The 144,179-nt window shown below is 35.5% G+C and overlaps 4 protein-coding genes across 10 annotated transcripts in view; 1 reads left to right on the forward strand and 3 right to left on the reverse strand.

Annotated features, from left to right (window-relative positions):
* LOC139131973 (protocadherin-18-like) overlaps positions 1 to 6,761 on the reverse strand; it is an 18,544-nt gene extending 11,783 nt beyond the window's left edge. Inside the window, exon 1 of the mRNA XM_070698311.1 lies at positions 3,147 to 6,761. Coding sequence (XP_070554412.1) covers positions 3,147 to 5,945 — 2,799 coding nt within the window. The 5' untranslated portion in view covers positions 5,946 to 6,761. The remainder of the gene's footprint in view (positions 1 to 3,146) is intronic.
* Positions 6,762 to 39,775: 33,014 nt separating this feature from the next.
* LOC139131980 (methionine adenosyltransferase 2 subunit beta-like) lies at positions 39,776 to 75,329 on the reverse strand. 4 transcript variants are annotated; one of them, XM_070698324.1, is made up of 6 exons: positions 75,200 to 75,329; positions 62,744 to 62,936; positions 60,507 to 60,621; positions 55,301 to 55,453; positions 52,411 to 52,604; positions 39,776 to 40,204 (listed from the first exon to the last, which is right to left on the reverse strand). In XM_070698324.1, exons 2-6 carry the CDS (start codon positions 62,918 to 62,920, stop codon positions 39,947 to 39,949), a joined length of 897 nt encoding a protein of 298 aa, XP_070554425.1. In that variant the 5' UTR covers positions 62,921 to 62,936; positions 75,200 to 75,329; the 3' UTR covers positions 39,776 to 39,946. The 4 variants fall into 4 exon arrangements, with proteins under 4 accessions (XP_070554425.1, XP_070554426.1, XP_070554427.1 ...); XM_070698325.1 differs by having other exon boundaries at positions 75,196 to 75,317; XM_070698326.1 differs by lacking the exon at positions 75,200 to 75,329 and adding an exon at positions 73,318 to 73,335.
* LOC139131981 (transmembrane protein 33-like) lies at positions 75,307 to 95,225 on the forward strand. The gene is made up of 8 exons (XM_070698329.1): positions 75,307 to 75,447; positions 77,489 to 77,677; positions 77,977 to 78,071; positions 80,250 to 80,437; positions 90,068 to 90,135; positions 90,502 to 90,635; positions 92,116 to 92,199; positions 93,690 to 95,225. Exons 2-8 carry the CDS (start codon positions 77,519 to 77,521, stop codon positions 93,829 to 93,831), a joined length of 870 nt encoding a protein of 289 aa, XP_070554430.1. The 5' UTR covers positions 75,307 to 75,447; positions 77,489 to 77,518; the 3' UTR covers positions 93,832 to 95,225.
* A 9,429-nt stretch (positions 95,226 to 104,654) lies between these two features.
* LOC139131977 (dachshund homolog 1-like) overlaps positions 104,655 to 144,179 on the reverse strand; it is a 50,329-nt gene continuing 10,804 nt past the window's right edge. Inside the window, exons 2-8 of one of the 4 annotated variants that reach the window (XM_070698320.1) lie at positions 120,923 to 121,035; positions 115,136 to 115,495; positions 110,990 to 111,214; positions 110,227 to 110,310; positions 109,363 to 109,503; positions 108,659 to 108,760; positions 104,655 to 105,214 (exon numbers count right to left, since the gene is read on the reverse strand). In XM_070698320.1, coding sequence (XP_070554421.1) covers positions 105,039 to 105,214; positions 108,659 to 108,760; positions 109,363 to 109,503; positions 110,227 to 110,310; positions 110,990 to 111,214; positions 115,136 to 115,495; positions 120,923 to 121,035 — 1,201 coding nt within the window. In that variant the 3' untranslated portion in view covers positions 104,655 to 105,038. Of the gene's footprint in view, positions 105,215 to 108,658; positions 108,761 to 109,362; positions 109,504 to 110,226; positions 110,311 to 110,989; positions 111,215 to 115,135; positions 115,496 to 120,922; positions 121,039 to 144,179 lie in introns of all 4 variants that reach the window. The other 3 variants (XM_070698321.1, XM_070698319.1, XM_070698322.1) reach the window with 3 other exon arrangements.

The following is a 144,179-nucleotide window of genomic DNA, read 5'->3' on the forward strand; positions in this document are numbered from 1 at the left end:
AATTCATTAATCTATTGATTGATCGATTGATTGATTGATTTACAAGGCCATGTGATTAACAACGACATCAGGTAACTGACCATAAAGTGATACTGATAAAAGCTACTGCAACACTGCCTTCTCAACTTGTCAATACAGATGTTTTGAGGAGGTATGTTATTTCTCTGATGTTACAGAGTAATTTGTGAATTTTACAGGAATCCTGTGCACAAAGTATTTTATCTCCATTATTACCAACAATGAAAGCAGGAACACACTGTACAGAGAAGCAAAGTTCTGAGTCACACTTTCCCAAAGTTGTTGCTAGTTAATGTATAATAAACATTGATAATTGAACGTTATCATTGTTACTTTGTTCTATTACATAAAATCTTTTTTTGATTCAAAATTTTCAGATATTAGGAGAAAGTGTAAAAACAAAACCCTTACTGTAGGTAAAGAATTGATTTGTAAAGAAATTGTGTATTTTCATCCTTAGGTAGCAAATCATGGTACGCTGTATCTACAACAATATAGTACACTGCAAACATTTCAGTTTTCATGAAATGTATCATAGAATCTTACTGCTGAATCTATAAAACAGTTTAAATGCCACTAAACATGTGCACACCATCCAACTGAACTGTCAGTGTAAACTGAATCCAATCATGGCAGAAGTGAAAGAATTTCAGATGTTTTCAATGCAGAACATCAACATACAGCAAAAGACATACTATTGTAATTCATACAACATTAATTATGATCAGAGTATAACAATGACATCAAAGTTAAAGCAAAATGAACAGGAAATTTTCATGAGGTAATCGATTTTAAATTTTTACTTTTTCAGAGAATGGTTTTAAGTTGTTATATGAGAATGTTATATTTTATTCTTAATTAAGCACCCTATACTAGTAAGGCTACACAAGCAACATTGGACATCGAACTCAACTCAAAAATTAATATGAGAATTTACGTCGTCAAGAAGGTAGGGGTCCTAATCTGATCACATTCAAATCTAAAACAAATGTAACCTTTGCTTAATGTCTGTTTTCACAAGATGGCTGGCATGACATCCAAGCTGGCACAGTTATACTTTGACATTACTGAAGGTGACTTAAGAAACAGAAATACAGATGTTCCTGGAACTCTCTGAACATGTGATAGTACCTTTATTGTGCAAGTCAGCAACGAAGAGTCATCAGACATATAAGAACAAAAAGAAAACTGCATATTATAAAGATTTATGGTTTAAAAATAATATTTATGTTGTGTATAATTCATTTCATAACAGTTACAGTTCCATGAATTGGAAAATTTACTAAATTAATTACTAGAATTATGGCAACCATATCATCTAGACTAATTACTTCATTAGATGCAAATTTCTTTTTTTCTTTTAACAAAAATCTTTCTGATTTCTGTTTTCTGTTAAAAACATTGAAACATAATTTCTACAATTATTCATTGAAGCAATATTTAGTTGAAAATTTGATATTCTAGTCACATGTCAGTTAATCACTTTACTAAAACTATAAAATCTGCAATGCTGTACACTTCATAAATCCTTCGTTTTTCATTTCCATAATAACATTTTAATCCTGAATTTTAAAAGCCTCAGTCAGTATTGAGTGCATCCCGCAATAAAAACACATGAAATGAGAGCTAGTATTCATTTTATTTCTGTCAGGCAATGATAGCAAACAAAAAAGTGTAGAATGCAGAAATGTGTTCAAAATTTAGAAAATCTATAGATTTGTTTATGTACATTTTACTGAATATAGTTATCACGCTAACTTTACCGTATTCATGTGTATGCCATTAGAAATCACTTAGACTGAACATTTTATCATTCAGAGACACTTCCTGGTACTTTTAAGGCTCAATGATTCTTGAACATATTATATGCCCATGACATTTTATTTCATTTCCAAGCTCCACAATAAAATGAATGATCTTTAAAAAGATCTTCACATATGCAATTATGAGCTATAGTATGTTATGACTTTTGATTAGTTGCCGTGACAACAAAGCATTTCCCAATGATTTCTTTACAATAATTGATATTGATGACAAACTTTCATCTCCAACGCATCAGTTCTGCTAGTATAACACGGATAAAACTGCTCACTAACACTCACCGTGATAGGCATTTTAAATTAATCAGATATATTTCATTTTTATTACCAGACTACAGTTCTACTCAATAAAATTTATGCTTCTTGATACCACCATCAAATTACACATAATGAATTCTAATGTAGTTTCACAGTTGAATGAACTCAGTCACAACAGTAACTATCTCTGTCTGAGACTTTTTAAGGTTTTAAAGTTGCTAAAGTATAAGGTATGAACTGAAATGTTTTATGTGTAACATGTATCTGTTACAATAACTTAATATCAATTTATAACATTAGAGTGGTACAGTTTTGTGAAAATTTTCACATGATATATTTTAATGCTATTAAACATTGACATTTGACCCTCTAATTATGGGAATGGCAAAATCAAAAAAAATAAATTTGTCTTTGGACATGATCATCAGAATGTGACTTTTAATAACCTTTTCCCCATCTTGGAGGGAAACAATGGGAAGGTTTATTATCATTCTGCAGTAGTTGATACTATTCTGGACAGTTCTCAGTACGGCACATAGTACGGCAGACACCACAACCACTGCACAATGATGTACATTCTCTGGTGTTTCAAATGCCCCAACTTTTCCAGCTCAGATTTCATTGGTGCATGTGAACATTCAAACTTCAGAACTACAATATCAGTGAGCCATTACATTGCAAACTTATGAAAACACACCGTAAGTTTACTGTAAACTTTGAGCAACAGTGCATGATTGTACTGCCAAAAATTGACCCTTGCGTAGTAAAATCATTTAAAAAAAAATGGATGTTATAAAAACGGCAGTGTCTTTTCACAAGATACCCAGGTATTGAATCAGCTGTAAAAAAGCAACTTCTGCTGTGAGATAAATTTTGTACACACCAGCTAGCTGCAGAATGCTGACAATTTAAGAACAAGCACCAAATGGTATTTTTGATTTATGGTGCTGTAGTATTATGGAGGCTTTAAATGTTAAGATATATGGTTATAGTAATATTGCAGGGGTAATCATCTGTATGTTAGATTGTTTGTTAAAGTTTAAATCTTACCTCAGCATCAGTCTCTGAAGATGGACGACGATTATCACTGTGTTCTGAATTGTCATTGAAGAGATTCTGTAAGGTTGCTACTGAACTCATTCTTGATTGGTTCTCAACTGTACTGGAATGCATCATACCAGGTGTACCGCATGTAATATCTGGAGATTGTTGCATTGCCAAATAGGCTTCCACAGTATTTGCTACATTAAGAGGAGTTCCAGTCCGACTGGTGGATTTGCTGGCATTAAATAAACTTTCCTCTCGTCGGAAATTGTAGGTTCTGATTGCCTTCTCATTGGCACGGGAACAAATAACAACAATGACGATGATGATGATCAGTAAAAGAACAAGGGAACCTAGAACTAAGATTAGAATTCCCGACAGAGTTGCTGGAAATGATGCAGTCCTTTCTTCTGGTGGTAAACCTTCAGTTAAGTTTGCAATGTCTGCTAAGTCAATCAGAGAATAGTTAAACGGCAAATCAGAAACAATGATGTTGATATTTGTTGTTATGATATTAGGTGTATCACCTTGATCCTCAACTTTGATTGTCAACTGAAACAAGCCTTCCCAGTTGCTCTGTAATTCCTTAACAGTGTAAATCTTTCCATTAGTCTTGCTGATCTGGAAAATTCCCAACACATTACCATGGATAATGTAATACCACAGGTCACCATATTTGCCATTGTCTTTATCAGTAGCCTGAATTGTTGTGACTTCTAGACCAGGTTTTGCTGACAAGGGTACATAGATCACATGACTCTCTTGAGGAAATGTCACCTCTGGAGTATTGTCGTTTAAATTTTCAACTTCAATCTCAACATTTGCACTGTCAGTTTTCACAGGTTGTCCATGATCCGTTACCATGACAACAATATTGCAAAATGTCTCTGTTTCATAGTCTAATATAATTTTAGTAAATAATTCACCAGTTTCTGGATCAATGTAGAATTGTGGGTGCTCTTCTCCGAGCAGTGAGTATGAAAGTTGACCATTTTCATTAGAATCTACATCTGTGGCTCTGATTCTGCCAACTGATGTACCCACTGGTTGGTTTTCCATGACGGAGAAAGTGTATGTACTCTGTGAAAATATCGGTGCATTATCATTTTCATCAACAATAGAGAGCTGTACTGTAGCATCATTGCTCATTTGCGGTGATCCGTAATCATAGGCAATAACAACGATATCATACCTCACAGTAACATCAGCATCAAAGGGTGCTTTTGATGTAATGTCTCCTGATGTGCTGTCTATATCAAAGACATGCTGAAAGTTTAACAGATCATATCCAACTTTGCCATTCAAACCGACATCGGCGTCAAAAGCCCTTACTCTGGCAATTAGTGAACCAGCTGCTCTATTTTCTAGAATTTCCTCCCTATAAATTTCACTGGTAAATTCTGGTTTGTTATCATTTTCATCCAGTAAAACTACCAAAAATTGTACTTCGGTAGATTTTGGTTGATGTCCGAAGTCAGAGGCAATGAGCGTCAAATTATATTCCGGGTTAGTTTCTCTGTCGAGATGTTCTGTAGTTTTGAGTTCATAGAGTTCATTGGCATAAATTTCCTCCAATGCAAAATGATGACTACCACCATTAACCACCAACCTTACAGTTCCAAAATCACCATCATCTTCATCATATACGGTAACATGGGCAATCTGCTGACCGACAGGAAATGCCTCCGATATTACAGCTGTATTTTCGTCCGTAGTCATAGATCGTATACTGAGAATGGGATGATTGTCATTGACGTCTTTCACGTTGATCGTTACCGTAGCAAAGCTTGGAATTGGAGAAGGTCCTTTGTCAGAGGCTTGTACGATGATCTGAAAACTCTTGTCTGTTTCATAGTTCAAAGGTTGTAGCGTTGATATCACACCAGTATCTTGGTCAATACCAAACAAATTCAAAACTCGTTGTGGAGTTCTTCTGCTGAACGAATAAACTATTTCACCGTTTAGTCCATGGTCTAAGTCCGTTGCATTTAAGTCCAGTATTTCAACTCCTATTGGTAAATTTTCCTCCAGTGCGACAGTGTAGCTATTTCTTTCAAACACAGGGCTATGATCGTTCGCATCTGTAATACTGACATTGATTAAAGCCGATCCACTTCTGATTGGGTTTCCTTGGTCTCTTGCGACGAGGACCAATTCGTAGAAGTCTATAACTTCCCTATCCAATTCCCTTTGAACGACGATTTCGGTAACTTTTGCATCTTCAACGATACTGTAGTATGTGTTCAACCTAAAGGTATCGGCGTAAGTATTATAAAGTTCGTAAACCTGGACAGTATTGTTACCAGAGTCTGAGTCTACAGCAAAAAGAGCCGCACCTTGTGGAAAGGCAGTTCCAACCGCCACAGATTCCGATATTTCTAAGGCAATAACGTCTTGTGAGAAGGTTGGTGCGTGATCGTTTAAGTCCTTCACTTCAACTCTTAGTCGTACAAACTGCACTCCCCGAGTTTCAAAGGTGATGATGAATTCGTGGATACACCTTTCGCTCCACGGACAAAGTTGCTCGCGATCAACGCGCCTTTTCGTGGAAATAATTCCGTATGTTTCATCCACAGTGATGAAAGAGTTGTTTTCCGATGTTTGTGAGAAAAAATAGAAATTCCGTGCAAGCCTTGGGTCAAGATCCAAAGTTGATATCAAATTCCCAACAGTCTCACCTACGGGCCTTTCTTCGAAAATTGTATATTCAACTTCCAATGCTAAAAGCTCTGATGAAAGAATCACTGTGACCAAGATGAAATAAAACTGGATCCGCGAAAGCGCCGATTTCACGAAAAACGTCATTGTCCGGTCACAGTGCAATTTCCTTCACACGGATTTTAAAGTTTAAACAATAAAACAGGTAGCGCTTCAGCAAGCACACGCCGACTCTCACGAATTCGATTGGCCACGATCGTCCAGTTTGTTTTCAAAGTGAGAACTTATGCGGGCTAGTTCTGCACGGAACACGGTGTATAGTGTATATGATAGCTGACGCTAGATAGTAAGCTAGATGACGACTGGTTGAAAACAGGGAGTGTGAAGTAGCTTTGTAGACACTCACTACGTCAATCAGGATGTGAAGGTAACGAGTGAACCACTATCAGTTGACAAATCTCACGGAGTAATAGATCCTCCGTAAACAGGTAGCGTTGTACAAACATTTGGTACGAGCGTTTTGCTGTTCAGGAAGTCTCATTTCTAAACTTGACAAACCATCTATTGAAGTGAAATATTTCACGGAGTAATCATTGTGCCAAAGTGTCGATGACTCGCGTGAACAATCGGTAAAAATTATTATTCACGTGATAATAACGAGACAGGAAATTAGATAATAGTTTCGAAACTTCTGTGAGCGGAACACAAGTTCGTCTCACAGTAAAACACTTGCCCGCGTACCGCCAATATCTATCCATCCAAACGGCGTAAGTCCTAGCGTCCTCTTTCAACTAGAATGCGTACCTTTTACAGTCCATATGTGCTGCTTCGATCACAGTCGTATCGATGCATTGCGTACGATGGAGAAGAAATCATCAAGTATAAAGTGAAGTACAGACACCGTCTTGTACTTACTCGTCGGTATTGCGGAGCTAACTGGTCTTTCCAAGTCTGAATGCACCTGGCAGAGAGGGGAGCTACTATTTCTAAAGGGGGTTGCAGGATGCGGACAGATGGTGGATAAACGAACCGTTTCATCCTTGGTACTTGTGCTGGTACAGTTATCTGTACACTTATTATTTCGACTTTCAGGTATTTTTGCGATCTGACCCCAGCATAAACATTTGCAAATCGTTAAGGCTATGTAAGGCACACTTTAATGAAATTAATGCTTGTTTGTAAATCAAATCAAATCAGGTATATAGACGGAGACGTTTATACACACTTAAACCGCAAACTGGACGTACCTACTTTCATCTGGAAATTCTTTGGTTTACCCCTCCCTCACGCTTAGTGATTTAAAAGACGCGTGGCGCGTGCATTAATCTGCATCCATAATAGACTTACACTTTTGAATATTGACTTGATTAAAAATTTACATGACAATTTTGACCGCTTCCTACTTTCTCAGGCCGGCTATCACGTACGGATTCTTTTGTGCGCGTTGACAAAAACATTTTGTGAAAGGTCTACTCGGCATGCGACCAAGATTTGACTACATCACTTTTCCAGTCAACCACGCAGAAATAGACCTATAAAACTAGCATTAGCGTAAGCTAACAGGCTTTCAAAGATGTGAGACTTCGCATTTGGATGCGTTTTATGTGTGCAACCACGGACAGCGAAGTTGTGCGCCGTTCAACCGCACAATTGAACAGCCATTTACAGTGTTACACTGTGATTAACGTTCAAAACATGACGAACTCTCTCCTTCTACCTTTATAACCGTGTAAGGCAAAGAAGTTATGTACGAAAATCTACAAATCTGAAAATATGATGAAAGTTTATTATATACATTTGAACATGAGATGATTAATTTTAAAAAATATATATATGAATGTGATTCAGGCTTATTAATCTAACAGGATGCACCATTTTTTCTGTGAATTCCGAGAAAGTAAAACCCTTTGATGATATGTTAATAACCTCACATCGCGAGCCGCAACAATACTGGACTAAACAACGATCGCGTGGATCGGTGTTTTATTCAAACACGATTCAAAACAAAAGACCTTTGGTTTTATTGGCGCACAAACCAGACGATACATGGGAGGAATGTACGTCATCCAATTACAGGGCAGAACTTATCTAGTTGAATAACGTCATCATTTATGGGCAGGGATACATATAAATCGTGACGACAGAAGATTAAAGTGATATTAGTAAACACAAAAGGACACTTAACCTTTGAACTTCGCTGCATGATGGGGATAACTGACGCAAATCTTATCGAAAATTGATTTGTGAAGACCGGACTGTAGTCACCACGCATCGCCATTTCCGGAGGAATACATTTTAACCTTAATGTGTACACATTATCGCAATGTATCGGCGGAAGCGATACAATGTACAGTTTATGTCATTTCATTTCTGTGTTTCGGTTTTTGATGGCACTTCGCTTTTTTCCAATTTTAGGAACATTTCGATGAGTTTACTAGTATCTCGCCATCAATGGGAGCTAGAGCGATCTCGGGAAATTATAGGACAATGTAACACCGAATTCGCCAGTGAAATTTCAGCGAGAGGCAAAGCTAGGATATTTGAGTTATATTCGCCAAATTCATCACTTTACCTTCTTCACAAGTACCAGGTTTCGTTGCGGCATGTACCTCAGTGGGTTACATGGATAATTGTGGACAGAAAGATCCGTCATGTACGTGAGGGGTGGTCCGCCATATCAGACCCTTGGTGCTGGCCCCGGTGTTGGCAGAGTACCCGTACACGATCCAATCTAAAGGTACAACCATAAAATGACGACTATACGTCATGCGGGTTTGATCTAAAACGACAAGAAAATATTCTCCAAAATAATGTTTCACATGCAGTGAAACGTTTCTGTACGGACACCTCTCTAATCAGGACACCTCTTACATGATTTATAAGACAAAAGTTACACCGTGAAAAGAATTTTACATCATTGTTTTCTGTTCCTTAAGGGGTCCTTAGGTTTCACTGTACTTGTTGCAGAAATAATACCATATTGGCGTTAGTCTGATTGCAAAACAAATAAATAAACGCAAAAAACACGAATAAACGACCCGAATAAACAAAACAAGCGGACGAACAATATACAGAAAAAAGACCCACTGCTAAATGCAATGTCGACTCACAGCCAATCCGTCACAAGTTTCAGAGACATCGAGTTACCGACAGACGCGTCGACAGTTAGGCGAACGACGCGCCAACATACGATAGTTACCGAACGACGCCGTGTCGAAAGGAACCACCTGTTTGATAAAGTGCTTAGTTTCATTATCCTGAAAAAATATCGAAGATGGTACACGGTGCCACACTAATATGAAAAGTGAAAAAAGAAGGGAAGGTAGATGTAAATAAAGTATCCGGACGATTTAAATACAGAGCAGCAACGCGAACGAATACATGGAGTATTTGTCTGATTTGTGGTACATGGAAAGATTGTCTGGCAGATAAAAAGCGCAGACAAAAAGAATCTCCAGTTAATGACGATCGGTGGGTACGATAGCTGAGAATGACGATTTTGCAGATCACTCTAACAGTGGAAGTGAAAATGACAATTCATCGGAAAGAAGATTATCATGTTTACGTACTGTACGGAAATTCGACAGTTGCAGAATATTCAAATCAGTCACGTTATTGGCATTATATTAATTTGCATAGGGTGGAGAAGATATAGACAACCACTGACTTGAGGCACGGAGATAGAAGTGTTACTGTTTCCGCTCCATGTTTCATGGTTGTCCGATTGTGAAAATATTCAATGTCTCCTCTGTCGACAGAGATGTAATTGTGCAATCTGTCTTTAACACGATGTTGTATTTTAACAAAACCTATTGTTACTATTCGTAGATTTGCGATTGCTCTTCCACACATCATACTTTTGCTCTCGGCTTAAGAAATATACCGTGATTTTAATATGGGAGCTGAAGTGTGGCGATGTAATATTTTCCTCGTCACAAATGATGCGTAGTTCATGACTATCGTTGGTATATGAGTGTGTATAAAAGGCTAATCTCACTTGGGTGCGATTTTTGCCGTTTCGTCTCTCATCTTTACCTGTCTTGTTGTGTCATTAAATGTAATCTTTATGCCGTACGAGTATCGAGTATTTTTGACAACAGTTGCTACGCTATAAATTGAACAAAATCAAGACTGAGAAAGTGGGTGTGTCAGCGAGAATTTGTCCGTAAGTGCCGTACATAAACCATTAATGGTATTTCATTGTTTACACTCAGTCTAGTCGGTCACCTGTACTCTGTTTTTCTCCAAAGATCTTCAGACTTCTTCAGACAATTCTTTTAAACAATGAGATGACAGCACACTGGTTCACAAACGCCATCGCGCAAATTTTCGAAAACCGCGATATATCGGATCATCGTGAAGTACGGATTGCGTGACGTGTAAAACAATGTTCGACTTTCAAAAGACGAGTTGGTAAAGTTTCGTGTTTATATCACTATATCGAGGGAATACACGCCGAATTGGCATTTGAATCGACCGGACACACGGGCATATCGGTGAAGAACGGGGGCACTGAACTGAAATTAATAAAAGAAAAGCTCGGCAATATTGAGTTGAGTGTTTGTGTAGGTCACAAGTTCCACTTAACTAATTGTTCTGCCCACATCGTACTCTTACATACGACGGCAGATTTGTGGCGTGTCAACGGTTCCTGTTCAACTTATACACGCTATCGGGGAGCGGCTAAGAGTGCATTCAAGGGAGCGATTACTGCATGCAATGTCGTGAAAATTAAAGTGTCACGAGTATTTAGATGAGAATTTGAAGTGGACCAACGAAGAGCTTGTTGCAACGTATCCTGCTGGTAGCACACGTCCGCCAATTAAATTCTAATTTATAGTTCGACATACGTAATATCAGTGTAACGCTTGTGGACAAGTTGGGACGGCCTGTTAATTGTTCCACTAATTATTGTGTTATTTATGAACTGTTGGCTTGTGACTCGGACGTCGGATATATGTACTTCCTTCGTGATAAATGAACCGGTTATTTTCTGGCGTGAAAATAAGTGTACAAGTGAACTCTTTCACCGACAGCATGCTTCTAAACTCTCAGCTGTGCTACTTCACACACGAAGTAGAGTTTAAATAGCTTCATTCATGGACAGACGCAATGCCCAATGATGAATGGTATTTTTCGCTGACTACTCTACTGAAAGTGTAATATACTCTCTTCTCCGAAACGCAGGGCGTGCGTTTTGGCGCGACATCGGGTGTTTCTCTTTTCGTAATCGAAAGCCAGGGGTGTCTACTACTCGTCGAATCAAAGTACATATGGTTGTTTCGTTGACAATTTAGTGCGGCAGATCATGGGCCTCCCTTTGCTGTGGGCCATAGCTGTGGTGTTTTCGAACGGGATTTCTGCCTTTTACGGGCTGGTTTTGACTTTTACGTGTTTAACCCCGCCACCACAGTCAAAACCAGCCCGTAAAAGGCAGAAATCCCGTCCGAAAACACAACAGCTATGGACCCACAGTGCACAGCTAGGGCCTCCCTATACTTCCACTGGCTTTGTATAGAGAAACTTGACACACGTAACTGACTTGATTACGATTACAGTAAGGTGGTGAAAAGTGAACCGGTATGTTTGCGGAAAACGTATTGAGATTATATAACAAATCGAAATATACAAAAATATGAATTTCTGGTTACAAAAATAAAATTCGAAATATTTTTGTAATGGTTTAAAGTTCAATAAACAAAAACAAAACTCATTTTACCGACGTCACGTTTTATTTCAAAATACTTGTGTACAAACGATACGTATAGTGTTTCTGTTTATATGGTTGAAAATAGCGATGCAGTTTGCTGCCGGTTCTTTGTTCAATACAACGTGCACGATAGAGTTGGGTACCAATAGTGAGTCACCAAAGACATTTATACAGATAGATACACATCTTGTAGGAGATAACAAATTCTGAAGGACTTTGTAAATTTCATTGATTTCTTTGATCGGTATTGTACAACTGACAAAGCACATTTAGGATTACACGCTACGACCATTCACAGGTATTTCATTGCATGCGTCTTTGACACCATAAGGGGATGTTAATTGGACGTCAGACATCTCTCATTCCATTTGTGTATCGAACCAAGATTGAAACAAAAGACGGAACAATTTCCACTGGTAACGGAAGAAGATTACAACATTCCAATACCATTTCTTCTTAATCGTTCAAGTCAGATCGAAGGCGGCCATCTGCCGGACTTTTTTATTAATCGGCGCACACAAACGATCCCTCAACGAACATGGCTGTCAAAACTTTTATTTTGGCCAGTTGGTTTTAAGGATATTCATTAAAAGAAACTTCGGATACTACTGGCCGGCCGTGGAGGTTGACAACTTTCTAGTCAAGCGTTCTCGCATGGGTAAAATAAAATTATGGTATTAAAGCTTACAGACGGTCTGAGTTCAGTGGCAGGAGAATTCGGACCAAATAGGCTGCGCAAAGCTGTCAGGAAATGTTGAGAAAATCAGACAGCTAAGGGACGACAAGTCGAATACTTCTGATTTCCAGTCATGCGATTCGAAGTTAAAAATGTAAGGTATACAGGGTTAAATATCTACTTTGAATATGTGCCAGATATTACAACTTGCCGCTGCGTTAGAGACCTGAGAAAATTCAGTTTCTTTCTTAAGCTGTCAACAATCGCACATTCTCTTGAACATCGCTGAAGGCCGTTTTTGTCCTTCATCCAAATGCTTCATTACTGCATCTATCCTGGATTATATTTTCAATTTTCTGGACTATTCATATTGTTTTTGACAAAAGCCTTAGAAGTGATCTACCTGATCTTCACTCTTAAAAGTCGCATCAAAATCAAAAGAATGAAAGACAAAACAGTATTTTCGTGCTCTTTCTTTGTCCTCACTATTGATTTTTGGACTGGGTTTATTTTCTGCACTTGTAGACAACATTCCATGCTGGTAAATAGCGCATTGGCAGACTGGCAGACAAGATCACGTAACCGTGAAGATCATTAAGCCAAATCTTTGTGTCTTTAGAGCATGTAAAACATCAAAGTTTGTATTTAAAGAGATTGACAACAATAGCAAAATGCAGAGACTCACACTAAAATCATTTATAGACATTAATGAACCTTTAGTGATTTATTAGGGGAAGTTGGTACAATACCGATTCTAGGTCTCTGTTGACCTATAATGTGGTAAAGTCTTACAATAACACAGTATGGAATGTGGTTCCGATAATCACAATCCTGCCATGGTGCCATGATGGAGGGACCTTGCTTTAATTCATGGTTTTGAGTTACACTGAGGAACTCGAGACAAAGCAGACCCCAGTAACTGTCCAACCTTCAACCAATCGTATCTATCCTTAACCCACCATATCCATCATCAGACCATCATATCTAGAAGTCAACGTATCATATCCACTCATAGCCTATCATAACTACCTTAAATATAACATCTTCCTTCAATAAACCATCTCTACCTTCAACCCGCCACAACTACTTTCAACCCATCATTTCTACCTTCAACCCATCATATCTATCCTGAACCCATCATAACTACCTTGAACCCACATCTCTACCTTCAACCCATCTTATCCATCCTTGATCTACACATCTACTGTCAACCCATCATAGCTGCCTTAAACCCCTATCTGCCTTCAACCCATCATGTCTACCTTCAACCAACCATAACTACCTTCAACCTATCACATCAACCTTCAACCCATCATATATACCCTCAACCCATCATAAACACCTTCAACCCATCATCTCTACACTTCAGCCACCACATCTACATCCAACGATCATGGCTGCTTTCAATCCATTATATCTACCCTCAACCCATCATTTACTACCTTCAACCCATCACAACCTCTTTAAGCCCATCATATCTACCTTCACAACACCATACATACCTTCAACACATTATATGCACCCTCAACCCATCATTTCTTAATAAAATACTTTCAAGTTGATCTCAATAATGTTAAACATGCATCATTGGTAAGTGTTACCATGGTGACTGAAGTGTGTCATCTTGCATAGAAAGCATTGGTAAGTGTTAACATGGTGACTGAAGTGTGTCATCTTGCATAGAAAGCATTGGTAAGTGTTAACATGGTGACTGAAGTGTGTCATCTTGCATAGAAAGCATTGGTAAGTGTTAACATGGTGACTGAAGTGTGTCATCTTGCATAGAAAGCATTGGTAAGTGTTAACATGGTGACTGAAGTGTGTCATCTTGCATAAACACCATTGGTAAGTGTTGCCATGGTGACTATACTGAGTCAGCTTGGTGTTACCATGAAACAAGGTAAGTGTTACCATGGTTACAGAGGTGTAACAACTTGCAATGGAGGCATTGGTGTTGCCATGGTGACTGAAGTGAGCCAGCTTGGTCAGTGTTATCATGAAACTTGGTAAGTGTTACCATGATTACAGAACTGTGTCAACTTGCAATGGAGGCATCTGTGCAGAAAGATGAACACTGTCTGACAGTGAAAAATTGTCAGATACATTGCTTCTATAAAAATCAGTTTCAAATCATGTTAGTATCATTTGCATTACCACTTTGAAATTATCGGTACTGTAAGACACTTTACTACTTTTGTAACACTTAACTTACAAATAGCAGTACATAGTGTGTCAAACTAAAATGCTCAGTGAATCATGATAAACCTGGCATTCATTTCAAAGATTCTATATCCAGCAATCTAACACTTAATTGGGTGTACATTTGTCTGTAGATTTCAAAAAAAACCCTAAAAAGCACTGGAAAAATTACTGCAGAATCATTGATAAAATAATGGGTATTTTAAAGTATTCTTCAATGCATTGGTTTGCATTGGTATTTCAACAATTCAAAGCCATGTTACAACATTGACTCCATGACAAGTATTACTAATACTACTAATATAGTATGGAAAACAAAATATTTATTATTCATCTACATTAGCAAAAAATCCATTTGCAGGGAAATAATTCTATTTTCTGAACACTGAGCACATTCAATGAGGAAGATGGGATATCCTGAAGCAAGACTTTATGTAAATTTGACTGATTCAGTTTGTGACATGACATAGAATGGAGCAATTTTAATTTCCTGGATTTGTGTAGTTGGATCAATGCTGTCATCTGAATTAAAGCATATGGAAATAGCTAGATTGGTGAAATGGTAGAAGGTCAGTGGAGCAATCAGATTCAATCATACATGGACTGACACTTGGATTATTGACTGTGGAAAGTAAGTATTTCAGTGATGCTCCAGTCATGCATCTATAACGAATATCTTTATCTTGACTGCAAAGTCTAAAGATAGCCTTTTCACTGCCCTATTCAACTGCTTGCCACTAACAGTTCACAAATAGCACAATATTCTCTCATTCTAATCTATGTATTTGTAGTTTACAATGAATATCACACATATCTGCAAAACACAGACAATATATTGAACATCAATACAAAGCAAACTGAAAATATTTAAGTCGTGGCAAATCTTTACCATAATAATTGATTAAATTAAAGCTCTCTGATATTTGTGACAAAGTCAAATATTTAACATGTATCATGCAAATTTGGAATGCTAATTTGCATAGAAAATATTTGACAAAATTTCATATGGTAGGAGAGCTTGCATTCAGACCCAGTACTGAGTGTCCACAGTTCACAATTCACTCAGCAAAGCATTAGGCCTGGTTTCTTTGTGGTAGGTCAGTAGCAGTTACAGTGGCATGATTTTCATTAATAATATAGCAGTACTCATAGATGATGTAACCTTTGATATTTAATTTAGTAAAACAATTAGCAAAATTAAACACAATTTTTTTTTTTTTGCTTTGTCCTGAATATACCATGGTTTTATCACAAAGGAGAACAAAGGATAGTGTTTATTTAAAAATAAACCATACTGGGCCATAGCAAGAAGCTCTACAGGGCAATAGCAACAGACAGACACACAAGCATTGAAGCCTAACATTTATGCATCTTTATGTGACCTATACCAAGATGTCTTCTTCATTTCAGAAAATAATGTCTTATTTTATTGAAATCATCATTGAAATTTTTTCACAATCTTTGTCTCTTGTCACACACATTGTTACAATTTCAATGAGTGTTTAGTATGTATTTAGATGAATGCTAAAAACTAAAAAAGTTTATTTTGGTATGCCCAGTACCTGTAGATTTGCTTACAGTATCCTAATTTTATATTTAATATGCAAATCATAACTGCATATAATTAAAAGGCAAACATACCAGAAAGGTCACACACTAATTCATTATCAATTATTGTGAACAATGGTTTCAAATTTCAATTTATTCACTTTCTAACATCAATAAAAATCCCTTTATGGATTCTTTGAAGTTGTTCAAGTAAAATTAAGTAGAGACTGAAGAATGCTGTTATCTATCTAAATGCATTATGTATTGTGTTTTTTCTTCATTATATTAATTACGTGAACACTACCTTACACTTGAAAGGTTGTATTGCATATTTTTTAATTTATTGCTTAGTTCATATATTTGCATGTAAAGGTCAACTCATGTTGTTCCACTAATATTCATTGTTGATAAATTGATGATAGTATTGTGTCATTTGGAAATAGCAATTTTGAGTAAAACCTTTTACAATGAGTTGAGAGATTTTTTGTCATAATTCTGCTCTTTTTAAGCATATGTCCCATTTGCGCTCTCTCTCTCTCTCTCTCTCTCTCTCTCTCTCTCTCTCTCTCTCTCTCTCTCTCTCTCTCTTGCCATCCTGCATGAAGTTTTAGAAGACAAACTTAATAAATTAAAAATAACCAGTTATTTCTTTGTATTTTTTATTCAATGATAATGTTAAAAACACTTAATTCAAAAAATATGATCATACTTCCATCATGCACTTGCGTTGCATTAATGTACCATTCTTAAAAATAATATTTAATTTACAAAAACCATCATATGGTAATGATCAAACGATTCTTTAAAAAGAATCTGATGTCTTAATAAATGCTTTAAAACCTGCATTGTACATAATTTTGTTGTTTACAAAGTGTTGCAATGGAGAGCAATGCATGTTGAGTCAGAGACATTGCTGATAACTGTCATCTTGTATCAGCTGCAGAGACGTGTTGTCTTGGAATGAAATTCATTAGTGGTGATATCATTCTGGCTGTTTCACATGTTAATGTACGGCAAGTGATAAAAGGGAGTTATAAATCTACTTCAGATGGCTATACTGTGACGCAGTTAACACCAGGATAATGTTGAAGATGATATCACTGACAGTATTTCAGGGCATTATGTTTTAATCTGATCTAGATTTTCAGAATGACAAGAAAGTTGTACTTCTCTTGTCTTACATCAAATCTGACACCCAGTTGCAATTTTCTCAATAAGTTGTTATATTGCTACACAACCTCTACACAATATTCAGGTTGAAATCACAGTATGATGATGGCATTTCAAAAAGTGCTGGTTGTGATACTTGACATTTTCTGAAGTCAATAAACATGACAAAATTCTCAAAGCAATATAATCGGTTGAAGCAGAATCACTTTGCACATGGACAGTTGACTGACAAAATTTCCAGGTGCAAGCTCAATTTACAATTAAGTAGATGTGTTTTGGATGACCTTTGTGCATGCAGGTGCATGTTCAGTGAACGATACATCATAGGGACTCTTGAACTCTGATGTTATCAAGTTTTAATGAGCTTTAGTTCAGGCTTTTGGTAACCAATCATAAATTGTGGAGTTTGTTCATAGTATTAACATCTTGACAGTATACAAACTATTTGATCATCCTGATATATTCAAGAAGTTTAATCCTCGTCTGAAATGACAAGGCAATTGAACCGGTGTGAAATTATGACCTTTGTTTATTTGTCTCCTACCGGCCAATTTACCCCAATAGAACCCAGAGGACATCTTTGTATAACCCAGAGGGATAGTGGTAAATATTGCGAGGATACTTAAAAATTTACCGATACATTAGGGAACCTCATAAAATATGCAGACAAATAAACTTGGAGACTACTGTGTCAAAGTTTATGTCGTGTTCCAAATTATCATAATCATGTTCATTCACCAAATATAAAATAGAAATTTCAGTAAAATTTTGAAAATTCTGTGACTTCAATCATAGGTAGAGATTCCCAACGACATGCTACAGTGTCAAAACTCATTCACATGATCTTCTCAAAATGTAGCCTTATATAGGTATGGTCTTGCAAATCAGAAATCAAAATTCAAAAAGGAGAATAAATGGCATGTAAAAACCAGACAATACTATTGCAGCAGTGAAAACACTGTCATATTTAAAATATAAATCATTAAACACATAACATCACATGAAAATGTTGCTGAAGTATAACTTTTTATGGTTTGTTTTCCCAATTTAATAAAACTTTACTGACCAATGATGAGACCATAAATCAGACATACTGACACATACACACACATATACACACACAGAAAGGCACTATTACTCTAAATTGATTTCCTTTTAAAACACTATATATCAGCAGCTGATTTTGAAAAATTTTACCCTGAAGTGTTTTTACCATATTGTTCTAGCTACAATATTTTGACCAATACAATATTATAGAATCTGGAGGGAAAAATGAATCAATCAAGCAACTTCCCATTGGTTCTCTTACTCATTCCTTCCTCACAGCCCTCTCCCTGTCACATTATTTACAAATTCCCGGTACTTCCTTCTCAATTTGTTTTCAAATTTGAATGTAAAAATATCTATGGCATCTAAACATTTAGCTGACTGCTACTGATAAAACCATTTGCAAACATTACTTTTGTAAACAGCTTTATCAGTTGCCCCTCCATTGCAGTCATAAACAGCTTTATCAGCAACCCCTGCGTTGCAGTCACACTTCAGCAAAATATCAATTATTCACTTGGATTAATTTTGCTACTTTTCCTGATGGATGAAATCCTCTGAATCCCTACAACATTCATTATGATAAATTTTAATTGATTCCATTGTTTTTTAAGAAAATCATGGTATTTAATTCCAATATGATATTTCAAACATTAAAATGGTAAAATCAATTCCCTGTGAAAATCATTGATTTTGAAGTGTGAAGAATTTCTGTGAAGGCAATGGTATCTCACTCTGTATAACCTAATGTAAAATTAAAACACCAAACTGGTTTGTTTCAACCACAGAAAGCAAAGGAGTGTCATAATTGTCACATTAAAAAACCCAGAGAAGTAACTATAGAATATCTATTACTCTGCAGCATTTCAAAATGCAGGTGTATCACAGACATCAAATGTCAAAATTTACCATTTGCCATGAATAGATCCAAATCATATCAGTTTATCTAACTACATCCCATAAACTACAAAATAATGGATCCTTGCATATTGCATCTTTCCATTTCATACTGACTATGATGCTATAATGATGCTATACAATCTCAGTTTTCAACTTGTCCAACATCTTTTTCAATAAGATGATTGTATCACTGGCTGTGAATATAACATTTCCTAATATCAGACAAGATTATCTATTTGTTTGATATTATCATACAAAACAAAATATCATGACAAGATCCTACTAATATCCTTACAAAGATGACATCACATGGACATGAAGGTGTTACCAGTCTGTAACTTGAATAACACAAGAAAATCAGTCATCATCATTTTAATGGGATTACATTTTATGATGTACGGCCAATTTTTATGAGAGAAGCACATTTCTGACAAAGTGATAGTCATGTTAATGAGAGCATTGTACATACTCAAATCAGACTACAGCATAGTGACCAGATGAGATCAGATTATGGTAGACCTTTAAGTCGCATGTCACTTAGAGAAAGATTTCCCCAAAATTTCAGACCACTGTAAAAACTTTATGTAAATTGCAAAATTATAAACTTTGTGTTAAAGCCTGATGAACATTTTGAATTTCACAGACGTGTTCTGTTTATTAAAAGTACACAAGTTTTCCCTTGAAGAATATAACACATTCAATCAATAGATATAATGTTAAGGTACGTGGTTCCCTGGTATTCAGAAAAATGGTAGAATATAACTTCCCAAAGTTTACTACGAGCACAGGGTGGCTTATAATATGAAATTTTAACTTTTCAACACTGATCATATTAATACAGTACGAGTCATGATATCATAGCAAACTTGATCTTCAGAGAGCAAAAGTCATAAATTTAACTCTGCAAATACTCTCATAATATAAATTGTAAAAATTTATAAATTGTAAAAACTTATCAGCATGAATTTGCAAAAATTATATCAACATACACTTCTTTGTAATTAAAAGTGGAACTAGGAATGAAAGATATACACTTTTACTAGTCTTGATAAAGCTGCCAGGTATATGTTGGCATTTGAGAAAATGGAGAGTAGATGATTTACAAAGCCACTTGGTCCTCCTATAATAAATATGCAATTCATGCATTCTAAATCTAGTAAGTATAGCAGCTGCTAAACCAAGAATTCTTTTTGCTGAAAAAATCATTTGCTTCTCTGTCTGGTTTAACTTCATCACCACATTGGCCACTCTCATTGTTTTTCAATGAGACCTGCCCGTTGGTTGCACTGCATGTTCATAGAATCTGACATGTAAAGCTTTAAAAGGTGATATACTTTGTAAGTTCAAATGTCACCATGCTTTGTGAACTCTGGTCACCTGGTTGCTCAATTGATAGAAAGACTGTGAATGTAGATCACGTTAAGTCCTTTGATTTGTGTTAAGTCACAAAATGCTACCTATACAAGTAGAATCTGCAGATCTTTCTAAAAATACCTGGCTGACAATCAGAGCGCTGAGCTATTAAATCTAACCTTCACTGACAGCCTTTTAACTTAGCGTTGACATGTACACCAGGTCAAGCTCAAATAAAAAATAACATTTGCCAGCTCTGAGCTAAGGCTGGCAAATTTGACTTAAAAGTCCTTCACCAACTTAAAGCAGCTTTCTTCAAATATTTAGAAAATTGATTTGATGTGGAGACAAGCAAGGTTGCATTATTTACAAGGTAAAAGATTAGTCTAGGTTGAATGTCTAGCAAATGTTAAAAGTAGATTGATGGTGTGTCTGCTAGGCTGCCTTGAAGATGTAGGATGATTGTCATCCATTGACATTTTGTCCACAAATGTAACAGCAAAGATTGATGTGGAAGACGGCAATGACCCTCAACTTGTAGGCTTGGTAAGTACAGTTATAGACTGTGTAGACAATCAATTACACTGACTGTCAACCAGTGTTTAAATACAGCAGCTGACAGTAGGGCTTCAAAACATTAGTACACAAATCTAGGCAAACCTTTCATGTACTTGTATTGACTAATTAAATGAACATAAATCCAAATATTATTACCTACATTTAATTCTATTTTACAGCAACCGATATCATTTGTCTCATTGCCAGAGTGAGTGGGGAGTACTGGTACAACACAAAACATGGACTGTGTACTGAGGTTCCCAATAAATGAACCTAGACTATAGTCAAACTTGACATGTGCATGTGTTGGTCTGGTTGCTACTTGACAATATAAACACTCTAGATGAATGGCAGATTAAGTTAATCTCTTGAGTATACCATGCATGTTGATGTAATCTCAAATCTTTAATTTTGAGAGAATAAAAGCTTTTGTTTTTAGAATCAAAGATAAGCTGCAGTGAGAATAGAGCTCTTTTGGTAGTTTTGTACATTTACAATGTCCACATGTATTGCTGCTGAACAGATTGTTTGTGACACAGATGGAATATCACAAATTGTGATTTTACTCTTTGCCAAACATTTACCTTTAGAATGAATCACAATTTATTGTAAATTAAACATAGACCACATTATCTTACTGTCCACAAGTTTGCATTAAGTGTTTACCACATGCAATTTAATGATTTGAAGTCTAGCATCTCTGCTGCATTTCAGTAGCAAAATGCCGGAAAGATCCAAGACAAGTATGATTGACATAGAATTTGTTTGGTGTAAATTCAGGGGTCCTAAATACCATGCTCAGACCTGCAGCATTGATAACTTATCTTTAGTTTTCATTTACATTAGTTAATACTTAGCTCAGTTACTACAGACACTCATCTAGCATGTTTGGTATGTATAGCTTCCCCGGCTACCATTTGTTAGGAAATACCGATTTTAATTCTCTAAATTTCTCATTTCCAGTTTCATTTGGGAAGGGCCACATCCACCAGTATTCTATAAAGAGACAGAAGTACTGCCCTTAAGAGGAAGGGCTGGATAGAATTTGGCTGCGTTCACAAGAACGGATGTGCGTGGTACACTATACGGTAGCGGTAACATACAGTGGCTTCTCCAACTACTTAGCATGCTTAGTGCGCAAAGGAACTGACTCAAACCAAACCTTGAGTAAATATAAAAAACAATGATGAACAAACACACGGCCTAAATGAATTGCTTAGTGTTGGCTCTCCCCTTGAGTTCAATGACCACCTGTTGTTTGACCATTTGAAGATTGAAATTAGAAATCTCACTGTACATATACAGTGTGTATCCTTGAATTTTTAACATCCACAAAGCTATCAGAAATCTTCAACAAAACTTGAAGGCAAGGCTACTCCATACCATGGTATCACTATGATCTAATATAAATAGTGACAGTTTTATCATAAAAAATAACCAGCTGTATTTTTGAATGGATGTGTATTAATGATAACTAGACAATGTGTTCACTTTCTGAAGTAACTGTGATTCTTCAAGATCATTTTCATAAATATATTTCAGAGGGGATACAAGGCCGAGTAGCTTGGACTGCTGGCTTCAGTTAATTATGTAATTTAGTATGACAGTGGCAAGTTTAAAGTTCTGATAGAGATACAGAGCACAGATAGAATTTGAGAGCAATCATGAAATTGCTGAGGTTAAAGACAAATTCTGGACTGAGAAATTACCAATAAGCCAACATATTGAATGTGAACTGAATTAAAGGTATGAGTCATACAGTTAAAAATAACACCGACAATTTGTAAACAATTGACAAACATTTGTATCATGTCTTAAAGTAGAATTGACCACAGTTGAATACTGCCTTGTAACATAACAAGCCATATCAGGAGTTTTATCAAGAGTGGAATTTTAAGTACTTTTGTTCAGCCTCTTGAAACATGGGAAGAACAAAGTTTGTCAGGAAGGTATCCGCTTTGTTTGGAATATGGCTTATCATGTAAAGTTGAAGTTTTCCGATTTTAGTGATCCAAGGATAATTCATCAGCTGATGACAAATTTGATAAGAATAAGTTCAATTTCCTCAGAAGATACAAAGTAACTACAAGAAAATACCAGGTAGCAAATTGTCATTGATGCGTAACCCTTTGAGCACCAAAGTCAATTTTTGTCGCCTTTATAAAAAATACCCCAGTCAAATGTTTTCAGATTTTGGCCAAATTTTTGATTAAATATGATGTCCGTTTGGTCCAATATTAACAAAAAGTTACACAAAAATTAATAAAAATTGGTAAAATACTGCACTAAAATTTTGGTGGGAAAAATTTACAGCACTCAATGGGTTAATATTGTGATTGCCAATTTCAAAGTGTGTCAATTCGAGTGACTTCCCATCTGATGACTCACCAGAATGATTTAACTCATGGGATATGTCATTAGTCAAGATTCAAATTTGAACAAATCTGCAGGGTTACAAACGATCATGGCAAACTACTTGGATTTCAGTTGCTAAGACAGAACCTGATGTTAACACACCAATAATTCAAACAAAGTGCAAACATTGACCATCAAAAATATAGCAATATTTCATATGATATGCATTAAATCTTGTACTAAACCAAATACTCTAAATATGGATGACTGAATTCTACTTAAGAACCAATGCCATGTCAAATTCCTTCATCACTTTAAAATGACCAACTCTGTAGTTGGAGATGATTGCATGCTTAGTGTTGCATTAATTTTGCTCGGTCTTCATCATTTCTTTTGATAAATGCAATGCAATTCAACAGTTCTGTTCGTATCATAATGTTTCTGCAATTTAAATGATTACTTCATTTCAAAACGGTCTCATTGTAACTTTTAAACATTCTTCATGGAAATAAAATTATAAATATCTGGCACTGTCCCTTGTGATGGAGGCACTGTGCATATTGCAACCATGTTGTATCCTAGCAACCTCATATTACAGCATCCCTGCCTGAAAGTACACCTACTTCATCCTCAAATGAGGACATAAATTATCAAACACTGGATCTTGCTTGTCATGTTCACACAAATCAATTTTTATGGAAAATACGGGTTTCTGAAAACAAGGTTACGTTGCAGTTTTGATCACAATGTACTTTTATCTTCAAACTTCAAATAAATTATGTGTTGAATACCTATTATATCAAAGTACAAAATTTGTAATTCTGATTATTTTCATGATGATGATAATTTTTTTTTGGAGCCTGAGAAGTGCAGTTGTGTTGCATTATTTTTCACAATATCACACTGATCTACTGATACACCTGATATTGCTAGTATCATTTATGAAAGCTGAACCATTATTCATACCATGTACAATACAGGTATACATACTGCCTTGCCACAAAGCATTACAATTCCGTATCTACCATCTTCAAAATGGTTGCCTGGTAACTCCAACATATGATGAATTTAATCTCACAAAGCTGGAAAGTTTATAATAACGTCAAAGAATAAACTTACTACTAGTTTTGCATTTTTTTGACATTTTTTTTTATTTCAATCTCACTCTATGTCAAGCAATGCTATATAAATTATTTCATGCGATGGAATGTGATGGTAATGTGATAGCACTTACAAACACGATTGGAACTAATTTGGGATAATTGGATTTTCATATTTTTCAAATTTCTCAAAAGTGTTAGGTGCCGTACAGCTGAATGTTGCAATATTGCAAATTACTCATAAAGACAAGTGTGTAATATAGAAAGAAAAGCAGATGATACTACATTTGTAGATTAAATCCACATTACTTCACCATCCAATTATCCCACATTAGTTCCAATCGTGTTTACAATGAACCACTTCATCAGGAATATGAAATCATTTCATAACTAGTTCAGATGCATTGATTCAGGTGTATTACTCCCAAGCGTACTTGGGCCCTTCCACCATACGACTTCGGTCCACAAAACCCATATCAGGGCCGTAAAGATTATTATTAATCTTCTACTTGTTTTGGAATTTCATGTTTGTGCTTGATTGTGTCGCGGGCCCGTATGCCATATGGTCCAGAAAAACCCCTATCAAGGCCATTAAGGTTTTATCATATACCTTATGGAATTATAAATATGTATTTAACATAATATTCAGCATTGTTTTGGAGATAAAAATGAGTGCGATATCAAAATTCATCACCATCTGTGTCAATTTTTTAGGAAAGCTATGGTCGCTTCCCGTTGGGGATTGACATACATAATGACGTCATTTGTTTACCTGCAGAATTCTAGAACATGCAAAGCAACATACGTGACCAGATGTGATCCCGGCAGAAATTGAGGTGCAAGGGCAAAAGTGAGATGTAAATTATTGCAATTTACACTGAACACACACACACTTAGTATACACATGATTTCACTAGAATTTAGAAATATCAACTGATGTAACTGGTGTGGCACCACTGTAGCCACTATTATATTAGCTAGCAGACGTTTTCCTAATCTCACACTGGCTTGTGCACAAATGGAACGTTTGCAGATAGCAAAGGGTGTATAGTGACCAAAATGGAGGTATAAGGTAGTTCAGAAATGCACACAATTGCCCGTATTTGGATGCAATGTACCTGACTTCAAGTTCTGAATCTCGCACACTCAGTAAAACGTTCTGTTGGCCTGGAATTTGACATGTTTATCCAAATTTGGGCACAGGACTGGGGCGTAATACGAAAAAAAATGCATGCATGTAAGGGCGCTTTTCCATAGCTTTACGCAGGCACGTGAATGTAGGTATACGACTAAAAGTTTCTCTGTAGGATGTAATGAGATCTCTTGTTATACATTCTTTTCATACAATCAAATCAGGATCAGGATTGGTGACTAAAATGGTTAAAAAGGATATATAAATGAATGCAAAATGGCTGCAACATTGCTTTGTGGTCAATAGAAGTTCTGCAATAAGTTATTCAGAGGTTATAAATGGCAAGCGAGGGTATTTGGTTGCGGATATAAGACCTCTGGGGTGAAAATTAGTATATTTGGCGGGAAATAATCACCGAGTGAAGCAAAGTGATTATTTCACCCAAATATGCTAATTTTCACCCCAGAGGTCTTATATCTGCAACCAAATACCCGAGCGCGCCATTTATAACCTCATTATAATATGCTAAATTTAAATACAAGTGGACAATGTTGATATTTAGGACCGAAGTTCCAACAAGGGTCCAGCAGCCAAGCCTCAACACAAACTCTGAAAAGAATGTTTCACAACGCGCATGCATGCACAGTTAATTCCATACAATACGGTAATTATTAACACAACGCATCGATATCACATCGAACTTGAAGAATTTTACTTGAAAAATTCTCATCTCCGTCGCTGCTTATGTAAACTCTTCATTTGTCGGTTCATCGTGCTGCACCAGACTAAAATTTAACAATCAAAATCAATCTCAAGCCGTAGACTTGTTCAACATTCACTGATGGAGCCCTCAAGCTGGAGTTTGAAATTTGTGCAAGTTCAAAAATGTTACACAGCGCGCATGTCTTCTTGTTGAGAATATAAACCCCAGCTCTAGTCAATCAGATTGCAAGGTTCCAGCTAAGCATATTATGATGTAAGATCATTGAAACTTTTCTGCAACCTGATAAAAAAGTACAAGAAAAGTCCGGTAGTATTTGTAAAACCGTTCAGCAAAGGCTGATATAAGTTATCTTGTGTTCATGGCAACAAGGTGGGGAATGAAATCGTTATTATTCTAATCTGATACTGCCAATGTACTGTGATTTCATAGAGATACTTAAACTGTGATACGTTGATCTACTACTGTACAAGCTAAGACGTCTTTGTGTTAGTTCCATTCCGTTGAAAAGTTTGATGGGATCTCTGCTTCATGTTATAATGTTGTAGTCGTTAAGTTAATGTCTTTGGTTTTGACATTTTGACCAACTTAAGCTGTACTGAAATATAATTTATTCTATCAATATATTTTTATTGCCCAACCAGTAATGTCAATCGTATACTTGTTAAAGGTCACAGCAAAGGCAGCTGAAAAGTAGAAATAGAGTGCTTATTTCTCAAAGCACACATGATACATCAGTAAGTTCACAAAAGATTTGCTCAAACACGATAACTTAAAATAGTCATGATTAATTTGTGATGATTTCACCATCGCCAGAATTTGAGTGGACATGAGTTGGTCAGACTTCATTTTCTGATAAGCTCTCTTCCTGCACACATAAAATCCTATGATTTCAGTGACCAAAAAATGCACACCAAGTCTAGAAAATCATACAAACCTCCAAACCTAACAGTAAAAGCAAGTCAAAATATCCTTTTGCATCACACTCAATATTTACAGAAACAAGCACAGAAATTATTGAATTACCAACAACCTTTTCCTTCTTCTTTTTATAAATTTTCAAAATAAAAGCACAACTGTGGCATCGTGAACAATTTTTTAAATATGATTTGTTGACCTCAAAGTACTATAAATGAAACTAAATTTTAAAATAAAAATTCTACATCCACCACTAACAGTGCAGTCACATAACAATGGTACTCTTGTAACTGACGAAATTTTTATATTAATTTGTAGTAATGTTTTTTATTAACAAACCCACTGGAGCTATTGAATAATTAAGAGATGAAAATATTATTTTGCCATAATCATGAACAGAATATTCACAGCGTTATCTGAAACCTAGAAATACTGGCACAGTGAGAAACAAATCAGTGATAGTACATGAATGCAGTCAGTAAATTACTGTTTGTTTTGAACCTAGATTGTTTTACATCTAAGATATTGACACATACCGGTTAAAGATAACATTCAGAAACCCTTGATAATCTTCTGTTTTGAAGGACAAGAATTAAGAAATCTGATGACACAGGTGTAACAAAAAACCAAATGATATCCTGTGTCAATACAACTATGGTTTCTAATTCTCAAACAGTCTAATGAATTCAAACTGAGAATTAAGAGACTATATGCCGTTCATACACAGGCCATTGAAACGTCTCTGAAACGGTTCTGGGCCAATACTGACACAGAAAGTTATGTGTGGACACTCCGAAATGGTTCTGAAGCGTTTCAGATTTGAGACGGTTTAGTCGGCCCGACCAGAGCCGTTGTAGGGATTAACTCTATCCGCAAATCGCTGTGTGGACAGACTGAGCCGCTTCAGAAGCGTTTCAAACGCCCTCACGCGACAGGTATTTGTAACATAAAACAAACAACAACCAATATACAATATTCACTTTCGCCATGGCTGCCGAACACAGTACTACATCTCGCGGTATACTGGTCCGACGAAGAGATAAGCTTGATACCAAAAACCCTATCAATTCGACCAGAAAAAATTCATTACGATTTGAAAAACGTCGAATTAATAGGAAATTAAAACTGCCGAAATAATTTAGTGGTCGAATTTAATTTGGAACGACGAGGATGAAATTTAAGCGAGACATTTTTGCCATGTTGAGACTGCTTCAAAGCATGGACTGTGAAATTTTGTGAGGTCGACAAATTTCGTAACAAAAAAACCTCAAACGCACGTTGGTGTCACATCAAAATCAAAGTGGCCGCGATTACAAACGGAACAATCTGTGAGACTGCCACCGGCCCGCTCGACGGACGACACGTAAGTTGACATCGTGTGCCAGCCCTTTGAAATATATTGTAACTCCTTGACAGGCAGATGAGATAGTCTTATAGCGTTTGATGCATTGAAAGTTTGTAAAAATAATAAAAAATGACATCACCGATCATAAGAAACGTGGTGTTGAAGATAATAGTTTTTAAAAGAAGACTATGACGACCATATTTCTGTAAGTATTATCTAACTTTAGAAAACCAACATCTGAAGATTTACTTCCACCAACACTTTTGGATTTGTTCCACTCTTTATTATAAGATTAGTCGAATTTCTGGAAAGTAGGTGTACATTTTCGATGTCTGTGTATCGTCTACACCGAAGTCATATCCGAAAGAGTATAATCAGTTCGCGACCGCGTAAACCTCTCTCTCCCTCTCTCTCTCCGGCATTTCAATGTTTTATATTGTCGACATTTATATATCAGTCTGAAGTTTCAGGTCACTGCTCATTGCAAGTAGTTGATGTCAATTTTTCCGTATCGGGCATGGTCTCTATCGTCACTCTAATTGTTAGTGTTTTCCTGTTATATTCCATATCAAACTCAAAACACAACGTGAACAACGCTGATAATATATTGCATATTTCGTATCGAAAACGGTAAAGTTCGAAACTGGTGACATGTCACGCCCTGGAGAAAGTTCATCACCATCGATCGAATGTCCGTGGCTGCTTTTGCTTCCAAATAGACATATTGAAATGCACAGGGAACTTCGCGGTATGGCAATTATATGAACTTTACCTTGAAGAAAGTCTGTGACTTTAAACTGGCCGTACAACCAACAATAAACATGGCGGAGCAATGATACCGATTTCAGAGACTTCGATTTTTTTTTCATTGCGACCTCGACCGCTGGTGAGAGCGAGTCGTCTATTTTTTTCCCACTGGCTATTTGGCTTTGAATTTTCAATTGCCATCTTGCGCTAAGTTAAAGCTAAAAACAAGACGGGCGTTCTCTGTAAATCAATAAGCCTTTTGAATATGAAAAAATCGGACATCTGAACCTCAACACGCAGCTTGAAAGTTGTTCTCCGAATCAGGACAGGGACATCGGCCCGGGACATCGGTGAGGCCGGATTCACGTAGTAGCTATGGAAACCGACGGCTCTGTCTATGGTTCGTTGTAAGAAACCATGCGATGTACGCTCCCTTGGGCCGTGGAATTTCGCCGTATCGCCTCTACAGACTACACCGTCTATTACCTAACCATGCAATCAAACAATCACACGATAGTTCAGTAACATATATCTTCATTAATCTACCGATCATCCACCGTCGAACACTTCGAAAACAATGGTCGCGGTCACGGATTCAAGGACGTTCACAAGAAGAAATTATCAATAAGTGGCGCGCAGAATTATTTTTACTGGTTTTGAGAACTTCTAAAATAACTTGTAATCTGTATATCTTCACACATCGAACCGATATTGTATACCTATCACCGTCGAGAACCGATATTGTATACCTATCACCGTCGAAGTTTATGTCTTTCACTGTAGAGTTCTTTTTATCCAAAACACATATTCAGAAGAGTCCCACAGAGCAGTCAAATGAAAGGATAATTGCTTCAAGCGAATGAAATTGCACGAAAGAATGAAAATCAACAGCACACCATGGACGTGATTTAAACAATAGAGCTTGTGAATAGGACTATTTGAGTAAAAAGTGCCGTTTTTCTCGCAATTTTAGCAACTGTAACGACCCTTTATTCTTTAATACCTTTCCATAATGAATTAAACTAGGTTTAGGGCTTATACACACAGTGTACACTGATGTACAGAACTTTAAAAAGTATTCTGCTGGTAACGAACAGGGGTTTACACTCTAATGGGCGCAGTAAAACAATGGTCACGTCCATAGATTCAAGGACGTTCACGGGAGACACGATGGCAAATAGTGCAGTGTCGTAAAATTGCTTAGACTAGTTTTAGGAACAGTACAATATCTGGTCATCGGTGTACCGCTACCTGTGAATCGAAACGACAAGTGTAGACCTATAGCTTCGAAATTTTATGGGAGAGACACCACGACTGAGACCGACAGTAGCATAACAAACTATTCCCAATTGTTCGTCGTGTTTAATACAGACATCTCTGTAGGTGATTCTGGTTTCTCTTGAATCAAAAGTCCGACATTGACAAAATTGACATAAAATAAGTCCGAAAAGTTATGTTTTCAACTAACTGATTCATCTCCTTTGATATCCCCTATTAGCTACATGTAAACAGTCCGGAAAGACTGACATCGATGTCTCCCGGGCCCCCATTTCTTCACCGTTTTGCAAAACATCTCATCAGCCGGACGCATGGGCAATATCTTTGTACGTTGGTCAAAACTAATGACAGTATAGGTCAGGATGTAACATCGGTCAAAGTAATATTGAATATGGAAGACGAAAATGCTTTCATTGATTGACAAAAATGAGAGGGAACGAGTCAGTAAATATCGAACCATAAAGGGGAGATCGAGACTGCCATCCCCCATGATTAATCAACTGGGAACAAAATATATATTTCGATCAACAGACTTACACAACCAGAGACAGCATTTTATTCAGCTGTAAAATAAGTCACCGCCTTTCCTATAATAACACCCCGTTTGCGTTTCGATCTACTCTGCTCTGTCTCCAATCGGTATGGCCGTCCGGGTTTCGCCTGCCGTACTGACTGATACATGGTTATTTCTTCACATATTTTTTCATCGTTTGGCATAAAATACAGCATCTCTTTGGTGCACAAGGCAAATCAACGTTTAGAAGGAAAGTCACAGGAGGTTAGGATATTATATACCGTAGGTGAAATTAGAATGGAATGTTGAAGATGAAAAGACTTTTATCAGTCGACAAAAATTGCCATAAACCGAGAATTGAGATTGTCTATATGATTTATTAATTGGGAACAAAAATATTCGATTGAGTCATTAAGTTTGTGTTTGATTCGTTTTAAAATGTGTTCCTACATTCTTATCCGATTGTTTGTGTTAATAAAAATGTTTGTTTCGCCTCGGATATTTGTAGGGAAGTTTGGATTAGTGTGGACGGTAATGTTTTGTTTGTGTGAGTGAAAGCTTATGGCGAGACGAAAAAACATTTTTATTAACACAAACAATCGGATAAGAATGTAGGAACACAATTTAGAAACGAATAAAACACAAACTCGACACAAAAACATTTTGGATAGTTCGGTGGGGAGCCTCTTTCACATCTTTACAGCCAGTACGACGTCGTTCGTTTCAGCCATCTTGTTATGCAGTATGCTTGGCCATACACACCTTTGAACTCGAGAGGGCGCATTAAGACGTCTTAAATATCAAAACAATGGCTTAATTTTGTGAGTATGGACACGAGCGGACCCAAACTATTAATCCCCTGTGTTTACAAATCACAAATAAAGTCGCTGAAACGTTTCAACGTTTCAATTTTTGCCTGTATGAACGAAGTATATAAGCTATCAGCAGAAATCTCCAATTACATCATGGTAGGATTATTTTAAAGCAACCAATAATCTGAAAAATCTATTTGTTCAAGTCTTCAACTTAGACCTTGACTCACCTGTGGTAAGATTCTATCAAAGAAAAGAAATTTCAAGAATTTTATCAAAGAAAAGAAATTTGAAGAATTTACAGATTTAGGAAAAACAATGATGTTTGTGTTTGAATGAGCACAATATGCTTCTGTATTAGTGAAAATTTGTGTTTGTCAATTTGTACTTGAGTATATAAATCAATAGACATTTTGCACATATCTGTATTAGTGAAAATTTGTGTTTGTCAATTTGTACTTGACTATATAAATCAACAGACATTTTGCACATATCTGTATCCAATATGTAATTGGTAGGTACATCCTACAGACTAACAAACATACATGTACAACTGAAAATCCCTAGACACTACACATTCCATTACGGAATACATGTAATTAGATAGACAGAGGTCATATGCTTTCCATGGAAGGTAAACCTCTTTCCATGGAAGGTAAACTGCTTTCTATGGAAGGTAAACTGCAAACAGAATGTATGTGAATGATACCACATAATAAACAGTGTACCAACAATTATCGCAATTTGAGAACTGCACTGTCACACCCTTACAACATTGTAACCTCACTAGTGTTACCAATAAAACCTTACCAAGAAACAGTAAGTCTACTGCACCAGTCAAGTTCAACTTAAATTCATGAAGTAATTTTCTGTCTGTTATTTTGACAAGATATTACTAACAAAGTGGTTTTCATGTGAAAACTATCACACAGATCAGCATCTAGGTGGTTGCAAAGGTTTTTGATTTCAGTCTTGTAAAATTCATTTATATCATGCTGTTCATGCTGTGTAGATCATGTTGATAGTAACTCAGTATTCTGACCGTTTCAAGTAGTTTTTGTAATGAAAGGTTACTTTATTTTCCAACAACTTTATCTTTTGCAAAACTAGACTGTGACAAGATCTCTAAAATTTAATGAAATTTTCACTCTGCTTGTAAAATTCTGCATTTCTTTGGAAAAGGAAAGATGATTTGGTCCAGAATGAATTCACTTACACAATAACTTACAGTTGCACAGTTTCACAAATACAACAATACTGATTGTCACCATAAAATTTTTATCTTTTAATAAAACCATGCATCACCTAAAATGTTAATAGCATGCCATCATTTAGTACTTATAAATACAATTTTCAAATAAACATTTGACCATTGTTACGTGCAGAGAAAACGAACAAAAGGGTGAACTCAGCAGTTAACGTTTAAACAAAATTTATTACAAAAATAAAACTAATTGCTAAGTCAGGGGTAGAGTACAAGCTTTAAAAGTGTACAGATTACTTATCTCAGCTGGGACGGCAAAGCTCCAGTCTCAGAGTTGTAACAGTCAGTCGGATGAATGAACAGTCCTTTGGCTTGCAGGCTTGAAGCTGCATAAAGTCCACAGTATAAATCCAGCGTTGACAGTGAAGGTCTTGAAAAGTCTTGAGAATGACTACTGCTGGAGTTTAGTAACACACAAGAGACACGATCCCAAAAGTCTGACTGGAAGCTGAGCACGTCCCTTTTATAAAGGCATATAAGAACAATCTAGAACTTTTATTGACATGCTAATTACTGTTCTAAAATTATCTCCCTTACACAACTAATCAACTTTCCAGAACATTCCAAACATGACTAATTGAATTCAAGGTTGTGAGGTCATCAAGGGCAGTGACCTTGGGAATGTTCTAGACTAATTGAACTCAGGTCATGATGAGTGTGGGGGAAATGACCTACATAACACACCCCCTCTTCAAAAAAAGAAAATTTTTCAAAGAAAAATCTTTCTTTTACAAATGTAATCTTGAAAAGGATTTAAGTACTCAAATTTTGTTTTACTCTAAAGTAAAATTTCTTGAAAGTGAACAACAATAAAATTTCTTGAAAGTGAACAACAATAATTTCTAAATACGAGAGAGACAGTCTGCAATTAAATTGTCTCTGCCTTTGATATGTCTAATGTCAAGATTAAACTCCTGTAACATTAAACTCCATCTTAGCAATCTCTGATTTTTGCCTTTAAATTTCTGCAGAAAAACAAGAGGGTTGTGATCAATATAAACCACTATTGGCTGATTTGAAGAAGTAACATAACTTCAAAATGCTGTAAAGCTAATATCAAAGATAAACACTCTTTTTCAATTGTAGAGTAGTTTCTCTGGGATTTGTTAAATTTGCGTGAAAAATAGCAAACAGGATGATCTACCCCATGACTATCCTCTTGCAATAAAACAGCACCAGCAGCCGTATCACTAGCATCTACAGCTAATTTGAATGGCAAAGTGAAATCTGGTGCAGACAACACTGGGGCACTTTGCAGTATGGCTTTAAGTGTATCAAATGCCTGTTGGCATTGCTCTGACCAAACAAACTTTACTTTCTTTTTAAGTAAGTTAGTCAAAGGCTCAGTAATTGTGGAGAAATTTGGACAGAATTTTCTGTAGTAACCAGCCATACAGAGAAAGCGCATCAGTTGTCGTTTGCAGTTTGGTATGGGAAAACTTGAAATGGCACTGATTTGGCATCAACAGGTTTTACCTCACCCTGTCCTACAGTATGTCCGAGGTAAGTTACCCTAGCCCAACCAAACTCAGATTTGGCAAGGTGACAGTCAACATTGCTTTGCTCAGTCTCTCAAAGAACTTCCGCATGAGCTTGATGTGTTCCTCCCAGTTGTCACTATACAGGACGACGTCGTCAACGTAGGCTGCACACCCGTCTAGCCCAGATATGACGTCGTTGATCATCCGTTGGAACGTTGCCGGAGAGTTCTTCATTCCGAATGGCATCACCTTGTACTGGAACAATCCGTCTGGTGTAACAAAGGCGGATATTTCACGAGCACGATCCGTCAGAGGGACTTGCCAAAATCCCTTCAGTAGGTCAAATTTCGTCACATACTTGGCTTTTCCCACTCGGTCGATGCAGTCATCAATCCTCGGGATTGGGAAAGTGTCTGTCTTTGTTAAAGTGTTGACCTTCCTAAAGTCCGTGCACATACGATAACTGTGATCTGATTTGGGAACAAGTATGCACGGCGAACTCCAGTTACTTTTACTGGGTTCAATAAAGTCATTGTCCAGCAGGTATTTGACTTCTTCCTGGAGATATTTCGCTTTTGTTGGATTCAGTCTGTATGGATGTTGTTTTACAGGCTTACTGTCCCCAACATCAACGTCGTGATAGATGACGTTTGTCCTCGTTGGAACATCTTGAAACAGGTGTTTATATTCGTGGAGCAGTTCTTTCACCTGTTGTTGTTGTTCTGGCTGGAGGTGTGCCAACTTTGTAGACTCCAGCGTCTCCAGGATTTCTGAGTTCTGAAGCTTGACCGAGCCCAGCTTTGAGTTTAGAGTATTTTCACTCAAGTCAGTTTCAGTATCACTATCTTCATAATGGCCAGAACTGACTGTACTGACAGGCTTTGTTTTAGTAGGATTATCCCTATCCAAATATGGCTTAAGCATATTTATGTGACATAGCTGTTTTTGTTTTCGCCTGTCAGGTGTTATTATGATGTAATTTAAATCACTCAATTCTTTATCAATTAGGTATGGCCCAAAGTAACGAGCATGGAGTGGTTTGCCAGGAATTGAAGTAGAACAAGAACTTTTTGACCTGGTTCAAACTTCCGTTTTGAGGTGCTTTTATCATATTGGTTTTCATTGACTGCTGAGATGACTCAGATTTTCTCTGGCTAATTCACATGCTTTAGAGAGTTTCGTACGAAAATCTGACACATATTGCAAAATATTCAGACAATCATCATCGTCTGATAGGAATTTCTCTTTAACGAGCTTAAGTGGGCCACGGACTGTATGTCCAAATACAAGCTCAAATGGGCTAAAACCAAGAGACTCCTGAATTGACTCTCTAACAGCAAAGAGCAAAAAATGAATTCCTTCATCCCACTGCTCCTCTGTGTCAAAACAGTAGGTCCTAATCATGTTTTTTCAAAGTTTGATGAAATCGCTCAAGAGCACCCTGACTTTCTGGATGATAGGCGGATGACCTATACTGTTTAATGCCTAGCTGATCCATTACTTGTTGAAAAATACCAGACATAAAGTTGGAGCCTTGATCGGACTGGACACATTTAGGGAGGCCAAATAAAGTGAAAAATTTGACTAAAGCTTTCACTATAGTCTTTGTCTTTATATTTCTCAGTGGTATGGCTTCGGGGAACCGAGTTGATGTACACAAATTGTCAACATGTACTCATTTCCTGATCTTGTTTTTGGTAGGGGCCCAACACAGTCTATTAGTATCCTACTAAATGGTTCTTGAAATGCAGGAATTGGCTGTAAAGGGGCCTTTGGAATGGTCTGATTGGCTTTCCTACCATTTGACATGTGTGACAAGTTTTACAGAAATGTGCTACATCCTGCCTGAGATTAGGCCAATAAAAGTGACTGAGAATTTTATGATAAGTTTTCCTGACTCCTAAGTGACCAGCCCAGGGGGTTTCATGGGCCAGGCGCAATATTTCAGCACGGTAGGGCTTTGAACCACAATTTGATGTTTTATAGCCCAATCGTCATCAACCAAAACGTCTGGAGGTCTCCATTTACGCATGAGAATACCAGATTTTGTATAATAGGAAACAGAGCTATCTGAAGTTTTACCTTCATCATCTACCCTGTCAAACAAAGACAAAATATCTGGGTCTTTGTGTTGTTCTGCAATGAGATTTGATCTAGAAAATGTCTGACTTTGGTCAGCAGAAGTTTTACTGGAAGTTTCAAATCCACGAGGGATAACGGAATGATCCGTGTCAAACACCTGACTGAGAAAGGTGTCATTTAAGTCAACATCTGTGACATTATTCTTGAGAGTATTTTGATTCTCAGAAGTTTTCTTTGACATGGCTCGAGTAATGGCACATGATGGGAAAAGGCCGGGAATGTCTTCCTCTATTGGCTCTGGATTTTGATCTAAACTAGGATTATCAGTCACAAGTGGATTAGTAATGACCTTGTCCCCAGCAAGGTCGTTTCCAAGAAGAAGGTGAATCCCTTCAAAAGGCAAAAAAGGCCTAATACCTAAAGTCACAGGTCCAGAAACAAAGTCCGAAGACAAATAGACATTATGGAGAGGAACAGGAATGTAGTCATTACAATCTACCCCCTTAATAAGAACTTTAGAACCTGAAAATGACTTTTCAGAAAACGGCAGGGTATCTGCCAACAAAAGAGACTGGGAAGCCCCGGTATCTCTTAAAATTTTGACAGGGTAGCGGAAGAGAAATCACTAGAAAGTGATATAAAACCATCATGAATAAATGGTTCGAAATACCCATAATGCTATCTTGAGGAAGAATTGACCTTGACCTCATTAATTGGGGATAAGAGGGGTTTAACCTCAGAAAATGTGTTGCACACATTATTAGACTCTAATTGAGTTGATGAAGAAATAAAGCCGGTGGGCTTAGATCCACTTTGACCACTTTGACCTTCACGTTTTCTTTTCAATTTGAAACAATCTGACATTAAATGGCCGTCTTTCTTACAATAATTACAAGAAAGTGTACCAAACTGTTTGTCAGAAGGAGATTGAGACTTGGGATCTGATGATGTGGGAGTGGTACTTGAATTCTGTGAATTGTTGACATTTGATTTCCTACTGTCCTTTGAAAAATTCTTGGATGAAAAGGAGGAGTTAAATTTACCTGCATTGTTTCTGTATGAAAAGGACTGGGATGGTTTGCTGAGAAAGGAAGATTTGTGGGTCAATGAATAATCATCGGCCAAACGTGCAGCAACCTCCAATGTATCTGCCTTTTGTTCATTGATAAATGTCTTGATGTCACTCCGGATGCACCTTTTAAATTCCTCAATCAAACAGCTGTCGTAATTTGTCATAATTCTGACTGACCTTTTCCGAAGAACACCAACGATCAAACAGTTGTTCTTTTGTTCGAGCAAATTCAACATAAGTTTGATCCTTCACCTTCTCACAATCCCTAAATTTCTGACGGTAAGCTTCAGGCACCAACTCATAGCCCTTGAGAATTAATTCCTTCACAGAATCATAATCTGAAGCCTGCTCTACTGACAACTGAATGTAAATTTCTCTGGCTTTACCCACCAAAGCACTCTGCAAAAGCATAGACCAGGACTCCTTAGGCCAATTCAGACTCTGAGCAATTTTCTCAAAATGAAGGAAATATTTATCAACATCCTTTTCTTGGAAAGGGGGAACTAACCTGAAATGCTTAGTGATGTCAAACTTGTCTGAAGGGAAGAATTTTCCTGACTGTCCAAGCTCTAAACGTCTCATTTCTAACTGTAGTCGATGTTCTTCCAATTCTCTCTCCTTTCTCTCTGTCTTTCTTCCATTTGTAATTCTTTGTCTTTCATTTGTAATTTTTCCTGCCTTTCCCTTTCTTCCATTTGCAATTTTTCCTTTTCTAATTCCAATTTCTTAAGCTCCAAATCTGCCTGTATTTCTAATTCTAATTTTTTGAGTTCGAAGGAAGACTCAGGGTCATAATCTTTTAAGGCAGACTCTTCAAAATGGCCAGAATTAACTAAATGTTTTGCAATCTTGAACTGAATTTCTCGCTTGCGCATAGATCTTTTGACATCTACTTTAAGGAAATTTGCCAGCTGCTATGAGGTTGTCTTTTCTGAGGGAATTAAATGTGTCCTGATCAAGGTCATCCATAAATTCGTCTGGCTTGAATTCCGCCATGATTGAATTTCGCTGAGTTCACAGTATACAGTAGTTTTGAAAAGGCTGTCAAAATGTTGTCAAACGGCTCAAAATATTCGTATCCCGGACGAGCCCCCAATTTTGTTACGTGCAGAGAAAACGAACAAAAGGGTGAACTCAGCAGTTAACGTTTAAACAAAATTTATTACAAAAATAAAACTAATTGCTAGTCAGGGTAGAGTACAAGCTTTAAAAGTGTACAGATTACTTATCTCAGCTGGGACGGCAAAGCTCCAGTCTCAGAGTTGTAACAGTCAGTCGGATGAATGAACAGTCCTTTGGCTTGCAGGCTTGAAGCTGCATAAAGTCCACAGTATAAATCCAGCGTTGACAGTGAAGGTCTTGAAAAGTCTTGAGAATGACTACTGCTGGAGTTTAGTAACACACAAGAGACACGATCCCAAAAGTCTGACTGGAAGCTGTGCACGTCCCTTTTATAAAGGCATGTAAGAACAATCTAGAACTTTTATTGACATGCTAATTACTGTTCTAAAATTATCTCCCTTACACAACTAATCAACTTTCCAGAACATTCCAAACATGACTAATTGAATTCAAGGTTGTGAGGTCATCAAGGGCAGTGACCTGGGAATGTTCTAGACTAATTGAACTCAGGTCATGATGAGTGTGGGGGAAATGACCTACATAAGACCATAAACTCATTTGAAACTCATTCTGCTCCACCATTGGAAATTTTGTGTAATATAAGAGTTGTAAGAAATTCCCAGTTCTTTGATTCAGACAAAAAATCTAAAATAAATTGCACTCTAAATGGATCTCTAATGGTTTGATTTCATGAAAACATTGCAACATTCCATTGCAGTTTCAATGGAAGACTAACTTTATTGATTGTACAATAAATGTCAAGGGAACTTGACCTGATTTCTTGAACAGAGCATTTATTTTAATATCAAATCAATCACCTCCACATCTGTCAGTTTTATAGTTCTTATTTGCATTTAAGAGAAGAGGTAAAATTAAAAACAAAATGATCAAAAAGAAAACTTACACATTACTCTCAGTTTCATGATCACCGCTGGTCTCAAAAGATAAAGGCTCTATGCTTGATAATATAAAACAATCGCCAGACCAGCAATAAATATCTATAGAATGAAAGTGTCAAGTGCAACACACTTCCCCTAAAATATTTTATTTTTTGAGGAATGGTTTCAGACATTCTTTTATTCCATCCTTAAACAAAATAGAATGTGTTGTGATACCGATACCTTCAAGCCTAGATCTATCCAAATGAGCATTGTAAGGTCTGGGTGCGCCTTTGGACGGCTCCTTATCAGCAACAATGTGATGAGTTGGCAGATCAAATATTTCACACATAGTGCTGGCCATCGTGTATTTTGTCATGGATTCATCTGCACTCCAATGATAAATACCCTTTATTGAAGAATCCTGAATATAAGGAAATAAAATTCATAGTATTTTATCGTAATCTAAAATCTTTCTTTGACACAAAATCAATGAGTAGTGATGCAGATCAACTTCAGTGCCATGGCATACGTAATAGCAATTTACGCAAAGCCGCCATTTGTTAAATGACAGTGGATGTACGGCAACATTGCCAATTTACATATCAAGAAGACAGGAAAGAGTGTATGGTTCAAGGAAACATAAATATGCATGGTCAGATCAGATGTATGGTCAGATGTACGGTCAGGCAACTTTGTTATATTCATCTTGACACCTGCCATCACATCGAGTGCAAAGGTACATTTCTAATCATAAATGTAAAATGGTTCTGATTTCATCAGCTCAATGTGTGATAAAGATTTCTAATTGTGACAAAATAAAGCAATTCATATCCAAGAAAATAAAAGAAACATTTGATTTTTTTAAGAGAAACAGAATATAGAAAGATATTGTTTACATAGCAGATATAACGTACAATATATGTATGGATAAACTTGGAAGCATTGCACAGACTGTTTCCAAGGAAATGAATGCTTACATATTTCAAGTGACTGGCCAAGATTTTTACATGATGTGTACTTTGCTTCTAGTCTCTCAGCCTAATTAGATTATTTGAATGAATAAAATTTGTAAAATGTCGACAGATACTCAAAGGGAAGAATGGACTTTTGGAAAAAATATTTTGGATTTCAAAAATTATCACAATTTTTCACATATGTACAGTTTGTGTTTGAAGACTTGTAAATTTGTTATTGGAACCAAGGTTTTACCATTATGGTTTGGTAATCATCAAAAATTTCATTTTTTGCAAAATTACAGAAACAAGTAGACAATTTTCATGTAAGCCCTGATTTTTATTCTTGATTTTTTCTTGGTTTACAGAAGTTTAACATTTGAAACATATCAAGGTTAAAAAGTTTAAAATTTGATTTTTAAGGTTCCATTTCTTTGACTAATCAAAATCTTTTACAAGATCCCTGTCAAGTGACTGTCAGAACACTGACTGACAACATGAGATGGCACAATACATAAATAACTCTGACATCAGGAAGAGTATTCCGTACACAGACCCACACTCACTGGTTAACACAATGGTTTACTTTCAAAGGAACAACCGGTTGCTTTGCTCATTCTCCTAGGTTTAAGTCCTGACTTCCGTTGATTTAAATGGTTTTTGAATTCATTAATTGCTTTTGAAAAGAGCTGTTCAAATGTTAGCAAGGTTCAATTCAAACTCTACATAAACACTTTACGACTGACTACTTCACCAGCTGATCTTGGGACCTATGCTTGTGTTCAATGAAATAATGAGTATTTCAAAATCAAAAACTTCTGAAAGAGTAAACCAGACCCGAGGATGAAATAGACAACATCAAAATTTGAGAAAGGCAAATTATTGTAATTAATATTTATGTTTATTCTCTTCAGCCATACTGTGTAAGTGTTATCACTAAATATTTGAATCTTGAAGATATTTGCAACACAGGAAGAACAATTTTATTACGAATATTTGATTAATAATACATTATTGAACTCTAACTCATTCTGTCATTGCTGTGACCCATACTTGTCATCTACATCCTATTGGAAGAGATTGCACAAATGGTGTCTGAAGTTCTTTAATACAGAATACAGCCCTTGTACAAATCACTTTATATCAAAATTAAGACCTGATAATACTCAAGTATTTTAGAGAAAGATTATAGTGAGTAAATTAAGTTATCATATTACCATATTAAATTATCTTTGTCAACATTTATATACTATCTTTGGAAAGCTCAGAGAAATGTAACTGCAGCATGCTTGAACATGTTAGGCATATTATGCTTGAACATGTTAGGCATATTGATTCAAGGTAATCATTTTATGAAACTTTTAATAAATTCTGTCAAAAACAATGTTTTCCATTTTCAACTTTCTCTTTTTACAAAACTTTCATAATATTTTTTAATCAAAGATAAACTCACAGTGACAGATCAGAATAAAGTTATCAGGTCACTTGTCAAGTACAAATTCAAAATTTACCGAAACATATAGACTACAATTGATACACAGTATATGTGAGATCTACTGTGAAGAGTGTATTCACTGTGCTGCTAGAGTCTAAACAAAGCTGGATGTAACCAAGAATTGTTACAATTTCAAGTAAACTTTCAGCATTTTCATGTAAATCTTATAACCTCCAAGCTGTCTAAACAGCAAACTGTATAATTTCTGTAATACCAGTATCTAACATAAATCTGACCATTCAAAGAAGACAAATATAACTCGACAGAAATAAAGTTCAGTATGACAAATTACAAATTTGTACATATAATTCAATTCTACATCATTACAAGTTTTTATACAATCAATAGCAGACATTTTTCAGCCAATAAAGTTTGATGTTTTCTCTTACTTTGATTGATTCAAAGACATCCTTGAGTCATACTCCACACAGGAAACCTTTAGCTTGAACTTTCAGCACACTTTTGATTTATATTAACATGCACTGACATAAATCAAATTAGGTCTACCACTTACAATATTAACATTTTAAGTAAAAATCACAAATTATGCAAATTATTTTCACTTGAAAGCATCAAAGGTGCCAATTTATGGTCATTTAAATAACATGGCTTATTAGATCAGTGCACAATCTCCTTAAACAAGCCATGCATAACATGAATTGAGTAGTTTGTAGAATTTACAAGTTATTTGAACAACTTGTGAATCAATCACAGCAAGACTTCTGATTAAAGATGCACTTTTATCACAATGGTCATGTGATCAGTATGTAGGTATGGTGTCAGCTGATTGGCTGACTGCTAGATCTCACTTTACCCATTTCTAATTCATAATTGGTGAACGTCAATCACATGGCTAATACGACCTTGTTCTGCCAATAAATGTATATTTTTTTTTTTTTTTTTTTATTTAGTCCATCATCCAACGGGTGCTAGCCCATTTACAGGATGAGGTACCCATAACCCACTACCCCAATGGAGCACTGAGGAGTAAAGTGCCTTGCTCAAGGGCACAACACCGAGCTAGAGTCTCGAATTCACCGTCCTCCGACAGTGAATCCGCTACTCTGGATCTACCGGGACTTGAACCGGGTCCCGAACTCACCATCCTCCGGTAGTGAGTCCGTTACCCTAACCACTGGTCCACGGTGCCTCCTGATATAGGCCAGAACCACACAACATGGCTTGCAAAGAAACCAAAATGTATAAAACCTGACCTTGTTCTTTGTCAATATTAGCATCAAAACATCATAAAAAGGAAGTTAAATTCAAGGTAGAACACACCTCAGGGACAGGTATTTTGGCATTCGCATTTTACAGACATTTGGGCATTCACATTTTACAGACATTTGGGCATTCACATTTTATGATATTTTGCTAATCTGCTTCCTTGTGTTGACTCATTCTGTTCCTTGTGGAGTACATAAAGTTTTTACAATCTTGATTTTATGGAAATCAAAATCTAAAATTTCACCCTAAAATTTACATTGGGTACTGAGAATAGCCATTTTGAATTTCAAATATCAATATATTTTAGGTAACTTGTTTCTCTTCCCTGATACCTAATTTGCAAGACAACCATTGAATTATATTCTTGAATATGAAGGAGAATTCTTTTAAAGTTTCTTTAAAGAAAGTCTGAACAAATGGTTAAAACTATCAGTTCCAAGGCCTGTAGATAGTCACCTTGTAAAGTATAGACTTAGAGGTAGACCTACAGATAGATCTTATGATATATAGGGTTCACACATTTGGCATCTGCAAGAAAAGCCTGAACGCTGAAACCATTGTATACATCAGTCCTGAATCACTGAAAACCCAGAGGATGAGAGTGAATATGTTTACACTGAATTTGAAATATACAGTTTATATGCAGATATTGAAAGCTTCACTGGGCATAGGAATATTACTGCACTGAAAATATGGCGGGTTCCTTCAGAGTTCATAATATGAATTCAAACCAGTATCCTGGGAATCGGCCTAGGTTTTTGGTAAAAAAATGACAAAATGGTCAATATGTGTGTAATCCTTAAAACAGTGGTGTGAAGAATAAAACAAACTTGAAGAACTGTTTTTTTGCCAGCAGACAGTTTATGGTTGAAAGTCAAAGTTGAAAGACATTGCAGAAACACAGTGAGAACGATAAATTGCAATGTGCAATGCAATTGAATTGAAAACAATGTGCAATGTTTTCTGTCAATTCAAAATGCCATAGAGATTAATTGTAAGATGTGTCATTCAAAATATCTTGAGAAAAACTTCATTGATTATTTTGTTATGTTGAATTTAAAGTAGTCAAACATAAAAGTTCAAAACTTCTCAAATGGAAAGCACAGTTTGAATGATATGCATCCAGACTAGGGTAGGAGCCATCATTCTCAAGCTCATTCTAAAGTTGTGTTTCTTTCAAATGAATTAGACGACTTTTGTAGGATGATGGCCAGTCACATGGAAAAAATGCTCTGGCTTGCGAGAATGCATAAAGCGAATATCTGTTCAGCTTGTGCCATGTCCAGATAGAAATAAACACATCAAATATAACTTTAAAATTGTGTTCGGACTATCACAGTCAAGTTTAGATACACTGTCATTTACCATGGTTTGAATAATTAATGATTGAGGAAAATGTTTGGTTTGATGTGTCAGGGGGAATGTCTTTTAAAAATTAGACAATTTAAATATCCAGTTTGAGAACTGACTGAATTTCACAGCAATCACACTATGGACATTCCATCACTGAATTGGAATGGCAGATAGACAAAACACTGAGAACAGTGGACTGAGGAAGTACTTTATACAGGGGATTTAGGGAGCAAAAATTTCAGACATTTTATCTGCCTGTGGACAAATAAGATTCCAACGGGATTAGACAACATTTTAAGGTAGCTTGTTGTGCAAAAATCTCTTAAGCCTGCCTTAATTTGTACAAGTATTAATTACAGTAAAAGCACAATGCAAGCCTTTCACAATGTCTGCTAATTTGTTATCTACAGAAAGATATTACGAGTCTAAAGGATTTCTATTTTCCAAATCTGCAAGGAAATGTCAGTGCTAATTTTTGTCAGTTCTTCAGGGCAAAGATAAAGAACTTGAAGATTTCACAGTCTTGGCTAGGAATAAAATCTTAACTTAAAACTCTGTTTCTGCACAATTAGAATGTTTAGGTGGATTGAGATAATTGCATCCCACTTGACATGCATCAATATAGATTACGACATGTTTTTTTCTGTTTTAAAGAGTCAATTACTGGACATCCACTTCAATACATGGCTAAACTACACACTAATATGTTTAGATTTCTAAAATTTTGTTTTCATTTACAGCACTTTTACTCAAAAATGCACACTTCTGACTCCATAGACAGTTTTCTTGCGTTAGCTTTACTTTGGATGCTCATTGTCATAGCAACCAGGTGGCCATAATATGGTCATGATGATATCACATGGCAACTGAGGATAAACTAGCTTTAAATTTCATGTAGGGTGTTCACATGCTCGGCTTATCTCTCTATGGGAGCTTTAAATTTCTTCCCAGACATTCCAAGCATATCCTTCTAAGAGCCTACTGCATTTTATTCAAGAAATAAAAGAAGTATCTTTTCATGATTAGTGAGTTCTTACTTTGTAGTTTCTTTGCCTTTTTTCTTTGTGTCAATGTTGACTTCAATGGACTTACGAAGACATCACATTGAAGCTAAAACATTACATTATACCAAGATAAAAAAAGAAAGTCATAAAGCACCTTTATGAATTGTCAATTTTTGTAGAATTTGAAAGAAAAAACTGATTTTACATCCCCCAAGATTTGAATGGCTTGTTTTAAGGAGGCATCATGGGCCAGTGGCTAAAGCAGTGGACTCACAATCACAGGATGGTGAGTTTGAGCCCCGGCATGGCCATGGTGTTGTGTCCTTGAGCAAGGCACTTTATTCCTCATTGCTTCTCCCCACCCAGGAGTGATGGGTACCTGGTAGGACAGTGGTTGTAATGTGTGTGTTTGTACGTTTAGCTCTGCTGCGCTTATTGGCTGCACATGTGAGCTGTTGTTTGCTCCCCAGGGAGTTGAGTGGTATCATATTAGGTCCAGTGACCAGGGGTAATAATAATTGTAAAGCGCCTTGAGCACATGTACTTGTGGATATGTGCGCTATATAAGAACCCAATATTATTATTATTATTATTATTATTATTATTATTATTATTATTATTGTACTTGGGCCTCAGCCCAAGTACATTTGTTTTCATTCCGTGGAAAAAACTCTGTAAGGTATAACCATTTCTGGCTGAGACCGGGAGGGCAAAATGTCTTGGCTTCATCTTTCTTGGCATAATAAATGGCGTTATGATGTTAACTGAATGGAAGTGCTGCTCTCAGCCAGTCTTGAATAAGTGAGATGTGAATATTAATGCTTCTCTATCTGAGTTTTTGCCGCAAAATCTTCTGAATATAATCAAAATGTGCATCGAAATGCAACAATTAATGCACCCTCCGTTTCCTAGGCGATGGCACGACCCTTGCTACACCCACTGGACGAGCCAAAGTGGGAGGGGTAATTTCAGTTTGGTCGAACAAGAGGGCTCGAGACCAGAATTTAACATTTAAACTTGAAACATGTTTAATCGCTGATAAGATGTGGACTAGAGTTAATCAAAGTAAAAGTTTGAAAAGGAAAGGTTTTATATCCCGGACACAATGAAAAACATTACGACTGGAAACTGTACCCCTAGTTGAGAATAGTAATGCCCACAGCGATGGAGAACACTTATCCTTGAGCTGAGAAAACCAGACCATCATTTCGAAATAGAGCTGCAGATTCGAGAAGCTCGTTCAAAATAGCTAGGTACACCCCAAGGGGTGGTTTCGAGTTTTGAGGGCAAATTTCGCCTCCTTCATATAGAAATCGTACGTTTGTTTTTCCGGAGAGAACACACCATTTGACACAAAATTTGCATGTAAAGGGGTCGCCAGTAAGCACGTGGTCAAATCTGGCATAAGAAACAATGTGAAATATTGGGTAAAGCCAGTCCAAAATAAACTGATTTGAACTTTTGCGTTTTGTAATTTATACCACTGCAGTAACATTACCTTTTTTTGACAACATCACACAATGTAATACGTTTTGAAACTGAATACTCCGACGTATTCTGTGTCTCCTTTGCTAAAAAATACGGTATGGCCGATTACCATGTAAGGAGATGATGACGTCAAGACAGATTTGTAGTGCGTTTGGTCCTGGATGGTGCACGAAGTTTTGTCAAGGTAGCTTGTGTATTTATTTCCTAAATGGGAGAGATTAGGTCGATCTAAACGAAGGCCGAAGAATGTTATGATACTCTAAGCGAGCTGAACTCTAACGCGAATGGTTGGATAATTTGGAGGATGTCTAGAATGATCTCGTCTCATTAAGATTATTTGGCGGTCAGTATTGAATTTCAACTGCGTCACAAGTTTGCGAAATGAGTATTCCGTCGAACGGTCAACGAACGATATTTAGAAATCTGGAGACATGGCACATCGCATTTTTATTTAGTATTTTATATTTTACAAAAGATTTAAGAATCAATGATTTTGTCGAAAATTCTGAAAAAAATATAAATAGGAAGATTTGATCGCGAACACATTTTCACTTGGGGTCAACTAGCCCTGCGTACGATGCTGTGTGTTCCGCTACAGCTAATCGCCCCGCTCACCACAGCCCTGCAAAGACCCGTACGTAGGGTCGGTGACTTCAAATCCATTTTGGGACTTGACGTAAAAAGCCAAATTACTGCCGAAATTCAGCATTCTTGGGCCCAAGTCGTATCCCAGCCTACCTCAGCTATTCGATCGCTTCCAAAAATGACAGTCTTTTATTCACTTCGTAAATAACCGTCGATGTCGGCAACTCTCTCGCTAGCCCTGCGTACGATGCTGTGTGTTAGCTGTAGCACATAGCATCGTACGCCGGGCTACGTACGCACGGCTAGGGGTCAACATGGGGTCGCAGCTATGTTGCCTCAAAACTTATTTCTGTCTGCACTCAAAACTCAAAAATGTCGGATATGAACCTGAAAAATCGATGCAATTTTGTCAAACTTCGGCGAAATTTCAGCCTATAGACAAAATTTCATCTAGGTAAGGTAAATTTACTGAAATTTGATCGACAAATAATCCTGAGCTTGAACGTGACAGCTCGACGCCTTCTCCGGGAAGTCAAGCATCCAGCTGCCCATACACAGTTGCCCATATGGCCAGGTTTATGAGATTGTTTTCAAGCGACGGCGGCAGACCGTACGGGGCTCTGGATATGAACCTACCGCCGGTGTAGCTGTAATAACTGTTGCGTTGTTTTTAGTGCCCACGGACGAAGTCCTGGGGGAGTTATAGGTTTGGTCATGTCAGTCCGTCCGTCCGTCCGTTCACGCAGATATCTCAGACATGCCCTGGTCAATTTCTTTCAAACTTTGCACAAAAATAGTACCCAACCCCATACAGATGCACGTCGATTTGTTTCACAATGCGATCGAATTTGGCCGTGTTAGAGGACTTTTTAGTTTACACCTCCATAGACTCCCATGTATAAGGCCAAGAAAAATAAAAATTTAGTTTATTCATATTGCCTAAAGGATGCAGTGACACAGTTTTTTGTCCCCACGGATAAAGTCCAGGGGGCTTATAGATTGGGTCATATCCGTCCGTGAGTCCATCAGTGAGTCCATTGGTTCACGCAGATATCTCAGACATTTTGACAAATGTCATGTGACCTTGGTGACCTTTGACCTCAAATATACATTATTGTCCATATCTCAGTAACCACAAGTGCTAACCTTTCATATTTGGTATGATGGGACGCCTTATGACGCCACATATTGTACCCCATTAATTATGCGCATATCTAATTTTGAGCGAGCCAATAGAGCTAGAGGTCTGATTTTTGGTATATAGGGATAAGTTAACAATATATTTTGTTTGACAAAACGTCACGTGACCTCAATGACCTTTGACCTCAAATATACATATTTGTCCACAACTCTGTAACCACAAGTGCTACACCCTTCATATTTGGTATGATAGGACACCTTATGACACCATATATTGTACCTCATTAATTATGCACATATCTTATTTTGAGCGAGCCAATAGAGCTAGAGGTCTGATTTTTGGTATGTAGGGATAACTTAGCAATACAATTATTATGACAAAACGTCACGTGACCTCAATGACCTTTGACCTCAAATATATATATTTGTCCACAACTCAGTAACCACAAGTGCTACATCCTTCATATTTGGTATGATAAGACACCTTATGACACCACATATTGTACCTCATTAATTATGCGCATAATTAATTTTGAGCGAGCCAATAGAGCTAGAGGTCTGATTTTTGGTATATATGAATAACTTAGCAATACAATTATTTTGACAAAATGTCACGTGACCTCAATGACCTTTGACCTCAAATATATATATTTGTCCACAACTCAGTAACTACAAGTGCTACACCCTTCATATTGGTATGATGGGACACCTTATGACACCACATATTGTACCTCATTAATTATGTGCATATCTAATTCTGAGCAAGCCAATAGAGCTGGATGTCCGATTTTTGGTATGTAGGGATAACTATAGGGTAGAAATCTAAATATGCCCATCTAAATATTAGACATCTACCATCGAGAACAAAAGAAATTTGCTGTAATTTGAATACTTAAGGAGTTTAAGCAATTTCCACTATAAATAAAGAACCCCTGCCTCAAACTCCACAAAAGTTGCTAGACATATTTTGCCGTTGTCATGCCATTGCTTCATTTAATAACCAGTTAATCAAATGCCTAATTGACAGGAGGAAATTCAAGACCATATTTGAATAGTAGTATATATTGTCCTCAAAATTACTATATCACGGCCCAAGTACTCATTGCCTTCAGCAATACTGCCTTGTTATTATTATTATTATTATCTTAAACGCAACAAACATTTAGATCATTAGTTTCATTCATCTTGTAGTCTAACAAAACCACTAACACCTTGATCAAATGAAACTAAAATAAAACTTAAAAATAATGATTGCCCATCAAATGATGTATACATCATTGAATACTAGTCTTGTAATTCACCTTAACCCTATCTATATCAATCAAAAAATGTGTTTGAGAGCAATTACACTTTCTAGGTTTCTAGAGACTCCTGGACAATTATTTCTGAATTTAGGATCGCTGGATATTTATAATCTCTACAAACTACTTGTGGGAACATATAGTTTTGATTTACAGCAACAGAAATTGCCTTTCTCATCGCGTGATTACTTTGAGACATTGAATCATGACTATTATACTCAACTCAAGCTTGGTGCCAATTTAGCTATACCATACTAATACAGCACAATTTAGCTATACCATACTAATACTAGACAATCTATCTATACCATACTAATACAGGACAATTTAGCTATACCATACTAATGCAGGACAATTTAGCGATACAATACTAATGCAGGATAATTTAGCTATACCATACTAATACAGGACAATTTAGCTATACCATACTAATGCAGGATAATTTAGCTATACCATACTAATACTGGACAATTTAGCTATACAATACTAATACAGGACAATTTTAATAGCTATACCATACTAACACAAGACAATTTAGCTTATACCATACTAATACAGGACAATTTAGCTATACCATACTAATGCAGGATAATTTAGCTATACCATACTAATACTGGACAATTTAGCTACACCGTACTAATACAGGACAATTTATCTTTACCATACTAATACTAGACAATCTATCTATACAATACTAATGCAGGACAATTCAGCTATACCATACTAATACAGGATAATTTAGCTATACCATACTAATACAGGATAATTTAGATATACCATACTAATACAGGACAATTTAGCTATACCATACTAATACAGGACAATTTAGCTATACCATACTAATACAGGACAATTTAGCTATACCATACTAATACAGGACAATTTAGCTATACCATACTAATACAGGATAATTTAGCTATACCATACTAATACAGGATAATTTAGCTATACCATACTAATACAGGACAATTTAGCTACACCGTACTAATACAGGACAATTTATCTTTACCATACTAATACTAGACAATCTATCTATACAATACTAATGCAGGACAATTCAGCTATACCATACTAATACAGGATAATTTAGCCATACAGTATTAATACAAGACATACCATACTAATACTGGACAATTTAGATATACCGCACTTATACAGGACAATCTATCTATACAATACTAATACAGGATAATTTAGCTATACCATACTAATACAGGATAATTTAGCTATACCATACTAATACAGGATAATTTTGCCATACCGTATTAATACAAGACAATTTAGATATACCATACTAATACTGGACAATTTAGCTATACCATACTAATACAGGACAATCTATCTATACAATACTAATGCAGGACAATTCAGCTATACCATACTAATACAGGATAATTTTGCCATACAGTATTAATACAAGACAATTTAGATATACCATACTAATACTGGACAATTACAATAGAAATGCTTAGGAGTTGAAGGTTATGAGCTTATCTCTGAACAACTTGATTCACAGAACACAACTTTCAAAGAGAACAAAGGACTAGCATATTAAACTAATGTGAGAACCTGGGACTGCTCTTATACTGCAGCAATGAAATCATAACATCATTTTGTTTACAGCGCCCTCACTGGTTAGATTTGGGAACTCCATGATGGTTTCACCTATAATCATATATATATATATATATATATATATATATATATATATATATATATATATATATATATATATATATATATATATATATATATATATATATATATATATATATATATATATATATATATATCTTTTGTGTGTTTGTATAACCTTTCATATTTTTAAGTAACTTGTTACTGAGGTTAAAAGTGTACTGTGGTATCTTGGGTATACCCTTGCAACCATAGTAACAGAAAGCAGAAATGTTCCAGGACCAGTAGTTCCCTATTCCTATATCAAAATTCCCTAAACTTCATAGATATGGATTCCCTCTGAATACATTGAAGCAGTTGTAATGACAATACATGTAACAATTGCAAAAAAAATTAAGATTAACCTTTGAATTTTGGTTTTAGTTTCAATGGTTACCATGACTTACTTCCAGTCGCTTCTCTGCTAACTTTCTGATGATGATTGCAATGTCTCTAACATGAGTTGGATAACGAATTTCATAGTCCGACATTGGCGCTGGTTTGCTGGTATCTTGTACAGGATTAAACAAGACTGAGACAGCACTCTCTCCAAGCTTTTCAACTTCACCATAAAGGATGGGAACCCTCAACACAGCAGATTCTGAAAATTAACAATACATTCACATTGATAAAACCTGAAAAACTGCTTGAAAGACGACAACCAAAATCTTTCTATAGATAATAAAAACTAATGCCTTGTCACAGAAAATCTTGATTGACTACTCAGTCAATCCTTGACTTACAGTGAGTTCAGACAGGAAATTTCACTGTTGCAGCAGTTCTTTTTTTATGCAAAAGAGACATGAAAATCTCAAATAGTGACAAATTTCAGGGAAGAACTGCCAAGAATAATGGTCCTTTTGAATGTTTAATAACAGTGAAAATTGGCTGATAATTTCCTTTCTTTCAATGAAAACTTTTTTCTCTTCTGATTTTCAAGTCTACTACCTGTATATCAATGTCAAATCCCAAACTACCTGTAAGTGTTTGGTTTTTTCAGAGTTTAAAATCAAATGTATAGATTTTTATTTGATATCATTGAATGATAGCTTAGGAAAAGTGAGATCAAAAGTTTAAAGTTTGCATATGTTACTACTAATGCACCTTGGTGAGTAGGGTGTAAATAACATTGAAACAAGTCATCGTTGATGACACAGTCCCCACTTGTTAATGGGTGCTTTGATTACAGGTCCTCAGAGAGGATAGAGTCCTCTTCATTAGGTCTGTGATAAAAATACTTTTGAATAAATTCGCTTGATACATGTCTGAGTTGTAGTTCAGGACATGAAAAAATCGTAATAAAATGGCCACATGGTGGCGATATTGGATCGAATCACAAAACAAATCAATGTGCATATGTATGACATATTAGGTCAATGTCCTTGTACCAACTTTGATTAAAATCGGTTGAAATATGCCTGAGTTATGGCTTTGTACATGAAAAAATCATAACAAAATGGCCGCACAGCAGCCATATTGGATCGTATCACAAAGCAAATTAACATGCATATGTATGACATTGATCAATCTCCTTGTACCAACTTTGAATAAATTTGCTTGATACATGTCTGAGTTATGGTTCTGGACATGAAAAAACGTAATAAAATGGCCACACGGCAGCCATATTGGATCGTATTACAAAACAAGTCAATGTGCATATGTACGACATAGGTCGATGTCCTTGTACCAAGTTTGAATAAAATTGGTTGAGATATGCCTGAGTTATGGCTCTGTACATGAAAAAATCGTAACAAAATGGCCGCACAGCAGCCATATTGGATCGTATCACAAAACAAATTGATGTGCATAGCTATGACATTGGTCAATGTCCTTGTACCAACTTTGAATAAAATCTGTAGAAACAAGCCTGAGTTATGGCTCTGTACATGAAAAAATCGTAATAAAATGGCCGCCTGGCGGCCATATTGGATCGTATCACAAAACAAAGTGACGTGCATATGTATGACATAGGTTAATGTCCTTGTACCAACTTTGAATAAAATCGGTTGAGATATGCCTGAGTTATGGCTCTGTACATGAAAAAATCGTAACAAAATGGCCGCACGGCGGCCATATTGGATCGTATCACAAAAAGAATTGACATGCATATCTATGACATTGGTCAATGTCCCTGTCGCATATGTATGACATAGGTTAATGTCCTTGTACCAACTTTGAATAAAATCGGTTGAGATATGCCTGAGTTATGGCTCTGTACATGAAAAAATCGTAACAAAATGGCCGCACGGCGGCCATATTGGATCGTATCACAAAAAGAATTGACATGCATATCTATGACATTGGTCAATGTCCCTGTACCAACTTTGAATAAAATCAGTTGAAACATGCCTGAATTATGGCTCTGTACATGAAAAAATCGTAATAAAATGGCCGCCTGGCAGCCATATTTGATCGTACCACAAAACAAATCGATGTGCATCTGTATGACATATGAAGTAATCCTTGTACCAAGTTTGAATGAAATCGCTTGAGGCATCTCTGAGATATCTGCGTGAACGGACGGACGGACGCACAGACGGACGGACGCACGCACGCACACACGCACGGACATGACCAAACCTATAAGTCCCCCCGGACGGTGTCCGTGGGGACTAATAATCTATTGTAAGGGGGTGCTGCAACCCAACACAGCGTATTTTGCTAAAAAATCACTTTTTTGCAAATAATTAATTTGTTAACCCAAGATTAAAATATTGGTTGGTTTCACCTTTTAGCTTGTCAAGCAGTTGTAAGTTGCGTGATAAAGAAGTGTTAATTTATGCAAATGTATGCAAATCATTTTTCATTCCTCTATTAAACTACTGCTACCTTACTAAACTTTAGAGTCTCTGCTTCTTGAAATAAATATTTTGCTGGGGTTTCCTTGTCATCTTTGATGAGAAATATTGCTTTGAAAAACTGTTGGCAACATGCAGCTCCACCTTAATTAGATTTAAAAAGAAGCAAATTCATCAATTTGCATCAAAAATGTTTGTTTTACCTAAGACTAGGTCATCATGCGTGTAGCAACACATGCAACAAAGAACAAATAGGATCATATACTTCTGAGCAGCAGACTTAAAGGTTGGGGAATTGATCCAAGGGATCGAGTTTGTTCTAGTCTGTAAGAGGATAATAAAGGTGTGTCATAGCCTTTTGTTTTCCATTGAAATTGTAATCTTGTAAGTAAATTTCCTGGCAAGACAATCTGACGCCTGAACCATGCCTTTAACTGTACATGAAAAGTCCTGTCTCTGATAAAAGATTTTAAAAACTTGAGAGATCACATCACGTTACCTGAATTATTGTCAAGGGTTGCATTTTCTCCATCTAATTTACTTTTTCCATATTTATTGAGTGGATTTGGTTTTGCATCTGTTTTGTAAGGTGGTGAGGTACCATCAAACACATAGTCTGTGCTGATAAACAACATAAAAGCACCATATTCCGCTGGAAAAGGAAAAAAATATTCTCATTTAAAATTGTCAAACAACTTCATTTGTCATCTACATTAAAAACCTGCAAAATGTCTTTTTCAGTCATACTAGTGTGCATACTCAGAATTCCAAATTCCACAAAGGCGTTAACTAAGTCAATGACTGGACTTTTCTATTGGAAGATCTAGTCAGGGTTACCAGAACAGGCTGCAAGTTTTATGAAAAAGAAAGATTCTAAGCAACTGCCTTTGTAAAAAAGGCCAGCCATAGATAGGAGAAAAATATTGAAAAAAGTTTGCCAGCAGACATGATGTAAGAAAAAATAATTCACCCACAGTTACTTTCAGTCATTATCAGTATTTGTCATATTAAGCACGCTATTCAGTCGCGCCATTTTCATAACATCTTTCATTTTTACTCACTTTTTACTGTTGTTTTACATGTACCCAGTGTTTCAATTTGATACATTAAGAATAGTATTATTTATTTGTTATGCTTCTGTTACACCTTACATCCCAAATCATGTGGAATACTCAATTCATCTTGTCCACATAGCCTACACTAGATATCTGATATTCATTGTTATCCTTTACAATTGTCTGCCTGGCTTATCATAAGTTGTCAACAAAAATATCGTTGTACATAAAGGGGTACCCACACCATGCCCCAACATTAAATGTTTCCTGAACTCCTCTTTTTCAATTTCCAATGACTTAAAGCACATTTGCAATGCAATTTGACGAGGAAGAGACAAGTGTGCAAGAAATTGCATTCAAACAGACCTGCTTAAATGTCCAAATATGTTTATTTAATGATTTATTTTGTCTTTCAAAGCACATTATTGGATACACCTGTTAACATCCAAATAGAAGGTGCATTCCAAATGACTAGCCATAGCCTGAATTTTAACTCAGGTATCACGTAATCTTTTGAAACATTAGAAATCCCAAGTATTTTTGTAGCATATACCTAGACCGAAGATGCACTCTGATTTCTTTGCATTAACTGTGAGTACTTGAAGAATTTCCTTATTTCAGCTGCAAGGTCAAATAGAAATGTTTCCTATTCAGTGTTCACTTGTAACTGTTGACAAGGTAATAATGGGAAATCATTTTGTGTATTAAATATACTTTTGAGTTTTCATAAAAACTCCTTATTTAAAGCTCTGCAAAATGGCCACCTAATGACCCAATTTTATTGAGTGATATTTAAAATTTTCTTTATCAAGAAAAGGAACACCCCTACTAATCTCTCCTGAGTAATTGGACCAATTGTTGAACTTTAATGTATATAATTCCACTCCCTACATGCATTGTGTTGTCTTCCATATCTTAAGTTGGTTTGTGCCACATAATTTTAGTCTACAACCTAGAACAAACTTGATCTCTAACACTGGTAGCGGTGATTTCAAAGATTGAGTCCACAATGACTCCTTTTCAGTCCTCTATCAACAGTCTTGCTGCAGTACATGTTGCTTCTATTCTCCTTCAAACTTTCCAACATTCAAAAGCAGATACTGTTTGCCTATAGTTAAATGTCAACTTTGTGCTGTTGTACATTTCTTTCCCAGTTGGTTTTTGTCATGTCATTTAAAGAAAAACATCACAACAAAAAGAACAGAGACTATTGGCATTTCAGCACCTGTATGCCCATGTGGAAAATTCCTCTGTGAAGGAAAGTGAAAAAAAGTTGCCAGAATTTGTTCATCTGTAAAAACATCATTCCAACTGAAGCAGGGAGGAAAAAGGGTTCCAAAGTCGATCATCTAGACACCCCCAAGCATCAATGGTCTACCCCTAACTTTCAGGACGATAAATAGTTATTCAATGGTTCATCTACCATGTAGACCAAACCAGTCATTAATCATTCTTACTTAGAAAAACAAATGTCAGGAAGTAGGTTTCAACTTTTGTACACAGAATATCAAATGACAGAAATTTAACCCTCTATCATTAATCCTAATTTCTGACAAAAATTTGCAATTACTTCTCTAGTAAGCTGTTTTTCACTTCATGTAGATCCTTGCAAGTGTCATGAAACCGATAGGTCATGAGATTAAACAAACTTTACACTATCACTGCTATCTGCATGATTGAACACAGCCATCAAATAAAGTAGAGTTTACTGAAAGATCCCGACCTGCTGTCAGTATAGCCATAGAGAGTAGAGGGGGAAGACTGTCAATGGTATAGCAATGGTTCAGGCAAACCACACACTGTCTGTTCAGCAATGGTTCAGGCAAACCACACACTGTCTGTTCAGCAATGGTTCAGGCAAACCACACACTGTCTGTACAGCAATGGTTCAGGTAAACCACACACTGTCTGTACAGCAATGGTTCAGGCAAACCACACACTGTCTGTACAGCAATGGTTCAGGCAAACCACACACTGTCTGTTCAGCAATGGTTCAGGCAAACCACACACTGTCTGTACAGCAATGGTTCAGGCAAACCACACACTGTCTGTACAGCAATGGTTCAGGCAAACCACACACTGTCTATACAGCAATGGTTCGGGTAAATCACACACTGTCTGTTCAGCAATGGTTCAGGCCAACCACACACTGTCTGTACCAATGGTTCAGGTAAACCACACACTGTCTGTTCAGCAATGGTTCAGGTAAACCACACACTGTCTGTTCAGCAATGGTTCAGGCAAACCACACACTGTCTGTACAGCAATGGTTCAGGCAAACCACACACTGTCTGTACAGCAATGGTTCAGGCAAACCACACACTGTCTGTTCAGCAATGGTTCAGGCAAACCACACACTGTCTGTACAGCAATGGTTCAGGCAAACCACACACTGTCTGTACAGCAATGGTTCGGGCCAACCACACACTGTCTCTACAGCAATGGTGAGGCAAACCACACACTGTCTGTACAGCAATGGTTCAGGCAAACCACACACTGTCTGTTCAGCAATGGTTCAGGCAAACCACACACTGTCTGTTCAGCAATGGTTCAGGCAAACCACACACTGTCTGTACAGCAATGGTTCAGGCAAACCACACACTGTCTGTACAGCAATGGTTCAGGCAAACCACACACTGTCTGTACAGCAATGGTTCAGGCAAACCACACACTGTCTGTTCAGCAATGGTTCAGGCAAACCACACACTGTCTGTACAGCAATGGTTCAGGCAAACCACACACTGTCTGTACAGCAATGGTTCGGCCAACCACACACTGTCTGTACAGCAATGGTTCAGGCAAACCACACACTGTCTGTACAGCAATGGTTCAGGCAAACCACACACTGTCTGTACAGCAATGGTTCAGGCCAACCACACACTGTCTGTACCAATGGTTCGGGTAAACCACACACTGTCTGTTCAGCAATGGTTCAGGCCAACCACACACTGTCTGTACCAATGGTTCGGGTAAACCACACACTGTCTGTTCAGCAATGGTTCAGGCAAACCACACACTGTCTATACAGCAATGGTTCGGGCCAACCACACACTGTCTGTACAGCAATGGTTCAGGCAAACCACACACTGTCTGTACAGCAATGGTTCAGGCAAACCACACACTGTCTGTACAGCAATGGTTCAGGCAAACCACACACTGTCTGTACCAATGGTTCGGGTAAACCACACACTGTCTGTTCAGCAATGGTTCAGGCAAACCACACACTGTCTGTTCAGCAATGGTTCAGGCAAACCACACACTGTCTGTACAGCAATGGTTCAGGCCAACCACACACTGTCTGTTCAGCAATGGTTCAGGTAAACCACACACTGTCTGTACAGCAATGGTTCAGGTAAACCACACACTGTCTGTTCAGCAATGGTTCAGGTAAACCACACACTGTCTGTACAGCAATGGTTCAGGCAAACCACACACTGTCTGTACAGCAATGGTTCAGGCAAACCACACACTGTCTGTTCAGCAATGGTTCAGGCCAACCAAAAACTGTCTGTATGGGAATTCAGGAAAACCGAACTGGTAAAAATATTGGTATCGGTAGATTCTGTCTATGAAACCCAGAGCTTTTTCAAAGATGAAGTTTCAAACCTGGCTTTTATATATATTAGTGGCTGTAGTAGTGTAAGGAAACCATTCTATTGTCTGATGAATTCATGTGAAACAAAACACGAACAGAGACACTTGAAACAAAAAAGATTTCACCTGACTTTACGTAGAAGCACTGAATTTGATCTGTTCTCTGTCAGGATTTCAATGTCATTATACTGAGATTATAAAAGTCAAAATGAGAAACCAGGGTTATCAAATTTGGAAGGTCAACTCAACTTGACCGCTGAGTCCTTTGTAACACCTAGAGAAAACACGCAAAGAAAATGTCAAATTTGGTTGACATTGCATAGCAGTTTAGCTTTTTCTCTATTGCAGAAAACAAAAGCGTAAAATAAATGAGACACTGGTGGCGCTATATACAACAGCTTATGATGGGGTTGTTCATTGTTTTAGTTGGCTGTTCGTGTTGCACTGTTCACATGACCCTATTCACACAGTCCTGATAAAACTAAAACTTAACATGAATTTAACCCTTTGAGTGCTGTACTTTTTTCCACAAAAATTTCAGTGCAACATTTTACCAATTTTCAAGAATTTTTCTGAAATTTTTTGATAATTCTGGATGAAATGGACATCACATTTTCATTTGCTACAGTTTTTCACCAAAATTTTGGCAAAAATCTGAAAAAAAAATTGACTGGGGCACATCTTATAAAGGTGAGAAAAATTGACTTTGGTGCTCAAAGGGTTAAAGCCAGCAGTGCTCTGCGATGCGATACCATAAACAAAATGCACAGTATCACAGCTCCATTGGTTCATGTATCACAAGTGTGATTGTGGATAATAACATGTGCAGTGCCGATGTTATCATTGATGACTTAATGTTACTGTTAACTGTAATTCATTTGTCAACAATAACACAGCATACTGTACACAAGTGATTTGTTTGCAAAGCTTATACTTTGAATTTCAATACACTCTTGAAAAAAAATAAAGAAAATGTAATATTCTCTGGAAATTATGGAAATATTATCAAAAGTCACAGCTACTGTCAATTTCGTAACAAATGAATTTGTTTTTTACCACAAATTCTTGAGATCATGGCAGTGGCATCCACATTGAGTCTCTTTGTGGCTTCTTCTTGTTTCTCTACGACATCGGGTCTCCGTTCAGCAGCTGCATGAATAACTATGGAAGGCTGGAAAAATTTATACAATAGCAATTGATCAGATATTTTCAACCATATCTATCTACCGTATATTTCAAATAATCGCTGACATGGCAAAGAGATACAAACACTGTGATTGGCATATGGGATTTCTTGCAGCATTAGACTGTTGGTAGTCCATCTAGCTTTTTTCTTGTTCTGACATGTATTCCAGCCAGTTGCATTGCAACTGCAAGTATTACTGCTAGTACATGTGATGTCATAGGCCAATGTTATTGGCACAGCTCGTTATATAATGGATTTTCCCATAGTAAAGTGTCTTTGGCAACAGCAAATATGAAAGTTTGTGATGGTGCATAAACCGAGCAACTGTGCAATTATTGCCAGGTAAAGTGACTGCATGTAAACAAATATACTTGTTCCATATTTTTTCTAATGCACAGTTCAATTGTACATTCACTAGTGTTTTAGCTAGGATACTACAGTTAGGGGAAATGTGTACCCTTCTACAACAGTAACTAGGGAATTTGAATTTTGAGGAGGATGAGGGATTGGAAATCTATGCCTTTTACAGAGTTTTTTGTTTCATCGTGACACATGTGGGTTTTTCAGTGAAAATTCACTGAGCAAACTGACCTGCAGTATGCTCAGAAGTCTGCGCAAAATAACTTGACCTTTCACAACGTTTATTCTTACAAAATAGTCTCAAAAATTATTCAACAAATGAAGGTTTTGGTTTTAATCAAAGATAGAAAGTATGTTAGAAATAGACCCAGGGTATATGTTTGCAAGGGTATTTCATAGATCCAGGGTCTATGTGTGGAAGGGCATTTCATAGATCCAGGCTCAATGTATGGAAGGGCATTTCATAGACCAAGGGTCTATGTATGAAAGGGCATTTCATAGACCAAGGGTCTATGTTTGGAAGGGCATTTCATCGATCCAGGCTCTATGTATGGAAGGGCATTTCATAGATCCAGGGTCTATGTGTGGAAGGGCATTTCATAGACCAAGGGTCTATATTTGGAAGGGCATTTCATAGATCCAGGCTCTATGTATGGAAGGGCATTTCATAGATCCAGGCTCTATGTATGGAAGGGCATTTCATAGATCAAGGGTCTATGTTTGGAAGGGCATTTCATAGATCCAGGCTCTATGTATGGAAGGGCATTTCATAGACCAAGGGTCTATTAGTCTTGTTTGGAAAGGTATTTCATAGATCCAGGCTCTATGTATGGAAGGGCATTTCATAGACCAAGGGTCTATGTATGGAAGGGCATTTCATAGATCCAGGCTCTATGTATGGAAGTGCATTTCATAGACCAAGGGTCTATGTGTGGAAGGGCATTTCATAGATCCAGGCTCTATGTATGGAAGGGCATTTCATAGACCAAGGGTCTATGTTTGGAAGGGCATTTCATAGACCAAGGGTCTATGTTTGGAAAGGCATTTCCTAAGAAGTCAAAAAAATCACTGAATGTGCCAAATTACCATTACTTTTGTACAATACTAATCTTGATGTGCTGGTAATACTATTTTCATTGCTGCCTGGCTGTCAACAGGCTAAGCATGAACTAGCATGATTTGGTATCGTCTAATCATGGTACTAATCCCCACACAGTATTTGATAGGCCTAACTTGGCTTTCCCTATAGCGGGATTGAATCCCCCAGCCTGCTTAAATGATACGTCCAGTACATTTACAACTGCATTTAAGGCATAGTGTCACTGTCCATGTTTGTCTCTATTCCAAAAGATGAAAGCCCTGACCCCTCAGTCTACGTCTGTCCCTTTTCCATCAGATGAAAGCCCTGACCCCTCAGTCCATGTCTGTCCCTTTTCCATCAGATGAAAGCCCTGACCCCTCAGTCCGTGTCTGTCCCTTTTCCATCAGATGAAAGCCCTGACCCCTCAGTCCATGTCTGTCCCTTTTCCAACAGATGAAAGCCCTGACCCCTCAGTCCATGTCTGTCCCTTTTCCATCAGATGAAAGCCCTGATCCCTCCTTTTCAAACAAATTACAGCCTTTTATTCCCTATTCAAACAATAACAAACCAGCTTTACAATAGCCAATATAGTCTTTGAACATGTACATCCAGTGTCATGTTTTTTTTGTAAATTAGAGATAGAGAAATATTAGTGAGAAAACAAACCTTGAAGTCTTCAAATACTTGTCTGACTTGAATTTCATCCTGAATGTCAACTTTCTTCAGAACACCAACTGCTCTGGAATATGCACAGCCCAGTGTGTCCCATGATGCATTGCAAAATTCATTCAACACTGGTCTGCCAAGTAAACCAGAAGCACCTGTAACCAGTACCCTCTTCATTCTGACATTGGAAACCCTGAAATTAATGAAATTGACAACCCTGAAGTAAATGATATCAGCAACCCTGAAATCAATGACATCAGCAACCCTGAAATCAATGACATCAGCAACCCTGAAATCAATGACATCACAACCCTGACATCAATGACATCAGCAACCCTGAAATCAATGACATCAGCAACCCTGAAATCAATGACATCAGCAACCCTGAAATCAATGACATCACAACCCTGAAATCAATGACATAAGCAACCCTGACATCAATCATACAGGTTTCCTAATTAAAAGTTTATGAAGTAATTTTCTTATAGGAATTCAGCATAAATAAATAAAAAAGGCTTACATGGTGTGATCTACTCAGTATGTACGGATTGTGATATGGTATGGTCTAATGAACAACTTGCAGATTATATTTTTACTTTATATAAACAAAGAAATACCTAGTTATATCTATTAATAGCTCTATTATTATACTGTAATACTTTATCTTTATTAAAGAAAATTTGAACTTATTTTTGTGTCACACTTTTATTGCCACAAATGTGATGTAAATCCTATATTTATAAGCAAGCAATAAAAATATTCTTATTATTATTATGTATGGCATGTGTTGATGTTTGGATATGATTTATGTTCAAAATCTTGAACATAGTGTATATAAGACTGATGTGAGTGCTGCAAGATAATCATTGCTTCTACAAACCGATAAAACATCTCAAAATTAGAATTCTAATCAAACACTAGACTTCTTTAGGCAGGTGTAATTTGTAACTACAGTTTATCATTTGTAACTTCCAGAGTCACTCACTGAATTTCAAACTGATGCGATTCTCATTCACAACAAAATGGCAAAAATGTTTAAATACAACCTGAATGTCAGAATCTGTGCAAATTTTACAAAATGATACAGAGATATGACAAAACTACTTCTTAACGTCCCCCGCCCCTTTAATTGCATCATGCAACAACAGCCAACATTCCACCAGAGGGCGCCATATAAAAGCCAATCTCCTGTCTTTCAACACCATATGAATCCTTCAATGAGCACAACATTCCTTTCAAAAGAAAAGAGAGTTCCAGAATTTCAAAGAATAATACTAATACAGATTACACCGAAGAAAGGTACGTCCGACTTGCAAATTTAATCACCGTAAAATCATAAACTGGCAATACAGCCACAGAACGGAGCAATATATGTGCATTCTAATAAACTCTAACTGAGGTATGATAGTAGAAAGCACATTGGAATAAGCCCCTCATGATTTTACCAGTTAACTCTGTATAACTAAATTGAACAAAATCTGCATACAAAACTGCCATGTCCAACTACAATTAAGATTGTACAAAATTTTCTAATTTTTCATATTTTTTTTATGTATTCTTTAATCTAAGAACATGCTCATGAAACCAAAGAAAACAAAAAAACAAAAAACATACTCAACAAGAAAATAAAAAGCTTGACATACTCTTCACTTAGAACACAAGTACAGAAAGTTTAAAAACATTCTGAAAAAATCCTGCACCAAAAGTTGCTGTGTCGAATTATATCAAAGGATAAAGCGGCTTCAATCAGATGATAAACGGATGTAGAAATTAGAATAGGCCATCTGTTGTTTTCTTTGAAATGTCATGATTAAATGAGCTGACAAAGGTTTCTGAAATACTCAATCGATTTCTAATACCAAACAATATTCTACAAGCATTATTGTATGAAACTCTTGCACTATTCATTAGGCTAAAAAAATAAATTGTGGTGTTCCGATAACATGGTTTTCAAAAATAGGGTAGGTAGGTCGGCATGAATTTTTTTTTCCAAAATATTTTTATTTTTAAATATGCATTTTTCAGGGGTTCAGGGCGGTCAAACACGAGCCACAACATTTCCAGAAAAATGTATCATACATATAAAAGGAAAAAAAACGTAAAAGACATCCTCATTCCAGCAAAAATCAAATGCCAAGTAATGAACGCGTTACTTCCATGTTTACGTAGCTCTAAAAAGTTTAGGGTCAGCAGGTAAAAAATGGGGTAGGTCGCGTTATCGGAACAGCACAAATTTTTTTGTTTGGCCTTAATATGCACCTCTAATATGGAACCAGCCTTTGATTCAGAAATTCTCTGTATCATATAAAAATAGGGAAAGTACAATGTTAAAATGCTTGTCATAACACGTTTAAAGGTTAAAAATATCAAACTTATCAGCAATACAGAAGTGTTGCACATTGTCTACAGATCTTTGTGTATCACACAGATTGGAATACAGAAAACAGTTCTACTTGTAAGTTCATTATCAATGAAAGATTTGATATCTTGACAACCCTAATTGTTATGCACTCCAAGATGTCATCTTCGTTGCCCTTCAATTGAGTTTTGCAATTTATGTTTTGTTGATAAAGCAATTTTCTTGAATTTACGTTTGATCAAATCAAAACAAAGAATAAACAAATACTGAAGTTGCCAATATCTGCAGACTGAAGTCTTCAAGTCAACTTGCAAGACTGTTGGACTGAAGTAATCTTTCACACCTGTTATCATGATATTTCTGGCATAGTCTGTTACTATGGTAACCACATGCTTATTGCAGTCAAGTAACCTTAGCAACACTAACCTTGTTTTTCTTTTCAGCTGTAGTTTATGTTTGAACTTTTCTCATGTACATTCTATCAATTCTATTGAGCAGTAGAATCAGGGAATTCCAAACCAATGTTGTTACAAAAACAAGTGTCATTTTTCATAGTTTTGATAGTGGTATTATTGCTCAGACAATGTTGGGGTTAAATTGACTGTGAAAGTTTGTTGGTGTAAAAATAATGAAAGAATTTGACAAAGTAAGTGAATTGATCAACAGTGATGATTAGATTGGAAAATGCAAAACAATAGCACAGATGAAGTAATGTATAAAACAAACAATGCAACACATGCATGAATGTTTTTCAGAAAAAATTACAGTGGGTTGGTGAAATGACTCTATTGTCCTTATTCAGTAAGCCAATTAATGTCAATTGACTTCTTTGATGATCATACTGACAAAAAGCATTGACTTTTCACAATCAATCCACCGAGTCTTGTAAAAACACCTTACATTAATCAAGAATTTTTCACTCTTTGATGAACTGCAACAAATTGTGTGACAAAGTTAATTTGTGGTGACCTGGTATCACAATTATGGACTTTTGACAATTAACTCAAGCAAGATATTAATAGGCAATTAGTTTCCACTGCGTTGACTGATTTACTATCTTGTTAAAACTGTCATGTGTTTGGGCTTGTCAAAAACTCTATTATCCTTGATTACACTTTAACTGTCTTCATCATTTTTGTTAATATTTTGTTAATATTTTCATAATATGTCAGCGTCTTAACAAAAGGCATGTAGTAAATAGTTCTATTGTATTCATTGTGTGTGCGTTACTTTGTATCTAGCTTTTCATTTATCTATTTATGATCATTAAAAGTTGTTTGAAAATTACTTCATTTTATTGGTATACTTTCTCTTTCTTTATTGACACAATTTTACATAATTCATCAACTACAACTTTCAAACCTACTATTACTTGCTACAAATAACAATAATGGAACCTGTAATTAGGAGATTCCATAACAAATAGCAGGTCATAGATTAATTGTCATTCTAGCTAACAATGCTTCTCCTTTTAGATTTGAAAGCCTGACAAAATGACAATTTTGCTGTTGCATGGGAACAATATTGTACATGTTCAAGTATTTTCAGTACTGATAAATATCCACAAAACTCCATCTCTGAAGGATTACAAGGTCATATCTTGAAAACAAGGTAAAAATCATAAATCACTTTAAAAATTGTCATGATAATTTCATGTTTGGAAATTTGAAGGGCAAGACTCAGCAATATTGGGATGAACCATATTGCAATTAGGCATTATCCTAAGGGGTATGCTTCTAAGTATATGAAAGTACACTGAGACAAACAGTCTATCTAGTTATCTGCCATCCTTTCATAATTTCACTTCAAATAAATTTGAATATGATGAGTCATTGAGGAAGAGAAAAAAGGAAATTAATGAGACATGCCTTCATTTTACACCTTGTATGCCAGAATAATCAATAGGTCAAACTACAAACTTCAAAATGAAATCCTTGCATTCACAATAATCTACAAAACTGGTTTGCACTGTCTTTTTCTAAAATTGAATGTATAAGTTTTTCACAATTGATTTCAGACTGTCATTCATCATCAGACATTTGAAAAAAACAGATTGTGATAACGTTATCAATAACATCACAACAAAAGCAATGCACATGTTGTAAAATATGTCATAAAATGCTGTGAAAGCGATGAACAGTTCTCAATAATTGCAGTGTAAAGATGTCACAATGAAAACCAACAACTGCCACAACAGATTATACAATCACAGAGATTCCCATTCACATTTTGAACAATGAATATTTGAAGTACCTTTCTGATGTATTCTGATAAGCGTGATTATTTCTCAACTATCAATAACTTTGACGAACACTTGCATGCAGAATTTATTGCTTGTAGAATGAAATCACATTTATAATCTAGTGATTCATACAACCTGGTCATCCTTCCTTCATGTGTTCAGAACTCTTCTCTTGACATATCTTAACACAAATAATATTTGCAAGCTCATATTCAACCAAAAGTAGATAAAAAATTGAGTAATTTACAAGACCTACGATGCATTGAAGTATGTTTACCTCATGTACAATATTCAAAGACATGACATGCCAATTTCAAAACATTCATAAGACCCAAGTATTATAACAAAATTAATATATTGTAATTCAAATCTTGATTCAGCAATGCTGCTATCCACTGAAATTTACGGAGCACCATTCAATCATCACTGAAATATATCCACATGTTAATTATTTCTACTTCTAGCAACAAACAATGCACAGACCAGTATTGGCTTTCATATTTACTGTGAAGATCCAAAGCACCACTATTAAACATTACTTATATAGGTATCAGAATAACACCTGCATTATAAAAAGTATACTAATGGAAAGCCCACATACAGCGTATGCTGAAATAATTTAGGACTATCAGGTAATAAAAGCAAATCTATCAATAACAGATGCAAGCTGTAAGCTGTAAGCCGACTGAAACTTCATAAATAGATGTACATACATGTATATGGATAAATACGATACTTTGTATCTAAGCCATACAGATAAATATGAAACATTGACTATTACAATGTCAAATGTCTGATGATTGCTAAATGCATGAAACTTATGTAACAGATATAATTACTTTTTACTTGAAGTAATTTGTGTTATTATTTATAATGCTTTGTTTTTAGCATCGAGCACTGTAATTGACCACAAAGACATCTGTATACTTTGATACTACATACATTTGTATTATATATATATAATATATATATATATATATATATATATATATATATATATATATATATATATATATATATATATGTGTGTGTTGTGTGTGTGTGTGTGTGTGTGTGTGTGTGTGTGTTGTGTGTGTGTGTGTGTGTGTAGATAGATATAGATGTGTGTGTGTGTGTGTGTGTGTGTAGATAGATATAGATATGTGTGTGTGTGTGTGTGTGTGTGCACGTGTATATATATGTACCATTATACTTTGGTCTTAGGTGGTGTTGAAATTCAGTAACTAATAATTGTTTTGATGGCAACACTTTGAAACCAACTCAGAGCATCTGATGTAATCTTTTTCTATCAGGAAAGCTACACATAATCAATGCTGATAAATCTACTCTGTTAAACACAGTGATGTGGCAAATACCCGGCAGCAAGCAAAAACAACCTGCTGTAATAGCTAAAATTTGCAGGCTGAGGCTGTGAAAATTTAGTTTCAGTGAAAAATCAAGACATTTTGAACAAACTATGTGCGCTCACACACTATTTGTAATCATCTATATTTTTATCTTTTTATTTTTGCCATGTGTAACCAAAATTTTCTACATCCCTGAAACAAAAGCTGTGAGTTGGTTTCAAAGTGTTGTATATTGCCACCATTATGGAATACACCACTTAAGATCACAATATTGTACCATATAAATGAGAGTTGTGTCAACATCACCAACTCAATAAAAGACAAAAAAGTTACAACCAACCAGATGAGTAGATGAGTGTACATTGATCATGAATAAGCTCTTGCCTGCTTGTCAAAATGGAGATATAATCATAGACCCTTGAAGGTCCATGATATAATATACAAAGGCTTGACAATGACAACACTTATGATAAATACAGGGAGGTAAATGGATGTCAGATGATAAACACATGACGTGAGTTCAAAGGTTATAAGAAGTGAGTGTACCCACAAAACAAGATAAACTCATGTTTCATCCTCATGACAGTATTCACTGTAATCAAGCCACAACAGTTCTCACTGCAGTCAAGTCATGACAGTATTCACTGCAGTCAAGTCATGACAGTATTCACTGCAGTCAAGTCATGACAATGTTCACTGCAGTCAAGTCATGACAATACTCACTGCAGTCAAGTCATGACAGTGTTCACTGCAGTCAAGTCATGACAGTATTCACTGCAGTCAAGTCATGACAGTGTTCACTGCAGTCAAGTCATGACAGTATTCACTGCAGTCAAGTCATGACAGTATTCACTGCAGTCAAGTCATGACAGTATTCACTGCAGTCAAGTCATGACAGTATTCACTGCAGTCATGACAGTATTCACTGCATTCAAGTCATGACAGTATTCACTGCAGTCAAGTCATGACAGTATTCACTGCATTCAAGTCATGACAGTATTCACTGCAGTCATGACAGTATTCACTGCATTCAAGTCATGACAGTATTCACTGCAGTCAAGTCATGACAGTATTCACTGCAGTCAAGTCATGACAGTGTTCACTGCAGTCAAGTCATGACAGTGTTCACTGCAGTCAAGTCATGACAGTATTCACTGCAGTCAAGTCATGACAATGTTCACTGCAGTCAAGTCATGACAGTGTTCAATGCCGTCAAGTCATGACAGTATTCACTGCAGTCAAGTCATGACAGTATTCACTGCAGTCAAGTCATGACAGTGTTCACTGCAGTCAAGTCATGACAGTATTCACTGCAGTCAAGTCATGACAGTATTCACTGCAGTCAAGTCATGACAGTGTTCACTGCAGTCAAGTCATGACAGTATTCACTGCAGTCAAGTCATGACAGTACTCACTGCAGTCAAGTCATGACAGTGTTCACTGCAGTCAAGTCATGACAGTATTCACTGCAGTCAAGTCATGACAGTACTCACTGCAGTCAAGTCATGACAGTATTCACTGCAGTCAAGTCATGACAGTGTTCACTGCAGTCAAGTCATGACAGTATTCACTGCAGTCAAGTCATGACAATACTCACTGCATTCAAGTCATGACAATGTTCACTGCAGTCAGTATTCACTCACTTGATATCATGACAGGATGAACTTCAGTCAAGTCAGGATTCACTGTAGTCATCACAGCATTTGCTTTAGTCAAGTCATGACAGAAGTTTTGTGTTAAACTTTAACCTCCCTACATAGTGAACTAAGACAGTAAAGGTTACAATATAGCATGCATGGGCTTGCTGTGAGGGATTCTCCTGACAAGATAATTTCTTGGGAAAATTGGATACTGAGTGATAAATGTGTACATCTTTTACAGCCCAGAGGACAAACATACATACAGCTCTTATGTCATGACTTCATTGTAATTCCACATGGAGAAAGAGTATGAAAATAATTGGCTCAACTTTCCATCATCACTTTGCAACTCTGTTAATTTGAGGTCAGAAAATGTTCTTAAAGAGAAATGTATATGCCATGGCTGTCACTTAAATTGTAACAAATTTGACTCTCTTATTAATTTCTGTTACTGTCTGATTACTCTGTTTTGCATGTAGATTGTCTTTTTTTTTCATCACAGTGATAGATTTGTCCAATTTCAAACATGATGGATGAAGCCGTCACATGTTATCAAATGTAACCATTTACTTTCTATTTGATGATATTATACAGTATCAGACGAAGTCTGACTTAATCAAGTTATATTTTAGCTCAACATTGCTTTACACTGAAGACACCCGCTTGGAGGTATTGCGCATGCTTACAGGTCAAAGAACTTTCTTCCTGACAATTTTTGATAATAGCAATATTTCAACAAACTGACACAAAAATAATAATGATCAGTTCAAGGGTAGATGAAAATAAAATAGTGTTGATCAAGATACAGATGATTGAAAATGGCAACCTTTCGCAAAAATCTGAATTGTCTTCAAAGCTAATCCTACTTGCCTTCATTTAGAATTATGAGAAAAATAAACATTAAAATGAAACCATTACATGGTTCAAATGACAGTTCATGACAAACTGAACTGGGGTTCTTGAAAATTATCAAAATAATAATCAAACCAAATATGGACCAGGAATAATTTTAAGGTTGATTTGACATTTGAAATTCAAGAAGGAAAGTTACATAATGTATTTAGTTTATACAATAAGTCATTATTAAAACTATCAAACTCAGCAGCATCTCATAAACAGGCTTGCTAGCATCACCTTATACTATATAGACTGCCTAGCTAGCATCACCTAATACTATATAGACTGCCTAGCTAGCATCACCTAATACTATATAGACTGCCTAGCTAGCATCACCTCACAGACTGCCTAGCAAGCACTATTTATCAGACTGCATGGCTAGCAACACTTCACAGACTGCCTAGTTAGCATCACCCAACAGATTGCCTATCTAGCATCACCTAATAGACTGCCTCGCTCGCATCACCTCATAGACTGCCTAGCTAACATCACCTCATAGACTGCCTAGCTAGCATCACCTCATAGACTACCAAGCTCGCATCACCTGATAGACTACCAAGCTAGCATCACCCAACAGATTGCCTACCTGGCATCACCTCACAGACTGCCCAGCTAGAATCACCTAATAGACTGCTAGCTAGCATCATCTCATAGACTGCCTAGCTAGCATCACCTAATAGACTGGTAGCTAGCATCACCTGATAGACTGCCTAGCTAGCATTGCCTCAAAGACTGCCTAGCTGGCATCACCCCAGACTGCAAAGCTGGCATGAATGAAGAGTCTAACTCGGTCATATCAAAAGACTGCCTAGCAGGCATTACCTCATCACCCTGCTGACTGTCTGGTTGGCATTACTTCAAAAACTGCTTCATTGGCACCAATTTAAAGATTGCCCAATCAGCATCTCAAAAGCTACGTATCAACCATCAACTCATCAACGACCTAGCAAGCACCAACTCACAGACGACCTAAATAGCATCAACTCAAAGACAACATAGTTAGCATCAACTCAAAGGTTACCTAGCTAGCAGCAACTCAAGACTACCTAGCTAGCATCAACTCAAAGACTACCTAGCTAGCATCAACTCAAAGACTACCTAGCTAGCATCAACTCAAAGACTACCTAGCTAGCATCAACTCAAAGACTACCTAGCTAGCAGCAACTCAAAGACTACCTAGTTAGCATCAACTCAAAGGTTACCTAGCTAGCATCAACTCAAAGACTACCTAGCTAGCATCAACTCAAGACTACCTAGCTAGCATCAACTCAAGACTACCTAGCTAGCATCAACTCAAAGACTACCTAGCTAGCATCAACTCAAAGACTACATTAATAGCATCAACTCAAAGACTACCTAAATAGCATCAACTCAAAGACTACCTAGCTAGCATCAACTCAAAGACTACCTAGCTAGCATCAACTCAAGACTACCTAGCTAGCATCAACTCAAGACTACCTAGCTAGCATCAACTCAAGACTACCTAGCTAGCATCAACTCAAGACTACCTAGCTAGCATCATCTCAAAGACTACCTAAATAGCATCAACTCAAAGACTACCTAGCTAGCATCAACTCAAAGACTACCTAGCTAGCATCAACTCAAAGACTACCTAGCTAGCATCAACTCAAAAGACTACCTACCTAGCATCATAGACTGCCTACCTACGGTAGCATCACCTAATAGACTACCAAGCTAGCATCACCTCACAGACTGCCTAGCTAGCATCGACTTTAAGACTACCTAGCTAGCATTATATATAATAACTCAAAGACTAACTAGCTAGCATCAACTTTAAGGCTACCTAGCTACAGCTAGTAGCATTGAACAACCTGACTAAGAACACTTGTAACCAATCAACCAAACCATGACAGTAAACATCTCCAACTGTAGCAGCTGTACTCTTTCAATTTAGATGCAAAATAGCAAGTGTGAAATTCAAGCAATAAAATTGATAGTTCAGTACTGGGACGACATTTTAAATGTCAGGCTTGTTTTCAATATTGTATTCAAAAGCAGGTTAATTTGCATTATGAACAAATTGTTTCCAACCTTTGATAATGCAGCAGTCAGTGTAAAATTATGCCTACCTTCACACCTCAGGGTTATGCTTGGGTTTTGGAACTTAGTCGTGAAATTTGCAAAATGCACCACCCCCTGAGGCAAGACAATAAAAATATCCCCATCAGAGACAAGCAATCCACTGAAGTTCCTGCACACAGCTATCAAGGCGGCCCCCTCAAATATTAAATTGACGGCTCATAAAGACATCAGGTACACACCGTGCCGTACTGACGAGTGGTTCCCGGGTACGATGATGATTGGATTGCTATACAACTGAATCTAATTGAAGGAATACATTAATACTGGACTGAATTACACAAACAGTGGAAATCCGATACAAAAATGTATTTTTTGATTAATTGTATTTTAAAATAGATTTTCATTTGATTATTACGGAAATGAAGGGAATCAGATACAGAGGAAATTGTACAGAGAATAATTTAGTGCTTGATGCTGCCATATTATTTTTATAAATCATTATCAAACTGGAAGTTGTCACATGAATTTCTGTCATTTCATCTAAAGATAGACTTTGTTTCTGTCTTCCATCATTATTTTAAAAACTACAGTCTTCAGTGATTTCTCAAAAGCTGTTCGCAACTGCCCTCCAATCACGATTGTAAAAGCTTTCCCTCCCATCTCAATTTTCCCCTCTACCCTCCCTTACTAAAAAACTCCCCTGTCCCCGACCAAAAGAACTCCACTACCCATTTCCTATGCAAAAGTTCCCCACTGCCCCTCTCAGCAACACATGGTTTTTGTCCTTCCAACTAGTCTAAAGTGTGCTATCCTCCAGGTTTGTTAGGACCTTTTTGTTATTTTTACGACGGACTGAAAAATTTCGTTCACAGTATTAACTTTGACTTGCAACGTAGTTTTATTAGGGCAGTTTTCTCTAACGCACAAGTTGATAAAGGGCTGTTCCTCTGTTGGCAAGAAGACATCGCATCACGAAAAAAATCGCTTTACAATATTACATCTGAAATTTAAAGTTGCCCACTGTGAAAATAAAACACAAAAAAGTTGCTGTCAACACATGTAAAATAGACGACATCTTTCCACGGGGGGCTCGTCCACCTTGTTTTATTTGCGTATGTGTTTGTTTGTGTGTTTGTGTTTGTTTATTTGTTATTTTTAATAAAATAACAGCGAAAAGCTCTTTTGTTTGTATTTGTCAATAAAGAGTGGTTTATTTATATATTTATTTATCTATTTGTTTGTATGTATTTCAGATGGTTAGGGTTAGGGTTAGGCTTAAGTTAGGGTTGGGGTTAGGGTTTGGGCTAGGTTAGTCACTCCCTCTATATTACCAGACTGGTAATATAGAGGGAGTGACTAACCTAGCCCAAACCCTAACCCTAACCCTATCACCAACTTAAGCCTAACCCTAACCCTAACCATCGGAAATACATACAAACAAACAAACAAATAAATAAACAAATAAACCACTCTTTATTGACAAATATAAACAAAAGAGCTTTTCGCTGTTATTCTATTAAAAATAACAAATAAACAAACACAAACACACACAAAATAAAACAAGGTGGACGAGCCCCCTGTGATATTTCCCGCCCACCGATAGAATGAAATAAATGCCCTCCTGCCAGTGCCACGAACCACTTGCACTTGCGAACACTTTTTTACACGAAGAGCTTCATTGCCCCCTTGAATTGTAGGCACGACGGGCTTGTAGAAGTGGTAGTATTACGACTACACTACGCGCCCAAATTATCAACGTCTTGCTGCAGTTCGGCGCAGCTCACAACTTTCCCAGGAATATTGATGTTGTTGGTAGAGCATAAAAGGACAGTGAGGTACTACTAGATAGAAGCGAGATCATCAATGTCTCAAACACATTCCATCCTATCTCTACGTTGTCACAGAAAATTTTCCCTTCACTTTACCTACTTTGTATTCACTCACAATGCCACAGACGACATAGACAACAGCAAACTTGCGGGCGTTTTATGTTCACGTCTGCACCTTTGGCCACGTAGCTGTGCCGGCCAGCTGCTCGTTGTGTCACCTTTGACTTCTGACACCAATTGACCTGAAACTCGTACATCACATGCGCACTACAAAGTTTTCGCGTGCGATCGCGAGTGTATCTTCGCCGGCGACGAATTTTATAATTAAATTTGTCCATATAAGGGGAGGTAAGAAGTAAATTCTATACTCAGACCATAGCGCTTTCGTAGAATGTTCAGTATTTTTACGATACCGCTCCATTATTCATATCTACAATTAAAAGTAGCTCTAGCACTAAGCTGAAGAGTGAAGTAAATTTCAGTGATTCAACGACAGTTGCTGTTTTGTGGTATCATGGATTCGTTTAAACACATGCGTAGACATTCCCTTTGATGTGCTCAATGTCATACCAAGCGTTTATTAGGATGTAGATGCTATAAATCGACAATACGTGTCGGAATAGTCCCGAGACTTTGTGTTTTCAAATATTCATGTTTCCTCGTAGTTTCGCTTTGTCACACATCATGTACATGTATGTGTGTGTTTGATTCATGTACGTTTTTCACAAATGTGAGCAATTTCAGCACGTTGAAACCAATTGATCAAGGTAGCACTATAACACACTATTGTCCTTGTGCTACTTAGAGGATTCGAGAACTTAATACCATGGAAGACTTTCAGAACATGATTAATAATATGAACGGGAGAGTTTGAATTTGAGGTCATCGCCATTTTGAAGAGCGCCCTCGTAATAGCTACAAGTTGTAATGCTAATCGATAATTTAATCGAAAAGGGTAATTTTTTCTTTAAAATGCGAAACAATACAGTAGCCTATAAACTCTGTTGGACATTGTTCTACCAAACATTAGAACAAGTAGCGTATAAATAGAAGTCGTCTCAAATATCTAATAAACATGGTTTAGAATACATGTTTATCAAAACATGTTGCTCTTCATGACCAGAATGTAAGAAATTACATTGTGTAATGTTTCTCCAATTATGATGTCAAAGAAGGATTAATTTGAAGCATGAACTACTTTCAATTATAATACTTTTACATGAAAGATAGCAGTTTGTTCATCTACAGTTACATCGAAATGGTGATGATCGTAAGGATCGATTGATATATATATAGCCTACAAAGAAAAACCAAATGAGAATTAAATAAAACAAAGGATTGATGGATCAAAGCATATGCAAAGAGCTGACTTAACATAACAAAATGTCAAAGAATAATCAGTATGTTGCAAAATTATTCTTTTTACGGTTAAAATGCCATTACCGCAATATTTAATATCTTCCTAGTGTTCCCTATTTTTTTTGAGAAGAAAATGAGTGTCTTATTGCGCCCATTTTGTGCCAGCATAAAAGTATTAGAGCACTTGAACAAAAGAATACTTTTGTTGTGAAATGATTGTCTATAAATAGCTTATAAAGCAGAAATACCATTAGTTTTGGACAAAGATATCTTAAATTTCACAATAAAAGAGGCTTTGTTTAGAGGAGAGGGAAGACTAAACATCTCAATGAAGGAATAACATTTAATAGTTTATGTGATTGGCAGTCTATTAATTTATAGGAAGTTACAGAGTTTGCTACACATTATGTTTACGTTTTTATGAGTTGTAAAATGACACTGGCAATAATTCAATAATTCAAATGATAATCAACTGATAACAATATTAACATAGAAGTTACATCCTTTTGATAACATCACTTTACCTGTAAATAAGTTGTTTTTGCACATCAACTGATAATTTTCACCGTTGATAAATGAGATCCATGTTTCAAATATGATCACTTCATTTTGATTGCACATGCAGTTTGCAAAGACTAAAGAATATATTTTATCTTTTGAAAAGAAATATAAAGTGAAATCTCAGTAAACTTGTCCTGATAAGCTAACAAAGCAGTTTTACCAGTCAAAAGTAATGACAATTGAGTGTCAATACTTACAATATTTAACTAATACAAGCACCTCTGACAAATAAGGTGGATAAGTAACAGTTGCAAGGATGGTATTATCACTTTGTCAGATCCTCTCAAGATGCCAATACAGGGTAATTTCTCATGGGTAAATCATATTCTTGCTCATGCCTTAACATCAACATCACTTCTGAATGCAACCTGATTTATGTGTCTTTCCTCTGATTCTAAATAGTGATAATGTGTGTGCAAGGGTATTTTTGATGTTTAGAAATGATACATTTGTTGTGAAACTTTTTAAGATTGAGCAAGTTAGGGTGAAAAGAAAAAAAATGCCGATCATTGAAGAAATGACAGAAGATGAACCAACTGGTGGTGGTGCGAGTAGTGAAGGAACTTCTGGAAGTGACAGATCTAATGATACAAGTACTACAGGGGGACCAAGCGGTTCATCTTCAACATCTCAAAGACATGGAACTCAAGCAGTCTGTGTGAGTTTGGTTTTTTTTGGTCAGATACTCACAGGAGAAACCAGAGCTTTTAGAGTCTGTAGTGAAATGCCTATTTTATAATTACAAGCATAAAACTTTGTCCCTGCATTGAACCTCATAGAAATTTTTCTGTTAACTGATGTTGTTTTTTTAATTGTTGTATTCTTTGTGATTATGATTGTATCCATATTTCTTCATAGTGTAACCAGTCTCGTATACAGAAAGACAAGGAAATTAAAACATTTACATAAAATGAAACATTTTCATTTCACATTGTCTTTCTATGTTTACACTTACAGGACCATATCACTGCCCACAAGATTGATACTGCTCTATGGCTGTCTAGAATGTTCACTGTCATGTGCTGCATATTCTTCATTATACCCATTTTTGGGTAAGTCAGTACTATATATACCCATTTCGGATATATTAAATGGATATATGTACCCATTTTTGGGTAAGTCAGTACCTTATTACATGCCTCGATGTGAGTGCAAAATCGTGCATTGATTTGAATAGGACACATCCGGGGGGGGGGGGGGGGGGGGGGGGGGTAGCGGGCCGGTGAACGATGTACTGACCGGTTCCCATGGTTACCCGGTCCAGTGAAGCCCTTCAACATTTTCGATGTCAAAGTAGACGCTTAATGCTAGATGTAAAATATCCATGCGCGCACTGCTATTTTGACTTTCGTTAAACTCTCTAATTGTTTTAAAATGCCCTGCATGTAACTATAAAATGTCATATAGCGTTAGCTTTGAAGAGGCATGTAATAAAAATATACTGCCTGAATACATGGGTTTATGTGCCCTTGCAGCAGGAGACAATTTGCCCTCCTGGCGTCGGGCAAATTGTCACCTGCTCTTGGGCACATAAACCCATGTATTGAGGCAATAATATATAATATATACCCATTTCGGATATATTAAATGGATATATGTACCCATTTTTGGGTAAGTCAATATAATATTTACCCATATCTTGGTAAGTCAATACAATATATACACATTTCTTGGTCAACTAAAAACAATTTATGCCTAGTATTTTACCTAATTTGATGTTACAAGCCCAATGGATTATTATTGTAAATGTAAATAAACATTATTGGTACTTGTATCAGTATTAGCAGCGGTAGCAGAGTGTCAGTTGTAGTTAACAACATCTTTTGATAATTATAAATTTAATATTCTTTTTGCTCAGTATTGAGAATTATTGTAATACATAAGCAATATTACATGTAAGTACAGTGTATTCCAACGTATGTACAAGGAAGCATGAAAAAATAGAAGGAAATACCACTATGATCCTATGCTATGATTTTAACACAGGACATGATTTCATATTTACAGATGAACTTTATTATAGTTTTACTCCTTTGTAATTGAAACTTACCTGAACATCTGGCGTGTATGTTCCTAGATTGTATAAATATTCCCTGTCTGCATATGCAGTATCATGGCAATAGAATTGTATACTTTTAGGAACATTCAACCAATTAGATGTCATATTATTTTGCATTATTTAAATTCAAATAAAGTCTCTATAAATAGCAATCATTACTGATTCAAATAAAATACATGATTAGAAGCATTAAATTGCAATCCAAAAGACTCTTGCAAATATTCTGTAGTCATCGACTGTAAAGTAAAAGTTGTTTACAACAAAGAGAACCAAGAGTTCAGAGTAGAGTTGAAGTGAATTCCAGAAAACAATTTATTTATTTATGTAGACCAATGGGCATGAAGCCCATTTACAGGCACCTTGGAAATATATTAAACTTAACATATAAAAAAGGAAAACTATACGCAAAGAAATAGAAAATGACATCACAATCATAACTAACACAAAGTTAAAAACAAACAATCTAATAAAAACGTGCACCCTGCAGCGCATGCCGAAAGGTGGAAGTAGAACTAAATAAATCAATATTTGGATGATCTTTTAAAATTCCATTGATAGTATTTAAACATCTTAAAATTGGAGAGTGTTTCCTGAGATTAATTCTAGAGGCACTGATGCGGAAAATGTAGCTATTACACAGCTGTCTGCATGGTACGTTAAAAGGTATAATACAATAACTGGTGCTAAGAATAAACTTGTTACGACTTAAAAGTTTTTTATTACAATGTTGTTTGCACACCAGCTACTTCACAAAATCTTCTTCATTATATTGTATTATTTTTATGGTCACAACTACATCACAAAAGGGGAAGCTGTGAAAGTATTTGATTACAATACTTTGCTGTTTTGCTGCTTGTGTTTACTCATTCAGAAGCCTATAGGGTACATGAAGTATTACTGAAATGAAATTTCTCCTTGAGTTAACACTGTGTAGCACCCATTTTAAATTTAAAATAGTCAATATATTTTAAGGAATTTGTTTCTCTAGTACCAAAATTTGCATGATAATCTCTAATTTTTATTCTTGATTATGAAGGAGAATAAGTGAAAGTTTCCTTCAGAAAGTTGAGCAAGAGTTGAAAACTCAGTTTCAAAAAGGATTATACCTTCAGTGGCAAACAGTGAAATTATTTCACAGATATGTAATCATACTTAATATTTGTTGTTTCAGGCCGTCATTCACCAGCAGTGCATATCAACGTGCGTTAATCTGTAATGGATTAACGAGTGCACTACGATTACATCAAAGATTACCACGATTTCAATTGAACAGGGAATTCTTTGGAAGGATGTTGCTGGAAGACAGCTGTCATTATATTCTCTATTCTCTTTTGTTTATCAACAGTTACCCCATCACACGTATCCTTTTGATATCACTTAATACTGTGTGTGTTTGTTTTCAATTATGAAAATTGACTTGCTCCATTCAATCCAGGAATTCATTGTGACAGAAGCTTATCAAGGGTAGGTGCACAAGTACAAAATGTGAATTGTCGTTCCCTTGTATAAAAGACAGTGTAAGAAGAACTCTCTTCCTGGAAATATGCTTCATTACAAATTGTAAATCTATAAAGTAGTACAATTCTGACACACTGCCATCCCAGATGTTCTGCCAAATGATATCATGGACCCCAGAAAGAATGAACATTCCTTTTCTTGCCATGATTTTGCATTGAACTTTGAAGTTTTCCACGTGAATTTGCAGAAGTAAACAATTTTAGACTGTTTACTTAAATAGTGCAATTGTATAGTTTAGCTGTTGTCAATTCTTGCCACTGTTCATGCATAAACCACTAAACTAAATTCTAACAGAACATATATAAAAGAATTTGTCTTTTGAAACCCCACTCAGATAATGTCATTTCTCCATGGCTTTATGGAAAGCTGTGTTTTACAATAAAATAAGCCTTAAGTTTCATAATAATATTCCCGACCATTTTAATTTTGTTGAACCAATCTTTTTGCTTTCCACTGACAGTGACTTTGTGTAAACTCATTCTGCTGTCGCTGCATTTGCATTGTCATTTCTGTTTCCAGCAAGTCAAGTCAAAACCTCGTTGAAGAAACAAACCTGCAAACATGTGCCATCGCTTGTAAATTGAAAATTCATCAAAAACAGTAAAAGTGCAAATAACAGAGAATGAATGTTGAATGAGATGATAATTAAAATGCAATCATATTGTCATTTGTATATACAGGGTATTATTAACATCGGGTGGACATGCTCTATTTATGATATTCCTAGAAATAAAGAGTTGAATGGTATCAAAAATTAAAGCATGCCATTTCATTACCACTCAAGCAAAGAACTTTTCATCAGCTTATTAAAAACTGAAGAGAAAAATTGATTAGTTTGTAGATTACATATTGATATAAACTTTGATGTTTCTTAAAATTGTGTATGGATATATTACTAGTAGATGTTATTTTGCATATAAGTTGACCAGACCATAGTAGTTTGCCTGTTGACCAGACAGATATTATTTTGTGTGTTTACTGGCTAGATAAATGTAAGTTGACCAGACAGATATTATTTTACATGTTTACTGGCTAGATAAATGTTATTTTACACCTTAGTCGACCAGACAGATATTATTTTGTGTGTTTACTGGCTAGATAAATGTTAGTTGACAAGACAGATATTATTTTGTGTGTTTACTGGCTAGATAAATGTTAGTTGACCAGACAGATATTATTTTGTGTGTTTACTGGCTAGATAAATGTTAGTTGACCAGACAGATATTATTTTGTGTGTTTACTGGCTAGATAAATGTTAGTTGACCAACAGATATTATTTTGTGTGTTTACTGGCTAGATAAATGTTAGTTGACCAGACAGATATTATGTTGCATGTTTACTGGCTAGATTAATGTTATTTTACATGTTAGTTGACCAGACAGATATTATTTTGCATGTTTGCTGGCTAGATAAATGTTATGTTACATGTTAGTTGACCAGACAGATATTATTTTGCATGTTTGCTGGCTAGATAAATGTTATGTTACATGTTAGTTGACCAGACAGATATTATTTTGCATGTTTGCTGGCTAGATAAATGTTATGTTACATGTTAGTTGACCAGACAGATATTATTTTGCATGTTTGCTGGCTAGATAAATGTTATGTTACATGTTAGTTGACAGGACAGATATTATTTTGCATGTTTGCTGGCTAGATAAATGTTATGTTACATGTTAGTTGACCAGACAGATATTATTTTGCATGTTTGCTGGCTAGATAAATGTTATGTTACATGTTAGTTGACCGGACAGATATTATTTTGCATGTTTACTGACTAGATAAATGTTAGTTGACCAGACAGATATTATTTTGTGTGTTTGCTGGCCAGGTAAATGTTATTTTACATGTTAGTTGACCAGAGAGATATTATTCTGCATGTTTACTGGCTAGATAAATGTTAGTTGACCAGATAGATGTTATTTTGTATGTTGGCTGGCCAGAAATATGATATTTTACAATTTTGTTGAGAGTCATTGTCTAAAAGAATCCTAAATTTACATTTACTACTTGTTTGTCATCTCGGGGGGAGGGGGGGGGGGGGGTGAACGTCCAACAGACTAATGGTATGACCTTTGTATGCTGTGTACTGTTACCTGTAGACAGAGATATCTCAAAAATACATTCCATAGCAACTTTGTCTCAAGCTTGGTGTGATGGTCAATTTTGTAACTATCTGCAGATGATGTTTTCATTTTTTTGATTGGATCATTTTAGAGTCTCTTTTTAAGGATTTTGGTTGAAATTTCTATTTTCAACTTTGCCTCCGAACCACTCATGTGATCACTTTGATGTTTTGCATGTTTGTTCCTTGAGCTGAAGTAGAGTCAGAATTGTTCATTTTTAGCTCCACTATCATCAACACAGAACTTATCAATTTGATGGTTGTCTATAGTCGTCTGTCATCCCTCGCCATCCGTCAACTTTTTCCATTTGAGAACTGCCAGTCCACTATTGCAATTATTGTTATATTTGGTATACAGGTTGCCAGGGATGTCTTTAATCAGATTTACACATATTGTGATGAAATACACCAGTGTTTATTTTTAGTGCTATAGTAGCCGTGTTTAGCAAAGAAACTTCTTCCAAACTGCCAGTCAGACAACTTCGATATTTGGTATACATGTTAGTGGAAGACTCCTGTCTAGCTAATGACCCGTGCGGGTGGATGATGGTTTCTAGGATAACCTGATTGATGATTGTCCAAAATTTGATGAAATCTTCAATTTTTATATTCTAGGATTTTTTTAGTCTTTTTTTGTCAATTTTTGGAAAATCCTCTTCCATTTATCCTATAGCAATCAAATTTGGTCATTCCTGGTGGTGTAGACACACAATAAAAATTTTCCGGGCAGAAGAAAGCATTTAGTAGCATAGTGGCAGTGTAGATGCAATTAATTTGGCGTTTAAAGCACTGGTGTTGTGTCACAGTTGTGATCAAGCAGGCTCAATAGCATCTTGAGCATAAGTATTTTTCTTGAGACAAAAAAGGGTTGGGCCAAACACAATTCCTGTAAAACAAGACAAAATGATATATGTTCATTTAAATTACCCACTGTTTGAGAATAATCATTGTTTTAATGATTATGATAACATTTTAGCCGAGAAATATATTCATTTGATATTTGATATCATCAAGAAATGTGATGTTCACTTCCACATCATTATAAATTGGAATCTGCAAAAATATTAAAACCATTTGGAATCACATCATTTCTTGTATAAGTTATAGCAGTTTGAAATAGGCCGAATGGACAATTTTAATAGTTCTCCTACTTTTCAATTGTTACTTTGATGTTAAGTTAGCATGCAAAATTGTAGTTCTCAAATGTGATGATTTGAAAATGGATATGCTTACTGCAATTATTGTCGACGATTTCCTTTTGCTATGACTTATAATAAAATTTAATTTAAAACTGACAGTCAAGCTGAATTCCAAATTTCAGTTGGGTTGCCAATGTGAACAAGGCTCTAAGCCTTGTTCACATTGGCAACCCAACTGAAATTTGGGCCGACGCAATATAATCCTCCTTTTGGGAACAGATTTGGTCGTGTCCGCACTTGCCGGTACCAGAATTTGGGCCGACGTAAATTTGCCGTCCTTTGTGACCTCTGACCTGTCAAGGTTCAAGATGGCGGATTTGAATACTGGCACGCTGTTTCTACTGTTCATGATTTTCCGGCGGTTTTCATGCACAAGAAGGGCAAATATGACTACCACTCATCATTTTACATCTCCTCCGTGCTCCAGCTCCAGTTAGTCCCACGAACCGCCATATTCTACACGCCAATGCGTTACTCAAAATGAACATGTGAGGGCGTCAACTGGGACCAGGGCCAACGTAACGTGTCCACACAGGCGATTTGCGTCGGACCAAATTTTGCAAAGGCCGCTGTAGGCATTAGGTAGATAGGCCTATCTATCTTGTCTGCCATGTATTTTGATGGCATTTGCCGTGTATTGAACCACAAGTGGCTGTGCTTTCAATGCTACAGGCTAGGCTATGGGCGGTCATTTTTGCACTGTCATGTGATCTCAGTACGCGCGCTTTAGTGAAAAAGATGAGAGGAAAATCACTTTCTCCGGTGCACATGGTGCCTCACGAGGCAAAAAATATCAATATGTTGAATATTATACTCAACGGCTCGAGAGGAAAAAACTCACCAAAAATCGCCCACACGCAAGAGTAAACTAGCGGAGCGAACAGCCTCAAATGAAAGTTTGTTTAGCTAATTTCTCTTGTGTGCTTTAGCTGTAGTTTTCTGTTGAGAAGGCACTATCTAAACATTCAATAGCCACTAAATTATGGCCTACAAAGATTGCGTCACGGTGACCCGCAAAGATTATTCTATAGGGACAGAACAAAATCGATTGCGCCAAAGGTCACAATGCCGCAGGCTGGCTGAAACATTGCGTTGTTAGTTAAAACACAGCTTTCTAAATACCACTGGTCTTAGAGCTTTGACATTCAATTTGCAGTTTCTTGGGATTCCCTTATTATGTTATGATAACATTAGAATAAAATTTGCCCATTGAAATTCTTTAGAATTATTTTCTCAATTTACTTCAAAGATTACATATGAGAATGCTTATCTGGACGTAGCGCATTCCTCTCATATAATGGGACAACACACCAATTGACTAATCTGTGTCATAGAAAAACTCAATTTTCTCTAGCCATGTCAGTTTTGTTTAGATTTAATATTTGGTTATATGCTGTGATTCTGTTGTTGTTTTATAAGGACTAACAGGGGTGCTACATTGACAGCTAGGTTAGGTAGCTTGTATGGTGATACATATCTTTAACCATTTAAATAATATTAAAATATTATTAATTTAAATGATATTTTTATCCATTACCATAATTAGGCATAAACAATAATATGGACATGCATGCATGCATGGCAGCTCAAATAGGCAAAACTGTGTGCACTAGTGCAGTTAAGCAAATAAAGATATGCCAGATGTATGAAAAAGTAAATGTACAGTGTGCATACCATACCGAACCAATTGATAACAAACCTAAGAGGTGACCTTTTTACAGAGTCCAGAAAAGGGTCTTACGGATTGGGTTCTGTGTGTCTGTGTGTCTGTACATCTGACATGACCCGACCAATTTGTCTCAAACTTGCATATACACATCGATTTATATGTCATCTAATCCAATATGGCCGCGAGGTGGCCATTTTGGGGTCAGACTAAAATGAAAGACAGTGAAGGACTACAAAGGATGGCATTTCTGAATACAGAAAGGATAAGAACAGTATTTTCAGTCCAGAATTGAGTGAAGAACAGTGTAACCACTCAAGAGTAGCGTGATGGACTGTGTAATCCATACAAAATGGGTTGCAGGCCAGCATTTTCACTGCACAATGCAATGAAGGACAGTATTTTCACTGCAAAATAGGGCAAAGAACAATGTTAGTAGTGGAGAATATGATGAAGGACAATATTTCGTACAGAATAGGATGATAATACTGCTCTATATCTTATCTTGTGCTGTCCTTGTTGAACGTTGTTGTCCTTCACATTATTACGAAGAAAAATACGGTATTTCACTACTTAATTAGGTTTCTGTGTGGCCTTCTTTGTTCTTTGCTGTCCATTTTGTGCAAAGAGCTACAATTTACATATACCCTGACTAACTTCATTCCAAGCTGGCAAAATTTTCCTTTTACTTTTATATTTCCTTTTATACAATTTTCCTTCTATAAATGTCAAAACAACCTTTCAGTAGGTGCTTTGTCAATTAAATTTGTCATGATCAAATTTACCACAAAGCCAAGACACTGCGCCTCTGTTGTATGCTTCAAATTTATAAATTATCAATATATCAATATTAATTTTGAACTATTTGCATAGATTGTAAAATTCAACAGTTGGTAAGATTGTCGCTATGATATGGTTGATGTGAGTGTTTATAGATGAGCTGTAGAGGAATCAGAAAAGAAAAACAAAGAAGTCTTGATATTGTTGTATATGAAACCCCATTAATTATCAACAATTTTCTGCGTGAGTGGATAACATAATTTATTAATGATAAATGAAAGTTTGATGCTTTCAGGTTAAAAGAAAAATTACACTGTCATTTTCTAATGAACTGAGAAATTAAAAGTACTATTGTAATCAAGAAAGTCAAAAAAATATGTCTTCTGTGGGTTTGTTCTCAGCTAGTTGACATTAAAAGTAATTACAATGAAAATAATGGGCCTGATCCTCTCACTTCTTGTTTAATTATAACATGTTATATGACACTAAAGACAAACAGTGTACCAGTGAAATGATGACATTTTATACTTTGTGTATTGCTTTCATGTTCTCCTTGTGTTGAGTGTTGTAATTCAGTTTACAATGTCATCTGTACAATGAAGTTATAAAGACAAAGTAAGATGCAGCTGTGAGATTAAATTTTGGCCTGGAAACTCGGTGGGATAATTTTGTTTTCACCACAACGCCACAGTAATTACTTTAAGCAGTGAAGGTACCCTAATCTTTACAGAGAAATCATCAAAAATTCATGCTATTTTCTGTAGCGACTTATTCCATATCATCAGCATGTGATGAGTATGACTACAGAAAAACAGATGACCTGACATAAAGTCATATTCATTTATAAAGAGGGTCAGTGTCTCTGAATTGGAGTGCTGATCACTAATCCTAACAAGAAATAGAATGTCATTTTATTTTTTAGGAAGGGACACAAAGAACTTGGAGTGATATGTATGGTATTGGCTGGCAAACATATTAAAGCCTCCATATTGTGCAAAGATTGGTATAGAAGATCAGGAAGGCTTGATAGATATCCAATAAAATGACCCATTTGGAGACATATGTTTGAATATTTTCCATAAGAACATTTGAATCAAAGATTAAAATCATCTGGAATGACAGCTTACTTAACGTTTCTCAAAACCTAAACTAACAACGGAGTACTATTGTGGATAAATTAAAATTTCACTACCAAAGATCAGATCATTCCAAATGTTATTGTAAAAACCTTTCCACCTCAGTTTCATGGTGTAACGACCCAACTAGGATTATTATTAATTCAAAATGAAACAGAGACGGAAGGGTGCACAAAGAGGGGAAGGGTGGTAGGTTGTACAAAGAGAGGAATGGATGGGAGGGTGTAAAGAAAGATGAAGTTTCAGCTATCCATTCATCAGTCAGAAGACATCGTTTCCCAACTATTGACAGGGGTTTTATATTAACGGGCAGTTTATGTCATTTTCAAGGTTTATGTATTGAAAGCTTATTTTACTTCATAACTTAAAAAATGATTGCATTTTAACTGCACCAAATGGATATGTCATCTTTTGAAAGTAGCCCCAGGAAAATCTCCATAAGACTGCAAAAAAGCAAATTGTTTCTGCAAGCTGCCATATGAATGATAGATGTACATTTATGTGTCATTTTAAGCCGAATACACATGAAGTTTATGACTGACATTTAATGCCACATTACAGGTATTAAGAAAAGCCATCAGAAGCTTCAAATGGCTTTAATTCAAGTAATTATGTTCATAATTAAAGAATGAATTAATCACTTTGCAAATGTCATTAGTCATGTGACTGACCTTTTCAAGTTTCACAATCCAAGCTAGCAATAGCGTAGCCTTTGTTCAGTTAAATCCTGTTGAACTTAGAACCAGTTTGTATAATTGTACATGCTTTGTTTTTAATGCTGTCAGGTTAAATATTTGTAAGACCAGAGGAGTTGAAACCCATTGTAGATGACCTTTGACCTGTTACAACAATCTACAAAAGTGACTAGAGTATTGGTGGAAACAGGCCATATGTTGTAATACTCTTTGCCAAGAACTAGTGAAAAGCATTCAGATGAGAGCAATGTGGTTGCATCAGAGTGTTTCATGTGTTCACTAACATTTGTAAACATTTGTCTTTGTGTGTTTTGCTGCATATACCATACCATGTTGAATTTTATCACTTAATACAATCAGTATTTTAAAATACTGTGTGTTTCGTTGAAGAAATTTTCAAAGAAAAGAGATCTAAGCAATTTCAGGTCAATACAGAACCCAAATTTCACAGTGTGATAAATCCATTGATATTTTTTACGAACTGAAAAGTTTGTTGAGCATCTCCAAATGTAAAAACTGATTTACATGAACAGGTGGCTGGTACTTAGCATTAAAATACCCCTTAAGTTTGTGAATTTTCATAAGTGCTTTTATTTTCCCAGTTTGTTATTTAGCAGTACACAGTACTGGATGATCAAATAATCAATGGAAGAATTATACCCACTGAGATGCATTCAAATGAATTACAGGCAGAGAAAAGGAATGAAATGTCTATGTAAATGGCAATATGGTGTATGTATGATATCCAACACAAAGGAAAGTCTCATATATTGTATTTCACCAGCGATACGATTGGTTTTTGAAATCCTCATTTATTGTATTTCACCAGCGATACGATTGGTTTTTGAAATCCTTTGGAGCATATTTTTTTCTATCAAACTGATGAAAATAATATAGCATTTTCTAAATTTTATGAAGCATGAAATTGAATTGTAAGTTGGTAAGTAGCAGGGCAGGGCTTGCTTTTGTCTGTCCATGTACACGCTAGACTTCACTTTTGTCTGTCCATGTACATGCAAGACTTCACAATAGAGCTATATAGGCAGACCTTAGTCACCCTCATGTCTTCATCAAAATGAATTCATCCTCTCAATAATGGATGAACTCCAATTTTAGATTTGTGTTCAGAAATTGCAAGATGGTCAGCCACAGTTGCATTGTTTTGTTAAAGTCAGCCAATGCCATTAATTTTGGTAGTTCTAAAGAACCATGTTAAGTATGCTACAAAAATTACATTGTGTGTCCTCTGCTGATCTCCACTAAATGTTTTTAATTTCTCGGTAAATTGAGGAGAAAAAGGAAGAGAAAGAAAGCAATCATGGAACTCAGACTACAGTAAATTTTTGTGTGATGCCTACAACAGTACTAGTCTTTTTGGTAACAGATTTGAACATCATTTGCTACAAACTCAATGTTGTATATTTTCCAAACTGGAGAGTTACAACAGCCATGTACCCTGTTGGTAGAATGACAAACATATTGCACAGAAAGATTTAAATTAATATTGACAAATATCAACTTATGTTTACAAACAAAATAGCTCATTTTCAATGTACATGCTTTGATTACAGTGTAGCCTATTATGTGTTCCCGAGTTTTGATGTCTACATGTAAAGCTTACATTGTGTACTTTTGGAAACTCTTGTTTCCCCCAAGAGAACCAATTTAAAGAATGTTTAGCAGTGCTTAAATGTTCAAATCATTGTTATCTTTCGTAATCTCAGTGTTAATACAATTTAAGTCAATGATAATCGATAGGTCTTTACTCATAGTCTTTATATCATCATTTCTACTGCCTGTAATTACCTGTAGATGATTTTTCTTCTTAGAACTCCAGGTATTTGCTTTTTTCCTTGACTTAAGTTTTCAGTGGTATTAACCCCAGTATTGTTGTATGCACTGCTTCATGCGTGTGGCTATACAAAGCTACTTCTCAATGTAAGTAATTTGTTTTACTCAGTTTGTGTCAAGTTCAATTTCAAAAACACTGATAGATGTAAACTTTCAGTAACCAGAGTAGTGTATTTGATTATCCAATATCAGTGGAATCACAAAGATTTCAGTTTTTGGTCTGAGGGTGTCTTTTTACTAAGTTTATTGTGACATAGTTTGCCAAATTGTACAAAGCATTTTATTAGGATTTTTTAACAATAACAAGCAGATTCTTGTAATGCAGATGTTGACACAGTTTTACTCCAAGGCTAGGAATTTATTTGAATATTTGTGACTTTTCAAAGTGAATGTAGTGATGATTCAGTGACAGAAACTATTCTAAGTTGAAATAATGTGTATATTTCGTTACAGTTGCATGGTGAAACATCACTACAATTTTTACGACGTTTGATTGACAAGTTAACGACCAATCAACAACAGCTATTCAGATTTATCGCCCTCAATGAGATCATCATAATGCCATGCTTGATTGTCATGATATTTATGTAAGTGATCAAGGTGTTTTATCATTAACCCTTTTCCTGTCAAGTTCATATTTCACCATCAGGTCAAGATGGTTAAAATTTAGTGAAGCCAAACATATTCCATATGATGTATTTGAACATTTATATTGAACATTTGAAGGCCGTTGAAACCATAAATACTGTATACTTGATTTTTATGGACTAAAGATGCTATAACAGACCAAGCCAAGTGGGTGAAAATACATATGGTTTTGGCTCAATACTGCTTTTTACTGACTTGGCAGATAGGGAAGTGATACTGTCTGGCAGGAATTGGGTTAAATTTTCAATCTTCAACCCAAATGTAATCAGTATTTATATTTTTGATATGTGTACTGAAGTTAAATGTTGTAATTACAGATTCTCGCACGCAGCATTTCACCAGAGATGCTACAGTAAAGGGTTGCTTGGTAACTATTGGTTTCACAGAAAGTTTTCATATTATTATTACTGTTTGGATTTTTCAATGACCTGACCCACTACTGCAAAACATTCAGAATCATACTGATGAAAAGTTTTAATCAATAATTTGATGTAATTGTGTTTACCTGAAATTTTTTACAAAGTAGTCTTGAAAACAATTCAGCAAAATATGTTAGAACAGTTTGTTAGAAAGGTATTTTATGACAAGTAACAATGTAAAGGAATGTGCCATTTATGGCTGAAATTTTATTTGATTTATTTCGGGTAACATAGGGAACACTAGTCCCATGTACAGGCTGCTTTAAAAGTCTAAGTACATGGATAAACCTAAAAAAATAAACCTAAAAAAATACAGACACACAAAATATACACAACTACATGGATAAACCTAAAAAAAATACCAACACAAAATATACACAAGTACAAAACTCAAAAACATTGCTTTAAAAGTCTCAATACATGGATAAACCTAAAAAAATACTAACACAAAATATACACAAGTACAAAACACAAAAACATTGCTTTAAAAGTCTCAATACATGGATAAACCTAAAAAAAATACCAACACAAAATATACACAAGTACAAAACACAAAAACATTGCTTTCAAGAGGCAGGTTACTCTCAATGCTGGGGAAAAATTATTGTTGCATGAATGTAAACTTTTAACTTATCAAAATCACTCACAGCATGCTGTTGTTTAAAATTATGTAAATTCTGTTACTTGATGGATTACAAGATGGACATCTCTACCTACCCACCAACCCCCCAACCCCCCACCACCTCCCCATCAACCCCCCTGGAAAGGGTGATGTGACCTAAAACATACTGTGTGACTGACGGGTGTCCTTTTTATTTCATTTGCTGTGCTCACATATTGGCTGTTACCATAAAATATCAAATATGCATGACTATTCCTACAAAATATAAAACACAGTATTTAAGTATTATTACAGATAAATTTTGTAATGATGTGCAACTTGATCATGAATATGTAAAGCATCAATTTAATTAAATCTTAATGTCCATTTGCTTTTCAGTGGTAAATGTTCATTACTCCTACCCTTTGTATATTACCGATTTTTATCTCTGCGTTACTCGTCAAGACGAAATCCGTATTGCAGGTATGTGTACGTTTGAAATGTTTGTCAGTTTTATCTGTAAACCACTGATACAGACTGACTGGTCTACCTGCCCGATGACTTACAGAATCAATTTCTGTCTGTTCTTATATTCGTTCAACATTATTTGAACATTTCTGAACTAATTTTTTCAGAAAGTTATACAAGAACAAACATGTTCTAAGTTTGGCAATAAATAACACTAACATACAAATGCATTCTGTTTGGTTTTGCAGCAGTTAACAGCAGTAATATGAGAGCTACAGAGTGTCTGTGCGGGGGCTGTGTGGTATGACAGCTACAGCGTGTCTGTGTAGTATGACAGCTACAAAGTGTCTGTATGAGATCTACAGTGTGTCTGTGCAGTAGGAGGGATACTGAGTGTTTCTTGCTGTATGACAGCTACAGAGTGTCTGTGCAGTATGAAATCTACAGAGTGTCTGTGCAGTATGAAATCTACAGAGTGTCTGTGCAGTATGAAATCTACAGAGTGTCTGTGCAGTATGAAATCTACAGAGTGTCTGTGCAGTATGAAATCTACAGAGTGTCTGTGCAGTATGAAATTTACAGAGTGTCTGTGCAGTATGAAATCTACAGAGTTCTGTGCTAGTATGAAATCTACAGAGTGTCTGTGCAGTATGAAATCTACAGAGTATCTGTGCAGTATGAATCTACAGAGTGTCTGTGTAGTATGAAATCTACAGAGTGTCTGTGTAGTATGAAATCTACAGAGTGTCCTGTGCAGTATGAAATCTACAGAGTGTCTGTGCAGTATGAAATCTACAGAGTGTCTGTGCAGTATGAAATCTACAGAGTGTCTGTGCAGTATGAAATCTACAGAGTGTCTGTGCAGTATGAAATCTACAGAGTGTCTGTGCAGTATGAAATCTACAGAGGTCTGTGCAGTATGAAATCTACAGAGTGTCTGTGTAGTATGAAATCTACAGAGTGTCTGTGCAGTATGAAATCTACAGAGTGTCTGTGCAGTATGACAGCTACAGAGTGTCTGTGCAGTATGAAATCTACAGAGTGTCTGTGTAGTATGAAATCTACAGAGTGTCTGTGTAGTATTAAATCTACAGAGTGTCTGTGCAGTATGACAGCTACAGAGTGTCTGTGCAGTATGAAATCTACAGAGTGTCTGTGCAGTATGAAATCTACAGAGTGTCTGTGCAGTATGAAATCTACAGAGTGTCTGTGCAGTATGAAATCTACAGAGTGTCTGTGTAGTATGAAATCTACAGAGTGTCTGTGCAGTATGAGAGCTACAGAGTGTTTCTTGCTGTATGACAGCTACAGAGTGTCTGTGCAGTATGACAGCTACAGAGTGTCTGTGCAGTATGAAATCTACAGAGTGTCTGTGTAGTATGAAATCTACAGAGAGTCTGCGTAGTATGAAATCTACAGAGTGCCTGTGATGCTAGTTTGATCCGTGTAAACCACGCCTTACTGATGGTTTACAAACAATTCATTAATTTTTTTTTCAATTTCAGAGTTATGTTTTATGAAATGAGAGTTGTAAGTGAAAACTACAGCAGACAAGCCAATTGTCCTGGCTTTCTCAGAAGTTTCATTACAAGAGGGATTGCTTTCCTTGAAAAGTTGGCACCACCAACACAACCCAGTCAGAGCTGAGGATCGCTGGCACAAATTTAGAATATCCACAAATTTTGCCATGGCACTTCTTTCCTCTCAAAATATTTCAATTTATCACTGTAGTTTAGCCTATTTCAAACACAATTGTAAGTATTTGGGACAAAACAGCTGTTGTGTTTTTTATGTGTGAGATTCTATAAGTTTTGTTATCCATGAGTCATAAATGATCGGAAAAAAATCAGAATTTTGTGATGATGATGTCAGTTTGAAACCTTATTCCAGACTGTGAGTTGAATCTATCAATTCTGTGTGGCATTCAAACACTGCTTAGTAACTGTCATCTAGTGATAAACATTATGTATGAAATCACTCCAATCATCCACTCTTCAGATATCAGCTCTAAATTATGATGTAATACATTTTGTATTTTGTCCATGATATGAAAGCAGTTTGTGATTGGAGATATTAGTCAAGGGCAGCAAAAGGATAATAAAGTTCGTCACTTAAGAATAATTCTAAGTCAAATCTGACCAGATTCATTTGGTATTGTACAGTGCATTCACAAATAAAGTGTTCATGTTCAAATCATTGCTTGCCATTTGTTTGTGTGTCACAATAGAGACATAGCAAACCGAAGTTCTTGGATAAGAACATAGTCTCCGTGATAGAGGGACTGTGATAAGAAGTAATTCTCTTTAAACAACAGATTCTGTAGAGTGAAATTCCTAAATATCTAGGTTACAATGTTACATAGATTTCTCCTCAGTGTTTGGCAAAAATGTCCGCTTGTAGGTGATCATTGTGTTGCCAGTATACTTTTGACAACTACAATAAAACAATTAACATCCTTCATGGAGAATATCCAGGGTCATTTTATATTCCAGTTATCTCTATTTGTTCAAATCAAGACCTACATTTGATGGTTTATCTGCAAGGTGCTTGTAGCATTGTTAGTGTCTGTAGATGCATTTGATGGTTTATCAGCAAGGTTCTTGTGGCATCGTTAGTGTCTGTAGATGCATTTCTTAGAGTATATGTTTATGTAGATTAAACAACGATACCAATTCAAATTTGTATCAGATATTCAATTTGAACATGTCACGTTTAATGTACAGTTTTCATCTGTCAGTTGGTAAGTTCAATGTAAGGCTTGACTTGCAATAACCTCTCTGGACATTTCAATGAAGAAATCAAAAACTAAGTAAGACAGAATAGAATGTGAAGATTTCAGGCATCCTTCTTGACTTTGCTGTTTTGACAGTGTTAAAGTAATTGTATAAATAACAAATTGGTAAAGAAAATTTTCTATTTGATTATTTTGTAACCTTTAACTGTGGATCAGTTTCACAATATAACAGCTTATTTTATTTATATCAGGGTTCAGCAGATACATGTATGATTAACAAATAAATATGTGGTCCATTTGTTCCAAATGTCTTTGTTTAATTGTTTTCATTGAAGATGGTTCTTATCCCAGTGAAAGTTCAACAGTTATCTAAATCAAAACACAAACTGACTGTTGTAATGAACTACTTAATGTGAAATATGAAATTCTAACCATGCTGCCCACGGAAGGATACTTAATGTGAAATATGAAATTCTAACCATGCTGCCCACAGAAGGAAACTTATTCAGAAGCCTCTTCCTTATGATTTCATTATTTCAAGTTGACATCCACAATTCAATGAAGGGTTTTGTTAAAAATGATGGCACTACACACATCAAGTTATACAGTTGTGCTGACATGAAACATCTCTAAACACTCCCAAGTCCAGCATATACAGATACACAGTTTCACACATGGAAATCAGTAGTTCATTTGATGTATGCTACAATTTCAATTGTGGACGTATGCTTACACAGAACAGAAAATGAATGTCCCTCATAGCGGGTAATGAATCCAACATTACAGTATCATATCAGGAGTTCAATACCATTACAAAGAGTTGACCAAGACGTCAATACCATCATCAAGATTTGACATATACAGTATATTAACCACTCTTTCTATTCAAAACAAGACAATTTCTGCAACAAAACTTTCCTTGCAAAACTTATCATGTAAGTTAATTTTGGCCAGGATATGTGGAACAAAATGATGAAAGCCAAGTTTTGTAAACAAGAAAATGTATCACCATGGACTGTGTTTATCATGTGGCCCTTATACTTGATAAACACTGGACCATGCAGTCTTGGCCTTGAACCATGCAGTCATGGCCTTGGACCAGCAGTCATGGCCCTCAGATTCAATGTAAAGACACTTTGTCTTGTTTTTCTTGACAAGACGAGGTAGTCTTTCAGATGTTGTCCTTTTTTCAAGACAGTAACAATCTATTCTCTCTTTTTATGTTTCAAAGGTTGAATACTTTGTGCATAAATCACTCCCGTGGTATCATTCAAATGAAAGGCTTTCATTTGACCATGTTGCTTGAATTTAGTCCCCTATCCACCAATGCAACCAATGTTTGAGCAGATGATAACCTAATGGGTTTGCCTAAGGTTTGGACACTGTAGATGGTTTCTGAGAATTATCAGCTTTTGTAGAGAGGAAGTTGTATCATGTTTGTCATTCATTTATGGCTGCAGTCACGTGATGGTGAACAGTTTTATGAAGTTATCACCATTTCTCTCAACAAGTCCTTTGCAATTCAAGTTGGAATAGCACATATCTTGGAAGCATAGATGTGATGTTGCTTTCTACCTAATAGCATATAGAATTCATGAGTGTTTCTTGATACTATGACACACAGATCACCATTAAATGAATTGTAACATTGTACCAAAAGGTAACAGTACCAAGAGCAGATTCACCATGAAATGAATTGTAACATTGTACCAAAAGGTAACAGTACCAAGAGCAGATTCACCATGCAGGTTTTGTCAGACTGATACTTTTTCTAATATTACACTCAAACTCCAGAAGTTAGTTATCAATTTGATGAGCAGCATTTCAGGCATGTACAGGAACCCCCTTCTGAAGTTAGACTGTAACGTGGAGTTAGAGATTATATCATCCATTTTATCCAATATTGCCCATAGGATGGCACCTCAGGCCTGCCACTATCTACCCCTTCTAATATATAAGTCTAACTTTGAAGTTTATAGAGAATATTATCAGGTAATGGATGGAGTTCCAATGTCCTGGTATCCTCGCTTCACACTTCCATTTATAGGGCAACTGTCTAACAGCATTTATGTGGCATTTAGAAAGTTCATACAAAAAGTTGAAGTTTGGTTTGTTCTCAAACTGAAAACAGTGTGATTTTACCATTAATGAAGAGTTTTGCGAACATAAAGATCACAAACGCTGAATTTCACAGATATTGTATAAAGGCAATTTACATGGCAGCTCTCCCTCCTTAGGTTAAACAAGTAATCATGGAGGACATTGTCCAAGCTGAATGAATTGCTGTTCGGAGCTGTTAGTCCCTGCTGATGTACTTAACATTAAAGTACATTCTTAATATCTATATATCTACTCACAGACATGCCTGCTGACAAGTTTAGGTATGAACAAGTCATGACAGAATGGTCTTCTAGGGGCCATATTGGATTCATATTGTGCTCAAGTTGTCATGCATATACATCATGTTACACTGTCCTTTTATAAAATTTTTAATGGAATCTGTAGTAGATCCAAACTCTAGTGAAAAAAATCGTTTAATGGTCATTGAGCAGCCATATTGGATCACATCATGACCTAAATTGATATGCAGATGACAATTGTACATGTACTTCAATTGTAGCTTGAAAGGAATTTTTTCCATCAACTCGAAATCAGACTGATGGCTCTGGACATGAAAAAATTAGAACAGGCTGCCTATATTGGCGTATGTAATAAATTTATACATGTTATTGTGCATTGTAACCAAAAATACATTGTCCTTGTACTAATTTGAAATGAAATCAGTCCAGCCATATCTGTGTAATGGCTAGGAGTGGGCGAACAGACAGATGCATGGAGTAACAGACGCTAATCTATTGGTACTCTCAGAATTTGTCTCCGGGAATTAGTAAGATACTTCCATAATTTACTTTATATACCAGACCTTCAACTTCAAACAAACTTAACAGAAAAGTGTAAGTTGCAAGGACTCACCACCTGATATAAAATGGGTTTCTCTGGGAAAGAGTCGCTTTTGGTCCAGCCAAATTACTGAAGTTCTTGAAGTCTTACTTAACTACGCAATCATGTCCATTTGGTCCTCTTCACACATGGGAGATGAGAAATGATCTTATTGGCACAAAACCAAAAACTGTCTGCAGTTTTAAAGTCAGTTAGCTTTCTTACATTTGCATTGCAATGCTCTCCTGGTTCATAGATTTTTTTACAAACATCACTAAAGTCATTTAATCTATAATTTGTTTAAATATTGATAATCCGAAAAACATTCAAACTTACACAGGATCCATTCATTGAAGTTTGTAATTGTTGCAATATTACACGGTTATGGAAATTTTCTGATTGGCACCAATACAAAGTTCAAGCCAATAGCCAATCGCATCAATGGAGATCGCTCCATGACATTGGACATGCATATGAAGTGTATATGTATGTATACATTTACACATACTTTTTACACATGTGCCATACATAAATACATACATATAGACTTTACATATCATGTATACACTGCAAGACAGGTACATACACAGGCATACAGACACACAGGCACTTATCCAAGCACATTCCCTAAATGGGATCTAACAATGTCACAAAAGGGTCAGAAGTGTGATTCAGTGATCTTTGGATTGAAGATTCATGGTGAATAGTTTCTTTCATGGACTTGATTGTCTGTTTGTATTCCTCATCAATGGGGCAAGACTCTTCAATCCACAGACCAAATTTACTGTCTTTTATACATTCTTCCTAAACTCACATATACTGAACAGACAGAACCACATTATTTACAAAGTATATCTTTATTTGTGATTGTGTACTTATAAATTAAATTCAATAAAATACGAGTGTCTATAGAATTGTTTTAGTCAAAAGGGATACTTCACTCAGTACAACTGAGTAAAACCTATCCTACTTCTGAAATTTGATTGGTCAATATTTTGGAGAGTTCATGTTATTTTTTGCAAACCTAAGGAGTACAAAACTAAATAAACACTGCAAGTTAAAATGTCAATACGAGCATAGAAAAAAATTTCTTCAGCAAAAATAAAACAGAAACCTACATTAGGCAGATTGATAAATCTAGCAGGAAAAATCAAATTCATAAACAAAACAACACTACTATAAGTCACACCCTAAAATCAATAAATACCATTGCATTATGGGATATCTAAAGCAATGGTATCTGGGAATGCTTGAAAATATACAGTACTGACCTGAGTTCTAATACAAAATAATTTGTCACGGCAGTTTAATGATAAAAACAGCACATGCTCTATTTCCTTCTCTTTTTTAAAAAGTAGTTTTCAGTTTTAAAAGAATATTTCTGAAAGTAAGAAACATGCAGATGTGTTTTTCTTTAGCTCTCTTCATTAGCCAATTAATCCAGTACTGATTTGGAAAAATGAGAAAATGAAAACTAAACAACAGCAAACATAGTGATATCATTGTTTTCTTGCAAATTATGTTGGACACTACCTCACCAATACTCTTGATTAGACTACATAATGAACGAGGTGTAATAATTTTTCAAGGTGAGTTTTTAGACACACAAATGTAAGAGAATACAGTAAGTACCTATGACTTCATATCTGATTTAAGAAATGTTTCTGATTCACACAAAGGTTGTTTTGCACATATAAATGATTTTTTTCTATATATGCCTCACATCACAATGACTTTAATGGCTAGTTCACTGTCTGGATCAAGGTTAACCTTTGTAATGTACATCAGTGTATTGGTGATAAGACAATATTTCTGACTAGTCTAAGAAAGTGTTTGTGTTCTGTACAATAAGAAGAGATAAAAATGGCAGGGTAAAACCTGACAAGTTGTGTGAAGAGATTATACAATAAATAGTAAATATACCTGTACATAATGATACTGATAGGAAATAACCAGCATTTTAGCACAAGTCTGCCATCCGTCTGCTTTGCCAAGTTGTAGCTTTCATTATATTTGTAAGTAACAATTATCTTGTCAAATGATTCAGACTGATTTTAACAATATCCCAGTAGTTAGGCAATGTACTTGATTTCGCTTAAGTTAAAACACAATATAACTCTCTGGGCATGACAAAAGATGTCATACATTCTTTACTGAAAGCATGGAGTTCACCCTGCCCAACTACATCAACTTAATTATGAATATGCAAAGATTTGTCACAGCTGTTGGGTAGGTGTGACACGGACCCCTGCGAAAGCAAATAATGAAAACAGTTTGATTTGAAAATGCGAATTCCAAGTTGTAAACTTAGCACTTTTTCCGTGTCTCATGACATCTGCAAAAGTTACCTTTTTATTGGACAACACAGACTATTTAATTTAAATCTGTGTGTAACGTAATATTTTACAAAAGTTAGGTGATGTTTAAATTGATATGTTTAACTATGCAACATGATTAAAGATACTAAAAACACACTGATAATGGTCACTTGATATATCATTTACACATTTCAAGTTGAAATTAAAATCAAATCAAAGACTAGCAAACAATTCATTGCAGTTCTTTCTAACATCAGAGGATGATATTTGACTCTCAAAACAAATACACACTGAAATCTACAACAAACAATGCAATAACATGGCTGATTAAAAGGTTACATGTAATAGCCAAAGATGATTGAAATAGCAGACATTTCTTCTTTTGACAGCTATTTCTGATCAGAAAGAAAATGCATCATTGAGAGTTAACAAATACCATACATATGAAAAGTTTGAATTTTTCGACCACTGTTAATTTTGCTGACAAAACAGTTTCAGATTACAACAGACAATACATTGTTCACAAAAGTTCTCATGACAGCTTATGATTCTTGGAAGTTACAAGAAGGACTAAGAATGTTTTTATTCAAAACCAGTGCTCACACAAAGTCACAATAAAGCCCTTTCCCATTCTGGAAATATGTCCAGGCAATAATTTGTCTCAAAAGTTGATATCATACAGCATAATTAATTATATAAAACTACATTGTAGCTACAGCATAATTAAAGTATAGCTACAGTTTAAGCTACAGTGTAGTTACAGTGTAGTTACATGTAGCTACAGTGTATTGACAGTGTAACTACAGTAGTTACATGTATGTTCACTGCAATTACACTGTAGCTATACTATTGCTCAAGTGTAACTACAGTGTAGCAGCAGCATAGTTACATGTAGGTACACTGAAGTTACAATGTAACTACAATGTAGTCAAAATGTAGCTATGATGTAAGGCCAATATGTCTATGGTTTCACAGTGGAATAAAATGGTAATTGACTTTTAATCATGTTTTATGGTATCAGTTGCAGGTTAAGGTAGCTACATACCTTTTAGACACTTTCAGATTTTTATTTTTTTCTCAATTGAACACATCCCAAACCCCAATAAAGTATACATTTTCTGAAAGCCCTGATATAGAGCTATCCGACCAAGCACAGTACTCGGTCATTATTTGCATAGGAGTCACGAGACAAGCGTTTTGCTGAACCTTCCAAAAACTGGTTTTTCCGCCTTATGCGAACACGCTGCAAGATTTCCAGTTGGAATTTCTTCATTAACAAACTTGACAATATCCTTCAAAACTGTGTCTGCGATTTTCTTTATATGCCTTGTTTTTATTTAATGCGCTCTTAAAGTGTTAGATGAAGGTGCTTTTCAAGGAATTTTAATTATCACGCCATATAATTTGAATGGAGCCTCCAGGAAAAATCGCAGACACGGTTTTGAAGGATATTGTCAGGCTTGTCACGAAGAAATTCTAACCGGAAATCTTGCAGCCTGTTTGCATGAGGCGGGAAAAATCGGTTTTTTGAAGCTTCAGCAAAACGCTTGTCACATGACTCTTATGCAAATAATGACCGTGTACTGTGCTTGGTCGGATAGCTCTATATCAGGGCTTTCAGAAAATGTATACTTTATTGGGGTTTGGGACATGTTCAATTGAGAAAAAAATAAAAATCTGAAAGTGTCTAAAAGGTATCAGTTGCAGGTTAAGGTAATGAGCTATGTTAGTGTCAAGCTATTTTCAAACCAAACACTCTCTGTCAAACATCTTTCCATTAACTTATTGTTCAAAATATTCAAATGAATACCACTCTTCACTTTTACTACATTTCATGGTACCTAGGTATTTGAAAAGAGTAAATTCAGAAAGTTTCAAAAAGTAATCTTGAACATACAAATACTGTTGAATTCAAGACTACTAACATGCTACAAAATGAGGTTGCCTTTTCCCACACAGGTTCATCAATTTCTTTTGTATTGGGTTCTTTCATAGTAACTTTATGTACATGTATATCAAGTTAACTAGAATGTGAAACTGAAGGAAAAGTTTTTTGGTTTTGAGAAAAGAATAGTGACTTTGTTTGAGACAATACGATGGACATGCTTCAATGAAAGTTTGGTAAACTTCTTCTAAACTTGTCAATTTGCAACTGGATGAACTTGTTCACACAGTCAAATTTGGTCAGGGAGAAAGGCCAAAATAGCACTGGCCCATGTCTTAAATTTAGTTTCCATTCAGGCATGATCACAATGGAAAAATATGCCAGCATAACTTTAGCTCTATGTGACCTCTGATTTTTAAAGTTCAAAATGGCGGGCTAGAATAACATCACAATGTTTGTACTGTTCAAGCTTTTCCTGCGCATTTTACACACAATAAGGGCTAATATGACTGTCGCTATTTCAACCATTGAAGACATTTGTCAGCATATCTCTACTGAGTTTATAAGCCAGAATTGGATACATCAACAGTGGAGAAATAATCAGTAATGGCGTTTTATAAGAATTTTGTTAACATGTGCCCCTCTAGTTGTACAAGTACTATGTACGGAGCCACATGGTCTCATATGCGGAGTGAAACTTGCTGGGAAAATGTTGTTCTGACTGTACATGGGATAATAAGGACTGGATTGAAAACTTCCGGGAAATGTAAACTTGATGACCAAACCATACGCTTAGATCCTAAGAAAAGGTCTATAATCAAACTTGGCAATCATCTGAGACCAGGGCCGGCGTAATTCATCAACATGGGAAAATCTGGGCCGACTCAGATTTTAAGTTGCCCCCAGACCCTTCTCCCAGTTGAGACACAATTGATCTGATGCTGGGCTTTCAGCTTTGAGCATTCAGACAGCATTTTATAACACCAACGTCAAAGTTAAGATGGTGTATTGGTGACGCAAATTTGTCTGTGTGAATGGTGTATATGACTGAGCTAAAATGATGTAATAAAAATTTTGATTAATGACGAAAAGTTAATTACCGGTATACACTGTATTTTTAACAATTTTTCTAAGAGCCACCTTTTGGAGAATTGTATGCTTTTTAAAAGTAACCATTGCTACATAATTTATGATATTAGTATACTAAGCATGAAAAAATTACCTGTAACTGGTTGATATAGAAAGAGAATTTAGAAAAACATAGCTCGATACCAGTAATTACATATCAACTTTTCCGTGTAAGATGTCAAAACTCTCTTGCACTTTATAACAAGGGGAGAAGAAATTCCAATCTGAAGCCATTTTGTGTTCCATACTTAAATACCGGTATACATTTATGTACCAAATTCAATTTTGTGTTCCATACTTAAATATACCTTTATGTACCAAATTCAAACCTAACAGATTTCTGCTGACAATCAGGTAAAACCACACTTGTGGAGGGACTGTGGTAAAACATACACTTCATTAACAATGACATAATGCACAACCATCCTTTGATGCAGATATTTAAAATCATTACTACCAGACAAAAAATACAGGCCAACCATAGACGGAGAGAAGACACTATGTTCCCTAATTACTTCATTTGAAACATGAAGACATTGTAATTACTTGGTAAGTTATAGTTAGTTGTACCTTCTGGACATTTGAGCTCATTTACAAAAATGTCGAATCTCTCAAAAATAAGGTTCAAACCTGTGTGAAATTAATAGTTGATGAAACAGTAACCCAAATCACAGACCTCAAATGTCATTGTTCTACGCTCATCTCTGGCAAATTTGTTCTTATACAATCAACTGAAAACACAACTTAATGCTTCTGCCATGCTATGGATGAAATCTTATGATCTGAGAGAAATCATAGTCTAATAAACACAATAAGAAAAAATTTGCCCAAGTGGAGACACTTAAAGCTCTGTTATTGGAGCAAGCTGTATATTTCCAAAGAACACCGAAATACTAGTTAGAACCTCTTTACCAACCGTATCCTACAGTTTTGTAGACTTGGAAAACTCCATTTGATCTTTTCAAAGGCACATTCAGCCTATCAATTGACTCATTTGGTATTGACTATCAAATGATAAAATCATCCACATTTGATAAAATGGAATTCATATGTCTCGTACATCACTGCACAAGATTGCTGTCCTTTGATGTTAAAATAATGCAAATACATGCAAATAATGAACAAATCATTAGTCTTACTCTGTTCTCACTTTAAATTGTTTTCAAAGATTTTTTTAGATTAAACTGCTATTCTTATCGATGAAACAAACTCAACACACATAAATTTGCATACATTATGACTGCACCACAACACATTCAATGTTAAAAGACGGAAGATCTATCACACAGAATGATATCCATACATTAATGAAACGAGGACTTTTTGTTTGTTTGGAAGTGCATGGAAGACATAAGGAATTAGGGTTTAATACTTGAACAATTCTAGCAGAAAGACATTTAACAAGAAAAATATCCCACATTCAAGCCAATCACGTTTGGGAAAAAATAACAATTAATTCTATCAATTGAACAAAAATAAGTTTTTATGTTTTTCTCTATAGGTTATTTTTCAATAGCTTTAAGTTTCACTGGAGGTAGTATTTGTACAAGATATTAAAAAATTCTTTAATATGCTGGATATATAATGAAGTACTGTCATGTGAGAGGGTAACACACAATGTAGGTAACGTCTGCACAAGGCAATGATTTTGGTCTTCACAAGCAAACTCCTAATGTTTATAATCTAAGTTTGGTGAATGAAAAGTACAGAGCCAGAAAAGCCCGACATCATTTATGAATTTATGAAAATGTGGTAAAATGACCGCTGAGAACCTCTCTCATTTTGTACTGTACAGTCCATAAAAATCCATCAGAAAAGGCTGGACAATTCTGTAAGAAACCAAAGCCGATTAATCTTCATCTTCAATATCTGCCATATCATCTTCATTGTCTTCATTACAATTATCATTCTCTTCCTCACTAGTTTGCCTTCCTTCTTTAGATTCCATTCTGTATCCCGGATATTCCATGTGTCCATTCTTAGACATGAAGTTGTCCGTAAAGCTATGATAACTTCCCCTCATGTCTGTGCAATTAAAAAAAAACAGACAGGACTTTACACTTTGAAAATAGTGATTGCAGAAATATGTAATCTAACACATAACTATCGAAAAACACCAAGACTGTGCAAAAAATAGCATGAAGAACTTGGTCACTTTGACATGTTATTGTAAATCCTTGTTATTGTGTGGTGAACTGCACTCATCGTTTCTGCTTTCTTTCCTTCTTTGTCATGATTCCTACAATCACCAACAATTTCTTAAAAGAACAACACATTGTTGGAATAGTTGGTATATACACCAATCGTAATATACATATTTTCCATTCAGGGCAGTCAGTAAAAAGTGTTGAAAACTAACAATATTTATGTCAAAGCATTAAAAAGTTTTGCCTGAAATACTCCACAAATAATGAAAATAGAAGGCAACTGAAAAGAGGTGACTCGTAGGGATTATTTTGATGAACAACTTGCAAAAACTTCAATGTATAGATATCAGGATTCTGGGATCAGAGAATCCTTTAAATTGAGAAAATCAAAATATGAGTTTAGCAGCTTGCAAACTAAGGCCACTGCAAATATTGACAGCAATATAGATTACACTCTTTACTTCAAAGCAACAATATTTACATTGATAATAAGGATTTTTCATGAAGAAACCCACCAGAAATCAAAAGTTCAGGTGTATACACTGCAAATCAGCTACATTGTATCATAAAGATGTTACAAAAACCTCACTCTTGAGAAGACTGAAGTCTAACACATAAATTGTCCATCTGAGACGGTGATTTACAGCAGCAAGTCAAGTTTTCATCAAGATTCCATCAATGATTCAATGTTACAAGGTTTTCCTACAGCACCTGATGATGGTTATGGTTTAATTTCAATTTTATGGATACAGACGCCACTTGACACATTATTGAATATTCAAATTAAACAGTAAATCTGTTGTACAAGAAATGATGAATAGGCTGACACCAGTGTAATTTGAGAAATTAACAAAACTGTAGATAATTTATTTTAGTACTCTGAATGCTAAATCATGATTTATTATTAGAAAATGGGAGTACCATCATAGGAAACACATGATATGGGTATTTGTGTTCAATATCCAGACAAGATTTCTACAGTTAAAGAGAATTATGTTCATCTACTTTTTACCGGGTGAAAGATGTTTTTATTATCACAGATGCTGTTGTTGATATTGGTAAGTTGACATTCTCTATCATTGTAACCAAATGTACCAACACTTCAACGTTCTTTATAATCTACATGACCTTATCACTTGAATTCATCAGCTTCAAAAATCAGATATAACAGACATAGGTCACAAGAGATTGCGAAAATTGTTCAAATTGTTGAAAATTTGTGACAACTTGAGAAATGAAAATGTTAATCGCCATGCTGTTATATCAAAGTCTACTCTATCATATCAGTTTCATTTCAACTTTAAGTACCAGTATGACAATTTGAAATCAAACTCCAACATTTTCTGACACAATTATCATTTGAAGCCATGGAGAATCATTCCAATCGTTTCTACATTTCATTTTCTGATTTATTTGATTTTATATCAATGTAGTTAGACTTGTGGTTGAAAATACTGGCACAAGGGGATAATGATTCACTACATACTAGAGGACAGGTGGCTTGTGAGTGATTACATATTTCATCTCAAAATTGATCAAAGTTGGACAAAAAATTGCTTTTGAGTTCAGTTTATCTGAGTTGATTGAAAGGCATGTATCAGTGAATGTATCTCTCTAAGTCATCCATTTTCACTAACTCTATCAAGGCTGTTTATCAATTTGAAGATCTGTGCACTATGCGCCTAGCGGCTTTAATGTCTCTCTCTTTCCATTCAAATGGCTATGTTATGGAGATCTGCATATTTCAGACTAGATCTTTATACTAAATGGCTTGTCTATTACTCTGTGAAAGCCATGCTATCTCACTGCAAAATGTGAATATATGATCCATGGAAACGATGACCATTTCATTTCCTTTTGTTGGTTCCTAAGATAATAATTTATCTTTGTTATCATCATTTTGCTTCACTGCGGCCATTTTTCTAGACACAATCATAGCTTCTTTTCAATGCTGCAGCCATAAGGCAGTTGTGCGCAGACTAAACTCATAAATACAGATTTGAATAATGCCCACAAGATCATTTGGAATTGAAAGGTTCGATATTAGTCAATTTTTCCACATTGGGTCATTCATTTTGAGCGTCTCCTTTCACGTCATAATACTATTTATCAGTAACCAAAAGAAGTATACTAACTTACCACATTTTACGTATATATTTTTTCCACTTATTTCTATGGTCAACATAGCAATTTCAAATGCAAATTGAAAGACTCATTATCAATCAGAAATACCATTTCATTTCAGAATTACATCTTCCAAACATAACAAGATTATCAAAGAAAGATCTTGGTTTGAGTATTGCCCTTGAGCCAGAGATTCAATGAACTCTCAGATTTAGGTTTAGAAATACTTTTAATGAACAGAAGACCTAGGCTTTTAACAGTCTAACCAACTGTGCTTAAACTCAAATACTTTCACTAACATCACCCTGACAACCATGAAAGCTCCATGGTGATATTTAAGGCACAAACAGATTAAATAGCAACTTGAAAAAATTCTGACACATAATATTGATAACTGTGGAAGGACATCCAATATTTTAATCATTTCCGTTGCAGAAAAAGTTAATCTTTTAATAAAGTTCAAAATAATTGGTATTGTATACATTTTCGGGCTGGGTTTATTGATGAAACAATGGGTTTGTTGTGCGACTTCATTAATTTGCTCCAAGGCAAATACACGCTAAGAGAACACACTTGCAAATGTTATGAAATATGTAATTTGACATATTGTAGCAGTATGCCATTTGAATACAGTTTTGGCAATACTGAATTATTTCAAATGTTCTTATGTGTAACATACTTTTTTCAGAAGTAGGCACAAACTAACAAACTAGACAAACTAACCGAAAACAAATGGATACTATACTCTAGACATTTACCACCACAAACCATGAAACTACAGAAATAAATTTACCCAACATTTTTGACATTCAAATTTAAAAAAAATTCAACAAAAACTGTGTCCAAAAGATTTTTCAACCACAATTACCAACTAAAATGTAACGGTCACTTTCACAGTCACTTAAGATTAACGGTGGTTAGTTTTTGGATCCAAGTAAAGTATGAGTTTGATTAGACTTTCATTATGCTGTCTTTAGCTTCAGATGGTTTCAGACAAGATCTGGGGTTTACATCATAAATAGATCCCAAACCAAATAGCAAAGCAATCAAACAAATAGTACCACACAGTATTTTTTTTTACAAAGAGACTGTTTTTTAATCAAGAGACCCAACAACCAATCAAGACTCTACTGACTCAGGTATTATTTCAAAAGGAACTCATTAAAAGAAACATTTTGCTCAATGACGTCATATTTACCTAAAATTTTTCTCTCAGATTCAGTTCTGGTATTCCTATCCATTCTCATCTCAGGTGACATTGACTCATTTGCATATCCAAATTTTGTGGCCACCTTTGTGTCTGCAAACACAGAAAATTGCATTTTCATTCCTAAGTTGACGCACAGACACGGATAGATCACATCCTTGTTGGCAACAATATTAACATGGACAACATAGTTTTATAGAAAATAGGTGTTTGATTAAAACTATGTGTTGCAATCTAGAACAAATGTGCTGCACTTTGGTAAAACCCAGTACAGATTGGTACTGATAAAATTTGTTTTATCTGTGTTCAATTTCAATGGTAGATATTGACATTCAGTGAAGTATTCAGTATCCTCTCAGAACCAAATACACTGAGGGATCTTTCATATCTTTCTCTATGCTGTTTATGGATTATTGGTGTTCAAATTGACAAAAAATGTTTACTCTAATTATGACTTAGTGAATGATTGATACAAATGATGATACCAGATTACTGAAGAACAAGACACAGGGATGATTAACTTTCCATGTAACAGTTATGGGCAGATTTGTCATAGTGCTGGATAAGGCATCAAAATCACGGAACACAATTTGGAAAGTCAGTAAATCTCACATCAATCACAAATGGAATATGAGATATCAAAATAAAAACCCCTGTCACGACCTTTCATGGCATTGATATGTTTTGTAACTTACCACTGTAAACTCTTGCTGTATCTGATGAATTCTGCTTCAATAAACCTTCAGACTGGGCTCGAAGCTTTTGCTCATTTTCAAGCTGTTCTTGAAGTCTTTTTTTGGCTTTCTTTTCTTTCTTGAGTCTCTTCTGAATAATTGCTACAAAACAGATGAAAAACAATGACTGGTAATAAAAAACTATCTTTTATTCTGAGAGCCTGTGGATATAATCTGAGCTATAACAAAATGGATTCCCAAATACTATTTCACATGTAGAAACAAAACATTTGACAAAGAAATTCTTTGCTTTCTGTTAAGATGAATGGAATGATCAGGACAAGTAAAGTTCTACTTCTCTGAATGTTAAATTGACATAATACTAACATTACATGAGTCATGATTGTGAAAATATCAAATATATCAAATTTTGACAAATTTAATGCCATGATTGAGAAAATATAAAATTTGCCAAATTTTGACAGTGTTCACCTTATACTTGCAAAGAAATTTTATGAATACCTAAACTCTACAACACTTTTCTGATTTCAGATCAAAACTTGCCATCATTGTCCGGCAATTCATTCAGTGAAATTGAGATTGCTGTGACATTTCTATCAAAAGAAACATGGCATTATTTGACCATCACATCTACACATAGTGTTATTCTTGCTACAAAGCTTGTCCAGAGTCCACAAAAATTGTGGTGACATGAGACTTGCTGAAACTATCTTTGAAGTTCTATAATATAAAGGACACATGAAAGTTAACAATGCCCTTGCTTTCTCAAAGATGTTAAAACTGAAATACAACTTCAAAAAGCAAAACACAAAAGATGCTCCTGCACAATTGAAAAAGTCTGAATTTCCCTGAAATAATTTTTACCTCTTGTTTTCTGTTCTGCAATTAACTGCTTCTCCAGTGACTCCCGAAGCTCTTTCTCTCGAAGCAGTTCCATTTTCAACTCAGCTGTAAAATGTAAAATTGAGAAGAGGAACATAAATGACAGAACATGACAATAATATGTACAATATCCTTGGAATCCAATTTACAAATGTCTGATTGCTATGCCATGGCTGAACTCTCTACCTAACCACCATTATGAACTTATTTTTTCTACTTCAATATGCTAAACAACCATGACACTTATACATACATGTAGGTCTCATCTCACAGATTTTGAATAACAGGAAATGTCTGTTAGGTATGGCTCTGCAAATAGCAGATTTCTTTTCAGAAAGTTATTACCACAACACATGTCTTTAATTTGTGTATGATTAATAAAACTTGGCAATGGCATTCTACACTCACAAATATCCCTGATATTGATGTCACCATGTTAACTGCTTCAAAGTGTTTACCGCTGTCTGACACTGATTGCCAGTAATACTGCCAGTTGGCCCAGGTCAACAGCTTTACTACTAGTTGACCAAATCAACAGTTGTGCTTCAGATTAACCTCAATCAATATCTATGAAACTGACTGACCATGGTCAATTTCCATGAAATCTCTCAATGGGTTTGATAGTGAAAACACCCTGATACAGTAAATGTTTTTGTAACACATGCACACAAAAAAAGCAACTGTACAATAGTGAAATGATTTGTTATTTGGCATTCTATGAACTTAAATAAAATAGAAAAGTCACCTTTTTCTAGGTTGATTTGTTTCTCTTGCTGTTTTGCATTATCGGCAGCAACTTTAAGTAATCCCTGAATATTAGTTAGCAGTGTTTCTATAGATGATGTTGATGATGATGTGCTTTCCTGCACAGAGTACAACGATGCTTGACTGTATGATGATCCACTGATGTTTCTGCTTGATTTCTCTCTCTGTCTTGAATTATGCAAATCCACTGGGTGTCTGCAAGTGTCTGACAAATTAAAAAACAAAATGTAAACACAATAAACAATGAGTAATATTAAGAACTTGCAAAATAGAAATTTAAATCAACAGTGATAAAAATTGTACTATTGATGTAGCCTGAAACAAAACATTATTTCTGATAGAAAACAATTAGGGAAATACTTGGTTGATCAACTATGATAACGCATGGAAAAGTAATGAAATACCAATGGCATTCTATGTAGACAATATGATAACATGGGGTCATTGTTTCAAAATTACAAAAAACTATTTATTCATTGTTTTATAGTTTCGTAATATTGTTGTACAATAAAAATTTGACATGGTGGATATTTTGGAGAATATACATAGGACAACAATTTCTGAGAATTTTTCTACCATCACTGGTTGGATCAACTATTTTATCAACTTTATGAAAATATCACACCAGCAAAGTGTCAACAATTGCCTACAATCACTGAAAATCATTTCACATAGAAGACTTATAAAACACAGTATTCAAACTTGGTTGGGACAAGGTGAATTTCCAGCTCCCAGTCGAACAGGCTGGTATTTAAACCAATCCAAAAATTCAGGTCCTAGATAGGCAGTATTCAATGGGCTTGTACATCTTAAACTCTTACTTGTGTACCATGGGCAACATTATAATGGCCATGTTTGATCAACTCCGATTGAAGTTCAATACCAAGAACAAGATGCTTGTGCAAATAAGCCAAAATCATCTAAACTTTTCAAAGGTCAAGGGTCAATTTAGTCACTGTCCTGGGGCACTATTTTTGTCAATTTTTGTTTCTCAGTAACACATCATTCACTGTCTTGTGTCTGGCTGAAAAAGTTGACAAAACATAGTGAGACAAACTTACAGACAGAATAGATAGAGGCAACTATTAGTAAGTGATATATTGAGTTTGGACTATTTAGCAATTGTTTTTGATATAAACACAACAAGCAAAGGGCAAATTGAAATGAGAACCTGAAATCCTGTAACAGCTTTGGAAAATTAGAGTACCATGAAGATCTAAAAACAGGATGTACATGTAACAAACATACAATGAAGGGAATGACTAAAGGTAGCATGTTGCATGTCAAAGACAGAAATAATGAAAAATAGAAAGATGAGTGTTCAAGGAATAATTTAACAAGAGGAGGATGGAACCCTCATGGGAAGTGAAAAGACATGCAGATCAAGTCCAATTAGGTCAAGGACAACGACAGCAACTATATCAGTAACCGTGACTTGATTTATTGAAACAAGTTAGAAGTGTATTCATCTGATGCACATGTGATTTTGCAGTACATGCAACTCACATATAAGGCATTATTCATTCCTTGAACCAAGATTTAATTACAGATGTCAAGAAACAGTGATGATAATCTAAAACAACAGAGTTTTTGTATAGAGTATAGCTATTTAGATCACCTGTACAGTCTCAAAATGGTGAACCTTTCAAGTATTTTACTGCATTGATGAAATAGAGTGATGGAAATGTGATGTGCCATTTGGTGTCTAGGAGAGTACAAGGGTTTAAGACTGTAGTTTTGTGCATTCTCTCCAGTACAAATAGGGGTTGAAAACAATGTGTATGAAGACTGTGTTTGCATATGTGCTTTGAGAGTACAACATGAACAGGGGTTGAACATGTGTATGTGTGTGTGCTTTGAGAGCACAACAGGGGTTGAACAGTGTGTCTGTGTATATTAGAGAGTACAACAGGGGTTGAACATGTGTGTCTCTGTGTATTTGGGAAGGCATGGCACACTGTACATCTTCTGCCCTATCAAGTCACAGGTCATCGCCTTTTCCAAATATTCTACTTCTATACATGTATAATTGACATAACCTTTTTCCAATCAAATACGTTGATGCAAGTTCTATCCCTTATCAAAGTTACCTAAAATTCAATCCTAAATGCTACAAAATACAAACTTTAAGGGTCAAACTCCTTTTTTCAGAAATCCTAAATACAGGTGATGACATCACTTTGATGCCCTGGGGATTAAACTACAAAGTTTTTGCTCTTCCCTTTGAAATTACAAAATCTTATCACACTATCAAATTTGCCAAACCAAAATTTCCTGCATATAGACTAGATTTCTTTATGCCCACAGGCAGGTAATACTTTTTGCTTAGCAAAACAGCACGTATCTCAAATGTTAAATTGGATGGGCTTCAGGGCAGTTGATGAAAACATCAATTTACTGTAATCTCAACAAGCACGGAACACTTGAAAATAAATAAATTTTGTTTTTTATCAACTGCATAATAAAACTACTTTATTTTGCATTACGTTGGTAATCATGTAAGAATAAATCATTTTGCAAATTGTAGAGTAAATATCTTGGCATTGTATTAGAGTTATTACCAGCACTTTCATACATGAAAATTAACTACATCAGGATGATTTTTATTCCTGAGGAGAAATGAAAGGATAAAAATACGCTATTATTTTCTCCCTTTTTGTTTCCAAGGGGCAACTAGCCCAGGTACAATATTGCCCAGGGCTATGACTTAGTTTCCAATTTAGTTTGCATGTAGCTTCCTTTGATTGTCTATTAATATTACATTGTAGGTTCTCTAATGTGTCATAAACATGAAGAGAATCAACTCAATATAAAATCCACTGGCTTTAAATAAGAAAAATGAATGTGATCCTGTAGAAGCTGTATTGACAATACAAAATTCTGTCCCTCAATATATCTTGCACAAAAAAATCCAATTTCCTGTAAATACAATAACAAGAGCATCTTTTTATCCGTACGCTCTGCTATGCCATGACAACAATGAGATTCTTAATGGCTGGTCTCACAAATTATTGGAAACTGAAATGATTCTCTTTAGACGCCTAATCAGCTGATCAATGCTTGCATTTAAACCATCAAACGCAATAGTACTTTCTTTCAATCCCTCTCTTCTCACAAAGTAACAAGTACGCTTTCAAGATTCAATGAAAATAGAATACTGTTTTTTAATTGATTCCGTGTAACTACACACTGCATTCACTTCAAGTCCATATATTTGATTTGATTTCACTGCACACAGTTGTATGTCTGAGATCAGTAAATTATTTTCACAAGTATCTGGTCATGACTGAAAAATGTTTTACCGTGTGAAATTACTCCCTGCCTGCACAAATGAGACTGTCAACTTTTGGAGTTGGACTTGAAAAAATCCACACTTACTGGATCAGTAGTAGGGAAATTTAAATGCTCCAAATGAACTGAAGAGCACAAAAAAGTCTAAGCACTGATCTTTGTGAATGTCTGACATTTTTGAAGGATGGATAAACAATTAGGAAAATAAATATGAAATACTTAAAATTTTATAATTTTTGTCCTTTAGATAAAGAGGAAATATATGGTGCACATGCGCAATTCCATGCACATATAACTGCAATAGACTTGTACAATTACATGTATTTGGATGATGCTGCTGAAAGTGACTTTTGAAATTCTCAGTCTATGATGATGTCGATTACACTGAAAGTCAGCGTCATTACATCACATGCAGCTTATCAAGTCATTGATTTATTCTGAATGTAAATTCATACTGTCTAACTTTCAAAAGTACCAATACTATGTGATCTGACATGAGAAAAAAGTAAACATTATTATCAGGTCTGGCAACTTTCTGGCAGGACTGGTCACTTTTGAAAGTTAGTAGCCTTGGTGTCCGGTACATGATCTGGGCAAATTTCTGGACAGTAGTGCCATCATTAGAAGTTAAGGATTGGGGCTTATTTGTGTATGATAGTATTATCATAAAGACATGGTGATACCATGTATTTGGTGGTGGAACCATGATGCACTTGGATGCATGGTGGTAATGTTACCTGTGTAACTCTGGGAATGCAAACACTCAAGTTAGAGACTGTAACACATTTAGGAAACAGTTTCATTCACAGGATGTAGCAACATTAGATAATAATACCTGGAGATGTATCCTTACTTCCTGTCTTCTTGTCCATTTCATCTTTCTTCTCTTTCTTGGGGGATATACTATTTTCTCTTGTCTTATCAATCCCTGAATGAGGTGAACTGATATCACTACTACTTGGAGATCTATCACTTCTGCCTGATCCACCATCAGACTTTGAACTAGTGTTGATAGAGAGTGAGAGGGGTTGTTCTTGTCGACACAGCTGAGAACTATGATGATGACTGGTTGCCATGGCGAGAGAGGTCGGGATCATACTTGGATGAGTTGTCAGAAGGTAAGGTGAAATATATCCATTTGCAATAGTTGCTGTCTTAGCATCTCTGAGACCTAGTGGAGTAAAACCAGAGAAGTCTACAAGGGAGTTAGTCTGCCCTCTATCAACAGAATTTCTATTTTGAAGAAATTGTAACTCACAATTTGAAAATAATGTATGTATTTGCATGACATGTATTTCTTATGCTCATCTCAGACAAATATATTTGATTTCAATTTTTCAGTGACAGTTTGAATTTATTGAAATGATTACAGAAAGCCTCAGTTTTGCCATAACAGAAACTTTGTGGAATGTCATGACATCATATCAGAGTATGCTGTGGGTATTAATATGTCTCACTGAAAGCTACCAAATTATGAGTTGTGTTTTACATCATCTGTGACATCCATGTGCTTGACCAGGGTTTGAAACTAACAAACTTTAACCTTCTCTCATTCCAATATCGATACTATAAAAATATCTTTCATCATTATTTTCTGAATGGAGTAATTTGATCTATTGCTGAACTGACATCAACAGTTTAAGTGCGTAAAGGTTTTTGCTTCAAGCTGATCTATGTTGTCGTTTCTTCAGCACAGTTTACTCAAGTCCACTCAATTAAGATTTGACTTCTTAAGGCCATAAAAATTTACCATCCAATATTGTCATATCAAAAAATCCCAATCCACTAAGTGCCGAATCAATCACTTTATAAGAACAGTGTAAACACTGTCTTCAGATAAATGAAAGCGAACTTCTCAGAATATAGATCATTTCATTACAACATCACAGGAGGTAAGAGTCAGTCACATTTTTTCTGCGTCAATGGCTTTGTAATAACAGAGAAAGCCCTGTCAGAGGAATTTTGCTTCAATATAATTGGGTTACAATTCTAATTATCCAGCTAAATTACCATGAAAACTAAACCAGCAACATAATTTGTTATCCTGTTGTAACACAATACAGTTGGCAATTTCAAAGTGTGGATCAGCACAGCTGTAAGACGTCTTCAAAATCATAGTAGTTCTTAATCTAATTCATTTACAGGTATTTTTTTTTGTGCAATTGAAAGATACATCGTGAAGGGGCAACTCGATGGGGCTCTTAAAGGAATCTGCAACTATACATTTATATGAAGTAAAACCTACAAATATCTGTCATTTACGGTGTAAAAAATCCACATTATAAAGATTTGATAGCTAAAATAAAACAAATTAAGACAAAAGATGAGACTATCGACTTCACTGTGCCTCATAAACATAAAACAGCAAACTCTATGTAGTTTACAATTATCTGTAAATCAACTGGTTATATTCAGTCACGCTAATTTTAGTCAATTACTGTGTCAGTTCAATGAATGAACATATTAAAATAATGCTACTGGCTTTGAACTTTATGACAATGTCTAAGAAAACCTATGCATCCTATATCATAAAAATCATGGCAAATTAAATTTTGAATTGCTATGTCTCAAATGAAACTAAATTACACAATATTCACCATAAAACAAGTACATTTCCAGTTCTTTAACTGCACATGTATTACTCAATATCATCTCCAAAGTCTTCTTCATTTGAAGAACATGACAATTTTGAAATAAGTTCTGAAATTCTAGGTTTGTTTACTTGCGACAGAGCATGTACACTGTTAAATGGCACCAGGAGATATTATCAGGGGATAAGAAAGACAAGTTACAGTCCACATTTTTACAGAGTGACTCATCAAGATTACTAGACTCAATTTTCATAAACTACCAAATGAGATTTGTAAGTGGCTCATTCATGATTGAACACAGAATAAATGAAGGTCAAGTGCAGCTGTTAGTACATGTTGATGTCAACTTATACTGAAATGAACAGGGAAATTAACATGCAAAACCAATGTCAAGTACACAAACTGTAGAACATAATTTGTTCAATTAAAAGTATGTAGGACAAAGTCAAAACGAGTTTTCGTTAAACCATTTTGAAGCAACACGATTCTTTATTTGGCAAGGTTGCTTCATACTGAATTTCACAATCAGAAGAGCAACTCTACAATATCAAAAATTCTCAGCTCATAATATCAAGTTTGGTGGAAACATTAATTTACCACTACCTTCACTGTTATTATTGCAGTACATCAGATGAATACTTCAAGAATGAGTAAATTACTGTTGATTCAGACAATAATATCAGTAATATAATCATCTCTAAATATTTGAAGACCTAATACTGTCACGAAATGAATTTGATGATCAATGAAAGAACAAAATCACCATGAAAAATAAATGAGGGTATGGTAATTAATGAAGAACATTATCATTCAAAAAGTGTAAAATAATATTACTCATGCCAGGTGATAGTAAACATTACAATGTATTTGCTCTGATCTTCAAGTTTTTGACCACATTTATTTTTAATCATTCCTTCAATGGTAGATATATACATACAAGACATACTGTCGGAAACTAATGAAGTCAACAGTTCACATTTCCAATCTTGACTTGAAATTCAGGTTGAGAAGATAACTATACTTCCGTGCACTCTTTAAGTTCTTCAAGTAAAGCTGGTTTTGACATCATTGTGACATAGGACATTGCAAGCAGTTAAGTGAACCACAACTCAAACCGCTGGTGTTGCCATAGTACTAAAACACTGCAGTATATAAACTTGGCACAACATTGAGAAAAAAAAACTAAACTGGGACATTGAAGCCTCCGGACAGCTCCAAGCTGTACCAAGTACATTTATTTATATTGAAGTTCCATGGCTCTCACAAATTTCAGAATTTGTCAGCATGAATAATAATAGTATCAACAATGACAGTTTAACAACTGATACTTTTGCAGAAGTTGAATTTCGACCAGACCCGCTAATCACCTCTCTTAGAGCATGCAAACATTTGATGGTTGGTGCAGTCAAGTTATTGGGTTATTTGTATCATTAGCTGCAGTAAATAATTAGATTGTCCTATAAACAATACCTAATTAAAATGCTGACGATTTCAGAACAGAATTCCTTGATATTTTCATAAGCATGGTGTATTTTCTCTGTTTTATATTGTTTCACAAAACAGAAATGAGAGAGTCCCTTCTATAGCTAATTTAGCATTTCAAACAACCTGTGTGCAGTGTTGTTGTTGCAGATTTTAAATGACTAGTCACTACACAAAGAACGTTCATTTCTAAACATCAAAATTTTGTATGTACTATCTGATTCAGGACAACTCAGCCGCCAGTCAGAATCTGATACAATACACTGTATCTGATGACAAAGCCTGCCATTGTCAGTGTGGTTTAAGCTGTTTGTATATAGGAAAGTAAACTTTACTGAAAAACAGACAAAATCTCTACACTATGGGTAATGGATAATCAACAAGATATAAAGTTTAATTTTAGAATAGTAACCTGGAATGAATATGTATTGATGCAAAGATAAGTGGTGATCTTGATAAATGCCAAATAGAAATATAAATTTTCCTCTAATAAATAGTGTGATCTAATGTGTTGCTGATTCAGGCTATAATACAGCTCATTGATAGAATCCAATGACTGTGATTTCTAAACAGCTCATTGATTCACTGAATGTCTCAGTTTGCCAACAGATTATGAAAGTCGCAGAATGTTCAGGTAGCAAAATGCCTCAATGTGCCGTATCAAATTGAACTCACAAATGTCATTCATGGCTGCGTCAGGTGTGTTAAACTGAAAATTAAAAGTTTACTCATGTCACTGACATCAATGAAAATGTTGAAATTACATTTAGGAAAGAATTTAGAATAGACGGTACTTTCAGTCAATAAACAAACATTCTTGATGGTCTATTCTTGATGGTCTATCTGTGCGACCACTACAGACTGACCTTTGAATACCAAATCAAGGTGTGTTCCTAGCATGAAATTTTTACCATTGTAAGTATTAGCGGTCCGCGTTGCTTACAAACACAGTAATTTGTCATAACAAATTTTCATTTTACAATCATATTTATTACCACAATAGAGGAATTTAGACCGACTCTTAATTCATTCCACTCTAATATCTTATCTTGAGACACAAAATACAAATAGTGACCAGAAAAAACAACAAAGAAAAGTCATATTTCATGTGTCTTAGTAGTACACGCACAAACCAGGCCTTGAAAATTGAAAACCATTTTATCAAACTGTCTAACAAAAATGTCAAAATGGAAATTAGGTTCCAAATTTATAAGAGTATATATCAGTACAACTTGATAAAAATGAAAATTTATGGATGAAAGTGACCTAGCAGACATTCTAATGTTATTTGTCAAATACAAATAAACTCATAAATTGGCATGAATTATTAGAACAACTTTCAATACTTACTAGATATGCAAGTATTCTATAAAGAACAGTTGTCATAAATATCAAATTAAAAAAATGAGTTTATGCAGCTGCCTTAGAAGTAGCAGTATATGGTTAAAATTGGATATAAAATGACATCACAATGAATGGAATCCTGACAGCTGACAGGCTGGTAGTGTTTCATTTAGACTTCAGCGATTGCTTTTAAGTATACATTGACTTGGAAACTTATGACAGGCAGTGGCTCTAAATGTCAGGGCAAATAAAAACAATGGGCAGTGGCCTTTACAGTGTCAATACTACAAATTATAATACAAGTACACTCCATGTCAGATATGTTGTACAACCATCAACAACACAGTTTACATCTGCACTTTGATATCATTCGTGCCACTTTCAAATCACTCACACCACAGTTTGTAGTTGTTGAACTTAAATGAAACAAGTTAAGAAATCTACTTGCTCAGTACATTGAACAAAACAAGTAATAACTACCAATGATGAGATTTTGAACTGCAGAGCATGTTTCAAGTGAATCACAATTTTGAATTTCACAAATAATCACACAGACAAGGCATACAAAAGACGCCATCATCCTACCTAATAGAGACAAACGACTATTCTCTTCAGTCTTGCAATCTATCTTGTAAAAAGTGTTTTGGAATAAAAAGATAATTCCCACAACCATAAAATGATTTATCAATGGTGACACATTTTCGCCTTATCAATAAAACATGCAATTCATATTTCTATTGACTTTCACATTTCTTATCTTCTAAACTAGTGGTGTGTCCTATAGTTACCATTTCAGATTTCCAAATACATTTCACTTAAGACTCATGTTGTGTAAGTGCAAATAATGCGTATTTCTATACTGTAATCCCTCCATCACCAATGAAGTGAATGAGTCGTTCTATTAAACAACAGAAACCCCATCCATCACAGGTTATTACAGGGGCAAGCAGGAAGCCATGCTACGGTAAACTACATCAGAAATCAAGTGTAATTACACTTCAAGATAATATTGTACATTTCAAGTAATTACAAAGATGACAATCTCCTAGCATTAATAAAGAAAGGAAATTACCTTCTTTTGCGGCTGAAGTTAGAAAATGGAAAATCTCAATCATTATAAAACATGCCTGCCAGTGAAATCTTTTTAATCAGAGTAATACTGACACAATGTATGTATACTGTGTTATATTAGATGTTCTTCTTACCTAGGCCATTGGTTACATCACCATTTTCTAGCTTGTGTTTTTTCAACATAAAATGTCCTGAAGGAGACAGTCCTGGGGGAGGTAAGGTCCGCTTCGGAGGTCTCCCAGGTCGACTACTGGAATGAAATCAAGAGGAAGCATGTTAATACAATTTTTTTTTTGTCAAATTTCGATATCATTCTTGTCCAATTACTCTGTTTAATAGGATGACGTTTTGTGATTTCTTATCTCCAATGATGTATTGGGTGTGTAATGAAACCCTGAGCAAAGCCTAGCCTGGATAGCCACGTGTCTTTCAATCTGCTTACTAAACTGACATCACCATGTAAGTATACTCCCTCTGGCTAGGCTAATTTAAGCCATCAAAAGACCAAGATGTCAACATTCCAAACACACAAACAACTGATTACTTTAAATGTGAAATAACGTATGTTTTCTTCTTAAATACTTTATACTTGAAAACACAACCAGTGTACTGTATGTGACCAACACAACCAGTGTACTGTATGTGACCAACACAACCAGTGTACTGTATGTGACCTGACCAACACAACCAGTGTACTGTATGTGACCAACACAACCAGTGTACTGTATGTGACCAACACAACCAGTGTACTGTATGTGACCAACACAACCAGTGTACTGTATGTGGCCAACACAACCAGTGTACTGTATGTGACCAACACAACCAGTGTACTGTATGTGACCAACACAACCAGTGTACTGTATGTGACCAACACAACCAGTGTACTGTATGTGACCAACACAACCAGTGTACTGTATGTGACCAACACAACCAGTGTACTGTATGTGACCAACACAACCAGTGTACTGTATGTGACCAACACAACCAGTGTACTGTATGTGACCAATACAACCAGTGTACTGTATGTGACCAACACAACCAGTGTACTGTACATGTATGTGACTAAGATAACCAATGTATGTGACTGATACAACCAGTGTAGTGACTGACACAACCATTCTGTGACTAAGACAACCAGTGTAGTGACTGACATAAATGTAGCTAGTGTATGTGACTGACTGACATAACCAGAGTGTGTGAATGTCACAACCAAAGCATGACTTGTGTATGTGACTAAAATAACCAGTGTATGTGATGACGCAACCAGTGTCTGTAAGTAACTGACACAATTCAACAGAACTCTGAAACCAAATGAGACAAATTTGACTAAGTTAACTTATCAGTACATTTGAAGAACTAGATTTGTGATCAATTAAAGTAAAACTTTGTTGGCCTCTGTGTGATATGGTTGTAATGATAAAAATATATAATCTCATCAACACTATTTTTCAAAAAAATCAACAATAAAACCATTGATGATATCTGGAAATGAATCATGAAATCTAGCAATTCCAGCCATGTATTCCAGATACTGTAGCAAGGAACACTGGATATTCTAGAAACAGCGATACGACAGAAGGCTCATCAGTTCCATTATGAAATGCACCAATTAGAAACTACTTTCTTTGATTTATTGAACAATCAATCACAGCCTTGCCGATCGCAAATTTTCAGGAAGATAATGCATGGAATAATCAAATTGTAATGTTAAGTAATCAATGTTCCATTTTATTGTTATAATTTTCCATTTTTGTATCATTTTAGTGGTATTAGTGATTCAATAGACAATAAATCTAGCTCAAGTCATGATGATCCCATATTCTAGCAAATGAATTAACAGTCATTATGTAGACATTTAGAAGATGGGCTTTTGCTACTCTCACATCTTATACACTAAATTTCCACTCAGAATCTTGTGGTCTAGTTGGATGGTAATGTATATGTTCTGGAGAAAATGGATTGAGTAGCCAAGCTACAATGATAAATGATACTGGAATTGTGAGAACTTAATAAGTTCACTGCTAATGTAATACATGTACATGTATGAACTTAATAGCCATTTACATTTCTCTATTTCAATTTTACAACAAGGTATAATATTTCACTCATAAATGAAATTCCAGATATGTCATTATGAGTATGTGTAATCATAGCACGACTAGTTATCAGGTAGACAAGTAAGTAAACTATATTAACATTGGTCAGTCATAGATCTATCCTGTCTATGGTTCACTTGAAAGTCACTGACACTGTCCTGTATCGACACATTGTATTGGTAACTGACACATCTATCCTGTATCGACACATTGTATTGGTCACTGACACATCTATCCTGTATCGACACATTGCATTGGTAACTGACACATCTATCCTGTATCGACACATTATATTGGTAACTGACACATCTATCCTGTATCGACACATTGTATTGGTCACTGACATATCTACATGTATCCTGTATCACCATATTGCATTGGTCACATCTATCCTGTATTGACACATTGTACTGGTCACTCAAAACATCTATCCTGACATGCAATGTGTCAATTATACATTGCATCAGTCACTGCAAGATTTATCCTATAGAAATACATCGCATTTGTCATTGACTGACCAATCCTGTGTCTATCCTTATTGATATAATGCATTGTCTACACATAGATCTATCCTTGATCGATACATTGCATTGGTCAGTGATAGACCCATTCACGTAGTAAATTGCAAAGAAGCCAAATCCACATGAAACCTGCACAAATATATCTTTGTCTTTCATTCATGTTGCAAACTTTCAGTTGATCTGGTCAAAGCTATGATATTGTATAATTAAGTCATCCATTTGCCTCCGTGAATAACACACATTTTTGCTTAAACCAAAGATCACATCATTCACATAAAGAAGACACATCAACGTGAGAGTAATATATAACAAGAGTGGATTGTGTTTATTTTCAATCACCTGGAAGCAGGTTGTACAACAAAATAACAGCTACTAATTCAGTACAATGTCAATGTGGTGATGTTGTTTGATAGTTGACTTTTGACCTTGATCACACATGTCACAAAGAGTAAAGAGAAACATTTGCCCATGTTCGTTCAATTTGTGACTTGCATCAGTAACGCGATGATAATATTAACCATGCGGCAGAAAACAGAAAAATAAAGCAGAAGCAACTATGATAAAAAAACAAATAGACCCAGCTAGCACAAGAAAACGAATTTCAGAGTATTTGACAAATTTAGTTGTCACACAAATAATAGCAGCTTTATCAGTGGCAAAATGCGTCCTTCAGAATTCACTTGTTTTTTTTGATCATTTAGAAGTTATTAGCCATGAAGTCCCAAGAGAGCTTGCTTAGAATTCTTCCCAAGTCACACATTTATTACCTTTTACATCTGTCGGAACAAACCATGGAGTTGAAGGATATGAATTGTCTTGATGGTACTGGCAATGATATCACCATATCCTACACAACTAGCGTATTTAAACCATTTGAAACTCTTTACTTTATCGGTTGTCTTTATTCTCTTTGGCAATATCAGCAATTAGAGAAATTTGTGACCTATGATAGCTTAAAGTCAGATTCTCAATTTTAGTCCTACTTCAATTTGTATTAGGGATATCAATTATCGCTTGCAAACACTAATTGTGTATCAATTCTGTGTATGTTGTTGTCCATATACTGAGTGTTCGTACCAAGAACTATTAAGAAAACCAAGAAGCCCTAACTGAGTGCTGAATTGTTCTGCGTATCACCAAGGAGCTGCCTTCACATATATGCCTTCCTCCCCATGATTAAATAGTTTGATCTGATCAAGTGACATTGACACAAACATGTAACACTTAATTTACTCACACACATTCCAGCTATGTTCAATTTCAAGTTGCCGTTAATACTTTATCAGTGCCCTTACATTCTACCCCATCAATTACATTCCATGACCCAAAAAATTCATGATCAACTTTGACATATAATATTTCAATGATAAAAAACTATCAAATTTGAAGGATTTTAGAGCAAGAAACTGGAGTTGTAGGTAATGAAGTCCTAATAAAAAATAATACATTTCCCATTAATATCAGGAAAAAAGGCTTTGTGGAATAGTTGCTAGGCAAAGAAGATGGGAATGACTAATTTCAAGAGTTGTCAGATCACAATAAAGGAAAGACTGAATCCCTAATGAATAATGCTATCTTATGGGAATCCAAATAAAACACCCAGCAAAATGACTTCAGTAATGTTTTATGCACTCCACGCATCAATATTGAAACTGGTTCATTGAAAAATGTGCAGTGCACAGTATTTTAATTAATATTTGAATGGTTTGTGAATGAAAGGACCTGAAAAAACAAGTTTATTTCACAAATGAAACTCAAAAACTATTATTCATGCTGTATTTATACATTCAAAACGTTCTGCAATAGAATACACTATGGAGTGTGTACTCACTTTTTGTACTAAGCAAAGTACACTATCAATGTAAATATATTTCTTTTATTAATACCGTAAAAGCATTTGTCTTTCAATGCCACACTCCTTATCAAATCTCTTTAACATCAACTAGGGAGATACACAGTACATCTCAGCATTTAGAATGTACTCTTTTACAACTTTTATTCGTAGGACATAAATAAGAAGCAAAGAGAATGAAAACAGAGCTCAAACAGATTAGTATAAATTAGTAATTTGCACTATATGCAGTGTCATGGCAGCAATTGCTGATATTTACAGACATTGGTACAGTAGATGAATTTACAATGTTAAACAGGGACAGTGTCTGTCTTTAATGATTCAGGTTTTTGAATGAATAAAACAATATTTTGTTTCCTCTTGTACACTTTTACTCTAAATCCATTTTCAGCAGGGAATTTTTTCACTTGACGTATCATCTAGAAATGATCTTGATCTCCATATTCCTTACACCAACACCATTCCTTTGTAATATACAAGTATGTGATTCCTCAAAAACTGTTGAAGTGTACAGCTTGTCTCTTGTTTAGCTCTCTGGTCAGTGACAGAATCTTTTTTATGTCTTAACCTCACCATAAACCTTGGCAACTTATTTTGAAATCTTCTTTGCCTGAGTGTATAGGGAATACATACATGTACTGTAATGTTTGTGTACATAGGTTTACATAATCTTTCCTTTTATAGGGCAGATTTTTACCTTTAATAGGGAAGGGAAGAAAACTTGGGAAGAGGGGAAGACTGGGAAAGGAGACAAAAACAGGAAAAGGGAAAAAGACTGGAAAAGGGAGGAAGACTGGGAAAGGAGATGAAAACTGGGAAGGGAGGAAGACTGGGAAAGGAAGGAAAACTGCATGGGAAGGGATGAAGACCTGGGAGGGGGCTGAAAAGAGCAGTCACAGCAGAACACATGACTGTACAGTAACACTCTTCTGAGCTGTTTCTGATAAAATCTTATACAGACAATACAGATCAAAAAGGTAACTTTGGGATGTATGAACAAGACAAATGAGAGTATGGCACTACAAAGAGGGCAAAAATAGCCGTTTAATCCGATAGTGAAGAGGTGGGGAGGGTCAGGGACAGCAGAAGGAGTGAATAAGGAATGTATCATGAGAATTTAGCAGGCAATCTGAATGGAGTAAGTGCTTGGAATTGGAGTCAATAAGAAGACAGTGAAACAATAAGAGGTCAGTTACAAACAATGCGACAATATGTCCAATATGTCATGTTCATTATCTGGTTATTATCTGGTTATTAATGATACATTGGTTGCACATCACACTCTTTGTCGGAAGACAACTACAATATCCTATTCAGTTTTGGATGGGTCAAATCACTACTATCTTTATTATATTTTCCAATGTCAATGTCAATATTTGTTTCTAAACTTCATTAATTTTATCTACTTGATTGTTTCATGGGGCAAAGTCAGCATATAAGACAGATCCAAATCATGGTTACACAACACATCAAACATTGATAATTATCTTTTTTTTTCATTTAGATTTACTTTTTTTAGTTGTGATACTCAATGATTTCTCTGTTTCTCTACAAAAAGCCAGCTTTAGGTAAGAAAGAACTGACAGATCCTACACTACATTTGTGCATGTACATGGAAAAAAACAGAAGGTAATTTTTTTTCTGTGCAATGCTATTACATCTATGCTGTCAGTAAAAACAATTACATCATAAAAACCAATTATTTGTTGTGTAGGGATTTCTCAGGCAGGAGACAGCTTGTTGTAGAGGACTCCAATCAAGGTGTTGGTGTGTGTGAAACATTTGCATAATGGAATACTAATGACCGTTCACCATGCAAATTTTGGTCATCAAGCCAGACAGTATCTACCAGCCACACTTGGTGAGTACATATTATCACTTGCAATGCCAAAATTTTGCTTTAATGATGTACATGATACTTTTTCAACAAGTTCTGTGAGTTTCACAAGAGATATGTGTCACGATACTTATAAACCAGTATATGTCAGTCATCTTGGCATCCACATCTAGTCATATCTTACAAATGTGGACAATTCCATACACACTACTATCATGACCTTTGACCAATCATTTCAGGCCGATCCAAGTCACTTTCACCACTCTGAGTGCTATTTGAACTCTCATTATAAGTGTTGCTATATTAGAATACACTGTATCAAATGCAAGGTTAATGTGTCCATCTGTTTGTAATAAATTATAATGGGCAAGCATCTCCAATTCCACCGTTGTATTCCTCTTGTAAAATTGACATTTGAAGTCTTGCCAAATATGGAGAAGTTACTTTTCATACTGCAGGCACCCATGGCAGCTCTATGGATTTGACATCATTGTGTTCATCCACAGACAAGCAAACGTACCGTAGAATTTTCAAAACTGGAAAACAAGTCTGACGTACAGCAGCAGGCAAACATGGTCTGCAGTTAAAACTCCAAGAAACAAACTTGGTAGAACACTCTAACTGTCGCAGAATACACATCTCCAGAAGACAATAATAACATGCAAACATTGCATCTTTGGCCAGGTTAATATTATGTATACTGAACTGATGAATTCTGACAATTTAACCAGTAAGTAAGCATTTATGATCACAGTCTGGAAACATTATCCAAATGAGTTTATTACTGATACTGCCCAGCTGAATTTTATTTGACAAAAATGTCATATCAATATTGGAATTTGTCACAAGTTGATAAAATCACATACTTCATTTCAAGAAACTTGCAAACAAAAGTTTAGATTTACCTAGTCAGCTTTATTATGGAAGTAATTTAGAAAATGGTCATTTGGATTTCTGTAAACAAGATGATTTGTACAAAACTAGTATTCAAGTTTTTATGATCAGGCGCTATTGTTCTTAGTAGGGGTAATTCTGACAATGGACCCCATTGATTTTTGTTAGTACTTTAATACTGTAACACATATTTTTTTTAATTCAAATATGAACAAATGAGAGCATACTTAAAGTATAGTTCAGTTTTTCAAGTTCACAGTTCAGTTAACATCACAATTTGTTAAATGTTGAATTACTTGAATTAATGTACATGAATTGCGGCAACTTTAATGGATATAGTTCATGGTTTGATGTGAGCAGAGCCTAGCAAAATATACTTAAAACTAAGCTGTATTTACATGCACCTGGTTCCTTTCAATAAAATGGGCATTCGTCTTACTGAAAAAGGTATTAAACCTCAATCAAGAGATGAATATATCTTATTGTGTTTTTGTTTTAATTTTGATCTTGTGCCCATTTGTTTACAAGATTATTTTTAATCATCGGTTATGTGGCATCATGCTAAAAAAGCCAAAAGACAAATACAAACTAGTTCAAGCATGTTGAACTAATATCTTTAGAATAAACACTGCAGTATATTAACTTTACGTGAATATTTAATAATGGTATTCAAGCTTGTTACAACTTCGATTTAGAATATTGGAACTGGCTTATATATTCTTTGTGGCAATAAAACCTGAAACTGTTGGCCCTTTTACATTAGCCATGTCAATATTATTTGAATTGTTGTTTTCTGATTGTATGATTGACATATGATGTAAAATCATCACTGGCTCATTGCAGTAGCAGAACCATTTCAGTCACAGACAGCCCAGCGTCCATGTCTCCATACAGTACATACGTTCCACACATACAGACAGCCCAGCGTCCATGTCTCCATACAGTACAAACGTTCCACACATACAGACAGCCCAGCGTCCATGTCTCCATACAGTACATACGTTCCACACATACAGACAGCCCAGCGTCCATGTCTCCATACAGTACAAACGTTCCACACATACAGACAGCCCAGCGTCCATGTCTCCGTACAGTACAAACGTTCCACACATACAGACAGCCCAGCGTCCATGTCTCCATACAGTACATACGTTCCACACATACAGACAGCCCAGCGTCCATGTCTCCGTACAGTACAAACGTTCCACACATACAGACAGCCCAGCGTCCATGTCTCCATACAGTACATACGTTCCACACATACAGACAGCCCAGCGTAATTTGTCTCCATACAGTACAAAACGTTCCACTCGTAGAGACAGCCCAGCCTCCATGTCTCAATGCAGTACAAATGTTCCCCTAGCTCCTACAGACAGCCCAGCCTCCATGTCTCCATACAGTACATACCTTCCACACATTTTGTCATCTCTGAATCTTCAATTAATTGAACAAAACTACAGGAACGATATTAAGTAGAGTAATGAACACAATGATGTAGTCTTTTTCTTTAAAATTTTCACTTTGCAAATTTTGTATTTGCAATGAAAGACTGATTCTATCTGCAACTTAAGCAATTGGACATTTTGGCAATACCACATTGCAATCTGAATCACAATGGACTAAAATACCAACAACTTTTTAGTTAAGCAGACAAACATTTTATTAAATACACTCTATATTGTAGGATATGTAGAAAATAACTATCTTGGTCAATGAATAGTTGTAATTTTACCAAATAATTGGTTTGAACTTCAACATTGAACTGCAATCGGTAAGTTTAGATGACGGTAAAACCAGTACAGACAGCTTAATTATCCAAAGGTAATAACTTCACCTTAAAATATGATTTGTATCTACTTTCTGTCCATTAATTCATAATTGGTGATTGGTATTCAATGAATGAACAGAAATGAATTATTTTGATGCATACACCTGAACTTGATTAAATCAATTAGTTGTCACAGCTTGAAGTGTATCTGACATCAAAAACTACAAATTTTCAAGAGTCTTTACAATATTGAATGAATATTCATATATTGGTACATATCTGTTGCCTGTATAGCTGCAAAAATTGTACATCACATGTAGTTACATGAACACATTTAAGGAAAAGATCTATCATTATAAAAACGTAACAATGAATCTTTATGACTTTCCTGGCTAAAGTTAAGTCTAAAATTCATAGAAACATATTAAAATGAATCCATTTGATTTGCAAATAAAGAATTCATCATGTTCTATACATAGTTTTTAATAATTGTTAATTTAATGATAATGTTCAAAAGTGACCAAAATACAGTTAAATTGGTGGTTTTGCAAAATGCAGTAAAACTGTTGGTTTCAGCACAAACATAACTTTAGATACCGCACGAGTACAGTAAAATTTCAGGACTATCAAACTGTTATTCATAAAAAAGCCTTAATCTTTAACAAGAGTTTACTGCTAACCATCGACATACAATGTGATTGGTGACTTGATAATTGTCATAAATATCAATGCAAAAGTGATCCATTTCGGACGGAGTACCCAGACCCCTGTCCAACATGCACCACCTGTCATTAATCTGTAAGTCTCACAGTATACACTAATGGTGACTGCAAGGATTCAAATTTGACACTATCAATACAGTTGACAGATTCACCATCCATGTACCTGTTGACAAGTTCATAATGACTGATAATGGGTTTTTAGTAAATGGCAAAATTTCTCAGTAGGTAAATGTATATTCATTTGAAAGTACACAACAGAGAGATCACTGTGATATGGCTGTACACCACACTAGATGTACAAGCTATTGCATGCAGAAAATGTGTATGCATTGATACTGATGACTGTGCAACATGGCTTACTTGGTATATACATGTAAGTCCAAAGAGAAAATCAGTATAGCATGTACTGCTGGTGGTTTCAATAGGGCTCCTCTATTTTGAGTGTTTGAAAACCTCGTATCTACCAGAAGTTCTAGAGAGAGTATTTTAAGTTGGAACAGTTTGGTGACCTCATTAGCTTTCTGTTACTAAAGGGAAATTTGTGTTGCATTGAAATTCACTCTGCAGAAAATATCAATAACTGTCACTATAGTGACAAGAAAGCACACAAACTGTCATATTTCAGCCGAGTATGTTATATCTGCAAACATAAACACATTCTGCATTTCTGGTAACTTCACCAACCCTTCTATCAATAAGTTTATTCATCTTCAAAATTAACATAAGTTTACCACTTTTACGTTACTTTTCTTAGCAATGCAACAAGCAAAATGTTAAAAATAAGATGTTCCCACTGACCAATTCTATTTCTTGAAGCAACGCTTACTGCAGGAAATTCAGACATGTGTAACCCACTGTGTTATTAGCATTTCATTCTCATTCAGCTGAATCAATGATATTTCCAAATAATTCAACTGTGCGTCAATGTTACAAGTACATCACATAAATACAATAGCAAATATTCAGAATGTACAAAAATACACCTGTAAACACTAGAAGTATATAGTACATGTATAAAAGAATGCTGGTTCTACATTCTTACATACATGTACAAAGTCGTTCTGTTTTGGACTTTGTCCATGTAACGGGGAAGTTTTCATGTTTGGACTTTGTTCACATGTGAGGGGAAGTTTTCATCGAGGACATGCAATGGACATGGGGCACGCTTAGAAGTTTTCATGGGGACATGTAATGAACATGGGGCATGCTCAGAAGTTTTGGGGCATTGGAATCTAATTCATTGGTGATAAAGAAGACAATGCATGGATGATCATGCTTGATAACTTACATGTAGTATGTAACAACACACAGGAATATTAACTTTTCTTTAGAAATTCTTTCACTGAACAAATTATATTTTGTACATAACGATAGAAAGGCATATATACTTCTGTGAAAAACTTTACCATGATCCTACCATTGACTGAAGTGAGACTATGAATCCTAGACATCGTCTATGATTCTACCATAGACTATGTCTCTACCATTGGCAGAGGTGACACTACTGTCTATGACTCTAGATCTACCATAGACGGTGTCTATGCATGATTCTACCATAGACTACTGTCTATGTCTCTACCATTGGCAGAGGTGACACTACTGTCTATGACTCTACCATAGACGGTGTCTATGATTCTATCACAGACTACTGTCTATGTCTCTACCATTGGCAGAGGTGACACGACTGTCTATGACTCTACCATAGACAGTGTCTATGATTCTAACGGTGTCTATGATTCTACCATAGACAGTGTCTATGATTCTACCATAGACGGTGTCTATGACTCTACCATAGACGGTGTCTATGACTCTACCATAGACGGTGTCTAATGACTCTACCATAGACGGTGTCTATGACTCTATCATAGACGGTGTCTATGACTCTACCATAGACGGTGTCTATGACTCTACCATAGACGGTGTCTATGACTCTACCATAGACAGTGTCTATGACTCTACCATAGACGGTGTCTATGACTCTACCATAGACGGTGTCTAATGACTCTACCATAGACGGTGTCTATGACTCTACCATAGACGGTGTCTATGACTCTACCATAGACGGTGTCTATGACTCTACCATAGACAGTGTCTATGATTCTACCATAGACAGAAGTAAAACTACTGTCTATGACTCTATCCAATTTAACTTACAATGAAATTAACTAGCAGATATACTTGTTCTTTAAACTATAGTTTAAAATATCTCCAGACAGTTTAAGATTGTAGTTTACGCTGTAACTGTATCAGTTTTTTTCACAATGGTAATTAAAATACTGTTTCAGATTTGTTCACAACATCAAAGTATGTTGTTGGTGTCTGCAGAAACCTTAATGGTAAGAACTTCACAAAACTAAACAAAGTATGTCATTAAACCCTTCATCCCCATTTCCAAATGCCGAGGTCCAAACTTGTTAAGATAGTAAATGATAGGATTGGTCTAATCCATGGTGGTTAAAGGGTTAAGGACAAACAAGAGAAGTTAGGATCTCATTGACTCATTGCAATTACACCCTGAAAATACATGTTATGACACTGTATCTAATGTATTGAACTTTTAATTAACTTCATGACAAAATATTGATATGACGGATAATAGGAAATGGCATTTGTGGCCTGGAAATATCCCTATGCAAATTGATGAGGTATCAATTTTGAAAATTTCTAAGTTTATGGCATCAAATCATACACTTTAATCATTTCCATCTGATGAAATAAATATTGCGATGTCAAATAGATATTACAACATCAAAATGCAATCAACAATAAATCCAGAAAGTGTGTTTTATACGTTTTAAAATTGTCAATCATCAGTTCGATTGAAAAACTAAAACAACATTCCTGGATCAATTCCTTCCAAGATATTTGACATGGAAACCTCTACATTTTAAAAGATGAAGCTAGACAAACAGCACGTTGTTGTTATATACATAGTTTTACTAACAAGATAACTTGATTGCTAAGTTCAATTATAGAGCACTATTGGATAAAAGATTGCAACTGTCACAATATTAAGAGTACTTAGTTAGGCCTAGACAAAATATGTGTCCAGCTAGAACACCAATCTTGGTGTTATCCAGGACAGCCAATCTTTAACCATGAATGGACAGCCAATCTTTAACCATGAATGGAACAAGCAAAATTCAAAACTCATTGCCTACAGACAAAGCATTTGCACACAGTTTGTGAGAACTCATGCATGGGAAAAAACATTGACCTTGAGTAAAAAACAGAGCAGCATATGCAATTCCCAGTGGACTTAATAATGAAAATAATTGATATACATGTACATATCCACTAATGAAAAATTTCTCTCTCAGTAACATTGAAGAATGTCATAAATTTGCCTTTAGAAATCGTAGTGATTAATCTCTGAATGGGTGTGTATTCATTCCACTTTTGACAGGAGAGATTCCTCTGTCATAAAGCATTGTTTTAACTAATTGCCACACTGTGGAGAAAACAGCTGGCTTTCAATGTCATCATTGGTAAGAAATCACTGAATGTTTCAAGGAGTTAACATGAATTTGTTAAATGCTTTACCAGCACACATCTAAGCTTGCACGCTATGTGCATCAATTTTACATTCTACAGAAATAATTGTGGTTTTCAAAGCATTCCTCATTCTCTGTTCGTGTGATTCAATTGATTCTATTTCCACAATTTGCTGACATTCACTAAAGCACCACAGTTGTTGCACGCTATCTGTCATAGTTAACATTTTCTTCTCAATTTTATTAATTTCGTTTTGTTAGTACTAGACACTATTATTAAAAGAAATCAGAATTAACATTACCTTCAGCGTAATCCCTGTAATTTCCAACTTTAACACTACATTACAGTAAATTCAGCTTCGAGCGCTTTTTAAAAAAGTTCCCATAAAAATAAGCCACAGTCAATTTTGGTTTTGAAGATAAAAACTGAGAACATAAAGTGTTGAGCAGTAAATTACACACTACGGAAGAGTAGAATGAGAAAAGCCATCAGACTATACACTGTACCAGCACTTTGGAGAAAATCATCTCTGCAAGTAACACTACAGTTCATCAGGGAAGAAGCCATGATTATTATGATACAGATAGATACTTGTGACTTCAGATGCAGTAAAATGTTGCTATCACCATGAGAAAACATACAAGAAATGTTTGTGACAACTTTTATGTAAACTTCAACACACGGCAACAATTACAAAACATTCAGTATAGAGCTGCAGTTTATCAGTTGATCAAATTTTATACAATACTTATTTCTGTAGGATATAGACATCCCTGCTACATCTGTAGAATAGACATCTGTACTAAGATGTCTCTACATCTGTGGAATAGATGTCTCAACTATATCTGTGGAATAGATTTCTCAACTATATCTGTGGAATAGATGTCTCATCTATAATCTGTGAAATGAATGTTCTCTATTACATCTGTAGAATAGATGTCTCTACAGTATAGAATAGATGTCTCTATTGTCTCTATAGAATAAATGTAGATATCACTATTATATCTATAGAATAGTTGTCTCTACTACATAGTCATCTCTACTACATCTTAGCATATCGTAGATGTCTCTACTGCATCAGTAAAATAGACATCTCCACTGCATCTGTAGAATAGAAGTCTACATCTGTAGAATAGATGTCTACTATATCTGTAGAATAGATTCTTTAATACATCTGTAGAATAGACATCTCCACTACATCTGTGGAATAGATGTCTCTACACCATAGAATGGATGTCTCTACTACATACAACTGTCTTGTGACAAATGTGATATCAATACCATGTGTGTTAATTTTACAGTTCTAGCACAGCATACCCCTGGATACGATCCTATCTCTATCCGTAGCCCAATGGATCAGTGGGTAATATCCATCTCTATCAATGGCCCAATGGATCAGTGGAAATACATGGAGAGAAACTCTCCCAGTACCAATTTTTTGGACAGAAACTTTGTTAGTTTAAACATGAATATCAAACTTAAAACAAATTTCTTTGTGAAAAGTGTTTAATTTTCGTAACTGCAAAAATTGAAGAACCCCACAAACATTGCTTTCATTTTTATTTCTACTTCAGTACAAAAATAATGCAAAGATACATGCACAGACGGATCTAGTAATGTGTTTCTCCCCTGAAGTTCTAAATTCTGGAATATACAGTGAACTGAACACACGAGCTGGACATGTAATTCACGTTTCATTCTTTGTGTGCCTACTGTAAGAAATCCATTTTGTGGAGGGACCATGGCTGTACCAGGTAAAGATGCATGTTCTGCAATGAGATGTGAACTAAATGTTCCTAGAAAGTGTGTTCATAGTCATGGCAGTTTTTCATAAATGTAAAAACTGAGAAAAGGTGGTAATTAATTAAAAAAGGCCTGAATGCTATGGTTTGGCAATGGGTGAGCTTAATCAAACAGGCGTCTTTACTGTGTTCTCATTACTGGACATTTGTAAACCATATAGCAACAGTTCCACTACCACAGTTAGTTTTTTTAAATGAACTACAAAAATGAAACTTCTGCATGGTATTATTCCTCTGTAAACCATTCCAAACCAGTCCTAGTCAGTGACTTATCACACTACAGAGCTAATTGCTGCAGCATAAGTTGAGTTTGTCAGTATAGTACAGCATTACACACATACAGAATGGATTATTTCAATGAAATGTACCATTTACTATGGAAATGATATATCAATGTATCATTGTGTTTGTTGGTCATGTTTTCATCCATATAAAACACATATATTTACAACATTTTAAACACCTGATGATTGTATTCACTGAAGGGAGAGAAAAAACGCCCATTGTACTAGTTACATTTGATTCATGTCTATTGAATTTTCACCTGTTAACAAATGTTGATTTCATTTTGAGAGTTCTCAATGCGTAGCATGCACTCAATCTCATATAGCGACATAATGCATCTTTTATATTGCTTTAACTCTCTCCAAGGCAATAGGAACAGGTGGAGCCTTGGCTACTATCTCTTTGACTAGTGCAGAAAATACTCCCTTTAGTGAGAATTTCAGCAAATAGACAGCCACCAATAAAGATAATCACTTGTAAACATTCATTTACTGGAGGCAAAATAAGAACTCAAGAACAACGTTGATACTAGTTCACAAACAGGTGCTGGATTTCACATTATTAAAAGTATATGATTAAAATGGAAACTTGTCAACTGTGTAAATTTCATTGCCATATATCCAATTCTAATAACTTCTACATGAGGATTATTATTAACACAGCAAAAAATTTAATATCCGATGTGTACATAATGAAAATTACACCGTTCCTTTTGTTAGTGAGTCAATTGAAAACATGAATTAAAAATAAAAATTCGGCACCTTGAGGCAACTAATCCACTGAGAATAAATTTCTCAAACATTCCTTTCAAAACCCACAATCATTATTTTGTTTTTTTCCCAAGCTTTTCTAGATATTAGTTGTAGATGAACATCCAGATAATATGTTACATGAACAAAAGTTGTTTCCTTCATTTCAACAAACCTACTAATTAAAATTTCATGGGAAATGGAAACATGAAAAAGCGCATTGCATGTTAAAAGAAAATAGGATGAGGAATTGTGGGTAAATTGGTGGATTCAGTTTAATCTCATTGAGAAAATGACCAGCTGTTGGTTTGTACTATTTCTCAAATAACTACAATTACAAATGCATTATGAAACAGATACTACTGTTGTACAGAAACACTATCATCCATATTCAAATATCTGACTGCTAATATTTGTTCAACATCCCTGTTAAATCTAAACAGTTCCTCCAAATTGACTGAGTTTTTCCCTCAGGGTTTTCATTTCCCATCAGGCATATATATAGCAAGCTGTAATGACCACTTCATGTTTGAAGTATAACATGCTAAAATGACCACTTCATGTCTGCATGAGACACAATATAACAGGCTACAATGATCACCCCTGTTTGTTATCAGGCGTAGTATACTATAACATGCTATAATCATGGCTTCATGTTTGCCATCAGACACAGTATAACATGCCACAATGATCACTTCATGTTTGCAATCAGGAACAGTATAACATGCTACACTGTTGGCTTCATGTTTGCAATCAGTCACAATATAACATGCCACAATGATCACCCCATGTTTGCAATCAGGATCACCCCATGTTTGCAATCAGGCATAGTATACTATAACATACTACAATCATTCCTGCTTAATGTTTGCAATCAGACACAGTATAACATGCTGCAATGATGGCATCATGTTTGCAATCAGATCTGTTCTTAATATGAGTTGTTGTAAATTGCAAGTATCTAAAGTCTTGTCTACAGGACGTTTGAATGTCTGGACCATCAAACTTTGATCCAATAGAGATTTCTCCAGTAGAGTAGATGATTGTTTGGGCTGCACAGCATTCTCACAGTGAGCGCAACACCACAAAATTTAATTTACCGATTAAGAAATACTTCTATCATCCAGAAATGCACTTATCAATATACATGTCTAGCAATTACCATTTAAGAATTGGTAACTATGACACTTATCAATGTAAACAAAGTGACCAAGAATTGGTAAATATGGCTCTCATCAATGTAATCAAAATGACCATTTCACCTATCTGGCAATAGCATCTTCAACTCAGTACTCAGTCATACAATTGGTCAAAACTGAGACACCAGTATAACTGCAGTTTGCGACACACTGAGTCCAAAACAGGAGAAACTTTTCCACTCCTCCAACAATGTCTACATTTACCAAATGGTCAGAGTCTAATATCTGACCACAGAATTTGAACTTGGACCACCTTGGCTCAATGGTATCTTTTACTTCATGACAACTTTACATGAACTGGTCAAGATACATCACGTTGCCATACTTCACAAAATCAGCTACTTCATATTGACCAGCATTTTCTGACCTGTACTGTTGTAACAGGAGATGCTGCACGCTGGTATTCTATGGTTAAGAATGTTCGTGTTTGGATCAGGGATAATAACAAGAATGAAAAGAATTTATGTTCTCCAGAGAAATTTTCTCTATCATGGTAGTAAAACAGTGGGATTGTCATGCTAATGAATTTCTATTGTTTTCGTAAAATTACAAGATAGAGGCCCCTATGCTACAATGTCCCAGAGGACAGCACTAGAGAAACGATGTAAAACATACAATAAGTGAATGACAGAGAGTTGAAATGAATGAAGGGCCATCCATTTAAAGAAAGAGACAATGGCACATAGGAGAAACAAACGATGAAATGTTAGAAGAGATACAATGTATGCAATGAAAATGTCAAAATAACCAATTGAAGCAATTGTACATCAATTTCACTGTGTTTAACAAGATTGTTGTCCAGGTATTTCCCACCATAAAAACGTTTTCTGAAATTATATTAGTCAAAATTTCATGCTGTAATGTTGAATGACACTCTTATATTACATCTGTTTTCTATTTTAAAAAATAGCAATTTTTCAGAAACCATAAACTGTTTCAGAAATTCACAAAACTTACAGAGTCAGAATTTGATACTATTCTATCATGTAATATTATTTTCTGTGAATGGGGAGTTATGTTTAAAATTACCAATAAGCTCAGTTAAGATCTCAAACTTTTGCTCAATTAAACTGCAATTAATTGTCTGCAATATTTGACTGCAAAAAATTCTTGTTTTTTTTTCTTTTTAACAATCATTGTGCATGATGACATTTTGATTTGTCATTTTACTGAGTAACACTTTATTCCTGACTTTCAAACCAATACTGACATTAGAAGTGGTGTTGGTGTTTATTACAGCCAGGTTGTTTTTATTGTCATTTAAACAAATCAATATATTTCATAAAAGTCTGTACAAACACATTGAATGATGGGGATTTCACAATTTACATATAGTGTCGTTGTTGCAAGGTTTTTGGAGCCAAGTTTTCACAGAAGTTAAAAACATAGCCCTTTGCTTCTAGGGGTTCTGCATCAATTTAGTTTGACATCCCCACCATCTCTCCACACACTACTCCTTCAAGATATCCACATGTATCTCTTTGGAAAATACATGTAAAAAACAGCAAAAATGATTATCTTATCAAATCAATGGTATTACCCCTCGTTGGTGATACAGCAAGGACACTAAGGATTGAGGGGCCAGTAACTTTTTGATGACATTTTCACTATTTCTGTTTTGTACGTCAACGGCAGTTTCTTGTTTCTCTACCCCAAAAAGCATGTTGAGGTACACAATATTCAGCTATGAACTCGTCTTCAAATGTAAACAACAAAAAAACAGTGAATTTGACACATACATGTACAGATACTGTGTGGATAATCTAAATAAGTGTTTCACTATGCTTTGGTAACACATCAAGAACAACTGACAAACAAAACAAAAATGGTGAAAAAATCATCAAAATTTACAGCTATACGTAGAGTCCCTTGAATATATATAGAATTCAAGTCAAGCTTGTACAAAATTCATCTTGATTTACAAATCCATTTCAGATGTCCCATTAGTTTGGAAGCAAATTTGTCCATTGAACTAAAGTTTTATATTGTATGACCCTTGAAAACTTGGAAAACTTTGAATTTGCAGAAACCAATCTCCACATGCGTATATTTCTACACTGCAATACTAGAAATGGCAGAGTACAGACACATGTATCTCCTAGAATCCGTATGCACTGACCAATAACATAACTTGTCAATTTTACAAATAATTGTGCAAGATTTTTAACGGTGACAACATTTCCCAACCACAATTCCAAACAGTTACATTTCTTGCTGCACAAAATGATGATAAACTCTCACTGCAACATTAAGTGAAATAATAAATAATAAATAATAAATATCTGCATACAAAATATCCCACTTTGCATACAAACAATATGCTTCAGAAATTGTAAATGTAATAAGTTTGAAATCTTCAACTTTTCATAAAATATATCTTCATGTACATTTAAGTGTACTGGTTGATTGAATGAAACCACTTGTCACCGAACACTTTACTGCTTTTGTTCAATTCAATCATTGGCCGCTAACAGGTCTCAAAACTATCATTGGCAATTAATTTCATTTTTGAAGATGGGCAAAACTGTTTCCTTCATTAGTCAAATCAGAAAGCCTTCAAACTTAGTCAGATAAAAACTTTAGGGACTAAACTTTCAGAATAGTACAATAGAAAGAGTCATTTGTAAAAGACTTGTTTAGTGGGAGATTTTGGACTTTCTAAAGCATGCAGTACCACCTGGCTAGTTTTTTGTGCCAGTCCCTTTCATTCTCTTAATTGGGCGTATTACATTACAAATTAAAACACACTCAGAATCAGATCTGTGTTCATTTCAGCAGTAAGTGAAGAACACCATGGCTAACAAAGGTGGGTAGATATGTATTTGTAAAAGAAGTTGTATTTTTAACTTGGGCCCAGATGGGAAGCCTAATAGAAGGGCCCTGCAGACATCATCAGGGAATAGATGTAAAATAAAGCAAATACTAGCAAGAAACACATATAATTGGTATTAGGCCCTGTTATTATGTCAGACCTCCCAAAAAAATGAAACAAATCGAGAAAATGCTCTAATGAGCTTTCCTTGTCTCTGAGTTGCTTTTGTTGGATGTTTTTCCGCTACATTGGGCAGATGTTCTCTACAAGGTTGTATAGCCCAATCCATTAAGACTTTTTAGCACTCTCAATTGTTACTCTTTTTACAGAATACATTTTGACATTTTAAATTTTAAATGGTCTTTGCCAAAAGGGGATTTGCGGGTCTGTTACAACTGTTTTATTTTTCTAGTGGTAGACTCTAAGTCTAGCGGTGCACAAAAGAGGCAACCCTCCTGCCTCAACAAAAAGCAAAGCTGCAAAGTAATAGTCTTAAATCTGAATAATGCTAACATGCTGCTTTCTGCGTCTAAAATTCAACCTGTACTTCAGTTGAAACTACTTGCTAACATAATAGGAACAGTCATACAGAACTCTTTTTTCCAATTACAAATCTTTTTTTTTTTTTATTTTCCTCTGGCACGTTTTGAGGTAACTTTGTAATTGTACAGTAATTGAGTGAATTACTGCGATACACAGAGAATTCTCATTTATCTAACATCACCTTTGAGCAACATGTACAACAAAAAGGGCAAACATTGTATTTTAGTTTTTCATCCTTACCTTGCATGAAGATTGAGACCAACTAACTGACTGTAATTTTATTTCTAAATAAAGAGTTTTGTCTGTTTATCTCACATACTAAAAGTGTATAGGGGTTGAAATCATGGATAAAGCTCAGACGTCATCTGCTTTCATGTCAACCATTTCACTTTTTTGAAAATTTTTCAGAATTTGCTCTAATTTCATTATGTCTATTTGAAATACTAGTCACAAAATTTATAGTTTTGTCTCTTGTAAGGGTTTAAAAGTTCAAAGGTAATGTAGCTGCAATCATTGAAGCTTGGCATTTTAGCATCGCCTATAAATATTTTGAGTTACTGTTGCTGCAGCACATTGTCTTCAACTTAATGTACACAACGATGTGCTCATGAAAGAACACATTTTATTTCTTTAGGGCTGCTGTGTTGGAAACTTGATTTTCACTTGCACTCAACTTTTACAATAGTTTTTAAAGGAGAAAATGAATTACAAAAGTATTCCTAAAAGTATTTCACACTGTAATTTACATTTCACAATAAAAGCCCTGAAATAAAACACATCGTCAAAAACAAGTTGACACACTTTTGGTCAGTATTTCAAAGATTTTTTTCATGAGACAGACAAAAGTGATTTGCAAGTTGCCATATTGAACCGACTATTAGTCTGCCATCTTCAGTTTGTCCTGGTTCCAACTAAATAAAGGCTTGCAGCTGCTTTGTGAGTAAACAAACACAGTCTTTGCTGGAGTTCAGCAAAGAGAAACACAAAGTTTTCTACAGAAAGCATAACATTATATGAATTTCAAAACAGAAAAACAAAATGATGAGACAAAATATTAACCATTCAGCCCGTGTTAAAACACAGCAATCACTTGTACAAGGCTGTCTTGCAAAAATTTTACTCCAAAAATGGCCGCTTTTTACTCAATAAAGTGCAGAGCAGCTTGCCTTTCATGTAAAAAGACATACAAATCAGATAATTAAACAATGGTAACATAAAACTTGAGGCAAAAGAGATTAAAGCAGGGAAAAACTCAATGATCGTGGTGAAAAGTACACAGTAATTACTGCTGTGTATTACATGTGAAATATGAACGCTATGCAATTACATTTGCTTCCAAGCACGCTGCATTCTTAACAAAATAAAGGAAATTCTGATGAGCTTGGCTCAACATGAGAGGTTTACATTCAACTTAGATAATTACAGATAGTCAAGATTTCCCTGCCTTTTTTGTATTAATTTTACAAATTAATTTGTCAACAGTTAAGTGATAGTAATGAACCAAAGTTTTGCATTTTAAAACAAATCATACCATATTTAACAGAGACAACACCCCATATATAATGTATTTGGTAACAGCAAGATACGCATTCCTCAATGATATCCAAATTTGATATCAAAACTGTATGTTTGCATTTATTTGAATGGGTTTAAAGGCTGAAAACTATTAAAAACAAATTCATTATTCTTCCCAACTTGCCAGAGTATTTACTATTCATGTGATTTCTGGACAACCTAACAAGATTATCACTCCTTGATGTTTGAATCTTGGAAAAGTACGGCATTTTCCCTAAAACTAACAACCAAATGCCAGAAATGATACTCCACTAACATTGCCAGACAGTGGCAATGCGATAAGTTTCAGAGCAGTAAGATAGCGGCAACGGAAGACATTGAGCTGCAAGACAGTGGCATCTCACCATATGGACTTCCAATATCTTACTGAAAGCCATTAAAGAGAATATACCAAGAGACAATGATAATAAAAAGTACAGTCAAGAATACAGCAATGTAGCAAGAGACAATGATAATAAAAAGTACAGTCAAGAATACAGCAAACACAAAATGATAATCAAGTTCAGGTTCAAACATTGTCAAGAACCATTACCGTAACTATGGGTGATGTAATGAGTCATGGGTAAGACAGGTCCACTAGGAATTCCAGGCCACATTAGGAATTCTAGACTATATTGGAATATTCATGATTTAGGGTGTTCAGTAGCTACAAGGCAAAAGACATTTCTCAAAGTATAGACAATAGAAGTGGCAATGAGATAGCAAGTTTGTCAGTGAAGAGGTCACTTTTATTGTTCTTATTGTGAACAAATACAATGTGTCTGATGTGAACAACAACACACAGAAAAACTGAAACAGTTCAACTTTGTGATCTGCTGTAGAAAGAGTTGTACATGTACCTCAATGAATAGAATGTCTCCATAGAGGACATTGAAAAGGATCTTAACAACATGAATTGACTGGTCTATCAGGGATGTACAGTTGCAGTACACTATTCACTTTTAAATACACTGAGTGTTGAGCTTGCCCAGTTGAAATTCACACATATTAAATCATTGCCTGCCATTATTAATTCAAACAAATTCAAAATAAATGATACAACAATGGACAGATTTTAATTGTGATGAAAGTTGAAAGCAATTCAGGCTACTCTAACATTTTTCATTTAATGATGAAATGAATTCAAATGAATTCAAATGAATTCAAATGCAGATGACCTGAAGGCAGTCTTTTCTATGATATAAAAGACTCATTAATATTAACAGAGATGAAAATGCTTCAAGTTTAATTATCAATATTTG

The sequence above is a fragment of the Ptychodera flava genome, chromosome 4, assembly GCF_041260155.1.
Source record: "Ptychodera flava strain L36383 chromosome 4, AS_Pfla_20210202, whole genome shotgun sequence".
Taxonomy (NCBI): domain Eukaryota; kingdom Metazoa; phylum Hemichordata; class Enteropneusta; family Ptychoderidae; genus Ptychodera; species Ptychodera flava.

Coding starts and splice junctions, on each gene's coding strand:
- LOC139131980 (XM_070698324.1), bottom strand. CDS start 62,920: ATGAAGAGGGTACTGGTTACAGGTGCTTCTGGTTTACTTGGCAGACCA. Junction 60,622..62,743: donor AAGTATTTGAAGACTTCAAG/GTTTGTTTTCTC, acceptor AAATTTTTCCAG/CCTTCCATAGTTATTCATGC. Junction 55,454..60,506: donor CATGATCTCAAGAATTTGTG/GTAAAAAACAAA, acceptor TTCCTTTTCCAG/CGGAATATGGTGCTTTTATG.
- LOC139131981 (XM_070698329.1), top strand. CDS start 77,519: ATGCCGATCATTGAAGAAATGACAGAAGATGAACCAACTGGTGGTGGT. Junction 78,072..80,249: donor TTCATTATACCCATTTTTGG/GTAAGTCAGTAC, acceptor TTGTTGTTTCAG/GCCGTCATTCACCAGCAGTG. Junction 92,200..93,689: donor AGACGAAATCCGTATTGCAG/GTATGTGTACGT, acceptor TTTCAATTTCAG/AGTTATGTTTTATGAAATGA.